This window comes from Balaenoptera musculus, chromosome 6 (assembly GCF_009873245.2).
Source record: "Balaenoptera musculus isolate JJ_BM4_2016_0621 chromosome 6, mBalMus1.pri.v3, whole genome shotgun sequence".
In the NCBI taxonomy this organism is placed as follows: domain Eukaryota; kingdom Metazoa; phylum Chordata; class Mammalia; order Artiodactyla; family Balaenopteridae; genus Balaenoptera; species Balaenoptera musculus.
Window position 1 is genome coordinate 100618109 of NC_045790.1, and position 144179 is coordinate 100762287.

The window sequence follows — 144179 nt, forward strand, 5'->3', positions numbered from 1 at the left end:
TTAGGTGCAAGGTTAGGTTGTTTATTTGAGATGTTTCTTGTTTCTTGAGGTAGGATTGTATTGCTATAAACTTCCCTCTTAGAACTGCTTTTGCTGCATCCCATAGGATTTGGGTCATCATGTTTTCATTGTCAATTGTTTCTAGGTATTTTTTGATTTCCTATTTGATTTCTTCAGTGACCTCTTAGATATTTAGTAGTGTATTGTTTAGCCTCCATGTGTTTGTATTTTTTACAGATTTTTTCCTGTAATTGATATCTAGTTTCATAGCATTGTGGCTGGAAAAGATACTTGATACGATTTCAGTTTTCTTAAATTTACCAAGGTTTGATTTGTGACCCAAGATATGAACTATCCTGGGGAATGTTCCATGAGCACTTAAGAAGAAAGTGTATTCTGTTGTTTTTGGGTGGAATGTCCTATAAATATCAATTAAGTCCATCTTGTTTAATTTGTCATTTAAATTTGTGTTTCCCTATTTATTTTGTCCATTGGTGAAAGTGGGGTGTTAGAGTCCCCTACTATGATTGTGTTACCGTCGATTTCCCCTTTTATGGCTGTTAGCATTTACCTTATGTATTGAGTTGCTCCTGTGTTGGGTGTATAAATATTTACAATTGTCATATCTTCTTCTTGGATTGATCCCTTGATCATTATGTAGTGTCCTCCTTTGTCTCTTTTAGTAGTCTTTATTTTAAAGTCTATTTTGTCTGATATGAGAATTGCTACTCCAGCTTTCTTTTGGTTTCCATTTGCATGGAATATCTTTTTCCATCCATTCACTTTCAGTCTGTATGTGTCCCTAGGTCTGAAGTGGGTCTATTGTAGACAGCATATATATGGGTCTTGTTTTTGTATCCATTCAGTCAGTCTGTATCTTTTGGTTGGAGCATTTAAACCATTTACATTTAAGGTAATTATCGATATGTATGTTCCTATTACCATTTTCCTAATTGTTTTGGGTTTGTTTTTGTAGGTCTTTTCCTTCTCTTGTGTTTCCTACCTAGAGAAGTTCCTTTAGCATTTTTTGTTAAGCTGGTTTGGTGGTACTGATTTCTCTTATCCTTTGCTTGTCTGTAAAGGTTTTAATTTCTTTGTCAAATCTGAATGAGATCTTTGCTAGGTAGAATAATCTTGGTTGTAGGTTTTTCCCTTTCATCACTTTAAATATGTCCTGCCACTCCCTTCTGGCTTGCAGAGTTTCTGCTGAAAGATCAGCTGTTAACCTTATGGAGATTCCCTTGTATGTTATTTGTTGCGTTTCCCTTGCTGCTTTCAATATTTTTTCTTTGTATTTAATTTGTGATAGTTTGATTAATAATGTGTCCTGGCATGTTTCTCCTTGGATTTATCCTGTATGGGACTCTCTGCGCTTCCTGGACTTGATTGACTATTTCCTTTCCCATATTAGGGAAGTTTTCAACTATAATCTCTTCAAATATTTCCTCAGTCCCTTTTTTTTCCTCTTCTTCTTCTGGGACCCCTTAAATTTGAATGTTGGTGCATTTAATGTTGTCCCAGAGGTCTCTGAGACTGTCATGAAGTCTTTTCATTCTTTTGTCTTTATTCTGCTCTGCGGTAATTATTTCCACTATTTTATCTTACAGGTCACTATTCCGTTCTTCTGCCTCAGTTATTCTGCTATTGATTCCTTCTAGAGAACTTTTAATTTCATTTATTGTGTTGTTCACCATTGTTTGTTTGCTCTTTAGTTCTTCTAGGTTCTTGTTAAACATTTCTTGTATTTTCTCCATTCTATTTCCAAGATTCTGGATCATCTTTACTATCATTACTCTGAATTCTTTTTCAGGTTGACTGCCTATTTCCTCTTTATTTGTTTGGTCTGGTGGGTTTTTACTTTGCTCCTTCATCTGTTGCATATTTCTGTGTCTTCTCATTTTGATTAACTTACTGTGTTTGGGGTCTCTTTTTTGCAGGCTGCAAGTTCGTAGTTCCTGTTGTTTTTGGTGTCTGCCCCCAGTGGGTAAGGTTGGTTCATTGGGTTGTGTAGGCTTCCTGGTGGAGGGGACTGGTGCTTGTGTTCTGATGGATGAGGCTGTATCTTGTCTCTCTGGTGGGCACAACTGCGTCTGGTGGTGTGTTTTGGGGTGTCTGTGACCTTATTATGATTTCAGGCCTCCTCTCTGCTAATGGGTGTGGTTGTGTTCCTGTCTTGCTAGTTGTTTGGCATAGGGTGTCCAGCACTGTACCTTGCTGGTCGTTGAGTAGAGGTGGGTCTTAGCGTTGAGATGGAGATCTCTGGGAGACCTTTCGCCGTTTGATATTATGTGGGGCCGGTAGGTCTCTGGTGCACCAATATCCTTCACTCGGCTCTCCCACCTCAGAGGCTCAGGCCTGACACCCAGCCAGAGCACCAAGATCCTGTCAGCCACACGGCTCAGGAGGAAAGGGAGGGGAAAAAAAATGAAATAAAGAAAAATGAAATAAAATTTAAAAGTTATTAAAATGAAAATTTAAAAATATTATTAAAAATGAAAAAAATTAAAAAGTAATTTAAAAAAAAGAAAGAAAGAAGAGAGCAACCAAACCAAAAAACAAATCCACCAATCATAACAAGTGCTAAAAACTATACTAAAAAAAAAAAAAAGAAACAAAAACAAAAACAAGAAATGGACAGACGGAACCCTAGGACAAATGATAAAAGCAAAGGTATACAGAGAAAATCACACAAAGAAGCATACACATACACACCCACAAAAAGAGAAAAGGGATAAATATACATATATATATATATTTTTTTTTTTTTTTTAAGAAGGAAGGGAGTAACCAAATCAATAAACAAATCTACCAGTGATAATAAGCTCTGAATACTACACTAAGATGAACATAAAACTGAAAGCAAATTAGACACAGAAAGCAAACCCCAAGTCTACAGTTGCTCCCAAAGTCCACCGCCTCAGTTTTCGGATGATTCATTGTCTATTCAGGTATTCCACAGATGCCGGGTACATCAAATTGATTGTGGAGATTTAATCCCCTGCTCCTGAGGCTGCTGGGAGAGATTTCTCTTTCTCTTCTTTTTTCCACAGGTCCTGGGGTTCAGCTTTGTATTTGGTCCGCTTCTGTTTGTAGGTCACCTGAGGGCATCTGTTCCCCACGCAGACATGAGGGTGTTAAAGGAGTGGCTGATCAGGGGGCTCTGGCTCACTCAGGCCGGGGAGAGGGAGGGGTACGGAATGCGGGGCAAGTCTGCGGCGGCAGAGGCCAGCATGACGTTGCACCAGCCTGCGGCGCCGTGTGTTCTCCCGGGGAAGTTGTCCCTGGATCACGGGACCCTGGCAGTGGTGGGCTGCATAGCCTCCGTGGAGAGGAGGTGTGGATAGTGACCTGTGCTTGCACACAGGCTTCTTGGTGGCTGCAGCAGCAGCCTTAGCATTTCATGCCTGCCTCTGGGCTCCATGCTGATACCCACGGCTCACGCCCTTCTCTGGAGCTCTGGAGTTTAGGCAGTGTTCTGAATCCCCTCTCCTCGCGCACCCCCAAACAATGGTCTCTTGCCTCTTAGGCAGTTCCAGACTTTTTCACGGACTCCCTCCCAGCTAGCTGTGGTGCACTAACCCCCTTCAGCCTGTGCTCACACAGCCTACCCCAGTCCTCTCCCTCGGGTCTGACCTCCAAAGCCTGAGCCTCAGCTCCCAGACCCCACCCATCCTGGCGGGTGAGCAGAGAAGCCTCTCAGGCTGGTAAGTGCTGGTCGGCACCGATCTTCTGTGCAGGAATCTCTCCACTTTGCCCTCCGCACCCCTGTTGCTGCGCTCTCCTCCGTGGCTCTGAAGCTTCCCCCGCTCTGCCACCCACAGTCTCCGCCTGCGAAGGGGCTTCCTAGTGTGTGGAAACTTTTCCTCCTTCACAGCTCCCTTCCAGAGGTGCAGGTCCCGTCCCTATTCTGTTGTCTCTGTTTTTCCTTTTTCCTTTTTCCCTACCCAGGTACGTGGGCAGTTTCTTGCATTTTGGGAAGTCTGAGGTCTTCTGCCAGCGTTCAGTAGGTGTTCTGTAGGAGTTGTTCCACATGTAGATATATTTCTGATGTATTTGTGGGGAGGAAGGTGATCTCTACGTCTTACTCCTCAACCATCTTGAAGGTCCAGCTCATATAGTGTTTTTAAAGTATAGTTTTCTATGTGCTCCTCCTCTCTTCTTTTCCCACAAATCAACTCTTCATCAACTACGTAACCATGGCAACAACTTGATGTGTGTTATTATGTATTATTTGCGATATTCATCATATAAATATATATATACACACATATGTCAGAAAAAATACACGATTACACACACACGCATACCAAAAGAAAAAAATGCAGAAATACCAAGTAATGTAAATAATTATAATTGTTAAAAAAAAACTACCACTCTTATTCATTATAAAATAAAATCATAATATATACGTTTTTAACATCCTGGTTCTTTTCAACAATACCACTCAGAATATTTTCCAAGTCAAATGTTATAATTTATATTTAAATTGCTAGATAATATTCTAAGATTTGGGCATATTCTATAGTGTGGGGTGATGTTCACCGTCTCTAATAATGAATGAAATTTGTTTCTAATTTTTAACATTATCAACAATGTTGAAATAAGCACAGTGTGTGTGCTATATACATATATATGTGTATTATATGTATATATGTGTGTGTATGTGTCTGTGTTTATATATATAGAGAGAGAGAGACAGAGACAGAGAGAGAAAAAATTGGTTTCCTATTGCAAGTAACAATTTACCAAAAACTTGGAGGCTTAAAAATTTTTTTTCTCATACAGTTGAAGACATTAGAGGCCCTAAACGGAATGGCAGTTTCTGCTGGGGCTGTAGGAGAGAAACCATTGTCTTGTCTTTTTCATTTGTTAAAATCTGCATCCATTCCTTGGTTCATAGCCCTTCCTCACATCACTCCAACCTCTTGCTTCCACCATCACATCTCCTGTTACTAACTCTGATCCTCGTGCCTGCCTTCTATAAGGACACTTGTGGGTACACTGGACCCACACAGATAATCCAGGATAATCTCCCCATCTCAAAAGCCTCAATTTAAGCACATCTGCAAAGTTCCTTATACCATGTTAGGTAACATAGTCACAGGTTCCAGGGATTAGAATGTGGACATCTTGGGGCAGGGGAATTATTCTGCCTTTCACATAGAAGGATGTTCATATTTAATTTCCAAAGGACAGATTCACTGGAGTCAAAATGCTGAGTTGAACAGTGTGGTAGATTCTCTCATTGCTCAGCAAATATTCACTCTCTTCCTCACCACACCTTAGGTTTAAGTGCATTTTTCCACCTCACCAACTTTGGACTTGCAATGATGTGACTTTAAGGGGTAAATTCTGGATACTTTCTTGAGTTTTTCTCTATATTATGAGAACAGACCCTCAATAGCAGTTGCTTCTTGAGCCTGGTTCCGCAAAAGAGAAAACTCCAACCAAATCCAGCAGAGCTACGGGTGAGCCATAGACCTAGCAGATATGTGTTTGTTGTCTAAGTAACTGTGATTTAAGAGTTCTTTGTTATTGCAAAAAAAGCTGACTAATACATAGAGTATGAATATATTAAACTTTAATAGATATTGTTAAATTGCTCTACCATAGTCCTGTAGCAATGCAAATTTATATAAACAACAAATAAAAGCATTTTTATCCTGCATCTCTACTAGAAAAAGATATTATCACTCATAAAGTTTTGCCAATATAGATATAAAGGTGTACTCATTATATGTGGAAATTTTATTTTCTTGACCACAGGAAATATGAATATCTTTTTATATTTTCATTAGCTATCTAGATTTAATACTTATGAGTGTTTACATTTTTCTTTTAGGTTTTTTCTTTAAATTTGCAATAGTTAAATTATGTCAAACTTTTTTTTCTGTCATTAGGTTGGTAAATATTTTATATTTTCCTAGTTCATTGTTTGGCTACTTCATATATATATACTTTATATATAATTTACTTATGTATATATCTAATTATATATAAATATTTAGAATATGTATAGTCCAATTTTTATACAGATAAATTTTTCTTTTAATCTCATCTCTTTCCTTTTTTGGTTTTGAATGTTACTCATATGCTTAGAATGTTTTGTGATACTTTTGTTATATTTATTTAATCTTTTATTTTTGTATTTAAGCTTCTAAACCATCTGGAATTTATTTTTACTATGATGTGAGACAAGCTCCAACATAATTTTCTTCCAGATGGGTAGCCAGTTGTGCCAGCTCTATTTAGTTTAATCATTCTTTTCCCCCACATTGAAATGATGCTTTTATTACATTTTAAATTCTCATGTAAATATTGTGACCTCTTTCTGGATTCTGAGTGTATACTTTTTGCCATGCAATTTTCCAAGTACTGGAGTTATAGCATGGAACAAAACAAAGTCCTCATTTTCCTGGAGTTTATATTCTAGCAGAGGAGAATAGAAAATAACTGACTAACTAACTAACTAACTCAATCAATCAATCAACCAGGCAATCAACCAATCAATGTTTGAAGGTAATAAGGCAAGGCAGAAGATAGTGAAGAAGGGTGCTCTTTTTGATAGAAGGCCCAAAGATTTCTTTCTTTATAAAATGCCACTTGAACAGAAACCTGAATGATGCTACAGGGCAATTATGTGTATATCTAATAACAGAGCATTTGAAGCAGAGGAAACAGCAAATGTAAAGACCCTTAAATAGCAGGGCACTTGGCATGTTCTGTCTGAACAATAGCAAAACTAATGTGGCTGGATAATGTGCTAGAATAGTTAAGTTATTATCAGCCTCCTCATATACCGATATATTTTATATTCTTATTCCAATACTACTGAGTTGAATACAGGGCTGTTATAGCATATTCAAATATCAGTAAGGCAAGTCAACCTTCACTGTCCTACTTTTTACACTTTTTCTTGGGTATTATTTAGGACTTTATATGAACTTAAAGATGATTTTATTGAGTTATCTTCTTTCCCCAACAAAGAGTGGATAGATATAAATTTAGATAGATTAAACTTATATGTGGTTAGTCAAATTGGAATTGACACAATTTTTATATTAATTACTGGAAAGTTGACTCTTTATGGTATTAAATCTCTTCAGCAGGTTTTATTTTGTATTTTTCAATAATATTGTATAGGATTGTATAAGATTGTACTCTGGTTCTTTAATGTTAAATTTATTTTTAAAATTTAAAATTTTGTGTCTATTTTGATTACTTCTCTATTTCTTTTTTCAACTATCTTTTGCTAGAATAGAGAAAATGTGTTTATTTTGTACATTTATTTTATATCCAGCCACCAACCAAATTCTTTCATTATTTTTGAGTCTTCTACCAGAGATATCAGGTTCTCTCTATATATAACCTTGTTTTCAAAAAAGATGGTTTTAAATCTCTTCAAATACTTAACAAAAATTATTTAATCCTACTGCTTTTAAATATTTGCTAGAATATCTAAGACATTTTTGAATACTAATGTAGACATCAGTCATTTCTTCCAGTTTCCTGATATTTATTGTATTAAAAAAGTTTCTTCAATTCTTATTTAACTATATTTTCTTAAGAATTGGTTTTAAATTTATTAAATGGCTTTTTACAATTTTTTAATAGAGTCAACTAATTTTCCCCCTTAATATGGTGATGTGGAGAATTAGGTTGATATGTTCAAATGAACCTCTTATAGTCAAAGAATAAATCCTACGTGGTAATGGTTTTCCAACATTTTTCTATTATTTTTAAGTTGTTTCCTACTCTAACCATTCATTTTTGTCCTTTTGAGACTTCTATTATTTGTGTACTCCTGTATTTTTTTATTTGTCACTTATAACTGCATCCTTTATCTTCATTACCTCATATATTATCTTTGTGCTTTGAGATATTTCTTTTCTACATGATCTCTTTCTCTCTCTCTTTCTCTCTCCTTCCCTGCCTTCCTCCCTCTCTCATATCTCTTCCTCTCCTCTTTTTTTTTTATTGGTTACTGGAAAAATGACCCTTTATAGTATTAAATTGTCCCATCCAATAAAATCTGGCAGGTTTTATTTTATATATTTCAATAAGATTGTAAATGGTTTACAATCTTAAAAGATTGTCGATTACAATCTTAAAAGAATACATATACTCTTGAATTATGTTTTAGTTGTTTAGAGTGATCGCTTTCTCCTTCAACTGTCTATTTTGTTCTCTGTTATTCCTCTCTATCTAGCTGCAAGCCCCATTGGGTGTCTTGTTATGGTCCTTTGACTGCTACCTGGGGCAAAGTCAAAACTTTTCAGTCAAGCTTCCAGAAAAACCTTGAGTACATAAGTCTCATGAGAGATGGGAGGTGCAGATGGTAGTCCATGCCCTAATGAGGCAGTAGGGTACAGCCCCTCTACTCCATGGTCTCCTGTCTTTCCACTTCAAGTCCTCCTGCCCATGAATGTCAGGAGATATGATATGCCTACTGTAAACCATGTGAACCTTCTTCTCTGAAGGGTCACAGGTTTTGACAGGTCAGCTGTTTACCAGGACTCCCCACTAATCTCTAGGCTTTCTTTTGATTGAAAGCAAAAGCTGTTCTTCATATTCAATTTCATTAGGATTTCAACAGAAGCCGAGGTTTGACAACACTCTTTAGATCCTGCATATCTGCTTGTCCCAGCTCTGCTCAGCACGGTAGCATGTTCAGGAAACCATTTTTCCAGAATTCTCTCAAGGCTTAGTTTGGCATCAGTGAGGCATGATGGAACCTAGACCATTTCTGGAAACAGAGTACCTGTGATCTCATCTTTGCATACTCATGAGACATTGATCAAATTTATTACTGTTAAATATTCATATGTGTATCATCATTGTTATTTAAATTTTGAAGCATCTTTCTCTTTCCCAGAGTTATGTATATCATTATGAACATTTCCAACCCATTCTTGAAAGAGAGAGAGACCCATTTTTTAAGAGGAAAAGAAAGTGATGAATTACTTACTGCATGTATATATGTTATTAACAATCATCCCTTTTCTTTACATTCTTTAAAATGTTTACAACTTTTAAGATTCACGACATCAATTATCTTATTTGATCTCCATCATGATTCAGTAATATAAAGGCATACATTTTTGTTAAATAATTAACATTCGTGGAATGCTTATTACTTGGTAGACATTATATAAAAATTATCATGTTTAGCCTTTACACTAACTCTTTGGAAAGGCACTATTATTATTGACATTTTATATAGGATTATATTTTACTCTAAAATCTCAAAATGAATAGTCTAATTGTAAAGGCATGTCTAATTAGTGGTGGAACTAGGAATTTGTGCCCTTAGAATCAAATTTTAAATTGTGTACTCTTAACTGTCATGTAAATCATACAGGATAGATGTTACCATTAATATTTACTGGTCAAGAAATTGGTTGAATAGGTTGACTTGCTTGCTCATAATCACTCAGCAAGTAAAAGGTGAAATAGAGACCAGAAATCATGTCTTCTCATTTTACATATGTGTTTCTTTCCAGAATATGACATGTAACTAATATAACCTGTCCCGTTGTAGAAACTGATCAGTTTGCAATCATGTGGACCCATGTGAAGATATTGTAATACCATTTATTTTAGCCATGAGTAAACCTAAGAGATTCATATACATGTTTCTTATGCATTTTACTGTATAACCATTTTTATTGTTACCACTGCTGCTATAGATTAATCTAATTATGGCCATTGCCTTTTAACTTCATTTTGAAATTTTGTTCTAATTTTTTTTTTATCATTAATTAATTTATTTATTTTTTGGCTGTGTTGGGTCTTCGTTTCTGTGCGAGGGCTTTCTCTAGTTGTGGCGAGCGGGGGCCACTCTTCATCGCGGTGCGCAGGCCTCTCACCATCGCGGGCTCTCCTGTTGCGGAGCACAGGCTCCAGACGCGCAGGCTCAGCAATTGTGGCCCATGGGCCCAGTTGCTCCGCGGCATGTGGGATCCTCCCAGACCAGGGCTCGAACCCGTGTCCCCTGCACCGGCAGGCAGACTCTCAACCACTGCGCCACCAGGGAAGCCCCGAAATTTTGTTCTAATTTTTAATAAAAATTTTAACTAATAAAAGTAAATTCAGTGACAAAGCGTTTATAAAATGCAAGCTGATTTCTGCTATTGTAAAGAATATGTTAACAGAAAAACAATTATTTAAATTGAGTCGTTTCAGAAATGTAAGTTCATTTGAGTCAATAAATATTCACTGAGTCCCTTATGATGTGCTGGGCATGAAGCTAGGCACAGTGGGAGAGAGAGATCATAAAAGCAGTCCCTGCCTTTAGGGGGCTCTAATTCAATGGGAGAGACAGGCATGTATACAAACAGTCTTAATATTAGCCAGAATGTTATAAATGTTATAACAAAGGGACTGAGAATGTGCAATAGGAGTATAAAGGAAAGAGATATTAATTCCAACTGGGCGAACTTGAGTAAACAAATAAACTCCACAGCTGGTGCAATTAAATGTGATTTCAAGAAAAAAAATACTTTAGTTTTAATTGCTGTCAATGTTATTAGGCAAGTTGCCAAGGAATACTTTCTTCAATATCAAGTTATATCTCAAGATTATCACTTTTAAAAGGAAAGAACATACCTTCATAGTTAAACTAGTCATTCTAAGATTTGAGAGTAAAATACCCACCCTGAAAAGTACCTGAGTGGTTAGTTCTAAGAACCTATTTGTTTTTCAGTGATGCAAACTAAGTTTCTAGATAAAGGAAGTAACTTTCCAAAGGTTCCATAGGATAAATCACTAAGTAGTTTAAATCAGGGCACAAATCACAGGACTTCCAGTTGAGCTGGTTTCCTATTTCACTGTGGTACTCCTAGCTTTTGTACCTTCGTGTATCCTTCCTTTCAAAAAATATTCATAAACCTTTTCTCTGTGTCATACAGTAGGTTCCTGCACTGTTCCGATCAAGTGGGGCTCTATTTTCTGAGATCGTGAAGAACCATGTGAAAATGCAATCACTGGGAGTGATGTCAGCACCATGGCTGAATAAGATGTCCTAGCCCTGGCCACCCCTCAACAACAACAGTTTGGCATCCATCCAAGACAAAAGTGCCTTTGTGGGAGCTGTGGGATCCAGCACCACACACCAACGAACCCGGAAAAACTCTGGCCCACCTGTGAGTCAGGTGACCGGACATACAGACCTAGGCCAGACTGTGGATCCTGCAATGGCCCATGGACAGGCTCCAGTCTCTCAACTGTGGTCCTAGAGCCCCTGGAGGTCACTGACTTACATAATCACCCACAAATGAGAGCGCCTTTATGGAATCCAGTTTTCCAGCGGAGAAGTTCCAACACACCATTAAAGCCAAAAACCTGATCTGGGATGCATTGGAGAAGGTAAGAGAAACAATTTGACTTTATTCACTTCCCCCTTTCCCCAAGGCACACAGCTCAGTGTCAGGGAAGACCATTTTGGCCTGTGATTTCTCCCACAGGGGAAAGTGGGAGTGTGGGAGTGAACAGGGGCTTCCCCAGCTGTGTGGAACATTGCCAGAAAGGCCCATTTCCCCCCCTCAATCCAGCCAGAGTACAGGATTCCCCTGCTGTGTGAAAGGAGAGTGTTCCTATGGAAATCTTTGTAAGCCAAAATGGTGTAAATTAAAAATCAATTACAGTGGGCCCTCGGTATCGTCACAGGGATTGATTCTAGGACTCCCTCGGATGGATACCCAAATCCACAGATGCTCAAGTCCCTTATATACAGTGTAATATTTGTATATAGGCTGCATACATCCTACCCTATACTCATCAAATACGTTGTAAATACAGTGGACCCTTGAACAATATGGGTTTGAACTGCATAGGACCACTTATAGGTAAATGTTTTTTATCAGGAAATACTACCATTCGTTGTATCCTCAGATACGACGAACTGCGTTTATAGGGCTGACTATATGTTATATGCAGATTTCAGCTGTTCAGAGGGTCGGTGTCCCTAACCTCCACGTTGTTCAACTTTTTTTTTGTAAAGGTGAAAACTCTTTGACTATTTCTTTCAGTTAGCAAAAACAGGTACTAATGTAGGTGGCCACTAAAGTACGGTGGTGTAAAGCAACCTTTGGAAAAGTAGGGGATACCTGTGCTGAGTTGTGAACTGCTTGAGTGTGAGGCAGGAAGAGGCTGGGAGAGTGGAAAATAAGACTCTGGGGAAGGCATTAGCTGGACATGGATCCTACTAATTGCATTCTGTGGACTCCTTAAGACTGTCCACAGGCCACTGGGGATACCTCACTCATGGAATTCCCCCCTAATGGCCCAAGGTCACCCTCAGCTCTCTGCACACCTCACCCACACTCCCCCACCCCCTGTAGCTGGCTCTCTGTATGTGAGTCCCAATGGCAAATCGGGCAATTCTGCCATTTTTGACAATATGGATGGACCTTGAGGGCATTATGCTAAGAGAAATAAGTCACACGAAGAAAGACAAATACTATATGTTCTCACTTACATGTGAAATCTAAAAAATAAGCCAAACTCATAGAAACAGAATAGAATAGTGGCTGCCAGGGGTGGGGAGGTGGGGGAAATGGGGAGATGTTAGTCAAAGTTATACAATGGTCCAGTTATAAGGTGAGTAAGTTCTGGGGAATCTAAAGTATAGCATGGTGATTAGAGTTAATAATACTCTATTATATACTTGGAAGTTGCTAAAAGGGTAGATCTTAAATGTCCTTACCATTAAAAAAATGGTAATTCTGTGAGGTGATGGAGATGTTAACTCATTCTATTGTGGTAATCATTTTGCAATATGTTAATGCATCAAGTCATCACACTGTACACCTTAAACTTACACAATTGTATGTGTCAATTATGTCTCAGTAGAGCTGGAAAAAAATGCAATTACTGTCCATTCATTATAGACCATGAGGTCCTGTCTTTTGTATATTTATTTCTGCTCCATGAGATGTATTCTGTGGTGGTTACCAAGGGGTACTGCAATCCCAGACAGACTGGGTTCAAATTACAGATACGCCTCTAATTTTAGGCAAATTACCTAAAACTCTCCATGTGTCCATTTCTCTGTAAAATGCTGAGAAAAATAGTGCCTGCCTCATAGTGTGTTTAAAGTTTAAGTGATCTGATAGATGTAAACCTTTCAGAACAGTGCTTTGAGCATGTTTAAACATAGTAAGGATAATCTATTATTCATTCTATGCTTTGCCTTCCTCCACTTCAGAGGCAAATTGGTAGAAGATGGTAGAAGATGACAATGAACATGCATTTGGGGGAGCTGGATGTCTCATTTGAACTTTAAGACCAAAATTTAATAGCTTTGTTCATTGTCATCTTCTACCATTAGTGCCATTACCTTTCCTTGTTTTTTCTTTTTTTTTTTTTTTTTTGGCCGCACAGCATGCGGGATTTGCGGGATTTTAGTTCCCAGAGCAGGGATGGAACCTGTGCCCCCTGCAGTGAAAGCGCAGAGTCTTAACCACTGGACTGCCAGGGAAGTCCCACCTTCACTTTTAAACAGATGAGGAAACTGAAACTCAGAGAAATTACTTAACTTGTGTAAGATACACTGATGATTCAGTGGTATTTTTTTTTCAAGCTTTCTGCTGCTGGATATACACACATATGTCTTCTTGATTATATGTGTGTCACATATAATTGAAAAATTTCTAATTCCAGATTCTAGCATTCAGTCTAGTGATCTTTTACCACATTGCCTCTAGAAAGATAGGTTGGATTAAGTGAATATTTTAGTATGTAAGAGATATAAACATATGGCTATCAATTGCTTTCTTCATGGCCCCATTTCTTGCCTCTCCTCAATTTCTACATTTTAGCCATACTTTCTTTATTCCAAACCTTGAATATGCCATGATCTATCTGACCTTCTAGCTGTACACACCCTTACCTTCTGCCCTCTTCAATCCTGTCCACTCTTCCACATACACAGAAATAAATGGTTTTCCCCTTCATTTGCCCAACTGGTTCCTACAGCTCATTCTTAACTTTAACATCAAGTTCTCTAGGACACTTTCCCTGTCCCCATCATCCTCAGTCTATTTAAATGCCCCTCCTTTTTCTTCCCACATTGCTTTGTTTCCCTTCAGCATAGCATTTATCAAGTTGTATTGTAGTTGTCTAAATATCTGTATCTTATCCTAAAGTATAAGCTCCTTGAGAGGTAAGACTGAGCACATTGCATTTACTTTTCCAATTTTATGTCTAGTTCCATTGACACTGAGTTGTTCCTCAATGAATATTTGATGAATGAAGAAATGAATGAGTGGGTGAATGAATGAATGAATGAAAAACTATTGATACTTATTACACTTACATAAAAACAGCTACATCAAAATCCCCATTATTTGAAACAAGTAAAACAGATTTTAAAAGAGTTAAGAATTTATAGATTTTGGGACTTCCCTGGTGGCACAGTGGTTAAGAATCCACCTGCCAATGCAGGGGACATGGGTTCGATCCCTGGTCCAGGAAGATCCCACATGCAGTGGAGCAACTAAGCCCGTGTGCCACAACTACTGAAGCCCGCGCGCCTAGAGCCCATGCTCTGCAGCAAGAGAAGCCACCGCAATGAAAAGCCCGTGCACCACAGCGAAGAGTAGCCCCCACTCACCGCAACTAGAGAAAGCCTGCACGCAGCAACGAAGACCCAACGCGGCCAAAAATAAATAAAATTAATTAATTAATTAAAAAAAAGAATTTATAGATTTAAAGATGATTAAAAAAATAATAACTGACATCACCCTTAAAAAGCCTAGTCTCAAATATAAGCCCATTTGTAATGTTCAACATCCATTTTGCCCACATTCTGCTTACCTTGAACTAGAAAGGCACTGAGATGCCATGATTAGGACAGAGCTTGCATCCAGAGATTTGTACGTAATTCATAGTTTAGGTTCTTCAAGTTTGCATAGTAAATAGTTTAAATACTGCAGCAACAGAGCTGGAGAGGAAATTAGGATTCTGAATGAAAAAGTTAATTATACCTCCAAGGATTTTTTTTTTTTTTCAGTACATTAAAAACAAGCTTAGAAGAGTATAATTTAGGCTAAAAAGAGACGGAAATGTGGGAGGTTATGGGAGTGGTGATAACTGACAAGTTATCTTATTAAGTGGGAGTAATTAGAGTAAATTAATTTTGAAATTGTAGCAGTGGATTCTAGATCAACAATAGCGTAAATAATTTACGAGGCGGATGATCTTGCAGCTGGAGTCATTTCTGTAGATGGACTCTCTTCTTAACATGATTGGCCATTTTCTCCACTTCAACCCTTCTATTCAGATAACCCAGGGGGATATAGTTTAAAACTGGAATCCCCACCCTTTTAACCAAGCTGCCAAAGCAAATCAAGGAACAAGAAATCCTCATCAAAGGAAGTAGCTTTTTATAAAAAGATATCATAGGATATTCCTGCATACATTTGTATGTCTCTTCATCCACCCATCCAAGATATGGATACTACTACTACTGCTGTTTCTAAATAGTACCAATAAAGTTTTAGAACTTAATATGTGCCTGGATACTGTGTTGAGCATTTCACATGCATTATCTTGTTTATTTTAAACAACAGCCCTGTGGAATGTGCACAGATATTAACCCCAAACTAAGAGCTCAGAGCAATGAAGCAACTTGCCCAAGAACACATAATTAATAAGATCTTTGGTCTGAACCCTAGCAGGGTGGCACGAGAGACACACTCAAAACTACTGCACTGTACCGTGCATTTGCCCTGTGACAGTGTCAAGAACAGAAGCTCTCACTTGGCGATTTTGTGATTTGAGAAGTAAACATAACAGGGAAAAAAATCCAATGTTAAGAATGAATATTGGAGCGTAGTGAAGAAAGAAAGAATAAAGAGGCTGAGGACTTGGGCTCCAGTCTTATTTAAATCTTGACATAGCTACTTAAACTTGAGTTCATTATATAACCTCTGTAATTATCATACCCCAAACTGCAAAATAAAGCAGATAAGAAGGTATAAGTTAGTAACGAGGCATACCAGTAATGCTGACAGCTCATTCCATTCTAAAGGAGTGCTTCCGGTTCTTTCTATGGAGATCTATCTCTGTCCACACCCCCTGCTGAAAGGGCATCCCCTTGACTTCCAGCACGGAACTGGCTCACACAGCCCACCCCCATGCTTGGCTGCCACTGTTGCTCTGGATGGAGTGGCCAATTCATATACTAGCCAGTGGCGTGTGAGAGAACATGGTAGGAAAGGCTCTACTCAGGGAATCTAACCCCCACTCTTGGAAATGTGTACTGGGAATTCAGATTAAACTAGGCAGTTGAAACCTTGATTTTTCTCCCTCTATCAGCCCACAGCCAATTCATCACCCAAAGCTGGCAGCTCTTACTTTAAAACAGACTCCAAATCACCCACTTATCACCTTTTCTGCTACTACCTTCATTGTAGCCATCAACTTCTCTCATTGGAATTATTCCATGGTCTTTTGCCCTTGTCTCATATAGATCTGTTTGCAACGTAGCAGCCAGAACATCACTCCTCTGTTCAATAGCTTTCCATCCCACTCAAAGTAAACCAACATTTTTTAGTCTGCACGGCCCTATACAACTAGGGTCTCTGCCTTACCTTTTTAACTTTATTCCCTTCTACCACTGCCTTCCCTGTTCATCTCGTGCCAATCACTCAGCCTCCTTTTTTCCTTGATATCCCCAATACCTACTCCCATGTAACAGTCTTTACACTCACCCTTTTCTTTATGATGTTCTCGCAGGTGTCTGCATGATTCACTCATTACCTTACCTCCTAAAGGTCTTTGATCACATGTCATCTTCTCCGTGAGACTTGCTCTGAACACTGTTAAAAATGTCAAGGACCCACTACCACCCAGGTAAGTTTTCATCCCCCATCCCTGCTTGATTTTTCTCCATTGCTTGGATCATCTTCTGTTCTTTTTTTGGGGGGGGGGATTTTTTTTTTTTATTCAAACAGAAAGTCACAAAAGTTATAATCATCCTCATCAGTTCACTCAGTCTCATGTAATTAATTTTTTTTTCATCTTGATCTTTTGTTAGCACTTTTATGAATTCATCAGTTTTCCATTAGAGTTCTGAAAATGCTTATTCATTCAGTTCAGCAGTATATCTTCTGTTCTAATAGGGTTTTTACTGTCTGCCTCTCCTAACTAGAGTGCAGAGTCTCTACAGGCTGGGATTATTGTCCGCCTATGGCAACACTGTATCACCAGTGTGGCAGACACTGTGACATGATAAATATGTGTTGAATATTGGTTGAGTAAGTGAATGAATACATGAATCAAAGGTACAATTGGAAGCAAAGAGACCAGCCATGAGAGGCCATTATCGAGGCATGGAGTTGAGTAAATAGAATCTAGCAGGTAGAAGCTATGGGTGCAGAGAAGTCTGAAGAACAGAATAAGGAAGTAGGTGAAAAACCTGCAGCAATCATGTGTTTGGGAGGGAGGGACCACAGATTCTTGCTCTAAAATCCAAACAATCACCTTATACTCAAGTTTCAATGAGAGTCTCCTATTGTGGTACAACATTAAGACTTCAGCTCACTTATGGTTACTCTTGAAATCTATCATTTACCTCAGCAGTGTCCCTAAATTCAGTCTTTGTTCCTTATATTCACAAAACTCAAACTAACTCCTGTTTCTCAACTCTACTGATTCCTTTCTATATGCCAATTGCTTATCTAGCATCTTCACATATATTATCTCATTGACTCTTCCTAGAAATTCTGCCTCATAAACATGGTTATGACCATTTTATAAGTAGCAGAATCTCCATGAAGACAAGTCATTTATCAGAGTCATACATGATGTTGGAGCAGACCTGGGCCTCAAATGCAGATCTTCTGACCCCAAGACCATTTATTTTTCCTACACCACACTGTCTTTTCAGGGTTTTGTAGGTGCCTTTTTGCTTTCAGAGCACAATCAGATAATTGCTTATGTGCATCCTGCCTAATTCTGATGCCTTAAAATTCATGTGCCCTCATCCAACACTACCTCCCAAGAACACTTAATTTTTGATGGCACCACAGAGATAGGGAAAGATAAATATTTTTGTTCTTCCTTTTATTTTGTGAAGGTGCCACTTTGCTTGGCCTGCTCACCTCTTCCCTTCCTGGAAGTTACTAGCAGGGTCATAGCCACCAATATATCAAAACACTTAGGAGCCAATTACCCAGGGATGAAATAGAGACCTGACAGGCAAGAGCATCCTTCTGGCCTTGATGGACAGCTGATTGACAATTAAAAGGATGATTTATGGCTTAAAAGAAAGACTACCCACCTATCTCAAGAGCACATACACATTTGTACATATAAAACATAACCTTTCAAAAACCTTGGAGTCAACCAGAGTTGCCTTAGACTTTCTCATTCTTCCTACACAAATCAGAGACTATAAATGGCTTACCCAAGGGCACAGAGATCATCAAGATTCTAGGTTTCATGACCTGCTCAGTTGTTCTTTCCCAGGCAGTATGTTGCCCCCCTGCCTTGGAGGATAGAATTCAAAATTGTTGGCTTCATTCCCAAGGCTGTCAATGGTCTGAACATCTTCAGAGCCATCCTTCCTCTGCATCCCAGCTTAAAAGCCACTTTGTCCATGAAGTCTTCCACTCTCTCCAATCTTAGTTAATTCCTCCCTTTTATTAGCTTTTATTGCATTGCAATAACTCATTGCAGTAATTATCACAGTCTAGAGGATTGTATTTATGACAGTGCTTCTCTGACTTCCTGACTCCTTGTAGAAGGAGTCAAGGCTACGTGACAAGAGCATTCAACAGGAGGGACCAGAATCTAAGACTTTCCCTCTCTGACCAGTATTATTTCTATTACCCAGATTCTCCAAGTGTCCTGATCCTTTCAGGATACACTGAATATGAACCCAGGTAATAAGATTCCCACTAGCAACAATTTACCCTAATTCGCTTAACGTGGAATCAAAGCTAATCAGTAGAGTTAAACGGAAACATTATCTCCCCTCAAACACTTTGAAGTGTTCATACACCAAGCCCTAGGAGGTATTTCAACTGGAAAAGATTAAATAAACAACTACAACAACAAAAAGCAGCAATCATACTTCAGGATTGAGAGAAGCCTTTCCAGTTGGTTATTCCAGCTCTAATTGTGTTCTCCTTGGTGAAACCTTCCAATTTTGACCTCTATTTGCCCCTGCCTTCAACAGCCTCACCCAGGAGTAAGGATTTGATGAGCATTCAACCAGTGGTTTTACCACATAGGAGCCAGGAAGGGCAGGATAAGTCCTAAGCAAGCAAATCTGCAGTGTGGGCTTCAGGCCCTCCCCTATTTTGCCCCAAGCAAATGGGCTTAAAAATAATGATATTTTCCAAAGTCTGGGATCTTCTGTGAGTCCAAACATCCATAGTTTCTCTCTGTTACCTACAATATAGTAAACACGTACCGTGTACCAATGACACTGTGAGGCTTTGTTTTACGTTATTTCATTTAACACTTATGCCAGTTAGGTAGGGATTGAGCAGGAAATCGTGAGTCCAACCTGTGAACTAGGCTGTCTGGCTGGAGTCCATGCTCTTGGTCACCAGGATTGGACCTTATCCGTGAACTCCAGCTGGCTTGGCTGAATCAGTGACTTCTGTGTTTGCTCTTAATGAACCTGGCTTTCCTTTGCTAAACTCTGCTCCTAACACAAGGGGTCACAGCTGAGTCTCTATTCCACAGTGATCAGACTACCCAGAGTTTGGATTCTTCCGTCCTCTCTTGCCAGGACTCTTGATAATTTACCTCTTTTGAGATGAATGCTGGCTCTAACAGAGACCTAGACTGTAGTGTTCCTGTGGGCACTGTGATGTGAACTGCTCCCCTTTTGTTCCTTCATGCCCACCTCACTCCATAGACCACATCATGACCCAGTTTGTATCCTATGTCCCTTTCCCAGTCTCTCTGCAATTATATGTCATCATGGATGTGTCAGTAAGTAGGTATGAAAATCTGGGATATGTCGGCTTACAATATTGTCTTTTATTTTTTTTTTTGATGATATTGCTTTACCCCTTTTCTCCTCCCTGAAAATCTAGACTTCTCAATAAGCTGGTGGATAGCATGACTTTCCCTAAATATGACAAAGGCCCACAGAGACCCAAGGGAAGAGGATGCCTCAAAGCTAATCAGAGACATTTATCAAAGCGGTTTCAAACATAGGCTCTGGACTCAGATTACTTGGGTTCAAAACCAGACCCCACCACTTGCCACCTGCCTAGCCTAAGAGGCCATTTTATCACTATAAGTCCTAGAAACTCTTATCTGCACATGCAAGATTGCACGTCTCGTAGGGTTATCACAAAAATGCAGTGAGTTATATCTTGTAAAATGCTTCATATGCTTGCCTGACACATGCAAGCTCTGCAGCATAATTACTGTACGTGTTCTAGGAGCAGTTGTGAAAAGTCAGGGTCCAGGACCAGGGATCAGAAGTCTGAAGATCTGAGAATGGGAAGCAATGGATTGGACATGTAGGTGGGTAGGGAAACCCTTTCTTGCCCATACTGAAGTTGTACTCTCTGTGCAGTTCTCACAAGATATGTGAAAGAATTATCTCCATCTAAAGGCCCAGAGGCAGGCAGTAGCCATTCTTGTGCCTCCAAATTATGTTGATTAAATTAAAATAAGCAGAACCATTTCTCTTGAATAATCTGGAATATTGAGGTAAGAAAAGGTCAGGAAGGAGAAGGTTATTTTGTTCAATCACTCGCTTGCTTATTGCTTAGGGGAAATTGATTTTCTTAAGTTAATTTTTATGGAAAAACAGCGTTTTTTAAATAATGTAATACTTGAAACATACAAAGGAATGAAATGTGTATGTAAGTTAAGAAGGATAATAATAAAAGAGACACTTGTTTACCTGCTACCTAACATAAGACTCAGACAGCATCTTCAGTATCACTGAAGAACTGAATGTATCCCATTCAGATCCTTTCTTCCTCCCTCCTCCCCAGAGGTAACTTCTGTCCTGAATGGTATCATGATTTTCTTATATTTTTAAAATACAGATTAACTATATGTGTACATACACTAAACTTATTATTTAGCTTATTTTTGAGCTTTCAATAAATGGTATTGTATTATAGGTAGTCTTCTGAAACTTGCTTTTATTTTGATTCAATATGTTATGTTTAAGATTCACCTATATCACTGAGTATACCTATAATTCATTCATTTTTTGCTACTATATAATATTCCACTGTGTGGAACCATGTAAAAGAATATTCATGGCAACATGGTTAACAGCACAGATTCAATTCCATCAAATCATCCACATTTTTGCAATGACTCAAATCTAGTCACTTTTTTTGCTTCCAGGCTCCTCCACCTCTGAACCAACTCTTGTAATTGGCATGTGAGTTCTCAGCCTGAATTCAGATCTGAGACCCCTACTTTAATTAATACTTCCCCTACTTTAAGGCCTCCATGTTTTCCTTTCTGCTCTGAAGATAACACCAAGTTGCTGATCCTGCCATCCTGGCCCATCCAGCCCCGCAGCAATACTCCCTTTTAGTCTCATTTCCAACTGTAAATTCTCCGCATCCCATCTCCTTCTGGTCTACTCTTTCTTTGCTAGACCAAGCAGGAGAACCACCACTCCCCAAAATCACCTGTGTTTTTCTGTGCCTTTCCTCATGCAATTTCCTTGGCCAAGAGTGCTTTCTCTTTTCTTTATTGGAACAATAAATACAAGGTATCATTCAAGACCTTGCTTTAAAATCACCTCTTATGTGAAGTCTTCCTAGATCTCTGAAAAAGGAAACTACAGTAATTATTCCCTACACTGTGCACCATAATGATTAGTGAGTTGTTTGTACTTATCCATTTCTTCTACGTAACAGTGAATAAGCACATTACCTTTTTGGACGGAGAGCTCCATTAAATCAGGGACCATATGCTTTTTCCTGCTGTATCCTCCCACAACCCACCATCCCCATCCCTACCCCTGCCACATGGCCCCCATCTCAGTAGCAAATTTAGGGCCTTATACACAGGAAGGGCCTAGTAGACATTTGCCAACCTGAGTGGAGCAAAGAGCACGGAAACTGCTTCCCAAGGGCTGTGTTTAGAAATCGCTACAATCTTTTCTGATGACTGCATAGCAAATTGGATTTACCTTTTCAATTTTGCATTATTCTTGTGTTATTGGGATTATGATGAATAATAAGATAATAACAACAATTAGCCTCTGGATGACTAGTGGTCCCTTAAATTGATTTTGAACGATCAATTTGAACATCTTCCTGTGGCCAAATTAGAATAGGGTGGGCCACAGAGTGTTCCATAAACATTCCTGAGAATGAAAATGGTAAAATTACGTCAAATGAATACTGATGGTGGTGTGGAAACTCCCTAGGGTTTGGTAATAGGAGTGAGGGGCAATTTAACAAGTCCAGCTGTATTTCTGAAAAGCTGCAGCCTAAGTATCAATAGAGTTTGTTCCAAAAGTTTGAAAGTTGGTTATTTAAATCTTAGCAGTTATTTTCAACATGGAACTATTGAGCCTATAAATGGCCTGAAGTATACTTGACCTTGACCAAAGTTTATTAGACAAAGTCATTGAGGAGAGATGCCTTCACGTAAACATTGTCTCTGCCACACTGGACCCCACCCTGACTACTTCATCATCATAAAAGTGGGTCTCACCTAACACCAAGCTGCTGGGGTTGGAGCCTTTAGCTTTTGTCCAAGTTAAAATAGGATGGGATAGTAGGAGGAAAGAGGTAGAAAAGAGGGAAGGGAAGATGCTGCCATTTGGGTGCAAAGAGCTGTTATGAAGAGCCTGGCTTCCTGCTAGTAAAATCTCCAAGTTCCTCTTTGAGGCTCCCCTCTTTTTTGTTAGTCTTTCACTTTTTTCTGCAGACTTTGGAGATTTCTTCACACACTGTCACAGTTTCTATCATTCTGGTTATTATTATCATTATTTTTTTTTCTGGCTGTGTCGGGTCTTAGTTGCGGCATGCGGGATCTTTTGTTGCACTGCTTGGGCTTCTCTCTAGCTGTGGCGTGCAGGTTTTCTGTCTCTAGCTGTGGCGTGCAGGCTTAGTTGCCCCGTGGCATGTGGGATCTTAGTTCCCTGACCAGGGATCTAACCCGCTTCCCCTGCGTTGGAAGGCGGATTCTTTACCACTGGACCACCAGGGAAGACCCTATCATTCTGGTTAGATTAACTTATTTTCCCAGTCCTGAACCAATGCAGAGGTCTGTAACCTTTTATTAGGAAGTAAAGGAAAAGCATTTTAAGTAGTTTTAACTCATTGCACAGAACATAGGAGTAATAAAGTTCTAAAGAAATATTAACAAATAGGCATAGCACTGAGGAACAGATTAATGTGAGAGACAGGGACAAACAGCAAAATCCGTAATCACAAGTTCTGTAGAGGCAACGTTATGTAAGAGCCTCGAGAAGTAATTAATTTTTCTTGGATGGTATTGGAAGAAGAGTCCCTAGGGAAGAAGGCATCTGATCTGGGAAGTGTCAAACCCAAATAGTCACTGAGCCTTCCTGATCCTTGAGATATATGTAAGACTGGTTTGGGTCCCAAATTTTGTGCCTTTTGGAAGTCAGAATCTCTCACGGCATTTTTGCAGGTTTGTGAGCAGGACTACATTTATAGTTTGAACTCATAACTTCCCCCTTTATGAGTCATCTCAGCATCACATGCATGGCGACCCATACCTGGAGACTGCTCGGAGCTGTGTGGACATTCATCTTTAGCCTTCTCTCATTTACACACACACACACACACACACACACACACACACACACACACACACACACACCACACCATTCATATATATCCACTTTTAAGTACAGAATGTTTATTGAAAAATTTGGGCCCTAAAGGGAGTTTTGTGTCACAGTAATGCAAACCAATAATAACAAGATGAGTATTCGATGTTCTTGGTTATAACAGTCTCTTTGCTGCTCAACTGGGGATTATTCATGGCTGCTTCATCCGACAACGTGTGCAAGCCTCTCACCACTTCTTCCCATGTCACTTCTTCCCTCATCCACATCTTCTCCAGACTCCATCCCTCCCAGATGCCTTCAGGAACCTCCAAATCACATTTATTCTATTTTGCAAGATAATTTAGCTCTTCTTAGCCCCCTACTCCTAGACTCATCTCCATGCCCATCTTTTGGCTGCCCAAGTTCATTAAACAATATCTGTCCTGCTTGGAATACATTTATGATTTATAGAGTAATTACTATGTCATTGATTATCCTAGAGTAAAAGCTGTTCTAGGTAAAATGATGACTGGAAAATACTTAAAAGCATTAATTAATATGCTTTTTACCTACCCAGGAACTTATCAAATTTCTTCCCTTGGACCTTGAACCAGTCCTTTACCCAGCATACACTCCTCGACATAATCCCACTCATGCTTTGGGTGACACTACAGTTATAGAATACAAAGGCATAAACTGATTCAGACCTAAAAGTAAGATAAGATACATGCGTGCATAATGGGTCCTCCCACACACATACACCATCACCCAAGACTAGATAAGATTCTATAGATTCTTAGGGGCAAGAGGAGAGATGAGGAGCACTCAGGTAATGTCATCCAAAAAAAGATTTCCCTGCTTTGCCCGAGCACAGAGCTCCTGCCACCAGGGCAGGGAGGTGGGTGGACTAAAGACCGTCCCAGCTCTGTCCTAGTAGTGAGCCCACACTTCCCCTGCAGTGAGGAGCTCTACAGGAGGACCTGTAATTGCCTTCGATAAATCTGGCATCATTGTCAAATGACCAGTGGACTGCAGCTTATGCCCTGATATTTTAACACCCCCAGCATAATTATCCTGCATGGACAACTATCTTCCAACAGCAGCATACTTACAAACTTTGGAAACAGAGACTGAGACCCTGAACACCTAGGGTGGTACCGGTGATGTGGAAGGAAAGAAGCTCCTAGCACCATCCTCTGACCTCAAGCTACCCTTCCCTCCAACACACACAATTAAGACTGAACATAGATGAGCCAAGCCCAAGGCGTGCATTAAGATACTGATGAGATACCATCCCTTTGAGTGTGGGGAGGGGGTGTATGGGGGGTGGGAACAAAGCAGAGAGGGATCAGACAGATACTGGTGGTTTCTAGACGTGTCATTGAGAAGTTGATTTGTGAGCCAGATATCAGAGCCAAAGAGGAAGACCTAGCCTCTTGACGGAGTCAAGGACATGCAATACGGTGGGCTGCTGATAATTAGGTCAGAACTGTAGGATCCGTCAGCAGCAGTGGTAGAAAAAGGAAACAGCTGAAATGTCCAAGGAGGAATGGCCCTCTCTTCCTCCTTCACTCTCCTCCTGGCCTCCAGCATTCTTAGCGATCTCATCACATATGCATTCGCCTCACCAGATGCCACCATTAAAATATTAATTTTAATGGCTGATTGGATGTCTACAATATCCTAGGATATGCTATATGCTTTGGGTGCCTTCTCATATATCTTATTTGATCTTCACTTCAACAATAGGATGTTGATATTTTATTCCCATTTTGCAGATTAAAAAAACAAAAAACAAAAACCACAGATCAAAGATATGAATTGATGTGCTTAAGGTCACAGAAGTAATAAATGTCAGAACTAGGATTTAAACCTGGTTATCTGATCCCAAGTTCATGATTCTTTCCACAGCAGCAATATATTCCTAAAATATGAGATCCAAAATGGATGTTAGAGATTATTTCAACCAGGAATGACAGATATATTCTAAATGATATGCAAGCTCTAGTTGCTTTAGTGTATGTGGAGTATGTGCTGAGAAGAACACGGGAACCCATCATAGGCTCAGTGGGAAAAGTACCGTGATTGATTCTCGATGTCTACCAGAGGCCCGCAGGCCAGGTGCTTTCCAATCTCAGCTTAGTTCTCTCCCCCCATTTTTACAGATGGGAAAATTGATGCTGGGAGATTTAAAAATAATTGCCCAGAGTCACGCAGCATGGTACTGGCAGAGCCACAGTAGTTTTCACCTCTCTTGACTCTGTACCCAGTGCCCTTGGCCTAGCCCTGATCCTTCCCCTGGAGTTCTCACGGGAAACCTGCCAAATCACTCATTCTCTCTGAATCTCTTTCTGACCTTGTTTTCCTGTCTCATATCAGATATTCATATCATCTGAGTAAGTGTATTGAAGAGGAATCCAACATGAAATGCTAGTTTGCTATTGTCAATGATACTTCTCAGTCAAGGTTTCTGTTGAGGAATTGCTGAGAGGGACATGTTACAAATGATGGATGGGCACCGAATTCAGTGTTGAGACTGGATGAGCAAAAGTAGGATGGTCAAGAAAGAACCAGAGCCAACTCAGCATTTAGGAACCGGCTGGCGCTAAATTTTCCTGAACAGTTTTGATCTGATCAGCTCAGAGCACTACGGAATGGTTCATTGGTGCAAGGAAAATGACTGCAGGACTGTGCTTAAATTTAGGAGAAACAACCTGAAGACCATAGCCATTCATTGAAATGGGATCTGTTTCACGGCGAAGAGAAAGTGCATATATGCAAAATGAAGTGGAAATTTGAAAAATCCATTCCATATAATTCAAACAGAAAACTATTATACAGTAGCACCTAACTCATGAGTTGTTGGGAAATTAAATGAGACAATGCTCATACATTATTTAGCTAGTGCCTAGCAAACAATATCTGCTCAAAGAACAATAAACAACAATATTTTTTTAATGAGAAAGGATTATGGGGGGTGTGTGTGACTGTGAGTGCTTGCGTGCACCAATGCACGTGTCTGTGTGTGTGCGTTGCCCTCTTTGAATCATCTGCTTGACTAACTCAATTATCTTTGTCTTGTAGACACACTCCAATTCACTCTATATCTGTAAATGAAGACCAAACCCACTTTGAACTGGAATGTCAGGTATCGCTTTCTTCTCACTGAACACAGACATCTTATTAAATCTTCTGCTGATCATGAAATGTGACTAATGAGCATTATTAGACTAGAGTTGCTGTTCATGAAACTGAGTCCCAGAGAGGTTAAGTGATTAGCCCAAGTCGAACAGCTATTGATGGCTGGGCAATGATGGGGAACGGAGTCTTTTCATTCTCAATTCAGAGTGTTGTGCATTATCTCTCCTTTATATTAGGATCAGAATTCTTCTACTTCTCCTACCTTCTTTTCCCCCCTCTTCTCTTTTCCTTATGTTTTTTTTTTCTATTTCTCACTCGAATTCAAATCAATAACTACTTCTAAAATTTCTTCTGTGTGTCCACTCTTGATCAGTGGACCATGAATAAGGCTTGGACCATATCAATGGCAAATGCTGGCAATTTCCTACTCCCTACTTTTCCTGTTGACAGATTTTCTTCAGATCACCACTGCTCCCTTGCATAACTCTGTCCGACTCCAGTAATAAATCCAGAGTACCGAGAGTACTCATTGCCTTGCCAGGAATGTGCTTGGTGGGGATCATGTGATCCTCCTTTGGATAATAAGGGGATGTCTTCTCAAGCTTTCTGGGAAAGGTTTCTTGGCCAAGAAGTTCAGTTTCTTCTGTTGGGTGTTGGAGTATCTGGATGGGAAGCTAAAATTGCAGCTGCCTTTTTCCCAGAGGGAAGATAGTGTCTGGCATTCCAGGGCTGGAAACTCCAGGCTTCCTGGTATGTAAAACAATTTCCCATTTGAGTTAGGATTTTCTCTAACTACTTGCTTGAGGGATCTTACATGAAAAAGTGCCCTAAGGAATCTCTGAAGTTCTTGTTATCATGAATATAGTCTGTGGTTACTAGCACACCCTGTGGGTTCAAACTCAAAATGGAACATTGTTTCTGCCCCCTTGCTGGCTGTGCAATGCTGTGCAATTACTTAATTTCTCTGTGTTTGGGGTGTCTCCTTTCTCCTTCCCTGCTTTGTTTTCCTGACAGCACACATCACCCTCCGACATACTATGCATTTTACTGTATATTCATCTATATTTATTGTCTGTCTTTCCCTTCTTTGATATAAGCTCCATGAAGGCAGGGATTTTTATCTATTTGTTTGCTTCTGAATTCACAGAGTTTGGCATGTTGTAGAGGATTAATAAATAGTTTGCTTAATAAATAAACTAATTAATGAATGAATTAACATTATTAACTTAATTAACATTATTGATAATAATTCTACATTATTAATAATAATAATTATAATAATGTTAATTAATAATTATTAACATAATTAACTCATATTTCTCTTGCAACAATTTCATATACCAGTAATTACATGTTTTTCAATGTTTACTTTGTACTACAGTCTCACCTGTGTTAACTCATTTAACACATTATGACCCACTGTGGAAGATACTATGATTATAACCCTTGGAAAGAAGGCAAAACAGAAACAAATAACTTAACCAGTGAAGGAATAGGTAGAACCAGAAACTGAACCCAAATAGTCAGATAGCAGGTTGCATGCTAACCTTTCCTCCATATTGTCCTGTACCCTCACACTCCCTGTGACAGAAATCATTAGACAGTGAAAGAGGAGCAGCCTAGGAATGTGGAAATTGGGAGTTTAATTCTGGCTTCTTCCTCTAGTACTTGAGTGAGTTTGGCCAAATCACTTAATTTACTGAGTCTCAGTTGCCTCCTTTTTAAAATGGGAAAATGTCTAACCTTGTTTATTTCCTGGGATTGCTTTGAGAATCAACACGGGATAATGCATGTGAAAAAACTTTGGAAACTACAATTCATGACATGAGAGTGAACTCTTCATTCACACCATCAAAATCAAGGATAAGTCTTTCTACATGCTAGACACTATTGCAAGAACTGGGGACACCAGGCTTAGAAATCACCTGCCCTAATGGAGCTTATAATCTGGTAGGGAGCAGGTAGATATGAATGCATGAGTAAAAAATAGATATCATGGTGTTCGAAAGTTGTTTGTACTCTATCAACAATGAAATATCAATATCAATGACAACAGAAGATATACGGGGATTCATTTTCTAGGTTAAAAAAAAAAAAAGCAACACATTCAAATGTCCTGAGGTGAGAATGTGTTAGTGTGTTTCTAGAATAAAAAGAAGTCAATGTGGCTGAATTATTGGAAGTAATACTAGAGTTCAGAGAAAAGACGGAATAAGACCCTGTAAGTGACTGTAAGGACTTTGCTTCATGGGTGTCCATTGAAGTGATATGGTCTGACTCACCTTTTGGAAGGAATTTTCTGGACTCTGTGTCAAAAGATGACGGTATCTTGAGGTAGGGTGGGAGCAGTGCATAGGTGAGGAGTGGTCAGGTTCTAGGCATACTTTGAAGGTAGAGTGACCAGGATTTGCTGACAAATGAGGTGTGGAGTACACAAGAGAGGGCTCAAGGGTAGCACAGTTTGTATGCTAAGCTGTCCTCCATATTGTCATGTCACTGGGGCTGAGCAGCTAACGGGATGGAGCTTGTACTACTCAAATATGAGTAAGATTTTTGGGAACAGGTCTGGTGGAGTTAAGAATGGGATATTGGTTTATTTGATATGCCTGTGATGGAAGAAATTTTCACAATCTAAGGTATGGGGAAGTCATCCTGGATTATACTTGATTTGCCTTGAACTTTATGATAAATAGGACAGCTTGTTTTGTGGTCTATCAAACATGCGTTGCACATCCTATTTAACCATTAAAGAAAAGAATGCATTTAAAAATCAAAAGGGAGTGGTTCAGGCATCCAAAATGGAACCCAGTGGCCCTTCTGGATGTGGTTTCAGACACATTCCTGCATCAGTGAGAACTTGAACTTCCTGAACTATATCAAACTCAAGGACACCACCAACCATTCTCAAAATGGTATTTTTGCTAGCAGCTGCCAGCTGCAACCTTATGGTATCAAGGTCTCCCCTTGTAACTATGCAGCCATTTCCGTTCCCAACCAGTCCTGGCTTAACAAGTACCCTTACTTCTTGCCAGCTCAAATTATAATTCTTGATAAACAATTTATGGAATTTTTCAGTTTTTGCCTTTATTAAACCTCCCGCATTTTGTAGTCTGGAAAAACACAATTCAAGTGCTTCTTGAATCTGTGTCTCCTGGGATATAGTCCTCAGTCTGGCTCAGATAAAACTCTTTTCTGTTCCCTTTATAGATTGTTTATTGATTATTTGCATCAACATCTGTTACATATCCAAGTCGAGATAACTTGTATTGAATATAGCGATTTGCAGCTAGGAGAGACATCTTGGCTGAAGATGTATATTTAGAAGTCATTATTGTAAAACGGCATTTAAAGCCATGGACTGGATAAGATCACAAAAAGGGTGAGTTTAAACAGGAAAAAAAGGAGCCCTGGGACATCTAATGTTTGGAAAAGAGAAATAAGATCCCAGGGAAAAAATTAAGTGTTAAGTGATGTAAGAAGAAAAATAAAGGGTATGTATCTTAAAATTAAGTGAAGAAAACATGCTTCGACAATGAGGATGTGATAACTGAGTAAAATGTTGCTATTGAGTCAATTAAGATGAAAATTACAAATGGAATATTAGACTTAGCAACAGAGGTTAAGGGAACCTTGAAAAGACTGGTGGTGTTTTCATTGTTATTAAACTTAGCAAGTGGAAAGAATGCTGAATTTGGAGACATGGCACTTGGTTTCAAGTAAAAAAAATAATAATAATAAAGGAAAGAGACAAAAACATGAATGCTTTCCTCATAGAGTGATTATGATGATCGAATGATATAATGAAGCTAAACGTACTCTGTAGAACATGAAGGGAAATACCAAGGTCAATTCAAAAACATCAAGGTCATGGGGCATGTGTCTTCATTAAGTATATGTAACTATGTACTTTTATGTTCTCAAAGACCACTAAACCACACACCAGCCCCAACACACACACACACACACACACACACACACACGCACGCACGCACACAGTGTACACAGATTCTCTCAGTAATACTAGAGACTGAATATGTATCATGAAGCTCCAGAAGGTTTAAAAGTTAAGCCAGCCTATTGCAGCTCTGGTGCTGCTGACATTACCAGACGGCATTAATTTAATTCCACTCAGTTATGCTTTTAAATTTGATTTGAGAAATGTGTCATAAAATGCTATTGAGAAGTGCAGTGCCGCATTCCTAAGCAGGCTGGGAGTCCGTGTCTGTGCTGGGAATCCTTGAGGGAAACAGATTGCATTCAGGTTGAGCCTCTGGACTTCAGGGAGTTTACTCTTTGCTGGGATCTGGTGACAGGGGCTTGCTAATCCTGGATTGCTCACTGTTGAGAGGAGATCAGAAGCAAAGCATTAATCTCTAGGAAATAAGAAAAGGGCTTGCAAAGACTAAGTGAAAGCATACGAAAAATTATAATTTTAACAAATAGCAGGGTAGTTTATAATACTCTGCATATATATGAAACTGAGTTTATTTTAAAGCACTTTGGCTCTCTTATTATATTGGGTCATGAGTAGTGCTTTCTGATTTCTCATCTCTGGCCTCAGTTTCTGTGGGCTTAAGCTGAAAGCAATAGACTAGATCAGTTGTCATCAAAGAGAGACAAAGCTTCCTCAAAGTGCATGCACAGTGATCCACTGGGGTGAGGAAAGAAAATTCTGGAACTTTTACTTTCATTTATTTCTAGTGCATCTTTTAAAACCTGTATGCTTTGTGTATCTTTTTGGAATGCACATAATATAAATAGCAAGTAAATACATACATAAGTCTATCGTACGTGTATCCTCCCTCTCTACATATGTCTTTTTATTAGTTGATTGGCTAATTGATTGATTTGTATATTCTGATAGAGACATGTAATCAAAATAATCTAGAGAATACTTGCCTGACTGATCTTTCAGAGCTTTTATAGCTCAATTTTTTTAATGATTTTATGGTCCTGAAACAAGTTTTTCTAATCATTGTGATTATCTTAAAGTAGTGAAATGGCTATTTGCCTATTCAATTGACTGCTCGGCTTTTGGATTTTTTGGAGATTAAAAAAAATCAACTCCTTTCATCTGGAATTTAGTGAAGGCTGTAAGCAGCAAGGGCTATCTTAGTTTCCACCTGTCAAGAATACTTAAAGTGAAAACTTACATAAAGTCCCTGAGTTGTGGCTGTGTGTCTCAGCTGTAGTCCTAGCTCTGCCAGTGGTTTGCTACGGGAGCTTGGACCAGTCACTCCCCCATTCTGTTCCTCATGCTCCCATCTGCGGACTGAAGTTTGGACTTCTGATCTCAGCTCGAAGCCGGCTTCCTCAGCTAGGTCTTCTCGGACCTCTCCCTCTAATGGATGCTTCTTCCCCTGCTTACAGTAACTCTTCCTTGTATGTATTATTTTACTTTCCTCATTGAACAATGACTGTCTAAAATCATCTATTTATTATTTTGTTCATGAGTTTACTGTCTGTCTTCTCTAACTAGAATGTGAGCTCCTTGGAAACTGCAGGGAGCAGAGGCAGATATACTAGGAAGTAAATGAAGTTTAAGTTTCAGGCCCCCCAGGGGTTGCATTAGCAATGTGATCACGTGTTTTTTTTTTCTTCAGATTTTTCAAAAGGAAAACATTCCATTATATAATTGGTCAAGACCACCATCTCTTTTTACTTTGACTCTCCCCTCATTAAACATAACTGTGTCCAGCGGTGTGGGCCTTCTGGCATCCACATAAAGGGAATTTTAATTGGGTGTATAATGTGTGAAGTTTAGTGGGATACGTTTTTGTGTAGTTTGTCATCTCTTCTGTGGCTACTTAAGTTACTGTTAGCAAGATTTCACAGATTAGTAAGGGGCAGAGCTAAGATTCAAATGGTCATTTGTCTGCTTCTAGTATTAGTGGTCTTGTATGGCACTTCATTGTTTCTTTGTAAGTTTAGTAGTAAATCAACAGGTGCCTGTTTCCAAAATTTAGAAGTATGATGATATGTCTCCAGCCACTTGCCAATACTTAATACTTTCTCCACACCTACATTCCTGGCTGCAAGACATGTTTCTAGTCTCATTACCCATTGTTGTCCAGCTTGCTTACTGCACTCTGTCTGAATTAACTTCCTAATTCTGTTAGACCGTGCCTTCATCCATTTCTTCCATTGGTTAGAATTGCCTGGCCCAATCAAATTATTGTATGTTCTCACTCAATTCTTGCTGATTTGACATGAACTACAGACATCAACAAAGTTAGCGTAAAAGTCGTAATATACCAATCCAATATGGACCTCGCCCATAAACTGGTTAATGAGTATTATCAATGCAAACAGTATTTAAGATACATCACTGCACAAGAAAACTTGAAGTTCTCTGAAATTATAGTGCTCATATGTTAAAGAAATTTGATACTAGTTTTCCCAAAATGACATCAGTGCTAAATATTAACATACAAATTTCAGTAATAAGTTGTGAAAATGAATGGACTTTTTCAAAGTGCCAATTAAGAAAAAAATAGCACTGGAGAAAAAAAACTGAATTAACTTTCTAATCTCTTTATAGAAAATAATATAAAAACAACATACGAAAATATCAAAAGTATACAGATAAAATGTAGACAATATTATAGAGGTCTGGTATGCAGGTTAAAAAAAAATCATGTTGTTTTTCTGGCTTTTGTGAAATATATGGTAGAAACAGCATTGTCAGCAGATTACCATTGTAATTTGTTATGACTTCTTTTCTAATTTTAAACAAACATTTACTTTAGTGTCTAAGTTTTCACTTGTTATTTCTGTATTCTTTTCCTAAGAGGGGCCTCCAAATTTTATAAGCTACAGACCCACCAAGCATGGGTCTGACCTGGCTGGAAACTTGTGTTTTTCCCTAAAGCCTCTGTTCCCAGCTTTTAAAATCAGGAGAGCGTCAACAAATGTTTAGAAGAATCACAAGATGTTCTCTAAGAATCCCTTTTCAACTTGATTTGCTGTTTCTCTTGAGAACCATATGATAGAAACTCTGACCTTTATTTCTTAGAGGCCACTGAGAATTGCTCCAGGGAGATCTGCTCCTGGTGAGGATTATGGAACACTTTAAACAAGCACCCCAGTGCCTTCATAGGCCCTACTCTCTGATCCTCTGAAGTAGGCTCTGCAGACTCCACAGCCATGACATGCATACTCAGAAAGCTTCTCCCACCTGTTTGAGCTTCCTGGCTGAGGCACATTTAGGGCTTCCCTGTAGGTAGCATGCCCCAAAGGTCTTGGCTCCCAACAGAAAAGCAGGTCACATGCAGATTCCCTGTCATCATGCCACTGTCTCCTAACACTACACCCTGCCCTGAGTCTGGCTTGCCTCCTTTGCTCCATAAAACATAAATCACAAACTTCTTGTCCTGGGTTGATGCTCTTGATATGCTATACTGTATATTCTGCTCCAATATCTGGCAATTCACTGGGGAGATCCATAAGGGCATATTATGGCATCCCTCTGTAGGAACAAAAACAATAAAAAGTAAAGCAAACCAAAATATTTTCTTTTCTTTTTCTCTTCATTCCTTGCTTGCAGAATAAAGTTCATACACCTAGCATAAAAATCATTCTGCTTTATCAGGCTTCAACTACCTGTCCTGATGGATTTTAGGAAGATTTAATGCTGAGGATGGTACAGATATCTTGCCAATGTCTTGCCAACATTATCATCATGTCAGGGACTGCTGGGCCCAAGAAATGTCCAGTCTACATTCATGTTAAGAACAACAGTCTTGTCTGATCATTCTCTAAGTTCCATGGAATGGAGATTTATATGTATTTTTTCCCTTCCTCAGCATCCATGGTTATCTAAATATGTGTCATAATTTCCTTAGTGGCAAAAACAAAGTCGCCTTGATCTTTGTGTTAACTGCAGGGATTAGGAAAGGGCACTATACACAGTGGCTATTCACTGAGAGCCTATTAAATTGAATCTGTGTTCACATAGGTACAGTTCAATCTTAATCTGTCCAGACTTAGCCAAAACATTTTTGTACCTAATACAGTGCCTGGCATACAGTAGAAGATATGGGAAAAGAGGGAATGGGTATCAATAATATATTAAGAAAAGTCATCATTATCTTCATCTTTGCCATTCAAGAATCTCCCAATCAGCATTATCATCATCATCACCATCATCATCATCACAATAATAAATCTATAGAGTATTTTTTTTGAGGCATGGACTGTGCTAAACAATATTAAGGGTGTTATCTAATACTAAAATGGTAGGTTATCTTATTGTCCCCATTTTAAAGTTGATGAACTGATATTTAAAGAGGGTAAGTAAATCACTCCAAATCATACAAGCTATAAGGAGCATAGCCAAGATTTGAACCCAATTTTGACTGACTCTAGAGCCGGTATGGCTTATAGGTATGTTATATCTTGCTTCTCATCTAATTAAGAAAGTCAGAGCAATATGTTTATTATCTGATTTGTATTTTCTTTCTCCTCTCAAAAAATTCCCATCTTTGACCTTATGTGTACAACATATTGTCCCCGTCATACCATCTAAGAACTACTTGAGAATTCTTGGCAGTTTTTATTTCCTCTCTCTTTCTCTCCATCTCCATCCTTCTGACACCAGAGGAGTTACAACTTCCTTACAGTTTCCAGTCCCAACCAGCACAGAATAAGGCTCTTGGCTCTGCAGGCCAACAAACTGACCTTGGCATAATGAATGACCTGCAGCTTCGGAATGCCTCTGGAATGCCAAATGACAAGAGCGCCATGCCTCTGGAATGTGGAATGGCCCCAGTATTAGCCAGGTGACCCACAGCTGCACGCTGCTGGAATGAGAAATAGATTGTGACTCCTAGAATACCAAGTACCTGCTCAAGGAAAAAGCAATGGCTAAGCCTTCCTGCTGAGGAAGAAAAAAAAGGTAGTGATTGACTTTGCTGCCATGAGATAACTATCTGTTAATACTAAAAACACCTGAGCCTGAGTCGGGGCAACCTCTTTGAACTGCCTGCTGAAAAATTTCTGACCCTCCACAAATCAGAGAAGCAGATCTCTTCCCATAGCTAGAAATGTGCTCCCCTCATCTCATGCCTCCTATGCTTTGCCGAAAAGAAGAAAAGGAAATCTTGTTTCCAAAATTCATTTCCCAGTGCATTAATTTGGACTTAGAAATCTTTTGAAATCCCTTTAGACAGCATCGGCATCTACAAAGTTCTATTTGGAGAAAGCAATTCCCTGGTGAGGTAACCTGAACCCTTCCTGGAAGTTGCCTGCAAAGGAGAAAAGTTATAAGGATATTTGCATCCATGATGCTCAGTATCTGGGATTTTAATGAATCACTCTCTCCCTTTTTTCTTTATTGCTTTTTCAGTGCCATTCCTCAGTGAATATTTCTTTTATCCTCTCTCTTTTCCATTGCATTTCAATGCATTGGTTTTAAAAGGAGGGTTTGCAAACTAAGTTTTAAAACTCCAGGGCACTACATCTCCAAAATCTATTAGACCATAGGAAGGTAAGAGGCCAAACCCACTGAAAGCTTCCCTCCTGGTGTCTGTGGAACTCGCAGGCTGGTCTACAACACCCCTAAGCCAAAACAATATGCCCAGCACCCCTACCCTCCCCCCACCTGCCTAATGCAGGCAGATAAACTTAGCATTAGGATTCGCACGCTTTGGCAAATGAGTACCCAGGAGGCTGCTGACTCAATCAGGGCTTGTTTTACTTAGGCTGTAGTACTGAGAAAAGGCCATAAACTCCAGCCTGACAGATCCATTATGCTCATTTCAATATGCTTTCCCTGTGTGCGGGCTTGCTGATGAACTTTAATATTCCACCAACAAAATATAACAAACATATTAACGACGTGTGGTAAATTGCCATTGCATATACTGGGTCCTGATGACGGAAGTAGTTGTGGGTAAATGAGATTGGCTGGCTGCCTGATACCACTTTGGGGGTACAAGATGATGTACTGTCCTGGGGGATGTGGGCAGAGGAGGAGGGGGCAGTCAGCTATGGAGGGACACAGATGCCTTTACTCAGGGCAGATGGGCCATTGGGAACCTAAGGCAATAGCATGTCAGAGATAGAAAAGACTATAGATAGTGTCTCGTTAAACTCATCATCTGCTTTTGATTAAAATCAAGACCCAAAGAGGTGACGCAAAGAGAAGCCCAAAGATGCACAGCTAGTATGAGATTCCTGAACCACAGGCCAGTGCTCTTGTGGTCGGTGGATCTGATTGGTACCTGAAGCTGTCTTAAAAGAGTGGTTGGACGGAAGGAATATAAGACATGTCCCTGTGACTTTAGTTGGCCCTGCATCCCTGCATTCATCAGGAGTTGGGTACACTGCTTGACTTGGCTTTCTCTTACTCTGCAGTGCTTGACCTTTCTTTTGGGTGCATTAAGGGACACGAAGGGGTGATTTAGGTGATTATGAGGTAGTTTTTCTCTACTGTAACCCCATAAGGGCAAGTATAGTTTCCCTATAATTGTCATCAATTTCTAATAACTCATAATATTCTGACTCCAAATCCAAAGTGTGGATTTTTCCCTCTATGCCAGCAAGCAATTCTCCAGCACCAGCTGGGTGTCCTACAATTTAACTCTATTCTGACACTATCTACTTGGAGATAGCCTCAGATTCCATAGGGTAAGGGCTAAGCTCCACAAGACTGCCCTCCATATCAGCTGTCAATTGCAAATCCAGGTTGTTACATGTGCTTCTGACCCACTGGCCACTTATTTCAGTATAATTTTAAGGTTTCAGCTTGCCAAAAACATTCTGTAATCTATTTTTTTTTTTTTTTTATGAGATTTTTATTCACACTTTATTTTAACATAAATTCTTTGATCTGGGGGAGTAATCTATTTTTTTAAAATAAATTTGCTGGCTTTCTCTAGTTGCGGCGAGAGGGGACTACTCTTCGTTGCAGTGCGTGGGCTTCTCATTGCGGTGGCCTCTCTTGCTGTGGAGCACGGGCTCTAGGTGCACGGGCTTCAGTAGTTGTGGCTCACGGGCTCTAGAGTGCAGGCTCAGTAGTGGTGATGCATGGGCTTACTTGTTCCGTGGCATGTGGGATCTTCCTGGACCAGGGCTCGAACCTGTGTCCCCTGCACTGGCAGGTGGATTCCCAACCACTGTGCCACCAGGGAAGCCCTGTAATCTATTTTTAAGTAGACATAACATATAGCATAACTATTGTTGAGAAGTTTATTTATAAACTTTTATCTTACTTACATCTATTTAATTCACTTTTTTTTTTAACTCACTTGTTCTTAACAATTATGTTTCGATTAGTCATGAACATTTTACAAGACATTAAACAACTAACCATCATCTTAAGTCACAAATTCTGTAACAGAGGTAACATGAGCTTATTTGACTTTTAGTAAACCTAGGTAAAATAAAAGTAGTATATTTGATGCTGATAACTCTAGAGACATACCCGTTTTAATTAAACCAACAAACTTAAACTAGCTTTTGTTTACCAAAGATTGTCCTGGATCATGTGAACTTGAAAAACATTTGGGTTAGTTTTTATATTTCTGACACTATACTTGATTTATATGATGCTTGTTTGTCTTTAAGCCAATTAAATAGAGCTCTTTACAAATTAATTTTGGCAATACCATGTAGAGGTAGAAAAAAAATCACATATTTATAATATACATACATAGATATACATAAACATACAAACAGATGTCAACAGAGATCCTATAACTTTTGTCATAAAATTTTAGCCACGAGACAGGTACAATAAAGCAAAACTCAATAGTTTATAAAAGAACAGTTGGATCCAAATTGTGTTTCTGGTAGGTGGAATATAAGCTTAGCTGGAAACTTTTAAGATCTTTCACAGGCCTAGTTTTCAAAATAGCCTTTCCTTTTCATTTTTATTTTTGCTGTTACTGATAAGAATTACATTGGTTCCTGGAGAAGACCAGGTAGAATACTTACATCTTTAAAGGCACCTAGAAAGAATGCAAGTGTTAACAAGAAGGACTTTTGTTCCCTAAGTCCAGATCTTTCACAATATCTGCAAGCCTTTTGAGATGAATAGGGGAGGTTTGGGGATTGGTAAAAAGGATAGGTAGACTTTGAATTGTTTCTAGAGCCACATTTCTGTTCTTGTAAAAACTCGATTTTTAAGACAAAGACAGTTGTTTCTAATTCCTCAAAGAATTGGGTTGCAACCAGAATATCAAGAGGCTGACACATCCGACCAACTATATTATCTCCAATTTGCTTCTTTATATCAGGAAGGAGATCTTCAACTAAGATGGAAATCAAAAGATTCTTATGTTCTAGATTTAGAGCTATGTGCCTTTGGAATGATTTAGTAAATCCTTTCACAAAAGCTTCAGAATGTTTTTCTTTCCCTCTGGGCACAGAGTTTCATTCTAGCTTAGGAGAGAAGGCCTGCAAAAAAATTACTATTAGGCTCTGAATATCAGCTTTCAATTTGTCCAACTTATGACCATAGAGCTACTTTTAAAAAAAGAAGAAAAATCCTTTTAAAAAAAGAAGAAAACTTCTTTTAAATATCTTGTCACGTTTCAGCTGGGACAAACAGTAAATACTCCTGGCAGGATGCAACAACCCCATGGACACAAAAGGCATCCACAGAGATGGTACAAAAGATACTACCCTCCCAAGATCCAGAGCTGCTCTGAAAGATACAAAAGAAGAACAGGCATAGATAATCCCCTTGAGAGGTGGCAGTAGTTGGTAGGACCCTAGCCACAAATGGAGAGCAACCCACATTTCTGTCCGGCCATATTTTAGGGGCCCCTCCAATCTGACAGTTGCCAAGTCAAGTTCTCAGGACACAAAATGAGACAAATAAGGAGGCAATAGCCATCACTGGGAGAGAAAGGAGAGACAGCCAGTGGGTAAGTGAAAGCAGATTCACAAGTCACAATTCAAAGATCTAATTCCTACCATATTTTCCCTGCCATTTTAAATTTGGAAAGGAAGGGACAGCATGAAACTGTACTTCTTCTCTCGACCAGGCACCACAGATAGAGATCTGGGAGAGCTGACAGGTAGGAATTCTCAGCCTTTGCCGGCTTCTGCCAGTTTTCCCAGGATGTCATCTGCAGACTCTGGGGTGAGTGGTGTGTCCCAGTGGGTCTCATCCTGGTCACCAGAAACCGTAGAGGAGGCAACATAATTTTTCTTCTACCCTCTATGGGGAGTGCCTGGCTTAGACCCCTTTTCCTCTAGGGCACCTTGTAAGCGGATAAGCTTGTCTAAGATGCTTAAAATTTTTTCACTGTGGTCACTGAAATTCAAGATTCTCTTTGGTAAAGTTAACCTACTTGTTCAGCCTTAAAACAAAATTTTAATCACCAAGACCTCACACTGGACCCATCCAGCTTAAGTCAGACTCCGTCTGAACCCAGACCCAGTGCAGTTTTCAGTCCCGGATCTGACCCCTGACCCAGTCCCACCCCAAACACGGTCCAGTTTTTAAGTCGGAACCACTCCAACCTCGCACCCGGTCCGGTTTTTAGGTCGGACCCAGTCTGGCTGGTTTCCGGACTCAGTCCAGGAAACGCAACCCTCCAAGAAAGGCTGAAAGCTCGTAAGGGAAAAGCTGTGGCGCTGGGGTCCGGACCCAAGAGGAACTAACCCACCACGTCCAGAGGCAGCGGGGAAGCAGCCGGGAAGCCGGGAGTTCAAGGAGCCCAGAGGTATCTGCGCCTTGTTGCTCGTTGCTCCCGGGAACTGTTGGGACCTCCTCTGGTTCCCTCTTCTGTCACCAGAAGTGTTTAAAGGAAAACTAACGCGTATTTAAATTCTTAAGAGTTTATTTGCGCAAAAATCAATTCGAATCAGGCAGCGTCCAATCTAACAGATGGAAAGGAGCTCCTAGGAGCTGTACAGAACGAAAGTATTGTACAGACAGAAATGAGGGGGAATAAGAAAGTTATACTAGGCAAAAAAGCGCGTTGGTTATTGCAAAGTTACTTTCCTTTGCTGGATGGCAGGGGTCTCTCAGGGAGATGACCTCACTGGTGCTGATAAGGTGGTTCCTGATTGGTTTAAGATTCCGCTTCTGGGGGCGCTGAAGCTGTAACTAAATTAAGTCTCGGTTTGGTGCCGTGGGGCTTGGCATAAACGACTCCATTTGGGGCCTGTTGTCTTGATTTTAACCCTTGCTTCTTGCTTCCTTCCGCCTCTCCTTTCTTCAACAACTTTTACTTAGTATCAGGCACTCTAGAGCATAACAAAGCAGATGTGATTCCTAACCTTTTGTGCAATACACTCAATTAATTGCAACACAGTGTGTCATATCCAGTGATGGAAAAGTAAAGTTTGATATGGGAGCCCAGCAGAAAGGCACATAGCATAACCGGGTGGAGGGGAGATCAGAGAGAGCTCCTGAGGGAGTGACTTCTAAGCTGAAACTGGAAGCATTGACAAGAGCAAACCAGACTGGAGGTGAGAGTGGTGCTGGGGGAAATTCCAAGAAGGAAAGGCTAGAGATGAAATAGAAATTCAGTGTGGGGAACATCAATTGTGTGCTGTGAAATAAATTAAGATAAACCAGCTCAGGGGGGTAGAAGGGAGCTATAAGATGAAGCCATATAATGGGTTCGAAATTTATTCTAAGGGCAAAGGCAATTGAAAGTCATTGAAGGGAGTGACATGGCTGCTTTTGTCTTTGGGGAAGAAATTATATGGCTGCAGCAAATACAAGGGCCACTGATAATCACAATATTTTATTGATCTCATTATATTTTTAAAATAAATAAATAAATGTCTATAAATAAATCAAACAGTGGGAAATGAAATTGCTTCAAGGATACTTTTTAAGAGTAAGTCTCAAAACCCAAAATGAATCATCTCAGTGACAACATAAGGAGAGTTGCCAACGTCTAGTGTAACAGAAGAAGATAGATTTCGATGGAAATTCAAAGCTTTGCAAGTAGTAGTTGCACAATGTATACTTGGGATTATTAACATTCACTTTACACCAGCTCAGCATCCTGTAAGTGTAGAACTTAGTGCTAGCCCCAGTCTCTTACTTCATAAAGCTTTTATCCTGCAAGAAAGAAATAATTAGTAGCAACTGGAGAAAAAGAAGTATAAGTGATGTAGAATTTCTGCACAGCCAAAATGGCTTAGAAATCTACAGAGGCAAAGAGTACCCCCGTTAATGTCTAAATTGTGAGTAATGTCAATCTTTTAAATAGCCAGAAAGGCTTGGATGAATGTGAAATCTCAGGACAAAATGAAAGAATTGGATCATTAACTGAGCTAGAAAGTATCCACCACACACTTAAGTACCAAGAAGGAGTGATCTATGATGCAATTCATTTAGAAGTAAGCATTTTATAAATGTTACAATTCTTCCAAAGTTTATCACTAGGCTGGCTAGCTTCATTGGATGGTATCAGTTGAGGGTTGAGCTTAGCTATAACATATGGACAAGGCTAATTAAAGAGTTGTAGAATTTGCATTGGATCAGGGGTCAGAGGTGGGTAAAAAGGCACAAATGTAGCTGTTAAGGGATGAGACTACGATGTCATAATAGGTGAGAGAGGATTTCTAGAAATAACTCATAGAAAATCAGTTAGGAGCATATTTTATGGTTATGGGTTCACTGATCTATTTATCAATTATCGACTCAGCCATTAAAAGTCAATTAAATTTACTGACTGCCTACTATGTACCTGATACATAATTTTGGGCATGAGGATGAACAGTGTTCCTGCTTTCATGGAATTTTCAGCCTATTGAGGGAGACAAATGATAAAAGAATAGATAATAAATTTACACGCAGATGCAGAAAACAAGCTTATGGTTACCAGGGGAGAATGGCGGGGGGGATAAATTGGGAGACTGGGATTGACATATACATACTACTGTGTATAAAATAGATAACTAATAAGGACCTACTGTATAGCACAGGGAACTCTACTCAATACTCTGTAATGACCTATATGGGAAAAGAATCTTAAAAAAGAGTGGACATATGTATATGTATAACTGATTCACTTTGCTGTACACCAGAAAGTAACACAACATTGTAAGTCAACTATACTCCAATAAAAATTAGTTTAAAAATAATAAAAATTCACAGGGAGATCAGCTGGGTGCTTTGTGACCACCTAGAGGGGTGGGATACGGAGGGTGGAAGAGAGACGCAAGAGGGAGGAGATATGGGGATATATGTATATGTATAGCTGATTCTCTTTGTTATAAAGCAGAAACTAACACACCATTGTAAAGCAATTATACTCCAATAAAGATGTTAAAAAATAATAATAATAAAACTAAAATTACATGCAGTGCAAGGAAGAAATTAAACTAGGAGAATAGGGTGAAGATGGAAAATGCAAGGAAGAGGTATATGGCATCCATGAGAAAGCACCACTCAGATCTCCAGATGTGTGTCATTGCTATCTCTAACTTCCATCACTGCATTTGCACTGAGGCCATGCTTCCCTGGGCCTATTCCCAGTCACTGACTGAACTTGGCAAGGATGCTAAGGACTGGGAGATGTTTGAATCCTCTAACACGCAACTTCGGCCCAAGGTCTCCCCTATGGCCATTCCAAACTTCCTTTAGAATTTAGCACCTTAAGAGGCTTTTACCCAACCTTCTTTCCTTCCCTCTCTCCTTCATTCAGAGTCAGAACTGCATTCCTGTGATAGCTCTTCCAGCTTTTCCTGGGAGGGCACTCCCCCATTTTTTCTCACAAGCATATCCCTTGATAAATGTCTTGCATGTTTAATTCTGTCTTGGCATCTGCTTCTTCGAGGGCTCAGTCTAACAGTCATTTAGTTAAAGCGCAGAGCAAGATCTCTAAGAGGAATTAGTATTAAAAAGAATAAAACCTAAATGATGATAAGGATGTTGTATAAAGTTCTAGGAGGAAAATATTCCAAGCAGAGGGGAGAGTTAGTGCAAATGCCTTGAGAAAACATACTCAAGTTACAGAAAGGAGGCCAGTGTGACTGTAGCATAGTGGGCGTTGGGGAAGGTGTTACCAGCTCAAAGCAGTTCTAGGAAGTATATATGAGCAGAATGTTGCAACGTCTTCTGCTATCTGAAAGCAACCTCTTGGTGCTCCTGATGGCAGCTGGAGGGAGTCCTGGGGTATTTTGCGTTTATTGTTTCTCCTCTGATTATCCTCATCTCTCTGTACATAAATTGTACAGCAGAGTCTCACCTCTGGGGTTGCAGTTCTGGGGCCATGACCTGAGTGTAGTTGTCCCTCTCCATCTACCGCAGTCTCTCATTCAATCAGCCTTTGATTAATACCAGAGATTGGGGGCTGGCACAGTCATAAGATGAAGCTATAATTTCAGGACTCCATGTACATCACAAGGTAGACAAATAAGCAAAGGATCTGTTTCCTCCTCTCCGTGTTCTGGACTTTAACTGATAGAGCATCAAAGGCAAATGCTGAAGGATCAGGCAGGGAAATGAAGTGTAATGGGGTGTGTGTCTGCAAATCTATATTTGCATATACTCAGGTCTTTATATTTTTGCAGTAGGAGGACATCCTCCACTTATTATATTCAAGACTTGGTTTCCTCTTCTGTAAAACAAGGCAGTAATAATGCCAGACACACTTGTCTCATAACAAAGTTGTTGGGGCATCTGATGGAGCCTAAATAAGAGATTAAATTGCAAATGCTTATCATTTTCTTTTCCCTAACTCCAAAAGAAAAATATCTTTCTCTATTCATTTTACTTAACATATTTCAACCCCTAAGGTGAATTTTGTCTTCATCAGCCCATTTTATGATATTAATCCTTGTATTAATCCTGGTATTATGACAAATTTGGGTGGGAGTGAGCTAAAATTTACACAAGACAGGGGTAAAATAATGGAAGAAAATGGGGTAAGAAAGATAAAACCTATGCATCCTGGAAGAAAGAACATTCTTTGATCTTCTTTGAGGTCCTACAGTAAATCTTTTAAATTGTATAATTATCTATTATTGCTGCACTATATATATTTCTTTGAATGTAATGCTATGTCAAGATCGTATCAAGTAAATTCAAGTTTTATGAGTTACAAATAAAATTATAAAACAGATGGGAAATTATTTTAGTGTTACAAGAATGAGAGCCATTGCTATCTTGGGAGCTAGTATGTTTGATGGTAAATTTTAGACTTCAGATCAAATAACAAGTTCAACTCCTAGCCCTTCTACTTAATGGTTTTGGAGACTTGGCCACTATGAGGGGTTTCCGTGAGGAATTTTAATCACCAGTTTTCTCACGAAAGAGCAAATAATATAAAAATTGCTTACTTCCCAAGTTTGTGATGAAGATCATAACTTAATATGTGTTGCTTTGAAACTATAACTCATTGTGCTGATGTGAGCTTTATGTATAGATGCATACATAAAACCCTTGAAATATTATTACTCTCGACACGTTCCTTAGAGTTAAATGATGTTTTGCGTTTTTCAGTGCTAGTTTTATTTTTTTTATTTCCTTATATTCTATATTCAAAACTACATATGATGTTGATAATAAATGGTCAGCATTTATATAAACACACACACACGCCTCTAGCTACATGTCTGAGATCTCTTATTTTGTAGTTAGGAGGGGAGAAAGAAAAATTCAAGTGAAAAGGAGCTGAAGAGATCCATGGAAAAAAAAAAACAACTTGGAAATTGATGGAAATATGGGTGTCCCCCAGAATTTGAGCTACCCTGAGCACAAAGCATTAAGGTTTTGGATACCAGGTGATAGAAATATTTGTGCCCCACCCCAAAATTCATTTGTTGAAATCCTAATGTCCAGTGAGATGGTATTAGGAGATGGGGCTTTTGGGAAGTGTTTAAGTCATGAAAGTGGAGCCCTTGTGAATGAAATTAGTGCTCTTATAAAAGAGACTCCACGGAGCTCTCTAGCCCCTTCCGCTATGTGAGGATACAGCGAGAATTCTGTGACCCTAAAGAGGGCACCCTCAAGTTGGACTTCCAGCCTCCAGATCTATAAAAAAAAATTCTGTTATTTATAAGCTGCCCAGTCTGTGGTATTTTATTATAGCTGCCTGAACAGACTAAGACACCAAAAGAAGCCAAAATTTGATGCAGAACTTGAGAAGAAGGGCTCTCTCCTCCCGTCCCTGTCTTTCAGCGTCTGTTCTCCAGACACTGTCATATAGAATCAACCTTCTCGCAGCAACACAAGGATTGGTAGGTTTGGGAGCCCGTGGAGACACTACCCTTGGAAGAACATCTGCACTCCATTGGTGGAAAATAGCAGCAGAAAGCAAGGCTTCTTCTAGTGCAGGTAAAGGTAGAGGCTACTTGAGAGTCTGAGCAGGAAAGGAAAACCATGGAAGGTAACACATGGGGGTGAGTGCATCTCCTGCAATACTCTGTGTGCACATGTGAGGCACTGCTTTGAGGACCCATTTTGAGAGTGAGGTCTTAATACTAATGCTACTTGGGTGATACTTATTAGTTCCACAGAATTCCGGGCTACACTTCAGTATAACGTATGTGAGAAGAGATGAACATGAGAGAGAGAAAGAGATAGAGGGGGGAGGGGAAGAGAGAAAGAGAAAGAGAAGAAACTATGGAAATTCAAAGGAGGGACTTCTCTGGTGGCACAGTGGTTAAGAATCTGCCTGCTAATGCAGGGGACACGAGTTCGATCCCTGGTCCGGGAAGATCCCACATGCTGCGGAGCAACTAAGCCCGTGTGCCACAACTACTGAGCCTGTGCTCGAGAGCCCGTGAGCCACAACTACTGAAACCTGCGCGCCTAGAGCCGGTGCTCCACGACAAGAGAAGCCACCGCAATGAGAAGCCCGCGCACTGCAACAAAGAGTAGCCCCTGCTCACTGCAACTAGAGAAAGCCCGTGTGCAGCAACGAAGACCCAATGCAGCCAAAATAAAAAAGAGGGAGAGAGATTTGATCCCTGGTAGGGGAGCTAAGATCCCACGTGCCTCGCAGCCAAAAAATCAAAACATAAAACAAGCAATATTGTAACAAATGCAATAAAGACTTTAAAAAATGGTCCACATCAAAAAAAGTCTTAAAAAAAAATTCAAAGGAATAAGAAATTAAAGGGCCATGACAATAGCATTGCATTTATTGTCAGGCACTGCCATGTATATATATATATATATAGTTATTAATATATATAATATACAATTATAACATTGTAAATATATATTATTGTACATATGTGTGTGTACATAAACAGACATATATACACATATAGACATACATACATAATCATTTATTTCTCACAACATCCTGAGGTCGATAAATTAGTATCCACATGATATCCTGCCTCTGGAAAACTGAGGCCAAGAGAGGCTAAGTAACTTGCCTAAAGTTATACTGTTAGTGAGTAAGGCAGCTGGGCTATGAATCCTAGAAGTCTGTCTCTTAGGTTCACACTGGAAATCTTTATATTCTGCTGCCTGGCCTCAAAGAAGAGAGTTGTTCTGTTTGTTTGTTTTTGTTTGTTTTGTTTGTTTTAAGCTAGATCTTAAAAAATGAGAAATGGAGTGGTGAGGGGCTCATCTAGCAGAAGAAAAGCCATGAGCAGTGTTTGGCACATATAATAGCGTGGTGGAAGGTAATGCTAAGTGGCTATTTGTAGGCTGTGCAGGACAAGTCGTCTGAAAACTCAGGATTTTGTTTTGTATCCTGTCATCTAAGGCTCAAGGGATTATGTCATAGGGTAGTAGAAATTCTAATGGTGAAAACTTCCATCAGTTCTTACTTTAATTACAAATGATGAGTTTGAGAGCCCTAGCGACTCACGATAGAAATAGTCATCTATGGTAGCTGTTGCTCTGATGTTTTATCTTCTCACATTTGAATTCCCCAGGGTGGTGGCTCTGGACAGAGTTAATGTGCCCAGACAGTGAAGGTACCTTCCAATGTCTAATATTTCCTGGGAGATCAAACTCCTGTCTCACATCACCTCTCTTCTGCCTGCTGCTCTGAGGATTCCCTGCAACCATTTGTCCTTGATCAGAGGTTGGATCATCTTCTCTCTTATTCCCTAAGCACAGGGCCCAGGACTTTGAGGCAGTATGACAACATGTGACTTGCCAAGGTTCCAAATGGCCCCTCTCTGTGGACTCCTTATTTTCACACTTTCTGGGCTAGGAATGTTTCTCCTTTGCAAGGGCAGATGCCAAAGACTCAATTTCCTGCCAATTTAGTTAACAAGCACTTATTGATCACTTACTGAGTACAGAATGCCAAATAAGTTGTATCAGAAGATGCAAAATAAAAAACAAACATGGTACCTGTAGAAGAATAGATACTAATGGGAACAGAAATCATTCCTGGAAGAAAAGTAAAATGGTTATAATTTAACAAGATACAAATGCAAAATGGCTTCTTATATTTCATTATTATTCTGCACCATTTCTTATGATGGCACCAAAGGGAATTGTGATAACTAATGGCTCCTACATGCTGCTCTTGGGATAGTAAACACTCAACACAGACCCACTAAAGCAAAGAGCATAATATGACCTGTAGTAAAACCAATGTAGGCTTGATCAAAGCAAACACATGTTTACTTCTCTGAACTGTGGAGAGAGATAATCATTCCTACATCACCTGTGGCTCAGATTTTAGGTTTAAAGACTCCTGATGCAAGTCTTCTAGGAGGAAAATACACAATTTTATTTTATGATTTCAGGATTAAGGGAATTTTTAGTAAAAGTCTAAGATGTTTAGTGAAATGTTTGTTTAGAATGTGTATGTGTGGAGCAATGCGGTTAAAAATGATTAGGGCAGTGTTGATCAAGGGCAGTTTCTTGGAAAAAGTGTGTTTTGAGTTCCTTTCTGTAAGTAGTGAAAGGTGTACAGTAACCCAAAGATGGGAGGACATTCCAGGAAATATTCCAGAAAATCTTGGATTCCCTACAGGCTGATTTGGCTACAGGGCAGGGTTAGAAGATTTAAATATGGAGACAGTAACAATTACCTACAAAAGATGTGTAATTGGCAGATGAAGGAAGGCATTAAATGTTTGGATGATATTTGTCAATTAAGCATATTTACAAAACTAAATAGTTATTCAGAAATTAACACTGGTTCCAAAGTAATTTAGAATGACAGAGTGAGACATGTTTAATCAATAGATATGAAATTGTTCTGATCTCTTCTGAGAACAGAGGAGAGAGAGAGTTGAAGAACAAGAATGTTTTGTTAACTAATCACAAAAAATTGATGTCTTTTGAAAGAGAGGAATTAGACCTCCAAGATAAAGGAGAAACAAGTGAGACAGTGGTGAGGGAGACAAATGGAAAAGGGAGAAAGAAAGGAGAAGTTTGAAAGAAGGTATAAATGGAAAGAGGGAAAACACAGAAAAGGGTAAAATGGTACAGAGGTAATGACATGTTTAGAAATAAGCTTTGGGGACTTTCCTCGTGGTCCAGTGGGTAAGATTCCATGCTCCCAATGCTGGGGGCCTGGATTAGATCCCTAGTCGGGGAACCAGATCCCCTACACGTGTGCCCCAACTAAGACTCTGCATGCCGCAACTAAGACCCGGTGCAGCCAAATAAATAAATAAATATTTAGAAATAAGCTTTGAAAAAGACCCTTGTTTCAAGAAGTTGTGAGCTAATCTGAGCTATCTGGTCTAGAGAAGCCACATGTGGCATTTTGGAGATGTTGGAAAGTAGCACAGAAGCTATGAAATTGAGAGGCGTGTCTCAGCCATACATGCTGTTTCTCCTTTCAAATTCACTATTGAGATTATCCATTCCTCCTTCTGTCGGGAGAGTGAGACAGGCTGAGAGAGAGGTCAGAAGGTGGTACTAGTGGAAGCCCCTCCATGGAGAGATCCAAGACCAAGAACATGGAGACTCTTGCTTATGACTCTGTCTTGCTAAGGCATTCTCACTATGGGCTGATCACAATCACTCACCATTTGCTCTATTGGTTTGAGGTGGAAGGGAATGGGAACCAGGACCAAACACTAAGAAATTCAGGCATTATGGACTCGAGTGCAATAAGAAGTTAAAATAAAAGCTGGGATACAAGAAAATTTAATGTTGTCACCTTTCCAGTCCTAGGTTCATGCTCTTCTTTGTTCTTCTAGAAATTAGTTAGATGAAGTGCTTGCTGCAGTATGCTCACCACCACCGAGACAGGTTTATCAGGGGATTGACATTGAGACCTAGGTGTCATCCTTGATTCCCTGCTCCCACATTCAGTCAGTCCCTAGGCTTATCCTACTTTCAAGATATTTGAACTTGTACAGTTATCTCCACCTTTAGTATCTATGTTTTTGTCACAGTGTCATTATTACTCACCTGATCACTGCAACTGCCTCTCAAGTGGTCTTTTTATCTTTACTATCAACTCCTATCCTTAATCTCATCTCTATAATCTGATCTTTCTGCAGCCAGGAGAATCTTCCAAAATACAAATCTGACCAGGTCCTCCCTCTGCTTTGCTAGCCATCCAGTGGCTCTCCATTGCCCTCATGTACAAACTCCAGGCACCTTATAGTGTACCTACATAAACTGGCCCCCCTGGCCAACTGGCTAATTGATATTTTTTTTAACTCCAATAGCTGTTAACTCCAATAGCTTACCCTCCCCCTTGCAATCAATACCCTAGCCATGTTCAACTTCTCTCATTTCCTTGAATATGCAAGGTGTTGTTTCCCCTCTAGTCTTTTACCTCCTGTTCCCTCCTCTTGGAACACACCCCCATCTCCCTCCACCCTTGCCTAGGTCCTATTTAACTTAGTCATTTCCTTCCAAAAGTCTCCCTTGCCACAGGGCTCTGTTTAAGGCATCCCTATAACATTTTCACATTTTGCCCTGATGCTTCTTCTCTATTCGCTGTGTCTCCATCTTTTCTGCATGCACATATTCTTCAGCCAGTGACGAAGTAACAGACTGTGTTTGGCCTGTTCATCGTGTGTCAGAATTTAGCCCAGTGTCTAGCACAAAGCAAGAAATTAACACTTACACATGGATTTAATACATTTCTACCAGGTATTTCACAAATCCTCTAATGTCTTGTAGACAAGCAAGGATTTTGTGTCTAGATGAATAGCTAGTTGAGTTGATATACCCGAAGAAAAGAACCCTCCAGAAAAATGGATATATATATACATATATATACTCCCAAATGCCAAAGATCATTGCAAGCGACTTTAAATATGTCCTGAATGTGGGATCACATTGTCTTATAGAGTTAATGAGCTGTGGTTTATGGCATCGTTACAATATCATGTTACCTGTGGGGGAGGGATGGGGTGCCCATCATAAAACAATATAGAAGCAAGTTTCATTTAATTCATTTATCTCATTACCACAAGAGTCAACTGGAATAAGTAGAAAATGGGGGGGGGGGGCTTTGACTTTGGAGTCACTGAGACTGAGGTGCAGACCCTATGTTTGATACACTTCCCTTGAAAAGCCTCAGGTAAGTTGCTTAAACTTTCCCAGCCTCAGTTTCCTCATTTGTAACTGGAATGAAAATACTTCTTCAAAGAACTAGAGAAAATATGTCCGTATCACCTAATATAGCAGTTGACACATAGAATTTTTAAAGTTAATAAATATTCTAAATGAAACTAGAGTGAAGTGATGGAACATAGCTTATTTTTTATTCAACATGTTTTTATCTAGTTCGTGTTGTGTGATAGGCACTTGACTAGACTGGAATACAAAAACAATTGTGTAATTCCATCCTTAGGAAGCACAGGCTAAAAAGAATGACAGAAATGGTGACTTGATAACATGAAGTACAGTGTGCTCTATGTGCCATAATGTAGAAAGTGCATTGAAAAAAAATGGAAAATCTCAATAATGGCCAATGTTGAGAGGGTTATGAGGATATGATGCAATCATGTACTGTTGGCTGTAAAACAGATGGGCAAGGCATCCTTACCCAGGAATATTCCAGGTTATACCTAGTCAAGGTAAGTTTTGGGATAGTCTTGTTCTGCAAGCCTTCTCTGGGTATATGTTCAAAAGGAATTTTCATTCATGTATATAAAGGGATGACTAAGAGGGTGTTCATCGCAGGGTTGGGTGGAAGGAGTGTAGGAGCCTCTCCTTGGAGCACTAGGCAGGTAAAATGTGGCAGCTGCACACCTCAGGGTGCCGAAAGGTCATGTGACACAGCATCCTAGTTGTACAGCAGCAACATGGGTGGGTTTGGAATATAGAAGAAACAGAAGGAGAAACGTAAGTTTTCATTTACATACATTAAAAATATATTAACCACAAAACAACAATAAACAAAAACTTGCAGAAACAAAAGGGTACTAGGTTAAACACATTAAACTAATCGCCTGTAATATGGGGAAGGAAATGGGGAGACAAGGGAATAAAATAAATAAAACAAGATGGGTCCTTGTAAGGACAAATCATAAAAATTTGTTTTGAAGTGAGTAGTATGTTAGCCAACCCTGTCCACTGAGGGGGAAAAAGTGATAAAGAGCACATAGTATTTCTTAGGGTGAAGGGGAAAATGCCACAGAACGGCTTTCATTCTTTTAACAAATATTTATTGTTGTGCCTAGCACTGTTCGCTAAGAAGAAACAAATTGCAAAATATTCCAAATCCCTGAGCCTAATGGAGCTTAGATTTTTTTTTTTAAATGGGGAGACAGTCTATAAAGAAGTACACTGTGATTTCATGGGTCAGAAATGCTATGAAAAAAAGATAAGGTAAAGAATTAGTGATTGTATGGAAGAGCAAGGCACACTCAAAATAAGGAGGCCAAGGAAGGTCTGTCTGAAAAGGTGACATAAGAGCAGAGATGTAAATAAAGTCTGGGAAAGACCCATCTGAGAATCCAGGTAGGGGAAGAAAGGCTTTCTGGTACCAATTCCAACGTGGGGGAGGGGTTCCCTACCCCTACATGTAATGCTCAGACACCAGCTGGGTGTCCTACAATTCAACTCAATTCTGACACTTCCCAGAGATAGCATCAGATCCCATAGGTAAAGGGCTCAGTCATACAAAACTGTCCCCCTCACCCCCACTTCAGACTCCAGTAGCGAGCCTCGGTTCGCACTTGTGCTTTGACTAACGAACCAGCTATAGATCGGAGGTCCCAACAGCCTCCAGCTTGGGTTTCATATTCCAGTAGCAAATTCTGGTTGTTAACTGTACTTCAGACCAACTGGCTATAAATCAGAGTTTCCCACGACCCCCTCCTCAGGTTTGGTTAATTTGCTGGAGTGGCTCACAGAACTCAGAGAAATACTTTACTCACTAGATTAGCAGTTTATTATAGAAGAATATAACTCAGAAATGTCCAGGTAGATGAGTTGCATAGGGCAAGGGCTGGGGAAAGGGACTGAAACTTCCATGCCCTCTCCAGGCACACCACCCTCCCCAAATTTCCATGTGTTCACCAACCACCGGGAAGCTCTCCAAAACCAGCTCTTTTGGTTTTGTTTTGTTTGTTTGTTTGTTTTTGTTTTTTTATGGAGGATTCATTACCTTGGCATGATTGATTAACTCATTGGCCATTGGAGATTATTTCAACCTTCAGCCCCTCCAACCTCCTCGCAAGTTGGGGAGTGGGATTGAAAGTTCCATCACTAATCACAGGTTGGCTCCACTGGCAACCAGCCCGCATCCTTATGGGCTTTCTAAAAGTTACCTTATTAACTTAACAAAAAAACATGCTCTTATCACTTAGGAAATTCAAAGGGTTTTCTGAGCTCTATGCTCTGTTCTTCTATGCTCTGAGCTTCTTTGGGGACAGAGACCAATATTTCTTACTACTAATTGCAATATCACAGGGAATAAATGCAAGACTACTAAGGCAATGATGGGTGAGCGGTGAATGAGCCCATGGTCTTAAGACAGAAAGAAGGCCAGCATGGCTGGAGTGAAGGAACAAAAAGAGGCTGTGGAAGAAGAGTTCAAACAGACGGCATTAGCCAGAACATGTAGGATCTCAGACGAAACGTAAGAGGTTTATATGTTATTCTGAGTATGATGAGAAAATAGTTATAGAGTCTGAGCTGGGCAGTGACAAGATTTGACTTTAAAAAAAATTCTCTTGGGCTGTGTTGGGAGCCCTTTGGGGAGAGCAGGGTCTAGAGGAAAAGTAGAAACATCAGGCAAGAGACTGTTTTAATCATCCAGGCAGGAGATGATGGTAGTTTTCCTTGGGCGTGATCAGGGCTGCAATGGAATATTCACTTTTTTTCAGCAGGCAAGCTCAGGAAAGGACATTTTAGGATGAGGAACATAATTAGAACTGACTCAGAGATGTGGTCTTTCCAAGTGATTTAGGGCATAGAGTAAATGAGGGAGAGAGGAAAATACAAATGCAAGAAAGACTGAGGCCAAATTAGGAAGAGCTGCATTGATCAACTAAGGGGTCTGGACTCTTTCCTGCAGGAAATGAGACCACCAGGGGAATGGGCTGATGTAACATCAGCTTTTATAATTATAGGAGCCTTGTAAACGATGGTATAGAAGAGGCAGAAGGCAAGAGGTGAGCAAACATGCAAGGATAAGGAAAGACAAGTTCATGTAATTAAGTATCTAAGGTACTTAAATGTTCTACATAACAGGAATGATAATTATCCCTACTGCATTGGTTTCTTGTAGTGTTAAATGAATTAGTGCGTGAAAATTGCTTAGAATAGGATCTGACACGTGTTAATCCCTCAATAAATATTAGCTACTATTTATATAACATAATAGTAACTAGTATTTCTATGTACTTTTCTATGCACTAGTACCATTTCTATTTACTTGGCCTGCAGGAGCTACACAGAGGAATACATAAACATTTGTCACTTGGTTGTGGCAGAAAGTATTACAGGAGCTGGGGTCCCAAGTAACTAACTCACAGCAAACCTAAATGCCATAACAGTGATATATATATATGTATATCGATAGATATATATAGATATATATCTATCGATATACATATATATATATGTATGTGTATATATACATATATATGTATATATACTGTATGTGTGTATATATATATACATATATATATATATATGTATATATATATATATATATACATACATAGTGCTTTGGGAGGATCTGGAGAGGAGAGAGTAATTTAGAGTAGGCCAGGTGGAATGCATTTTGGTGGGGAAGAGGAGGATTTGAGAAGGAACCAGATGAACATGAATGGGCAGGCACTTTGAGAAAACAAGATATGGTGTGGTATCAAGTTGAAAAAAAGGTCTTTGAAATCTACTGGCTGTGACTGAATCTTGGCTGTGCCCTTTCCAGCTTCCTGATTTAGGGCAACTCCCTCCGTCTAAACCTCAGTATCCTTATGTTGAAAATTGTATCAAAAATCTTATGTGTCTTATGAGAAATCATGTATTTCATCTATGATGAAAAAATAAGTGCAGATGAAATGCTTAGCATGGGGCCTGGTACACTTTAAGAAAACAACCAATATTGCTATTATTTTGCTATTATATTTTGCTTCTTATTATGATTCAGCCAACTCAGTGCAGAGCATTACAAGTGTCCGCCCACTGATTTCTGTCTTCTTTTGAATGCTAAGTCTTTCACCCTGTGTGAAGGGCAAATCCTGGCCTGACATTTGCATTTTGTTTCCTTGGTTTTCCCTGCCTTTGCCTCAGTATCAAGGAAATCTCCCTAACAAATTAAAAGGTGATTTAACGTTCTTAAGCATAGCTGCCCCCTCTTGCCTTAAGAGTGTGGCATTTTGATGCGATTTGCAGGCTTTCAGAATAGAAGATGCTCTATAGCATTAGCTCATGTGGCAGTGAATCAGTGTCAGTATTCCAACCCACTAATGAGTCAGAACATCTGCATTATATGTGGGGATGTTAATAAATTCTACTGCTGGGGCTTCCCTGGTGGCACAGTGGTTAAGAACCCGCCTGCCAATGCAGGGGACACACGTTCGAGCCCTGGTCCGGGAAGATCCTGCATGCTGCGGAGCAACTAGGCCCGTGCGCCACAACTACTGAGCCTGCGCTCTAGAGCCTGCGAGCCACAACTACTGATCCTGCGTGCCACAACTACTGAAGCCCGCGTGCCTAGAGCCCGTGCTCCGCAACAAGAGAAGCCACCGCAATGAGAAGCCCGTGCACCAGAACAAAGAGTAGCCCCCACTCGCCACAACTAGAGACAGCCTGCATACAGCAGTGAAGACCCAACACAGCCAAAAAATAAATAAATAAATTTTTAAAAAATTATGAAAAGAAATTCTACTGCACGGGTGTTTAAGAGTGACAAATGGTGAAGTGGAAACTTGTTTATAAGGCAACAAAATCAGCTTCCCTGGTCTTCCTTTCCCACCCTTCTGTCTTCTCACATTAAGACAAGTCAGAGCACATCTCTGCCCAAAGGCACATTTACATGTGACTATTAATGGGATGTTATAAACTGTACTCACAGGGTCGGAGGGAGCTTTAAAATATTTAGTTCGACTCCTACACATTGTTGTGCAGAATAAGCTTAAATGACCCTTGGAGTGACCAGCTTACTACTTTTCTAGGCTTCCCATCCCATTTTTGGACAGCTATGACGGCTCATATATTCTTTTATTTTTATACTAATCTTAAACTGTATCTCCCTGTAGCCTATACCTACTTGGTGAAACTCAATGTTCTAGCCTTCTTTTAATTTGAGCCCCTCAAATATTTTAAAACCCTGAGCACATTGTCTTGAGTCTGTCTTGTCTTAGAATTCTTGCTTGGCTTCTCTTACTCAACCATCTTGTTTTTCTCTAAAATGTTCACTCACTGTCTATTTGGGCACTTACTGTGGGCACCAAACTGAGTGATTTTCAGGTGCCATTCATTCACTTCTTTCAGTTACCCAGAGTAGATAACAAAGTAAAGGCAGAGGCAGTTTAAGTAACGTGTATAAGCTCATACAGCTAGTAGAAGTGTATATGGAATTCCAATCCTTGTCTACTTGACCCCATAGTGCACAGTGCTGGTAAATATATCATAATGCCTTCTCATCCCCCCTATGATTGAAACTTCTCGTGCAAAATTCAAAACAGAATCACTGTAATAGTAATAATCCTAATCTTACTATTATGGCTTGCAAAATTGCTGTGATTTATTGAGAGCTAACTGATCTAGCACCTTGACTATTAACTCTTACCTTCTTCACAGCAACTTTGAAGTAAGTGCTCATTTTACAGATGAGAAAACCAAGGCACAGAAAGACTGAGTCACTTTCCCAGAGTTATGCAGCTGCTGAGTAGCAGAACTAGGATTCAAAGCCTGAAAATCTGCCTCAAGAACCTTTACTCCAAAGCCTTATGCTGTAACCCCATATTCCCAAATCTTGATGTTATACCTCTTAATGCAGTCTAAATCAACATACATTTGCATCAGCAATATCAGCATCTCACTCGTGATGCCTGTTGAACTAGCAAGTGAAATGTGTGTGTGTGAACGCTTTGATTTATAAGAAAATGTCTCATGCTGCTAAGCCGTGTCTTCCCCATACTGTAATTATCCAGTGGGATTTTTCTGCATGCCAACCATTTATCCCTATAAAAGGCCAGATTTAGGGATTCAGTCCGTTGGCCTCAGCCTGATGAGACTCGTTTCATTCCCTCGTTGATCATTCCATGCCCATTTTCCAAACTTTGTGCCAATTACTAAAATGATAAACACATCTTTAAAGCCTTCATCTAAGTCATTAACAAAATCTTTTGCACAAGGTTGAATTTATACATTCTTAGGAAAAGGATCTTTAGACTTCTAGGAGGGTCTTTATACTTTAAACATTTGACAGACACTTATTAAGCAACCACTATGTGATAGGCATCATAGTAGCCATGGTAAGTGCAACTTTCAGCAAAAATAAACTATTTCCTCATGATGGTTTCAGCTTACAAGTGGGACAAATACGTTAATCAGATAATATAAATTAATAACTATCCTGAAAAACTTATAAAGGGTCAATAAAAATTGTTTCTCTGAAGAAGTGATGGTTGCATTGTAATCTAAACAGCTGAACTAACTAGGTAAAAAGAGGAGAAAGGCTGGACAATCTCTTTAATTATCTCGGGGTATAGGTGAAATTAACTTGGTCAAGCCATTGTCTTACTAGGATGCGAAATTGACAAAGAGCATTAGTGTTAGAATAAACCTTAATATTCTGGCTCACAGTTGTACAAACTTGGTGCTTTGTGTGATGCAGGGATATATCATAAATTAATAGTGCCCTCTTTTTAAAAAGTTCCTGAAACTACGCTTGGGAAATTCTGAGTTAAAGTTAAACTATTTTCTTAACTGTGGAACTTTTCAGATCCTTTGTTACATTTAAATATTTTGTGACTCTCTAAGAGGGAGTTACAGAATATGGTGTTTCCTAATTTATTTGACTAATATTCTACTTTTCTATGCTTCAGCTCTTAATTTTTTTCCAGTTTCCAGAATAGAGTTTGGGAAACAATGACCTATTTCAACCCAACCCCTCAACCCCCAATGCTTGACTTCTTTCTAAAACATTCCTATGAAATTGTTACCTTGTTGAATAGCCTTAATGAATGAGAAACATACCCAGTGATTTTTTTCAAATAAATGAAATACGTAGGACTCTGACTAATTATCTTAGTCCTATGAACTTATGTCGTTGCCTTTGCTTAGTCTATTGGTAGCAGAAGCACAGAAATGGTCATTCTATTTTGTGACTCTTAGGAGAAGAACTGTTTATTCCGAAGTTGAACATTAGGTTGAGGCAGAACCATTAGAGCCTGGATTAGTCATATTTTATTTTTATAAGAAAGCCACTTGATGCTCTACAAGAACCATTTTCTAAACTTCATTAATAAATAAAAAATAAAGAGCTTGCATATGAATAAATGATGAAAGTGCCTCCCCGGGTAATTTTTTTAAGGTTCTGAAAATAGTTCCAGTCTTCATCTACAAACCTAATGCAGTTAGAAGAGCCACTGAGAATGTCATTATGTTGCCTGTTTGTCCGTAGAAGTGGGGAGACAGAGGAAAACCTAACACTTGAGATATAAGTCATCTTTGAATGTGTAGAGCACTTACTCACTGCAAATTATTTACAGTATTTTTCTTGATTGCTGTGGATTGTGTATTGTCAAAAAGGAGCAAAATTTATAAATGAAAAGTGCGGAAGAATCAGCTGGCCTACTGGAGTGGAGCTGATCACTTTAATATGCTAATAAAGCATCACTGTTCCTAGGATGTGCTTGTTATTACTCATATATTGCATTAACTTGTTTACATGTCTTTCTCAGTACTAGCCTGAGAGGTTTTTTAGGTCAGGGCCCTGTCTGGTTTTGCTTTGTAATCCTAATGCTTAGCCTACCTCCTGCTATAAAGTAAAGGTTCAAGAATTGTTTGTTAATTTTATTGCAATGAATATCATATTCCTAGAATTGTACCTCTAAGACCCAGTTGAGTTTCAATCATGAAAGTTTAACAAAATCACCCTTCCTCCTGTTACAAGATCAGTGGGTAGATTGAAATCAGCCTTTGTGTGGGAGTATTTACACCAGGGAGTTGCCTAAGCAATACAGATGACCCCCGCACCCCACCAACCCTGTTGGAAGCTGGCTGCTAAATACAGCACAAGCACAACACTTCCTGTGCCTCGGGTGTTCGCTCCCCAGCTCTCTTTCCTTTTCGCTTGCTCTCTGAGGCAAACAGTTGGAGGATCTTGTGTTTAGAGTTTGCCTCTTTAACCTTGACTGATTCTGTGTCTGACCCAAAAAAAAAAAAAAACAAAACTCTTCCTGACTCTTTACACATCTCTCTCTCTCTCCTTTCAAATTTAGTGGTAGCAAGGCTCATTCAGACATTGGCTTTAACTGAAGGAAATCAATTTTGGTTGGAATCTTGCCATTAAGGACCATAGCATGGTGCATAGGGAAAAGCATGGATTTCACAACTGGAGTCGAAATCCTCCCTCCACCTCTTCTCTCTGTGTCTTTGAAGGAGTTACTTAACCTCACTTATTCTCTGTCCTGTAACCTGTGAAGGAGACAATATAACAATTGCACAAATTTACCGTGAGGACTATATGAGATCATGCATCTGAAATCATCGAACAGAGTGCAGAATAAGTAGACGATAAACACAGCCATCTTATTATGCCGTGTTTTCCTTTTAGGATTAGAACTGTATCCTTACTCCATCAACAGCACGTCTGTGTTTAAATATGAATTGGAGACAAAGGACCTAGAACAGATGCCAGGCTTTGCCACCAAAGGGTAGTACGATCTGAGCAGAACTCTCTGAATCTCAGTCTTCCCACTTGTGAAGGAGGAAAACGATGTCTCACTTGCTGCCCTCACAGCACAATTGAGAGAATCAAATGATATAATAAATCTGAAAGAACTTGGAAAACAAATATGAGGTCTCCTACCAGGAGGCAGCCTGAAAATGCATGTGTCATGAACAAACAATTCCATTTTTCAGGAATTTAACTAGAAGAAATTCTTAGAAAAAGAATACATACAGAATATTCATAAAGCGGATAATTGCAGTGGTGTTATTGATAAGAAAATTAAAAATAAGCTAAATACTCAATGAGAGTGAGTTTTAAAAATAGATTAAAATACATTCATCTAGTGGAATGGTCTGCAATTAAAGTCATAATTCTATAATAAACCTGAAAGAATGGATACCACGTTGCTTTTAAAGAAGTTGTCACTGGGTGGTAGGATTCTCGTTGACTTTACTTTTCGCCTCTTTGTATGTTCTAATCACTCTATGATTAATATACACCACTTGTGTAATATTAACAATAATAATAATAGTAAATGTCTTAGAAGAATATTATTATCATTGTATGGAGTCCACAACATATTGTTAAGTAATAATAATGATGATGATAATAATAATAATAAAGGTTACAAAACAGTACCCAAAGTATGAAGAACATAGTAGCAGTGCCAGTGTGTGAATGGAGAGGGTCATGAGTAAATGGTTTTATATTTTGTGCATTTTGGTCTCTTAAACATCCATGCATTGAGTATACATACTTTTATAATTGAGGGAGAAGCACTACAATACATTAAAGAAATATGGGGGACTGATATTTAGATATTGTCATTTTATCATTCAATCAGCAATAGTCACCATTTAGACAGAGATACTTTTCTGATCACTTCCAGAAGAGCTGATATTCTAAAAGGATACTCTAAAGCAAGGGTCCCCAAGCCCCGGGACCGCACAGCAGGAGGTGAGTGGCGGCCAAGCGAGCGAAGCTTCATCTGCTCCCCATCGCTTGCATTACCGCCTGAACCGTCCCCCCCATTGCTCGCATTACTGCCCGAATCATCCCCCACAACCCCGCCCACCCCCGTGGAAAAAATTGTCTTCCATGAAACCAGTCCCTGGTGCCAAAAAGGTTGGGGACTACTGCTCTAAAAGAATCTCTCTTGATCTTCAGTCTCATATAGCTGTAAGACCTTAGCCCACACCTTGAAAATTATCTGATATACTTTAGGGTTTCTCTTTTTTATATTAAATGGGGAGTTCTCTTTTTTTATATTAACTGGAGAAAGGGGGAATAACTCAGTAAGAAATTGGACTTTTCAAGTCAGATCAACTCTTTTTTCCTCCCAGTTACAGAAAAAGAAACTTTCTTCCTTTGGGCACTGCTATTCTTATACATTAAATGTGGTAGTGAAGAAAACATGGCCATGATGGTGGGGAGAAGTGTGTGTGTGTTTGGGGGTGGGAGTAGGCAGCTGAAGTATGGGCCTTATATGAATGCTACTGAAAGGAAGCATTCCTTACATGCTTCCCAAATGGGAATGCATTTAATAGAATGTCCTACTCATATTTTACTCTGGTATCCTTCTCAATATAGGGGGACTAGGACCCAGAATCTTAGGCTGTACTAAGTAATCCTACTTCCCTGGCCACAGCTTATGGATCATGATGGAGATATATGTCCTGGGATGACTCATATGCAAGTAAAATTCTCAAGACACAGGTTCTAGGCAAACTCTGAAATGTAGTCATAGTATTGGCAGTGTCCTAAGATTCAGGAGCTATCGTGGCTGGCTCCTGGGAGGTCGCCTGACTCCTAACTCCTAAGGCCTGATTGTTTAACTCCATCTTCCCTTTTGTGAACTATCCTACTTTCCTGCTAATAAATTACCCCCCTTTTATTCTAAAGAACTGGGCAGAGTCAGTTTCTGTTGCTTATTCTGTAGCGGAAAGAATGTTAACTAATGAAGTACGTATCTATACCCTGCACCCCACCCAAAAAGCCATCTGTTGGATGAAGAGCATGGGATTCCTCATCTTAATATTAACTACATCATTGATAATGGACATGAATGCACTTGTCCTGAATCTACTTTTAGGAAACAGTACATAGAATGGACTTATACTAAATCTGTAGTTAAATGACCCAAAGTTGCCTGAGAGGGAATTGCTGGAATGGAGACTGTGTAGCAAAAGAAGAATCAACATGCATTAAGTGGGAATCATGAATTGAAATGGGCTTGGAAGACAAAGGGGAAAATTGGTGGCTGTGAGAGATGTAGATAGATTAGGGCCTGAAGTTTTGTATTTGAGCTGAGCAAGTAGGGAAAAGTGTTATGTTCTGTTACACTTTTTAGAGTGTAAAAAAAATTACTTAACATTGTTCTAATGTTTCCATGTCCCGCATGCATGTTATTTCTAGACCTAATCTAATGTCTGTACGTAGTCTCTCCATCCCTGATTTTTGATTAGGCCATGCCATCTTCAGTTATCTCAAAGTACACTGAAAATTTATCAAAGATTCTTGGGCTTCCCTGGTGGCTCAGTGGTTAAGTATCTGCCTGCCAATGCAGGGGACATGGGTTCGATCCCTGGCCCGGGAAGATCCCACATTGCGTGGAGCAACTAAGCCCGTGCGCCACAGCTACTGAGCCTGCGCTCTAGAGCCCATGCTCCGCAACAAAAGAATCCATGACAATGAGAAGCCCACGCACCACAAGGTAGAGTAGCTCCCACTCGATGCAACTAGAGAAAGCCCGTGCGCAGCAACAAAGACCCAACACAGCCAAAAATAAAAACAAATAAATTAGTTTTAAAAAAGAGAAAATTTATCAAAGATTCTTGAAACAGAATTAAATGTCATACCTGCTAATTATAAAAATAAATGCAGGTAAGAGATAGTTTATGTCATGGAATTAAACTGATTGCTTTTAAATGCTGCACGTTCATGGAGGTTTGGAACTGCTGATTTGGGAACTGCAGGATAGAGCAAATACATCAAAAGATGCAGGCAGAGAAAGCTGTGCTTGTGATGAGGAAAGATTGAGAGCTGGTGACAAAAGCTGTTGAGTTGAGAACACCTTGCCACTTACGATAGTTAAGATAGCTTGCCTTGCCTTGGGCTCTTTATTTTAATGTAGCTGTCTGAGAGTGCGTGGGTGATTGAGGGAAATGGAGAGAGGTTATGTGTCTTCACAGGGCAAGATGGCAATTGAATGACTACCAAACCCATCCCCTGTGATGTTAATATATGCACTCATCGTTCCACCCTCTTTTCTAGTAACAGTAAACAACATTTGTCACTGGCAATAGACTACTTTTCACTTCCGAACTGATAGTGAACCAACGTTTGTATTTCAAGTACCAAAGTTCAGGCTGCAGAAGCAGGAGGCCCAGAAAAGATGTATGTGGTGGGTGGAGAGAGAGAACAGGACAAGGTTCACATGTGCAAATAGGCAGATTGTTCATAAGTCTGGCCTCCATGACGGGAGATGGCCTAATGCCTCATTAATTCCTGCAGAGATGACGATGATACATCACCCCTCTCAATCTGAAACTAAGTAATGCATTCCAAAAAAAACCTAATTTGCACATGTTTAATGTGTTCATTAAGCTATTAGTCTTTCAACAAGAGATTTAATAGCAAATTAACATTTCTTTTAAATAATTTAAAAAAATCAACCCTTCCCCCAAGCCCCCAGTTAATACAATTATTTTGTGTTTTGAGTAAAATGGGGTACAGGAGAAAGCACTTGGCGCTAGATTTGCGGTGAGAAAGACCATATTGGGTTCTTCTCATTTATACACGATTAGTCACCCTGAGGCATTATTTTCTTTGAGTTACAAATATTTCTGGGGAATAAAAAGTCTATTGGAAATAGATATGAGAAGGTCAAAGACAGAAAATAATCCGAAAGGGCTAATTTTGTGAGCTGAATCATGAAAAACAAAAAATGGCTTTCCCTAATCATAAAGTTTGTGAAACAATAAAATTGACTTTTTTTGGTCAACATTCAAATATCAATATTTATCTAACATTCACTTAGCTCCTGTTACGTGTTAGGCACTAGGCTAGGTGATGTAAGAGGTTTAACATACAGAAACAAATAACATGTATTCTTTCTCTCAGTAAGGTTTTGTTGAATATCTACTCGTGTGCCATGTTGAGCAAGATGAATAAATCATGGGCTCTCTTCTTGGGGGAAGTTACAGATTGTCAACTGAAAAAAAAATTGCACAACCTAAAAGTTAAGAATTATGCTTTATTCGGTGGACAAAACTGAGGGCTTAAGCCTGGAAGACAGCCTCGCAGATCGCTCTGAGAGATTGCTCCCAAGAGGGAAGGGAGGAGCCAGGACATACAGGAGTTTTTGCAACAAAGACCGGGTAGTCGGAACATCAAAAGATTACTGTTAATTAAAGAAACCCAGACATCTCGAGTTAATGAATTTAGTGCTTTTCTATGTATGGGAAGATGCAAGAGTCTGGGCTCAGTGAAATCATTCCTTTGCTATGCACCTTAACCTGTCTAGGGCCAGTATGTTTTTCTCCATCCTGAGTCCCCGCAGGGTGCACAGTCTGGCGGCTGCAGTGGCTGCAAGCTTGATGGCTACAGCATCCTTTGTCTCCTGATACGGCAGGTGACATTCTTAGTCCACAAGATGAATTTGAAAGATAAGCATGTAAGCAAAAAATTCATATCTAATTTGCTAAATCTTAAAAGATATAGGGATAGATAAAGTGCTTTGAGAGCAAAGGTAAGGGAAATTCTAACTCTAATGGGAAATTTAGAGAAAGCTTTATAAATAGAGTGCAGTTTAGGCTGGAACTTTGAGATTGGCACACATTAGACATAAAGAAAGGAGTGGAAAATGTACTCCAAATGCAGTGACAGCACGGGAAAATGTACGAAAGAAAACATATAATGCGTAATTTTAAAAATGACTTGCCTCACATCCCCTCCCTTCAGCCTAATTCACAATTGCTTGAATCTGCCCATTGGAACTCAGGGAAGGTCATGGAGGCCGAATGAAGCCTATTTCCTGTAATCAAGAAATGGGGGACACAGAAAGGCTTTTGTGCCCAGGATCCCCACAGGGCCTTGCTCGGTATCATTATCACATTGGAGGTTAGGATTTCAACATATAAATTTTATGGTGATGTAAACATTCAGTGTATAACAGCTACTCTACTGGACATTACCCCTATTCTTTCCTCCCTGGCTTTCAAAGCATTTTATTATATGAGTTTGAATCCACTTCTCTAGAAAAGCAGAGAAGACATGGAGAACATATTGATTAGCGTCCACAAATAAATTTATATTGCATTCTGAAAATGGGCTCTACCAAGAAATATAATCATTATGTTCCTGTTGAGAAGAAAGCCTTTTTCACTTTCAGTAGTTAACTATCTCTGGGTAAAACAAATTCCTGTGTATTCCATTAAATAAATATGGGATTTTACAGCAGTTTCAACAAATATAGCTCAAGGACATTGCCTCATATCTTCTATTCCCACCCTCATAAAATTTCCTATTTGTTTGTATCATCCATGGAACATTATGCGCTTTTTTAATAGACTATCATATTGCATGTATTCTCTCCCTTAAGTATGTCTTCAAAATGAACCCAATGAGATTCTCATTTTACTTTAATGAATTATATTTAAAATTAAAATCTGGAGTAAAATGCACTATATTACTCAATCTGTTAATAGCAGTGTGCGTTATTGTTCCGTCACCGTATACATACTGCTTTGGTTTGAAGAAGATCCTTAAATTATTTCTGAGAAAAGGCTATGCTGATTGACAACTACACAATACTAGTTATTAATATTATTCCACGTCTGACAGATTTCTCCCACCATGATATACTCTGCAAGTTCCTGGGGTAAACTTTGATTTGTCACCTTGGGAACCAAAGAAAGAAGAAATGAATCTTGAAAAAGCTCAAAACCCATGTTTTTGGAAAAGAGTAAAGAATCAAATGAGTAAATAACATCAACATCAATATTTGATGTCTACACGCACACCCGAACTTTGAAGAACATCTGTCTTCCTGCCACTAATGATCTTGTTCCAGATGTAATCCAAATATGTTTGCAAATGGGGAGCAGGGGGGTTAGCACAGTTTACTTTGTAAGCAGTTGGCGGTTATTATAGCTATTTTTTGTTTCTTTTAAAATATATATACACTTCAAAAGTGATATGGCACCCTGCACTATGTTTGAAATGACAGTAAAATAAATCTAAACTTGCCTTTGGCTTTGCTCTGCTGTTCATCTCCTTGAAAGAGAAACAATATGGTGTAATGGCAACAGTGTGGGTTTTGGAGTCAAGACAAAGTATCACAAGTAGTGATATGAACAAACTTCCCATTTATGCCTCTGATTTCCTATATGACTTTGAAAAAGCCATTAATCATGGCAAGAATAGTAAGAATAACTGAGTATGATGTATTGCGTATTAGGTGTTCTACTGATTTACATGAAATACCTCTTTTGTAGTCTTCATATCTTCCCTATAAACAATGTGCTATTACTATTCCAATTTTAGAAGTGAGAAAACCAAGACATAGTGAGGTGAAATGATTTGCCCAAAGACCCAGAGCTAGAGAGTGAAAAGGTAAAATTCAGAACCTCAGCTCAAAGCAGTCACATTCTACGCTCTTTTCTTTTCTTTTTTTTTAAATTATTTATTTGTTTATTTATTTATTTATGGCTGTGTTGGGTCTTCGTTTCTGTGCCAGGGCTTTCTCTAGTTGCAGCAAGTGGGGGCCACTCTTCATCGCGGTGCGCGGGCCTCTCACTATCGCGGCCTCTCTTTGTTGCGGAGCACAGGCTCCAGACGTGCAGGCTCAGTAGCTGTGGCTCACGGGCCTAGTTGCTCCGCGGCATGTGGGATCTTCCCAGACCAGGGCTCGAACCCGTGTCCCCTGCATTGGCAGGCAGATTCTCAACCACTGTGCCACCAGGGAAGCCCATCTTTTCTTGAGCACTATGTCTGAGACATTACAAAGTACAGGTGACTAAACAATAACAATATCAGTAACAGTAATAATACAAGCTGGTTAGGTGCTTACTATGTGACTGCCACAGTCCTGAAAACTTAATAATTTTAATTTCATAAATTCTCACTGTAAACCTGTGAGGTAGATCCTCTTATAGAAAAGGAAGGGAAGGCACAAGAAATTAAGCCCTAGGTCATATAGTTAATAATGATTAGGAAAAGAATATGAATCTAGGTATTCTGACTCCAGATGCTACTTTTTTTTTTTTAACTGTTAAGGTCCATCTTAAATACTTGTTGAATAAATGAATAAATTTTCCCTTTCTTAGTCCTAATTCTTCATTGCAAAATGGCTGTGAATGTAATGTAGCTCCCAATTACACTGGGAGCTACATTACATAGCTCCCAATGTAATGAAATATATAGATCACAGTTTTGTGAAGGTAGGCATCATTATCATTCCCATTTGATGAGGATCATATCAGTCTTTATGAGTCTGGAAAAAGGTTTGGCAGTGTTGTCAACTTTACTTATTCAGGAAAGGGTAGAGCAGAGACTTAAACCTGGCTTTCAGAGGCCAGATGCTCTGTTCCTCACCTTCTCCATGTTGCCTCATCTAAAGTGAATGGTCTTGTTGAAAGGTACTTATTTATTGGCTGTTTTGTCATTGCAGACTTGTGCTGTTCCTTAGACCACCTGTTCCTTCATTTATTACAACTTGGAAACAACTATATCCAATTTAGTTTTAGGCAGTGGTAGAGGGTCGAGAGCTGAGTCACTGGGTTGTTCAAAAGATTTCTAAAAGCCATTTGCAGCCTGAAACATGGAACATTCAGCCAGAGAGACTTGACACATTGAAATTCAGATCTATCTTTCTGGCAGCAAACTATCACTGGGTCCTGGGAAGCCTGAGTCTGGGTGAGCTGAGGAGTAATGAAGCCCTGCTTCTCATGTCATTGACTCTGGTATTTCAAGCACCACATTCATAAGAATAGACGCAAACTGCCAGGTCCCTCTCTACTTCACTAAATTGAAAGTGTTCCGCAGGGGAATATGTCAACAGAGATGAAAGAAAAATAACATTCCATTTTCCACTGTACAAAAAGAAGGTGCTGACAATGTTTATTCAAAAGAGTAACCTCTGGAAATGGTGCTGGGACATGGTGACATTATGCCTAGCCATGCTTCAGTAAAGACATCCAGCATCCTGGAGGGTGGAGAAAGAGTGTTGTTATTATGGTCTTTTATTTATTTATTCATTTTGAGTGGAAGCAGTGAAGAAATTCAGGACTAAGGAAGTTTTCCCATCTCACCTCAATTCCCTCTGTGTAGCAGCTTGGAGTTTCGGTTGCCATTAATAGAAACTCAGATGCAAATTAGCTTAGGTTAAAAAATTTAATGGATCCCATGATAGAAAATCCAAAGTTACCAGCTTCAGACATGCTGGATATAGGAGCACAAATAACATAATGAAGCTCCATTATTTCCCTCCCAAGTGTGTTGTCTCTGCTTCCTCTGTTTTGACTCTGTTCTCTTAGTTTTGTTGCCCCATGGTTCCAATATTGCTTCCAGTTATCTTTCAGGACTCCTGCTTTCTTAGTCCCTGTCCAGCAGAGAAAAGAGGATCTCCTTTCTTAATAACATTTAAAAATGTCCCAGAATTGAGTCCCTTTGTCTCTCATTGGCTTGGCTTGGGCCATGTGTCTATACCTGAAACAATTTTGCTATTGAATTACAGTATTTGATTCCCCTAAGCCACCCTTAGAGTTACAGATGGACTCAAACTTCAATGGAACATTTAGACTCAGAATGGAGGAAAGATGTCCATTTCCAAATAAAATATGGGATTTTTACAAAGGGAGATGCAAGGGATGCTGGGTAATAAAACCAAACTATGGAAATAAAGACCAATTAATTTCTAATCAGTCACAGAACTGAAAGAACCTTTACATCTTATCTAGCCAAGAGATTGCAAATTCATGGCTCAAGGAGTCAATTTATCCCCAAAATGGGTTTTATATGACTTGTAAAGGTTGTTTTATTATAATTTGAGTTAATGCATAACATCTAAAAAACAAACAAAAAAATCCAGATTTTCATGGTTTCTCCAATGAAACTGGAAGATTAAACACCTCTGAGCCAACATTCTGGCTTGGCAATTATCAGCTGAAGATGAGCAGTTGCTTTCTCCTTTAATCCAAAGCCAGATGCTCCAGTTTACTATAGTCTTAAGTATTCTGTATCACCTCCTCAACACTGAAGCCTGGTCTAAGTATTCAGAATTGAACATATTTACCCTGCTTATATCCTTGAGGCAGAAATATGTTTCTTTATAAAAAGGGAGAGGGTAGCATGAGTGGTTCATGTGTATCAAGAGCATGGGAGTAGACTTATAGTTTGGGAAAGCAAGAAATAGCCCTAACAGTTTAGTAAGCAAACACTTTGATACACACAATTTGCTTAGATTAAGAAAAGTAGGCTTAAAAAACCAAACAAACAAAAAACACAAAATACCTCATGGCAATTCTCTGAGGTAGGTATTTTTTTGCTTTTTGTTTTTGTTTTTGTTTTTTGGGCTTTGTTTTGTTTTTGTTTGTTTTTTTGCCCACACTGCATGGCTTGTGGGATCTTAGTTCCCTGACCAGGGATTGAACCCTGTGCCCTTGGCAGTGAAAGCTCAGAGTCCTAACCACTGGACCACCAGGGAAGTCCCGAAAAGTAGGCTTTTGCACTTGGAACCCTGGATCAATTTCATTCACCATCCTTTTACAGATGGTGAAGTTGAGACCAAAGATGACAGAATCTTACTAAGACGCTACAATAAGTAGTGGGTCCACACCTTCTGCCTCGGACCTTTACCTGACACATAAACATACACACACACACATACATCCACACACACACTGTAGAAAATTGGGAAAATAGAGGGAAAAACATTTTTTTTATTTAATTTGTAAAAGTAATGTAAATATTTACAGAAAAAAACTCACCTGTAATCCCACACACTAAAACCAATAAATTATTTTTCTACCTTTTTTGCCAGTTTTAAGTTAATACCCATTATTTTACATTGTAATTATGATATACCTGCAACACTATGCTCTGCTTTGCTAAACATCTCAAGAGCATTTCTTTATTATATAGTGTTCATCATTATTAAATATGTAGATAATAGCCTAAGAACAAATGTGCTATAATTTTTGTAACCATTTGTATTCTTTTTTTTTGGACATTCCTTAAACTATTCTTGTTTTTTTATTCTGCCTTCCATTCCAGTCTCCCACTCAAATGCACAGTGCTTCACAGAACCCTGTCCTCTTTCCCAAACATTCAGAGAAACAGTGAGTGGGCAAGCTTGAGGAAGATTTCATGATGGGTGGGAGATCTTAACTTAGATTTTAGAAATTGGTAAATTAAGAAAAAAAAAGCCAAAGGTAAAGTTTCAGATTGGCCACAGGCAAAGAAGTATAAAGGAATAATGTTTCTTATTAGAAATAATAGTTCTACATGTTGAAGAGGAATTCAAACATATTAAGCCAGTTCCTGAGATTCCCATAAATGGAAGTACAGAGGAAAGAGAGCAGGCATGTTCTGATCTAGGGTTCAAATAATTTGTCCAATATGCTTGTTCTCACACCTTTTTTTCTCTATTTATTGGCTCTTCTATATTATTAAGTGTGTTCCATCCATGGAGCCCTGGAGAGTGCTACTGCCACCCTGATTTGCATTCTTCTGGTACCATGACAACCAAGGAAAGATATTTCCAGGCAGAAGAGTCCCAGGGACGCAAGACTATTTTTGGTTCATGTACCCATTCCCCAAATAATTATGGTGGTCAGACAGGTAAATATTCATTCATTCATTTAGTCACTTGTTTGTTTTGTTCAGTCTCGTGTTCCATGATCACTTTTGTGATCTGAGAGCATGCAATGAATTAGAAGAGGAAAGAGAAACAGAGAGAAGTACGAAGGCATCTGAAAATACTACCTACCAACTAGCTCAAACCTGAAGTGACAAGGAGTTAACTTTTGAGGGGTTAGGTGAAAGCAAAGGATTAGAAATGGGTAGACCATTCAACAAATGTTCATTGAGTCCTTAAAGTGTTCTAAACTCCATTATATGAATTGAAAGAATATGCAAACGAACAAAATGTCATCCTGGCCCAGAGGGAATTGTTTGCTTTTGGAAGCAACTAGAGGAGAAATGCAAGTGCTACTAAACTGGGTCCTAAAGAGAATGGTGTCAGCTTTAAGTGCTATGGGAGGAAGTGCTGGAGGAATTCATCTTGGGCTGGAGATAGTCAGGAAAGCCTTATGGGAGAAACAAACCTTTGAAGGATAAACAACTGAATATCAAATGGTAGTGATATGCACAGTGTGTGTTAAAGACGAGGAAGAGCCTTAAAGCTGGAATAGTGAAAAAGAGCAGGAAGTAAGTTTGGAAAAGTGAGTAGAACCCATTGCAAGAGAGTCTGAAATGTGAGACCTAGGGCACTGAACTTGGGGTTTTTTTTTTTTCATTATGAGATGCCTTCAAAAGATTTGACCCCAATGGCTTTGAATTATTTTTTAATTGTGTTATGTGTGGAAGGTAGAATGCACCAGGATGAGAAAACCTAAAGGTATTATATATTCATCAAGAGTACCCTATAAATAACCACAAAAATATGAAAATAGGTTTAGCCATGCTAAAAATAAAGAGAGAGAGAGAAAGTGAGAGAGAGAAAGAGAGAGAAAGACATTTATCAAAAGATTCATAAGGCCAGGTGTTTATCAAGGATGTGGTCAAACAAACATCCTCATACACTTCCTTTTTTTCCTGAGTGTAATTCCCTAGAGGAAAATAAAGCAGTACAGATTAACATTAAGGATGCATATTATTTAAATCAAGAATTTTAATTCTAGGAAACTATCCTAAGTATCTGGAGAGATCACTGGGTAAGTATGTTCGATACAACATTGTCTGAAATGAGAAAAAAATGAAAACAGGCAATATAACTACAGTTGGGTTATTAATTTACTAAATGATTTGAAAATCATTCAATGGGATGCTATATAATATTGGAAAATAATGTGGTTATGTATAAAAATTAATATAATAGATTGCATTTTAAAACACAGACAAAGTTTGAAAGACTATATACCAAACTGAACAGTGACTGTCTAAGGGGCTTGAGGAGTGAGAGCATAAAATAATTTGTATTTTACTTTATACACAGCGGTAACTTCAAAATATTTTATAACAAGAATTAATTTCATTTAAAATCAGCAAAATATGCACATATGAATTTAGCTAAAAGAAAGGAAATTATGAAAGTATAGGTAAACCAGGCAGAAACTGATTAAATGACTGACTAGAAAGAAGCAGTGAAAGGAAGTAGAAAACAGCCTGGCTGTCAAAGTCCAGCAGATATTGAGGCAATTAACTAATGAATTTGAACATCAATTTAGAGAACTGAAGTAAAGGTTCCACTTGACAAAATATGTCTGGCTGATCTATTTGTCAGGTATCAACCTGCATATTAAATTATCCTATGGAAGAAATAAAATAGAAATATTCGACTATGCAATAAAGGTAGGCTGAGTGTTAAGAATGCTGGAAAAATCAAAATCTGAGTTTGCAAAAAGTTAATTAAGCCATTAGAATTCATATCACAAAAGGCGCTTGCTATTTATGAGAAGAGTCACCCTGGGGATCTTTGAAAAAGCACGTGTTTCTAATGCAATTAAGAAGCAACTACATTTACAAACCTTTTATTAACCCAAAGCTTGTCATGACCACTGCAGCTGCATGAGTAGGGTTCATCTGTAGTTTCCCCCTCCATGATACTTAACGTGGTTTCCACTTGGCTGTGGCCTTGTGGACCTGGTGGAAGTACAGTACTAAAACTAAACTAAAAATGGAATGGTTGACATTTATATGATGAAATTGATCCATGTAGACAGACACTCTGAATAAATCAACCTTTAAAACTCATAAAATCTTGTTTTGTGTAATATTTTGTATACTTGGCAAAAGCATTTTTATAATGCACAGACTTTTAGAATTAGGAGAGCCTCTGACATCCATATAGTTCAATCTCCTCATTTTATATCTTTAAGAGATAACCCAAAGGAGTTAGAAAGCTTGTCCCCCACCACCTTTCCCACTTGTGGAAGATGGAGAGCTAGAGAGATGTCCCCTAAGTCCAACTCCAAAGTCTTTCCCACCAAACAACGTGTTAGTTACCTCATTCCTTTCTTAGGGTTACAGCTTTACTTTGACACAGGTAAGGCAGGGATTGTTTTTACTCTAATATTACCACTAGCAACTACCAGTAATTACTAGTTACTCCGGTAAAGGGCTTATTAAATCTTTCCCTGACCAGGTATATACACACTCACACACACACACACCACAAAATAAACGTTGCATCCTGAAAGTTAAGTTCTCACTTTGATCTGGCCCCTTCTTTTCTCCTCTTTAGCCCTGTTACCTTCTTTAAAGAACTCACTCATTTCCACATCGTCAATAATTATCTGTTTCTATGTAGATGATACTCAGATATTCATCTCCATCTCTGGAATCTCTCCTTAAAATTCAGTAATATATTTCTAATAGTCTTATGCTTCTTTCGCATTCTGGTGAAATACTGAAGCCAACAAAGAGAGAAAAATTTAGGTAACAGAAGGAAAGAGTACGAAGGGTATCTGACTTCCTGGACTTATACTTGAAATAAGCAAAAAACTGTCCCTGCCCATTCTGTACTTTGGTACCTGAACCAGTACATACTATTTTTAATCATTAGTTAAAATTGAGCTTCTGCTACTTACATGATTGACTGTGATAGAGTATTGTCGAATCCATAAATTAAAAAAAAACTATCTATCTATCTGTCTATCTATCTGATTCCAGCTAGATAAAGATAACAAGGATTTTCATTTTACAAAGATGGTCACAATGATATCTCCCATTCCACATGCTCTTCTGCAATATGACTTTGCAATGATTCCAACAAGAGATGGAGCTTATCTCTTTACCTACTTGAATATGGGTGATTGTTTTGACAACTAGAATCCGGTGGAAATGATGCTATGCCAGTTCTTAGTGGGGACTTTAACTGTTCAGGTGACTTCTTTCTGCTTCTTAGAAGCCAGTCGCTGTGTAAAAAGTATGACATCCCTGAGACTACCTTGTTGTGAGTAGCCCAAACCAGTAAAGTTATCTTATATTAGAATGTGGAGATGACATATGGAGAGACAGAAACAGAGAGAAATGCCAGGAGGCTCTGAGGTTCCAGACAAGTGCATTCAGAAGCCATCATCTTGGAAGAGTACTGTCCAGCCATGTCCCACATGGATCCCACGTGGATCAGAGACAAGCTGCCCAACCAAGCCTTTCCAGATTTCTGACCCCAAAGTCTTGAAAAAAGCCAAATGGCTGTTTTATAGTACAAAAAGTTAGACAGTAATTTGTTACATAGAAATAGATAACTAGGACCAATTATGTGAACAAAAACACAAAACTAGGAAATGACAGAAAATGTTCCAAAACTAGTGAGAGATCCTTTCATTTCAGTAAGAAATATGAAAATTATAGGAATAAGCCATGTTACAGGAATAGATTATAGGATGGGGTTGATCTGAGAGCTCTCCTAAAAAATAAAGTGGCATTGACTGTACTGTGCACGTAACTTAGATCCCCTGAACATTGTGATTATGGAGGTGATGAACACGATCTGAGCTGTGAGAGTTTAGCGTCCAGACTCCAGAGCGTGATTCCCTAATGCTTGTCTCTAATCCTGCTCTGCCACGTAGGGACTGCTGACCTTGGGAAAATTGCTTTGCCTCTCTCTTTCAATGTATTTATCCATCCAGTAGGTATAATAATGTTACTTACAACGTAAGGTATTAAGATTAAACGAGCTCTTATTTACATAGTGCTTAGATCAGTGATCAGCATATAGATGCATTATCTTTGTGTTGGTTAAATTTAAAAAAATAAATTATGCAGATACCACTGGATGCATAGGTAGAATACATTCTCTTGCTTTTTTGTTTGTTTTTGGTTTTTTTTAGGGGTTTTTTTGTAGTATAATATATACATCATATAACTTACCATTTTAACCATTTTAAGCGTGTGATTTAGTGGCACTAAGTGCCTTGGCATTGTTCTCAACCATCATCACCATTCATCTAAAGAACTTTTCATCCTTACAAACTGAAACTCTGTATCCATTCAACAGTTACTCCTTGTGCTGTCCACCCCTGACCCAGTTCCTGGTAACCTTTGTTCTACTTTCTTTCTCTATGAATTTGACTACTCTTAAGTACCTCATGTAAGTGGAGTCATAGAAGATTTGTTCTTTCGTATCTATCTTACTTGGCATAATGCTTCATATATATATAATGTAATATATATATATATATATTACATTATATATACTATATATATACTATATAGTATAATATATATGACATTTTGTTTGTCCATTTGTCCACTGATAGTTGTGTATTATTTCCACCTTTTAGCTATTGAGAATAATGCTACTATGTACATTGTTATGTAAATATCTGTTTAAGTCCTTGCTTTTAATTCTTTTGTGTATATAACCAAAGTGGAATCATTGTATGATAAGGTAATTCTGTGTTTAAGTTTTTTGAGGAATGGCTTTACTGTCTTCCACAGTGGATGCATCATTTGACATCTCCACCAGCAATGAAAAAGAGTTCCAATTTCTTCTTGCCAACATCCTCACCAATACCTGTTATTTTCTTCCTTCCTCCTTTCCTTCCTTTCTTCCTTTTCTTCTTTCTTTCTTCTTTTTGACAATAACCATCCTAATGGGTGTGAAGTGAGGTTTCTCATAATAGGTCATGACAACTTTGAGATCTTAAGAATAAGTAAACCTTAGCTAGGAAAAAACTAGGGGAGGGCATTGGGCATAAGCTAGGGGAGGGCTATAAGCTCTGTTCTGGCCAGAGCTTATAGCCTGTGAAAGGCTCCAAGGCAGCAGAGAGGACACTGTATAATCAACTTATTATTATTATTTTTTTAATAAATTTTACACTTTATTTATTTATTTATTTATTTATTTATTTATTTATTTTTGGCTGTGTTGGGTCTTAGTTTCTGTGCGAGGGCTTTCTCTAGTTGCGGCGAGTGGGGGCTGCTCTTCATCGCGGTGCACGGGCCTCTCACTGTCGTGGCCTCTCTTGTTGCGGAGCACAGGCTCCAGACGCGCAGGCTCAGTAGTTGTGGCTCACGGGCCTAGTTGCTCCGCGGCATGTGGGATCTTCCCAGACCAGGGCTCGAACCCATGTCCCCTGCATTGGCAGGCAGATTCTCAACCACTGCGCCACCAGGGAAGCCCTCAACATATTTTTAAAAGTTTCGTGTGGCCAGAGCGGATAGTATGGAGACTGGTGAGAGACAGAGACTGAGATGTAAGTGGAGGAAATCCTAAAGAGCCGTGTTTTATGGGTTGAATTGTGTCCCCCTTCCCCCCCCCCAAAAAAAAAAGTTAAGTTCAAGTCTTAAGCTCAGGTACCTCAGAATGTGACACTATATGGAAGTATAATTAGTGTGGATGTAATTAGTGAAGATGAAGACATAATGGAGTAGGGTGGGTTCCTAATCCAATATGTCTGATATCCTTATAAGAAGACAACTGTGTGAAGACAGACACTGCAAGAATACCATGTGATGATGCGGGGTTGGAATGATGCATCTGCAAGCCAAGGATCATCAAATATGATGGGAAATCACCAGAAGCTAGGAAGAGGAAAGGGAGGATTCCTCTACAGTTTTCAGGAGGAGCGTGGACACTCTGCTGATATCTTGATTTCGTATGTCTAGCCTTCAGAACTGTGAGAAAATAAATTTATGTTGTTTAAGCCCCTCAGTTTGTGGTACTTTGCTATGGCAGCCCTAGGAAATTAATACATCATGTAACAAAGGATGAGAGCTATCCTAGGAGAAACGGTGTGCCAGTGGAAAGTATCAGAGAGAAGAGAGAGAAGCTGGTGAGGCTAGTTGAGATGCTTCTGGCATGATTTATATAGGAGGGTTAAGAGGGTAGATTCAGATAGAGGTGAAGAATTGAAGAGATGTTTAGAGGAACAAATACCAGGTCTCAGTCTGGATAATAATAAAAACAAACAAAAAAATTGATAACTATAATGAGAGAATAGGAACAAGTGTTTACTTAGTGCTTGCTCTTTGTCAAATCCTGAGATAAATACTTAATGGTGAATTATTTCATTTGTTTCATAAAACATACCTATAATGTAACTACTATTTTTAATGTACTACTATTATAATGAAAGGAGTCTTGAAGAAGAGAACTGTCCAAGGACAGAGATTAAATGTTCAAAACGGGATTCTAACTGATGCAGTTTTTTTCCCAGAACCTGTGGTCTGAGCCACTCGGCTGTACTTATCTTGATCAGAAGGAACAGTGTGAGAGAGGGAACGTGGAAAAAGGGAAACATTTCTATGGAGAAATCAAAAAATGCTTAAACCCTAGATGTTCAGGTGAAGGAGAAACAGATGCTGTAATACACACAAAGAGGAATGTTGAAGTTTGGAGCCCCTGCGGGCCAGTGAAGAAGGAAAACTGAGTTCCTTTTTGTCAAGGACAGAAAATTGCATCATGTCGCCAGGCCTGAATGAGCCTGGTCATTTCCTCTGAATGCTACCCCCCATCCAGTCTCAGCCACTCCATGAATGACATGCAACTGCACTCTCTCCCCTGTGTTCCAGGAAGGCATCTAGAAATAAACAGCACTTAGCCCTGCTGCTGAGACAAAGGCATTGTTTCTTTAACAACATGTCTCTTTGGAAACCGTCTCCAGACCTACTTCAGAAGCCAGGCTGTGCTGACCCTGACATGATGTAGTTTGCTCAGTTCTGCCAGGCAAAGGACTATGTAGGAGCTGTGGTGGGCACCTGAAGAGAACGGAGAATGCGACTTAGTGATGACTTCGGTGAGAGCCCCTTAAATTGCAACAGGCAGGCACTAATTTAAGAATGCAGACGGTGGGACCCTCCGTTTATTTAATTTGTGTGTGTGTGTTTGAGTGTGCACAGGTCATTGGACTACAGCAGGATTGACTGCTGTCAACAGTGTGTCTATGTCAGCAAGCATGCTGTCTGGAAACCCAGCAGAAGTGAAGCTCCACCGCAACCGGTGTAATAATGAGAGCATATTCTGAATTGACACCTGCTGATGTTTACATCACACAGGTGGCGGTGGTACGGGGGGGAGCTACCGTTTATTGAACACAGGGCATATGCTCGGCACACTGTTATCTCACTTCAAGTATATGCGTCAATTAGTTGCTGTATATGCAACAGTTATGAAACTGTTGTGAAACAATCAACCACAAACCTTCAGAGATATACAAAATAAACATTACTTACTGTTGATTAGTCTAGAGCCAGTTGGTCAGTTCTGCTGTTCTGAACTAGACTTGATGGGGCTCACACAGTGTCTATGGTCAGCACAGTGTTGGCTAGACAACTCTCCAGATCTTAGGAGGACTTCCTCACATGTCTGGAGGCTTGGCTGGGACAACTGGACTGACTCAGCTCTGTTCCACCTGCTTCCTTCTCCAGTAGACTATCCCAGGCGTGTTCTCCTGGGGAAGCCTGCGAGGTAAGAGAGGAAACTGAACCACATAAGCACATTTTGGAGTCTCTGCTTGTGTCACATTTGTTACCTCTTTATTGACCAAGGAAAATCACAAGGTCAAGTCACAAGTCAGAGCTGGACAAAAGAGTCACAGGGTGGGAGGGGACAGCAAAGTGTGGAATACAGGAATAGCTTTAATAGGTCCATTGATGCAACTGATGTAGCACAGCATACTTTTCCATTTAATCCTCATAAGAATTCTATGACCATTTTAGAAATGAAGGAGCTTAGGAGCCATTTAATGTCACATCTTATTTAATATCACGCAGCTATGAAGTTAGGAAGCCAGGACTTGAAGTCAAGATAACTCTTGTCAGTCTATTTGTTTGTGTTGGTTTGTTTGTTTCCATTACATCATGGGAACTAGACTCCAACAGAATGAGAGCAGGGACTCATGAAAGTGAGGAATGCCATGGCAGTCCAATAAACTGTAATTCAGGGAATGGCCAGTTAAGAGGCCATACCAGGAATGAGTCAGCTTTGGGTACAAGAAAGATACGAGTTTCAGTTGGACAGTCAGCAAGAACCTATCTAGAGTATTCTTATGAAGGAAGAAACATCAATAAGAGTTTGCAGGATCTAGGCAGATACAGGAAACACAGCCAAGCAGCTGGGGATCAGGGCTGAGTTTCAAGTCAAGGAAATAATTAAGCACTAGGCAGGGAAACCCAGTTTAAAACTAATCCTTGACTTCCCCTTGCCTTTTGTATGGAATTGAACATCCTTAACATGGCCTCTAATATGTTACTTGGGTTGACATCATATTGGACCATTCTTCCACATATTGTCCTTTCCCAGCTTAATGTCCAAGGTACCATGTCCTTTCTCACTTTCTGGCATTTACACATAATCTCCCTTTTATCTGGGACACTTTTTCCTAACTTCTCACACTTTCTCTATTTGGCTAACTCTTATGCATCCTTTAGTTTTTGATTATTTCAGATTAGTTAAATGTTATCCCCTCACTCTAAGACACTTCCAGAGCACCCTGTACTTCTTAATATTTGCACATATTTGTTTCATTCCATGTCTTTCCTCTAGAGCAAGTGTTAGCAAACCTCTTCTGTAAAGAGCCAGATAATATGTATTATATCCTTAGTGGGCTACATAGTCTACGATGTTACTACCCCACTCTGCTGTTATAGCATGAAAGTAGCATTAAGGATATGCAGGTGAATGGGCACATCTGCGTTCCAAGAAAGCTTTATTTATAAAAACAGGTAGTGGACTGGATTTGATCCATGGGCTGTGGTTTGCTGTTTCTTGCTCTGGAGTATAAACTTCATGAGAGTTGGGAGTTTGTCCATGTTGTTCATCACTGGGTCCCAGTAACCTGAACAGAAATGGTACACAGTAGGTGTAAAAAAAATGTTTGTTGAATGAATTAAGAAGTATAGTCTTGCATTCTGGGCCATATGGATATATGGGATGTCTGTGAAGTAGAAAGCTCAACACCTGAACTCAAGACTAGAACCACAACCTCACCAGACTGTGGAGCCCAGGCTGCAGGATCATTCTCCAGATACATTTGTTTCAGAAAGTTCAGTGTACCTCGTCCTCTAGGTAATGCCCATCAAAAGTAAAGGTGAAGACATCTAGGGAGGGTCTGGTTGGGGGAATCAAGTACAAACCTTGACTGGTACAAATGTCAAACTAGTTATATTTATTAGACTTGCATAACTGTCATAAAAATTACCTCAAACTTGATGACTTAAAACAATAAAAATATATTATCTTACAGTTCTGTAGGTCAGAAGTCTGACACAGTCTCCCTGGGTTAAAATCAAGGTGTTAGCTATACTGTATTCCTTTCTAGATGCTCTAGGGCAGGGGTCCCCAACCCCAGCAGCTGTCCGAGGCCTGTTAGGAACTGGGCCAGCAGCAGGAGGTGCGGGGCGGGCGAGCAAGCGAAGCTTCACTAGCCGCTCCCCACTGCTCGCATCACCGCCTGAGCCATCCCCCCGCTCCCCCGCCCCCCATCCATGGAAAAATTGTCTTCCACGAAACTGGCCCCTGGTGCCAAAAAGTTGGGACCGCTGCTCTAGGGAAGCATTTGTTTCAAGGTCACCTATGTTCCTTGGTTCATGGTGCCCTTTCTTGATCTTCACAGTCAACAATGTTGCATCTCTCTGACCACTTTCCATCTTCACATCTCTCTCTCTTACCAGTGTCATGAAATATTCTTTACTTTTAAGGACATATGTAATTAGATTAGACCCAGATAAAAATGTGATATTTAATAATCAAAGGGCATGATTTAAAAGTTTGCATAAATATCTAATTACTACAAAATATCTTACTTTTCAAACAGGCAATTTTACAAAATTGGCTGAAATGAACAATTGAATGAGGACCCACTATGTTCTTGATACATTACACGTGGTTCTGAATATTTTCCAGCTTTATTAAGATATCACTGACATATATAACATTATATAATTTTAAGGGGTACAGCCTGTTGATTTGATACACTTATGTATTGCGAAATAATTGCCACTGTAGCCTTAGATAACACCTCCATTCTTTCATAAATTACCATTTTGTTTATGTGGTGAGAACATTTAAAATCTACTCTCAGCAATTTTCAAGTATATAATACAGTATTATTAACTATAATCACCGTGCTATACATTAGATCTCTAGGACTTATTCACCTTATATCTAGAAGTCTGTACCCTTTGGCCAACAGCTTCCCATTTCCTCCACCCTTTAGCCTCTGGTAAACATCATTCTAGTCTCTGTTTTAACGAGTTTGGCTTTTTAAGATTCCACATATAAATGAGACCATACAGTACTTGTCTTTCTCTTTCTAACTTATTTCATTTAGCAGGAGGTCCTCAAGGACCATTCATGTTGTCACAAAAGGCAACATTTCCTTCTTTCTTATGGCTGAATAATATTCCTCTGTGTATGTGTGTGTGTGTGTGTGTGTGTGTGTGTGTATGTGTGTGTCCGTCCATTCATCTATTGGCAGACACTTATATTTTGTATCCATTCATCCACTGGCCGACACTTAGATTTTTTCCATATTTTACCTGTTAATGAATAATGCTGCCACGAACATGAGAGTGCACATATCTCTTTGAAATCCTGTTTTTATTTCCTTTGGATATATACCCAGAAGTGGGATTGTTGTATCATATGGTAGTTCTCTTTTTAATCTTTTTCAGGAATCATCATACTGTTTCCCATAGAAGCTGTATCAATTTATATTCCCACCAACAATGCACAGGGGTTCCCTTTTCTCCACATCCTCACCAACACTTATTTCTTGTCTTTTTGATAATAGCCATGTGTGTGGCTGAACCACACTAACTCCATTTTTTCAGCTCGATCTTAGGCCCTCAGTCCTATCCCCTCCCTCCCCTTTCTGCATGACTGAGCTTTAGCCTAATCACAAGGAATGTGCCCAAACAAGATAAGTTCTCTATCAGTGTCTCCCCTTGCCTTCATCTGATATGAAACCTGGAAGAATGCCTTTTGCTGAGGACGATGGTTAAGTCATAAGATCCTTGGAGGGGAGGAAAAACCCTTGTTTCCCACTGGTGCAGACATGCTTCTCCCTTAGTAGTCGGACTCTATTTTTAGCTTTGGCCCCTTTAGATATCGCTGTAGCCTTTTCTGTGGTGCAAGTGCAGCTGAGAATGCCTCCGGATTGTGATCCGCCCAGTCCTGCCTGTATGTAAGTTACTCAGAATAGACCTCATAATTGCACTTTACCGTGTTGCCTGCTTTGTTTTTTGGTCTCAAAGCTCCTTCTCAGCTCAGAGGATATTATTCATTATCGCTGCCATCCAACATCATTCTAAAAGGTGTAAGATAATATCTCAGTGCGGTTTTAATTTGCATTTTCCTGATGATTACTGAGAGAGTACATTTTATCTTGAGAATCCACTCCAGTTGATCGGTGGTGATCTCCTGGAAAGACATATTGAGAAATCTAAGACCTCATGAGAACATACTATGCTTGATTATAAATATCTGGGCACTGAAAGAGGCATTCTGCATGACATGATTTTACCATTCTTGACTTATTTAGGAAATTGTATTAAAAAGAAGAAACATGAATTGCCTAAATTCTGGAATTTAATTTCTAAGAAAGCTGGAATACCTTTTAATCAGGAAAAGCTGGGTTCAAATCTCAGTTTCTACCTTTGTTATGACTAAGGCTTTATTATCATTACTGACTTCTGTGGACCTCAGTTCTTTCAACTAGAAACTGAGAATGATACTACTAATCCTTACCTCACAGTTCTGTTATAAAAATTTAATAAGTTCATATCTTTTAAGTATTTAGCATCAAATAGTTATTCAATAAATATTGGTTATTCCAATTATATACTAATTGAAGGACTCAGAGCACCAAGATAACAGAGGAGGCATCAAATGCAGACATTCTGTTTTCTCAGGGGTAGCTTGAAGGTATTTACATTACAAAAGTAAACCACAGAAGGAAAACACGGAGAAAGTGAAGTAAGCACATTGATAAATAGTTCTAAGTAAAAGCAATTTTAGCCTGAGACCCTAAGGCTGTCTTCTCTCTCTCTCTCTCTGGGTGACTGTCAAACCCCAGAGATATGGCTTCTTGTAGCAACAGACATAGAGACAAATGATGCTCTGCATAGGTAGGGTTTCCTTTAACTACGCTTGAAGTCCAGGTGGCTCGACTTACTATCAGAATAAAATACAAGAAATCTTGATGGATTTAAAGCAAAAGACAAATTAAGGTGTGAGTGTGTGTGTGCACTTGTTGGCACAAATGCATGCACATATGTGTGTGCATAGTCCAAGTAAAACAGGTTTATTTTTGGAAGATAAATCCTGCCCTATCCTTCCCTGCTAGTATTTATGAAGTCAACCAGGCACTTTTCCAATTCACTTCATTCTCCGTTGCCCGTTTATTCCATTTATTGAATCCTTGGGGGATCTCCAGAGAACACCCACCAGTTGTGCCGATCATGCCTAGGGCTGCACAACTGTCTATTAAGAACTTGATAGCATAAGCTCCTTTCAAATCCATTATGAAATAGTTCTTTCTTTCCAATGACTTCTGGTGGCAACTGGCTTGAAAGAACAGCTTAGGAGAGGTATTAGTCAATTTCTGAGATTTGAATTTGAAATAAAAGAAAACAAAAAAGCCCCTATTTCTGAGATTAATATTACGCTTTTGATGTACACTCTAACAGTTTATCAAATCAATGAACACTTTGTTGTTTGTAGTAGGTGTCTGGATTTCATGCTATTTCCCTCACATACATAAAACCAAAGTAAGGAACACAATAACCCTGATTCTAGGTAAAACAGATTCTACAGAACATTTAATGAATGAAAAAAATTCATAACAACATCTATCTGAGTATCCAGACGGTACTTTCTACCGACTTCCTTCCTTTCTAAACTTACCCCCACTATATGTGACTCCCTTGCAACCAAGACAGCTTAAGAATTGAATACAGGGTACTTGGGTTTTAACCACACTCCTGGAATTTACTTCATTAGTTAATTTGAATAAATCACTGCAAGTAGGGATTATCAATGGTTTTAAATTTAGGATATTAAAGCTTTCCTGAGTGCATATGGAAATGGGTAGAGGTGCACATTTCTATATGAACGTGTAGTAGTTAACAGGAAATTAGGGCCTGGGGGCCAGGATTGCTGAACACCTGCAATGTAGGGATAGTACAGTACAAGCAGGAATTACCCTGCCAAGTTTGCCAAAATCATGTTTCTTGAGAGTCACTGGGGCAGAATTTGAAAAAGGTGCTTTGGACAACTGATATATGGTTCTTTGACTTGAGGACTCACTCTCAGTTACAGAGAAGGGTCATTTGGATAAAAACTTAGCCCAGAAGATAAAAGAAAAGGTCAGACTGTAAAGTCCAAAGAAAATACATACTCAGAGTAACTCTTTGTTGAAGATGTTAATTGTAAAGTTCACAGAGGTCAACCCTCACATATTAACACTGGTAACTGCTTAATTAGCACATTCTGATTTTAATGACTATTCCTGGCAATGTTACTTTGGTTTTTGTTAGTTTGGTAGAGTGTGTGTGTGTGTGTGTGTGTGTGTGTATTTAGAAATTAAAGGTTAGTGAAATAGCTGGAGGGAAGGAGAGCTTATTCAAATCCTTACAAATGCACCTATGGTAACATATCATGGGGGCTTTCTGTGGTTATGGTGTCCTGGAGGAACAAATTACTGTGGTCTCCGTGGTGCGAGGGCAGTGAATTGAAAGAGTGATTTAGAGCCTGTTAACATAAATGAGAGGAGACAAGCCCGACCTATGTGCAGCAGCCTCTCCACAAAGTATAGACAAGGCAAAGATGTTTCTCTTCTCTCACTCATTCTCTCTCTGCAGGCAGCAGGTGAGTATTTCATAGTGGAGTAATTCAAAGTGAAAGAACCCATGGGTAAGGCAGCAACAGTCATCCAACATTCCTTAAGCCATTTGATCTCACTGGAGCATCCACATGCCATATCTGCCTTTTTGCAGACAAATTCCATGCGTTCAATTGGATTTAAATCTTTCTCTCCATTCTGCCTTTCTCCTGTCCTTAGATCCTGATACGATTATCTAGCATTGGGCAAAGCACTAGCATAAGTTTTTTTTTTTTTTAGCATAAGTTTTAAAATAGACCCATTCATAGTCTGCATCCGTGTCTCGAGTCAGAACCCGATTAGTCCCACACTCAGAATTCCATATCCCTTTATTTACCGTTGCCTAAGTAGTTGTAGAGTTAAGGATCTTGCAGTCCCATGCTTTCTCCACAAAAGTATAAGTTTTTTTTTAAAATTAGTATTGACATTTATTGTAACTTTTAAATATGTGTCCCCAGCAATATATGTTGGTACACATATTAGGTCCTGAACAAATGCCTTTGCCATAAGAAAAATCTCTTTGAATGTATGCTTTATTTGACAAGGATGTCTTAAAAGCTCGGGAACTAAATTTGGAGCTTAATTAATAAAGGAACATTTAATACTTATAAAGACACATTTAGCCCAAATGATGGAAATCAAACATTATATCTGTTTGCATTACATAAATTCAATTATAGAGGAAAAAAACAAGGAATAAAACTGTCACATACATCTCAATGCTATAAAATGGCATATACTCTACTCTTAATCTTTGTATGCATTCATTTTTTTTTTTTCTGTTATATATTCTAGACTGGTTCATGTGGTTTGTAGGAATCAAATTCCATTTGGATTCTTGGACAAGCAATTCATGCCATGCCATACCCATAGAAAATCACATTCAATACCAGGGACAGAGCAAAATTGCTCCTTTCTGAACTACAGCTGTTTCCAGAATTATTTTCCCCTACTAATACATCCAGACACACGTCTGTCTCTTAATTGCAGGAGGAGTTGTTACAAGACATCTTGAATTTTAACAACCTATTTTAAAATGAAGGAAATGGACTAAAGGCAGACTAGGGAAAACTTTAAGTACTTTTGTAGGATCCGAAAATTAACGCCCCAGAAGTATGGAAAGGCAGACGTTGGTGTTATACAGATGAACAAAATGCGTGAGGGGAGAAAGTACCCATCATTAACAAACAGAAGATACTAGAGGAGGTACACAGACAATTACCAGAGAATGGGAGAATGAGCTGGACAGTGTCACCATTGTAAATGCATCAAGACACAGTAGAGGAATTGACATTTACATCTGGGGTAGAAAAAAGGGTTTTGAGAATTTGGTCTTATGGATGGAAAAGGAAGTCCCAATATTTTCTAATAAAGAAGTAACAAATAATACCAGAACTGTGATTAGCTCATCTTCTTTGAAGAAACAGGGAATTTAAAACAACCACACAGTGTTGTTTTCATAAAGCCTTAGAATTATAAAATATTACAGATTAGTCTGTGACCAACATGTGAATTGATTATCGAAATGTATAATTTTCACCTGTGCTGTGCATTTCCTATGGAGAAGGCAGTCACTTATCTTTAGACTTCTGCTCATCTCTTTATGAATTCTTGTGTTTGTTAAATATTTATTAAATACCACTATGTTTTAAGAATTTTGATAGGCAGTAAGTCTACAAGAGTGGCCAAGACACAGTGCCTATCCCATAGGAACTCACAGCTGCTGAAACATGAAGACTGTTATTTTGATCAAGAGCAGGGCATGCCATGTGGAAAGGAGGTGAATAGATACTGGCTTTCTTCTGCTTTTGGTTAGTATGTTTTAGGTACAATACAAAATGCATATTTAATCTATTTTCACTGGGGTCTATCATCTCCATTTGCACACCTGAGTAGCCTTCTGATGTTTGCATAAATATCCTGCTCCAATGAAAATAGAATTTCTTTCTCTTAGAGCCCAGCTTTCAGATAAAAAGAATATATGTGTATGATCATCTATTTCATGTTTAATATGTTTATCTGTGTTTATTTTAGTTATGATGTTAATGACAGTGGATTATTATGAAAAATATCAGTTGAGGCAGCAGCTCATTTTATTAAAATATGAAATACTCTGTTCATTTGTTTTTATGGCCACTTAGGTTGTTTCTATATCTTGGCTATTGTGAGTAATATTGCAATGAACATAGGGGTATATCTCTTCGAATTAGTGTTTTTGTATTCTTTGAATGAATACCCAGAAGTGGGATAGCTGGATGGATCATATGGTAGTTCTATTCTTAAATTTTTGAGGAATCTCCATACTGTTTTCCATAGTGGATGCACCAACTTACAGTCCCATCAGCAATGTAGGGTTCCCTTTTCTCCACATCTTTCCCAATACTTGTTAGTCCTTGTTTTTTTGATAATAGCCATTCTGATTGGCATGAGTTGATATATCATTGCAGTTTTGATTCGCATTTTCCTACTAATTAGTGATGTTGAACATCTTTTTATGTGCCTGTTGGCCTTCTGTATGTCTTCTTAGGAAAAATGTTCATTCAGCTCCTAGAAGATGTGATGCACACACACACACACACACACACACACACACACACAATGGAATACTTCTCAGCCATAAAAAAAACAAAAACAAAAACATGGAATCTTGCTATTTGTGACAACATGGATAGACCTGGAAGATATTATGCTAAGTGAAATAAGTCAGACATAGAAAGACAAATATCATATGATTTCACTCATACATGGAATATTAAAAACAAACAAAAAAACCAAATAAATTTAAAAAAACAAACCAAGCAAAAACAAACACATAGATACAGAGAACAAAGTAGTCATTACTAGCGGGTTGGGGGGAAGGGCAAAACAGGTAAAGAGGGTCAACAGTATGGTTACTCATGAAGACTAAGCCTCTGGTGGTGAGCATGCTCTAGTGTACACAGAGGTCAGCATATGTTGTATACATGAAACTTATCTAATGTTATAAACCAATGCAAATAATAAAAAGTTAAAAATATATTAAAAACATGAAATACTACAAATTAAAAATGTGTTTTTGTTCAGTGATTTCTTCTAGATAGCTTATGCTTTTTATGATGCCCAAAAACCTTAAATTCAAAGAAATATTGTGATTTTATAAAGATTTATATTACCACTATTGATAGTAGTTATAATAACAAATAATAGAAAACACTGTTTGACCACTATGTATAAGATATAGTACTATGTGCTTTCCTTGGTTTATCTCATTCAATTTTTATTTAATCAACACACTTGGTGAGGTATATATAGATATTTTTTTTCTATATGCCATAGATCTGACAACTGAGACTCGGAAAGGTTATATAACTTGTCCAAAGTCAAGCAGTTGTTATGTGTGTATATTTTTGTGTACTTTAACAGATACTTTTGTTGCGTTTACTATTTGCCAAGAATTGTTTTAAACAAATTACAAGAATAAAATTATTTTGTTAGTATTATTATTATATCCACTTTATAGATGTGGAAATGGAAGTGTCATGAGGCAATGTTAACGTACCTAAGACCACACCTTACAAAGTGATGAAATCAAGATTGGAACCCAGACAGGCTGACTTCCAAGCCCACACTCTTAACTAACATCCTAATCCTTTTGGAAATGGTGCTTTAATCCCTTAAACTGTACTTCTTTTTTTTTTTAAATTTATTTATGGCTGTGTTGGGTCTTCGTTTCTGTGCGAGGGCTTTCTCTAGTTGTGGCAAGCGGGGGCCACTCTTCATTCATCGCGATGCGCGGGCCTCTCACTATCACGGCCTCTCTTGTTGCGGAGCACAGGCTCCAGACACGCAGGCTCAGTAATTGTGGCTCACGGGCCCAGTTGCTCCACAGCATGTGGGATCCTCCCAGACCAGGGCTCGAACCCGTGTCCCCTGCATTGGCAGGCAGATTCTCAACCACTGCGCCACCAGGGAAGCCCTAAACTGTACTTCTTAACTATTAACTGCTTACATCCATCCTGAATATCTGTTTTAATGTAGGGGACTTTGAACCGTCACTTTATCATTTTGTATAATCATTTTGTTTTGTTACATCCACTTCTCATTTCTTTAGAGACTTGGAAAGCCACTTCTTTACTTCCAAAAGCACTTGGAATCTCCATTTAGTTGTTCTGAAATCTAAAGGATAATCATCACAGTTTTGCTCTCAGCATGGACATCCTTGCCTGCCGTCAAAATTCAAGCCCTTTCACCCACTCTTCCCCTGCCACACACATACAGTTACATATCCTACCACGTACTTTTGTTTATAATAATATGTGCCTCCTGCTTTCTGAAATATTGATATCTCTTGACTCTTACTTCTGTGCCAGTTATAACCTCAGCTCCATTATAAATGTCTCCTTTATGTCAGAAAACATTCTCATAGAATGTTCCCTCACCTTCTTTTGTTTCTGAAACCAACCCTCCCCTGACAACACTTCTTCTCTGAAGCTGGTTTATTATTTCTCACCTTACGGTCTCTGAGGTGATGTCACCACTCTGTAGCTTGTTTTTGCTTCTATTACAAATCTTTCTTATGCTCTCTTATAAAAAGCACTCCTTTGTGTCTCACAGTCTCCAACTGTACATTTTATTGATTTATGGACTCCTTTTAGTATCTTATATAAGTGACCTGTTCCTCCCCAAAATGCTCAAATGTTTTTAAAAGAATATTTAAGTTCCTAGTTATAAATGTGGAAGTCTCACAGTATCTGCATGGACCCTTTGACCAGAACTCCTGGTTTCTAAGCACCCCTTACTACTCATTAATGTCATATATTGAACATTGCTTCATTGCAAAACACCGTTTAGGACCTAGGTTCTTGTCTTCCTCTGAACTCTACTTTTCTCCTTCAATACTGAGCTAGATCATCAATACAGCCATACTGCACTCAACATTTCTCAATCTCTTTAAATCAAACAACCTTCAAAGTCACTTCCTTAAGGAACTCACATTAGAGCCTACCATTTTCCAACAATACCAGCATCAAATATTTTTGATCTCCAATTATATATGAGAGATACAATAAAATAATTTATTGATGTAATATGATAGACAATTTACCGAGCAGCTTACATCTATCAACTCTTAATCCTCATCATGAGCTCTATTAATATTTCCATTTTTTTAATGAAGAAAGGAAGCCAAGATTGGTTAAATTACCTGTGCAATTTTTACACCTATATATAGGATGGAAGCTGGGACTTAAACCCAGAAAAATGTGGCCATAGGGCTCATGTTCTCAACTATATGACTATTGTGCAAGCTTTGTGGTCTAATGAGAAATTCACATAAGTAGAGAAGTTAATTGTGTTAGATAAATAAACAACTTAATTGCCATTGGAGGTAGCTGTAGTTACAACACAAAGCCTGAAATATAGAAGGCAATCATAAATATTAGCTACCTTTCTTTCCACGTTCTTCAGAGTAGCTTCACATAAGTATTATTCAGGAAAAAAAGGAGCTAGCAGCAACTATTTAGACACTGAAGGATAGACTTTAAGTGTTTGAAGATTTTAGATGTGCATAATTTAGATCTTCAAATCTACGCGCAGAGATTTATACACGCTACATCGTACCTATGCCAGATGGAAATTTCTCATCCAAGCTCCATTTGTTGAGAACCTGAAACCCAGAGAATGTCTCCTTTGACAAAATCCCAACAGCTCTTAAATCACGTATCTTCAAGGAAAGTGAAAGAGAAGGGACACATTGGAGGCATGAAGGAGAAATATCATTTTGAGAGACAGAATCCCCAGGGAAATTGGGCTGTTCAGCTAAAATGAATTTGTTGGTCCCTCGTGATGCCCCCCCCCCCCTTGCTAACACCATGTATTGTTTACTCTGTTCTTTTATTCCTTGTCCCTGGGAGGAAATTTGGTATTGCACTTGCCTTTTAAATGATTTCAAAACTTCTATTCACTACTTAACTCTTAACTGTTCTGCTTTCTACTGCCTGATCTGCCATCTCTAAGCACCACTTTATGCTGGCACTTTTTTTCCCCACAAAGACTCTCACATAGCCCAGAATACCTACAGAAAACAAAGTTTCTTAGCCTGCCGTTTAAAGCCCTGAAAATCATAAGATTTCAAACATTTTCCATTTTGTTTCACTAGTACAGAATATAAATTTACCATTGAAATAAGACTTACTTATTCATTTGTTTCTATCTTTCTTTACATTGTTTAATCAAATTACCAAAGCAGAAAGGCTTTTCTTTTTCCTGCTTAGATTCTCTTTGTACAGAGATATGAAATCTCCTGACCATCTAAACGGTGATGACTTACAATTTGACATCTTCAGACTAGAACTATATTCTGAATTATAGATTCATCTATATACCTGCCTTATCTGTATATCCTCTTCCATGACACTTGGCTGTTTCACCTGAGATAGGTTACTTTGACTCTCTTTACTTTGATTTCCTCCTTTGTCAAATGAGGAGAGGGGTCACATCTCTCCCGCAGGATTGTCCTGAAGATTAAAACACCCAAAGGCTATAAAATGCAACAAAGAGTGTGTGATATATAATGAGTGCTATGTAAGCTATGGCTGTTTTCATGCTTAATGTTGCAGTTGTACTATGTCCAGCCGGTAGTCCTTAGCCATCACCAACAACACACACAAGCATCTTTTTTCCCTCGACCTTCCCTATTTAAACAATACAGTACTTCCTACACTCAATTCCTCTGGCCAAACTTGGATATTATCTTGAGTTTTCATTTTCCCTCACCTTGCAAATTTAATGTATCACAAACGCCTGTCTATCACAACTCAGAAAAACATCTCAAGTCCATTTACTTCTCTTGTTTTCGACTTCTACCACCATATGGACATCCTCTTCACCTCTCACATGGACCACTGCCCTAGCTTACTGACAGACTTCTGTTCCACTCTTTTCCATTTCTCTTCGTGAAACAGCCAGAGCGATGATTTAAAATATAAATTTAAATTTAGAAAATTCATCCACTGTTTTTAGAATAAAAATCCATACATCTTACCATGGCTTAGAGAATGTTCATAATTTGCTTTTATGTTTCTCCAGCTCTGTTTGATTACCATTTTTCCTGAATCTCACTGGATTCTAGACTCACTGACCTCTTCTCTGTCCCTCTAACGTGCAAGGTCTCTCCTACATCTGAGACATTGCATATTGTGTTTCACTTGTTTGGAAAGTGATTTTATACACTTTGTTATGTATCTGCCCACTTTTCGTAATAGCTCATAATTACGTAAGCTCACAATTATACCCTAATTTCATATAAAATGCCTCCTCAGAGAGGATTTGTCTGATCATCCTATCTAGAGTGGACACTCCACGTTATGCTTTATCTTATCCTGTTACTTACTGTTTTCGTAACACATAGCTCAATTGTAATGACCTTGTTGATTTTTTGTATACCTTTTAATGTATGCCTTCCCTTCTGGAATATAAGTTCCGTTAAGGCAGGAGTCTTGTCTGTCTTACTCACTGCTACATCCCTACCATCCTGTCCTCAGTGAATACTTATTGAGTAAACGAAAGACTCATGTTGTGCCTTTTTAAAAAAAAATCCTTTATGCTATTCAACTGACAAAATAATTTCTTATAATGTGTGATGCACTAAAATTTCCCTCAATTTTAACTTACAATTTACCTTCTTATTCCTCTTCTAGATTCTAAGGCTCCTGATAGCATAGGCTGTTCATATTTACCATTATATTACCAGTGAGAAACACATGGTCTCATATATCATGATGCTTAGTAAGTGATTAATCAGCAAGTAATGGCTTGTGTTTGGAGTATGGTGTATGTCATCATCCAACTACTCATTTAATCAATATCCATTAAACACAGTCTATGTTAAACAAACTTTAGATCCTGGAGAAACAGAAATGTTTAAGACAGGCATAGTTTCTGCCTGTGCCGTGAAGCTTATAGTCTATGGCAGGGTGTCTCAACTACTGCCATTTGGAGCTGGGTAATTCTTTGCTGCGGGGAGCTGTCTTGTGCGTTGCAGGTTGTTTGGCAGCATGCCTGGCCTCTACCCACTCCATGCCTGTAGTATGCCTCCACCCCTCCCAGGTTTCACAACCAAAAGTATCTTCAGACATTGCCAAATGTCCCCAACCAGGGCAAAATCACCTCTGGTTGATAACCATTGGTCTAGTAAAAGAGACATATGTTGCTATGTAAGCTGATATGTGTGTAACTACAAATTGTAATCAATGCTATGGAAAAAAGTAAAAAAATAAAGACTGAAATGTTAGAATATAACTGGGGAGACATTTAAGTTGGTGGGTGCAGGTTGTCAATGGAGTCAATGTTACTGATGATGAAGTGATGTTTAGGCTTTGGCCTGTGGGATGAGTAGGATGACAGGTAGAGAGTTGGAAGAAGAAGGTTTCAGGCAGAAGGAATAGCATGAGTGGAGGTCCTTCCTGAAGCATGACAAAGCTTGGTTTATGTGGAGAACTGGTGCACGCTGACTGAGGTGCACAGCATAATGTGAGGGAGCTGGGATGTTGGGCAGAGGCAAGGCTGTGCAGAGTACTGGGAGCCATTAGGAATTTAGGATTCTATCATTAAGATTAATGGAAAAAAAAGCTAAAGTTTTAAGCAGCAGTGGTGAAATAGGGGAATCCAAAATAGAACTGGATTTCTCCAAACCAAATTTTGTGATTGCATAATGGAGAAGGAGGCTATTACTGGAATTAGGGTGAGAGATGATGCTGATTTAATCTGGAGGAATAGTGTTGGACATTGAGAAATGTGGATGGCTGATAAAATCACCTTGCTTGTAAGGATGAAGAGAGGGGTGGATTCGTATGCTTCCCAGGGGGAAATATCCTCTAATGGGAAGGTATTCTGTGTTGGGAATACCAAGGTGATGTTTCCTTAGGAAGCTTTGGAGTATATTTATCTACTTCTTTCACACTCAGTCCAGCTCCTGAGTCAGTCTAAAGGTTTCTCTCTTGCAAACATCACAGATGGTTCCCACTCTTTCTCCCCTCTGGAGAGGCCACTCCTTCTTCTGCCTGAGGTGTGCGCATGTGGGTATGTGCTCAGTGTGGAAGGGGGCGGGGCAAGTCAAGCAGACTGAGTCCCAGAGTCCAGACACTTGATGTACAAATGATCACAAGGAGAATTGTGGGTTGTTTCCTTGTTTCCTCGGGCCCGTTCACCTGCTTTGAGTGGTGCAGTTAATTAGCAATGCGGGCGCAAGCTGACAGCTTCAGAAGGGAGCAATAATGCAGTGGGAGGGGAGGGAAGACAGTCTTGCTGGGGAAGTTGTTTTTGATTTAGAAATACACCTGATTATTACGGCGCCACCCGTTTGTGATTTCATAGTTAAGGGTCTGTCCATTGTCCTCGTTCAAACCCCTTGTTTTCATAGATTTCTAACACAATGAACGACATTCACTCCAGCTTCATACACAGCATACAAACCAAGTCTTGTTTTCAAACATTAAAAAAATTGATTAGATTCTCATTCACAAGGAAATAAGGACAAGTTACTGAATTACCTCAGCTACAGATTATTTATAGTGTTTTTGTTTGTTTTTAAGCACAGACCACATAGTGTCTTTATTGGAATGGATACTAACAATCAAGTGCTTCAGCCCTCTTGTTAAAAGATGGGTACACTGAGGCTCACTACTGAGATTTTAGAAAATGCTTTCATTGATGTGTACATCCATCCAGCAGTCATTTTTTGGGACAGTTGTTTAGCTTTGGGAATTGGGCCAGGAAAGGAGCAGGCAGAAAAAAAGAGTATGCCTTGGAATAACTTAAAATTTGGAAGAATACAAATTGAATCATTACAACCACGGTAAAAACCCCAAACAAACAAACCAAACCCAAATACAGAGATGTGTATAAAGTATTGTGAGAGTGTCAGAGAGAAAAGTGATGGGCATCCAAGAAAGGAAAAAGTTAAAAAAAAAAAAAAAAAAAAAAAGATTTGAAGGAAGAAAAGAAAGAAGAAAGGGAAAGTGAGAGTAATCCATTTCTGTTTCTATAGTATTGAACCCAAAGTAGTAATAGTGAGGAACAATTTGAATTTTCAGCCTGTTTTGATGAAGAAACTTAACTATTTCATAGAAGTCTTGGGGGATTGGAAATGAGCAGGGAACTTACCCAGGACAGAATTCAGGTCTCCCTCCTTCCCCCTCCCCAAGAAGCACAGATCAGACAATTTTTTTTTCCTTTAGTGTAACCCAGCCAACCCCTGGAAGAAGAGGGAAACCACTTTAGTTGTTACTAATTATTTGAACTTAGTTTACATCCAGCATCATTCTAATATTCCACCAAGGGCAATTTTGAGAAGAAAAAATAAGGTGTTTTAAAATTAAGAGTGTTATAGCCAAGAAGCCTGGTGAGGCTAGAGAGGGATATTTTAAAAGTCTGAATATCAGAGAGGTGTTCAGAACTGAGAAAATAGCCCCCAGCTGGGATGGCTGTCCACAAAGAAATGAGCGTAGAGGTGGGCACAGGAATGTCTGGAAAGTCTATGATTTGTGCTTAGCATCTTTGTTGGCTCCACATCCTTGACAGCTGGTGGCTCCTCTCTCATGAAACTAGGATGTTTCCAACTCAGAAACCTGCTTCGTTTTCTAGTTAGATATTTAGACTTCCCATATGAACACCTTATTCAGTTAACCTCAATCACCTCTACTATCCGAAAGCCAAAAAGGAAAATGATACCCAGTCCATGAGCTTTACTCTGGTACCCTTGGTCTATCTTGTAAAGAGGTCTCCTTATAATACCCCTAAAGATGACCACAGATTAAAGGGAAACCTTGGACACCATGTGGGGAAGAGCTCCCTCACTTGAACTTAGAGACAGGAGGCTGAACTGAGAATACCAGAGTACCTGAGACAGTGGGGAAAGCTAGAATTATCGCAACTATTACGATCAATGAAGCTCTTATTATGTGCAAGGCCCTGTGTTCGTCATTACAAGCATTATCTTATTCAATAGTCTTAAATTCCTTTTTTATCCTAATCATATACTTAAGAAAACTGAGACACACAGAGAATAAATTTTCTGAAGGTCATATGCCTACTTAGTGGTAGATAATTCAAATTGACTGTTCAACTTCAACATCAGTATTTTTTTCATTTTCTTTGCTGTAACTTATTCTTCCAGTATCATTATGTTTACTTTGTAAAATGAGAAAATCAAGTATCCTTGTGTCTTATTTCTTACTCTTTGTTATAAGGGCTTCTCTTTTTCTAGAGCAGTGATTTCCCAAAGTGTTTTCCTTAGAACATTTGTTCAAAAGGATATTAATAACCATTCCATTTGAAGTTGGAGTGGGTGAAAAGGTGTCTGTGATCAAAAAAGCTTAAAACATGGTAGAGTAAGGAATCACATTTTTGTAACTGAAGGATTCCTCAGAACATTTAAAATTCTAAAGTGAACGGAACATCTATAGAAGAGATAGAGGCTGAGAATGTAAAATGTAACATTAGCAAACATATTGGAGTCCACAGAATCATTTTTAAACATCATTTTGTGTACTTATGACATTTATTTGCTGTGGAATACATTTAGGGACAAACTAGCACAAAGGATCAAGTCCACATTTATTAGCCCAGTCTATCACTACTTTTCCTTCAAACTCCAGCCCTTGCCCACCTCTCTTCCCCAAACCTTCCCTTGGCACACACAAATACACCTTGACATAGCCCTCCTTCTTTTATTCCCAACTCTCCCCAACACAAACCACACAGGACCTCTGAGTTCCTTGAAAACACTGGACTGTTTATCATGCCCAAGTGTTTTCACAGAATGCAACTTCTTCCTAGACTGCCTTTTAAAACTTCTATTAACACCTCTGTAACAAGTGTGGATTCAGCTATCCATGTCTCTACTCAAATGCCACCTCCTCTTGAACCCAGTTTTGAGAAAAGTTTACAACACTACCTCAGCCCTTCCCTTTCCCCAGCGTGCATTTCTTTATATCTTGGTAACACACCAATGAAGACCTTAACTCTGCTGGGAATTAAGGGCTTGGATAAATAGCTGAGCTCTTGGGGGCTACTGGTCCAGATCCCACATACATTCTGGAAAGCCGTTTCTGCTTATAAAAGCATTAGAGACTACAATGCTGCAGCCTGTGGAACAAAAACCACATTCACAGAAAGATACACAAGATGAAAAGGCAGAAGGCTATGTACAGGTGAAGAAACAAGATAAACCCCCAGGAAAACAACTAAATGAAGTGGAGATAGACAACCTTCCAGAAAAAAGAATTCAGAATAATGATAGTGAAGATGATCCAGGACCTCGGAAAAAGAATGGAGGCAAAGATCAAGAAGATGCAAGAAATGTTTAACAAAGACCTAGAAGAATTAAAGAAAAAACAAACAGAGATGAACAATACAATAACTGAAATGAAAACTACACTAGAAGGAATCAATAGCAGAATAACTCAGGCAGAATAACGGTTAAGTGACCTGGAAGACAGAATGGTGGAATTCACTGCTGTGGAAGAGAATAAAGAAAAAAGAATGAAAAGAAATGAAGACAGCCTAAGAGACCTCTGGGACAACATTAAATGCAACAACATTCACATTAGAGGGCTCCCAGAAGGAGAAGAGAGAGAGAAAGGACCCGAGAAAATATTTGAAGAGATTATAGTTGAAAACTTCCCTAACATGGGAAAAGAAATAGCCACCCAAGTCCAGGAAGCGCAGTGAGTCCCATACAGTATAAACCCAAGGAGAAACATGCTGAGACACATAGTAATCAAACTGGCAAAAATTAAAGACAAAGAAAACTTATTGAAAGCAGCAAGGGAAAAAAAACAAACAACATACAAGGGAACTTCCATAAGGTTAACAGCTGATTTCTCAGCAGAAACTCTACAAGCCAGAAGGGAGTGGCATGATATACTTAAAGTGATGAAAGGGATGAACCTACAACCAAGATTACTCTACCCGGCAAGGATCTCATTCAGATTCGATGGAGAAATCAAAAGCTTTAACAGACAAGCAAATGCTAAGAGAAATGAGCACCACCAAACCAGCTCTACAACAAATGCTAAAGGAACTTCTCTAAGTGGGAAACACAAGAGAAGAAAAGGACCTACAAAAACAAATGCAAAACAATTAAGAAAGTGGTCATAGGAACATACATATCGATAATTACCTTAAACGTGAATGGATTAAATGCTCCAACCAAAAGACACAGGCTTGCTGAATGGATACAAAAACAAGACACATCTATGTGCTGTCTACAAGAGACCCACTTCAGACCTAGGGACACATACAGACTGAAAATGAGGGGATGGAAAAAGATACTCCATGAAAATTGAAATCAAAAGAAAGCTGGAGTAGCAATACTCATATCAGATAAAATAGACTTTAAAATAAAGAATGTTACAAGAGACAAGGAAGGACACTACATAATGATCAAGGGATCAATCCAAGAAGAAGATATAACAATTATAAATATATATGCACCCAACATAGGAGCACCTCAATACATAAGGCAACTGCTAACAGCTATAAAAGAGGAAACCGACAATAACACAATAATAGTGGGGGACTGTAACACCTCACTTACACCAATGGAAAGATCATCTAAAATGAAAATAAATAAGGAAACAGAAGCTTTAAATGACACAATAGACCAGGTAGATTTAATTGATATTTATAGGACATTCCATCCCAAAACAGCAGACTACACTTTCTTCTCAAGTGCGCATGGAACATCCTCCAGAATAGATCACATCTTCGGTCACAAATCAAGCCTCAGTAAATTTAAGAAAAGTGAAATCTTATCAAGCATCTTTTCTGACCACAACGCTATGAGATTAGAAATGAATTACAGGGGAAAAAAACGTAAAAAACATAAACACATGGAGGCTAACCAATACATTACTAAATAAACAGGAGATCACTGAAGAAATCAAAGAGGAAATCAAAAAATACGTAGAGACAAATGACAATGAAAACACAACGATCCAAAACCTATGGGATGCAGCAAAAGCAGTTCTAAGAGGGAACTTTATAGCTATACAAGCCTACCTCAAGAAACAAGAAAAATCTCAAATAAACAATCTAACCTTACACCTAAAGGAACTAGAGGAAGAAGAACAAACAAAACCCAAAGTTAGCACAAGGACAGAAATCATAAAGATCAGAGCAGAGATAAATGAAATAGAAACAAAGAAAACAATAGCAAAGATCAGTAAAACTAAAAGCTGGTTCTTTGAGAAGATAAACAAAATTGATAAACCATTAACCAGACATCAAGAAAAAGAGGGAGAGGACTCAAATCAATAAAATTAGAAATGAAAAAGAAGTTACAACAGACACCGCAGAAATACAAAGCATCCTAAGAGACTACTACAAGCAACTCTATGCCAATAAAATGGACAACCTGGAAGAAATGGACAAATTCTTAGAAAGGTATAACCTTCCAAGACTGAACCAGGAAGAAATAGAAGATATGAACAGACCAATCAGAAGTACTGAAATTGAAACTGTGATTAAAAATCTTCCAACAAACAAAAGTCCAGGACCAGATGGCTTCACAGGTGCATTCTATCAAACATTTAGAAAAGAGCTAACACCCATCCTTCTCAAACTCTTCCAAAAAATTGCAGAGGAAGGAACACTCCCAAGCTCATTCTATGAGGCCACCATCACCCTGATACCAAAACAAGACAAAGATGCTACAAAAAAAAGAAAATTACAGACCAATATCACTCATGAATATAGATGCAAAAATCCTCAACAAAATACTAGCAAACAGAATCCAACAACACACTAAAAGGATCATACACCATGATCAAGTGGGATTTATCCCAGGGATGCAAGGATTCTTCAATATAGGCAAATCAATCAATGTGATACACCATATTAACAAACTGAAGAATAAAAACCATATGATCATCTCAATAGATGCAGAAAAAGCTTTTGACAAAATTCAACCCCCATTTATGATAAAAATTCTCCAGAAAGTGGGCATAGAGGGAACCTACCTCAACATAATAAAGGCCATGTACGACAAACCCACAGCAAACATCATTCTCAGTGGTAAAAAACTGAAAGCATTTCCTCTAAGATCAGGAACAAGACAATGATGTCCACTCTCCCCACTATTATTCAACATAGTTTTGGAAGTCCTAGCCACGGCAATCAGAGAAGAAAAAGAAATAAAAGGAATACAAATTGGAAAAGAAGAAGTAAAACTGTCACTGTTTGCGGATGACATGATACTATACATAGAGAATCCTAAAACTGCCACCAGAAAACTGCTAGAGCTAATTAATGAATATGGTAAAGTTGCAGGATACAAAATTAATGCACAGAGATCTCTTGCATTCCTATACACTAATGATGAAAAATCTGAAAGAGAAATTATGGAAACACTCCCATTTACCATTGCAACAGAAAGAATAAAATACCTAGGAATAAACCTACCTAGGGAGACAAAAGACCTGTATGCAGAAAACTATAAGACACTGATGAAGGAAATTAAAGATGATACCAACAGATGGAGAGATATACCATGTTCTTGGGTTGGAAGAATCAATATTGTGAAAATGACTATGCTACCCAAAGCAATCTACAGATTCAGTGCAATCCCTATCAAGTTACCAATGGCGTTTTTTATGGAACTAGAACAAAAAATCTTAAAATTTGTATGGAGACACAAAAGACCCCGAATAGCCAAAGCAGTCTTGAGGGAAAAAAGCAGAGCTGGAGGAATCAGGCTCCCTGACTTCAGGCTATACTACAAAGCTACAGTAATCAAGACAATATGGTACTGGCACAAAAACAGAAACATAGATCAATGGAACAGGATAGAAAGCCCAGAGATAAACCCATGCACCTATGGTCAACTAATCTATGACAAAGGAGGCAAGGATATACAATGGAGAAAAGACAGTCTCTTCAATAAGTGGTGCTGGGAAAACTGGACAGCTACATGTAAAAGAATGAAATTAGAACACTCCCTAACACCATACACAAAAATAAACTCCAAATGGATTAGAGACCTAAATGTAAGACTGGACACTATAAAACTCTTACAGGAAAACATAGGAAGAACACTCTTTGACATAAATCACAGCAAGATCTTTTTTGATCCACCTCCTAGAGTAATGGAAATAAAAACAAAAATAAACAAATGGGACCTAATGAAACTTCAAAGCTTTTGCACAGCAAAGGAAACCATAAACAAGACGAAAAGACAACCCTCAGAATGGGAGAAAATATTTGCAAACGAATCAACGGACAAAGGATTAATCTCCAAAATATATAAACAGCTCATGCAGCTCAATTTTAAAAAAACAACCCAATCCAAAAATGGGCAGAAGACCTAAATCGATGTTTCTCCAAAGAAGACATACAGATGGCCAAGAAGCACATGAAAAGCTGCTCAACATCACTAATTATTAGAGAAATGCAAATCAAAAGTACAATGAAGTATCACCTCACACCAGTTAGAATGGGCATCATCAGAAAATCTACAAACAACAAATGCTGGAGAGGGTGTGGAGAAAAGGGAACCCTCTTGCACTGTTGGTGGGAATGTAAATTGATACAGCCACTATGGAGACCAGTATGGAGGTTCCTTAAAAAACTACAAATAGAAATACCATATGATCCAGCAATCCCACTACTGGGCATATACCCAGAGAAAACCATAATTCAAAAAGACACATGCACCCCAATGTTCATTGCAGCACTATTTACAATAGCCAGGTCATGGAAGCAAGCTAAATGCCCATTGTCAGACAAATGGATAAAGAAGTTGTGGTACATATATACATTGGAGTATTACTTAGCCATAAAAGGGAACGAAATTGGGTCATTTGTTGAGACGTGGATGGATCTAGAGACTGTCATACAGAGTGAAGTGAGTCAGAAAGAGAAAAACAAATATCGCATATTAACGCATGTATGTGGAACCTAGAAAAATGGCGCAGATGAACCAGTTTGCAGGGGAGAAATTGAGACACAGATGTAGAGAACAAACGTATGGACACCAAGGGGGGAAAGCGGCAGGGGGATGGGGGTTGTGGTTTGATGAATTGGGCGATTGGGATTGACATGTGTACACTGATGTGTATAAAATGGATGACTAATAAGGACCTGCTGTATAAAAAAATAAATAAAATTAAATTAAAAAAAAAAAGCCTTAGAGTATTAGAAGTGCTAAGAATGCAACTGAAGTCTAATTAGATTCTCGTTTTCTCATTGCCATCAGACACAGGACACTTTTTATAACCCTATAACCCACCTATTATGATCATAGCTTACCTATTCCCCAAATTTAATCCTATCCACATAACCTTGTCCCCAGCCTAATGCTAAACTAGACATTATATCACCAAACCAATCCCAGCCTCATAACTCATTGGCCCATTAATATACTTCTAACCATTCCTTTATAAAACATAACCCACCCAAACAACTCTACAACCTTTCTAATGGATTCAGAGCCAGCCAATTACCAAACTTGATCTCATCTGCATAGTTCCTCTCACCTATTAATGAGCTCTAACTGGCCCTGTAAGTTTGAGCATTAACAAAAGCTATTTCATTCAATTTGTGGCCTTTTGTTTGAGTTTTTTAAACATCAAGTACGGTACCGTTTTTTAAGTCCATTTTTTTCCAACTCATCCAACTGTCTTTTTTCCTGCTTGAGAAAATTAGAATATTCCTTGCCATTATAGTTCATTATCTTTCCCAAAAGAATTTGAGAGAAGTAATATAAAATATATATTTTTTCATGTTCTACCACTGCATTTACATTCTCAATTGGATTTAATGGAGGCATTTTCATGTGTGACTGAGGACAGGCCCTGAATTATTTATTTTAGTGGATTTATAAGAAACCGACTTTAGGGTTGCACATAGACCCACAGGTCTTTCCATATGGGATTAGATGGAACTGAACACAGAGTATTCCTTGAGAAATATTCCTTCCACTAAGTTATCATAACAAACCTGATAGAGCTAAGAAAAAGAAAAAGAAGAAAAAGCAGATGGCAAGTTAGTATCCTTGTTGAAAATTCTGTTTTCTTAGAATTTGCATTAAAACTATGGATTTCCACTTAGGAGGATGGGGGTTGCCATGGGCTCTTTTTGTTCATTTATTCATGTGACAAACGTTTACTGAGTGCCAGCCTTCTGTTAATGGGGCTGTGTGAGCTTGGGGCAAAGGATTCTCACTCAGCTAAATCCATAGCACATCCTTATTACTTGACCATGTTTTTTATCTTCTCTGGATTTCGTGGGGGGTTATGTGCATAGATGTAAATATTTGATTATTTGATTATGCACATATTGGTGTGTAGTAAATTAACATATATAAAATTCAGCCATGCAGCAAGTATTCATCAAGGGCTGTTGCCAACTAACATACCCAACACCCTGAAAAGAAGGTATCATCTTCAGCTGAGGGAAGTAGTTCTAAGAGAGCTCAGTAAACTTGCTCAATATCTCACAAGTGGCTGTGGTAGAATTTGAATACAAGTCTCTCTGAATTAAAAGGCCAAGTTCCTTCTCTCATATCATACTACCTGTCACGCAGAGTCGCCTCAGAGACATTCGCCTATCTGTTCCAAATTCCTTATATTATAATTGAGGAAACTAAGGCTAGAGAAGAGAGGTCATTTGCTCTAGGCTTCATAGCTACCACTGTACAAAATCTAAAGAAATATGGAGAAGATAGTTGCCCTATATACACAGCATCCTAGCAATTCAGATTGGTTCTGTCCCCGAGCACCACAAGAAGGGAGAATAAGTACCCCATCACCCAACCCCAGCAAATGGCCCTTCTGGCATTGATTCACTGAGGCATAGGCCTCCTGAGGGAAGAATGCATTGTTCATCCTGCTGGCCCAGCCACATTATGCTTATGGATATGAAGACCCACACATCAAAATTAGCATTTGTGCAAATGATCACACAGTCCCTTCAGGCCTGCTGTGTCCCTTTAATAGGCCCATCTTTCAATTATGAAGTGACGATCAGTCAGTGTTCTTCCATTATCTCATTATTTTTGTTTTGTTGGCAGTATAGAAGATTTTTTGGGGTTTTTTTTTCCTTCCACTTGAAGCCAGGACCATCAACAGGAGATGGTTATTGAACCAACAGAGGGAAAAAAGGACATTTTAAAGTCTTACTTATCCATAGAATAGGAACATCTTTGATATATTCATGAGTAAGAATAAAAAAATCCATATTTAAGACTCCACCTTCTTGAGTAGAATCTCAAGGAGCTACTGATTGACCTAATTAATTCCACCTTTCATTGCTCAAGGGATTATAGATGTTAAGTATTTCAGTTTGAGGAGATTTTAGATATCAGGCAACTTACCCTTTCTCCTATATCATTTACCTCTTCTGCCACATCCTTAACAGGTCATCACACAGACTTGGCTTGATGAGATCTCGCTTTGGGGAACTCACTACCTCACAAGGCAGTGCCTTTCTTCAGCAGCATTCATCATAAGGTTATCCCTTCTCAAATCAAAATTGGAACCTTAATCTTCCAACAGTTGGTTTCTCTTCTGTGCCTGCAGAAATAAATGCAACCACTCTTCCATTAAAAAGTACTTAAAATATTTAAAGATGTAACCATAACCTCATTTTCAATGCATATTAGGCAACTTTAATGATTTTTTTCCTCTTTATTAAATGCCCAGTACACTCAATACAATATGGTATGGCTCACTAATATTTATTCATATAAAATCAAGCAAATTACCAAAGTATCTTGTGCATGAGAATGGGCTTGTGTACATGCACAGTCTGGGAAAGCTAGTCAGCTCTCTACTGCCCCCATTCTGTAACTAGATGCCATCAAGCAATGCTCTAGTTGACTTGGAACAATCTGTAATTGAGATTACTAGAGAAAGTATCTGTGTAACTTGCCCTCTATTTAAGAACATTTTTTAGAAGTAGTTTCAAACTTACAGAAATTTGCAACAATAGTAGAAAGATTATTTTTTAACTCCCTGCAGCACGTGAGAGGGAGTTGTGAACATAGTGTCCCATCACCCTGAAAAAATCAGTGAGTAAGTCCTATGAACATGAACTTTATCCAACATCACTGCAATACAACCTCCAAAATTAAGAAATTAATACTGGTGTATGACTAACACCTAATTTAAAAAACCCTTTCCAAGTATCTCTAATTTCCGTAAATGTCCTTTATAGCAAAAATGTCCATTCCAGAATCACATGTCACATTTAATTGTCATACATTTTTTGTATCCTTTAATCAGGACCGGTTCTGCAGCCGTCCTTGTCTTCAACGACTTGGTTACTTTCTAATATCACAGGCCAATTAATTTGTGGACTGTCACTCAATATGAATGTTTGGCATTTCTTCATGATCAGGTTTAGATTATAGATTTTCTGGCAAAAACATAAAATTGGAGACAGTGTATTTCTCATTGTATCCTATCAAGTGGTACACAGTTTCAGTTTGTCCCCCTATGGGTGATGTAAACTTTGATCACCTGATTAGGGTTGTGTCTACAAGGTTTCTCCACTGTACAGTTAGTTCTGTAATTAATAAGTATTATATGAGGAGTTATTTTGAAACTAGGTGAATATTCTTTTCCTTATCAAACTCCCACCCACTAGTTTCAGCACCATTAATGTTGGTTGGAGAAATTAATTACTATGTTTACCCAATGGTGATTTTCTATCACCATTGTTCCTTCTCCATTTATTAGGTGGCATTCTAGTACAAGGAAAAGTGTTTTATTCTTCCCATTTGTTTATTTCTGTATATTAGAAGGGACTCATGGGTCCCTACTTTATTCAATGGGTTATAATCCATCACAACTTCTAACTGAGTTGGAAGCCTAGCTCATTCCAGTGGGAGGTCCTTCTGGCTGGTTTCTGTGCCTTCCTTACCAGTCCACATTATGCTTTGTATTCACCTTCTTTCCGGTGCACCAAGCTGTATCAGGCTCATCTCGAACTTTAGTCCCCACAACCCTGAAATCAGCAATTTCTCTCAGGATTCCTGGTTCCTTTTAGTGGCGAATATTTTGTAGACAAAGATCTGGGTGTCAGATGTGTTCATTGTTGTGAGGTGTCACTGTGCCCAGGCCCTCTCAGTGGACAGACATGGGATATGTATGTGTACAACTACTTACGTACACATGCATACTCCCACTAGCCAACTCCCACTCCTTACCCACTCAGGCTCCAATAGGAGCCTCTTAGGCATTGACCTTCTCTGAGGGATGCATACCTTGATACAGCTCACCTAATGGCTTTTGCATTAAGTGATTTAGGAGGGAGTGGATGAAGGAAAGTAGAAGGAAGGAAAGAAGGCAACGAAGGGAAGGAGGAAGGGAAGGGGGGAAGAAGGAAGGCAGGAAAGCTCTCCTATTCAAGTTTAATTTTACTACAATTTCTGCATGAAACAGACAGCGTGAATAGTTTTTGACAGAGAAAAAGTAGGGATGAATCACTCAATATTCTCATGCTGAACATAGGGGTTTTAAATTAACCATTATTACTGTTTATAGTAAACTTTTGGCCACCATTGTGTTTGTTTCATAATGTGTGACCTCATTTCAAAGGAATTTTTCCCCCCTTGATGCCCTGGTGTCCTGCAGATAACTGCCAGGGCATGTCAAAAAAATAAATAAATCTGACATCACTATGAACTTTGCTCTTGCTGAACTTTGTCTTGGAAATACTTGTTTGCCAATGGCACTCTTAAAATGTGGCATCATAAACTGCACATATATGTGTGTGTTTCTCTAAGAATAATATGATGCTATTATAACTATTCCAACACTACAGTGAACGCTGCCCTTCCTAACAACATGACCAAGTACTATATTAGCAGCTTTCTATATGTAACAGAATGTTAGAATGGAAATTTTGACTGAGGCATATTCTAAAATGAGATTCGAGACCAAGAAGCAAACATTTCAAAATAGTGGATAATAACCTGACACCTTTTCAACCCTTATCTCTCATTAGGGGGACCAGAGAGTAATCAATTGGAGAGTGAAGAAAGAATTCTGGAAATAGCACTGCATATGCTTTAAGGGTACAATTGGGAAGGTGTCCCTGTTCACATCACATCGAGACATGGACTTTAGGGAAACCATTTGAAGAGCTTATTGAATATTCCTCTTGCATTCTACTGTCTGAGTCATGGCTGAGAAATATAAAAGTCAAAAGCCTGGATAAAGTGATCAGGGACAATTGTGGTTTTAGAGATAACTATCCTTCCTGTTTGATAGAGCAAAGTATGTATGGCCTTTACCCTAAACCAGATATAAGCCATGCAATAAAGAACACTGGTTTAGAGTTATCTAGAATTGTCTAAGAGGTTTGCATGGATGGGCATGAGGACCACGGTATAGCTGAAGACAGTGGGCTGAGTAGCAAGAGGTAGGTTGGCATAGAGACGCATCACAAAAATTCAGGTGAGAGATACTCAGAGTTGGGGGTGGTAGTGCCAGAAGGACCCACGATGGACATGGATAGCATGAGACATCTTTCAGGCACAAAGAGCACTGAAGCTACGTCCCCAGCCAGTGTCAGTCACGGAGGAACTTTCCTGCTGACTCCCTTTCCTCCCCTCCAACCCTTACTCTGATCATAGATCCCAGGGTCTTTGGAATGAATGAAGCAGATGCTGTCGATGTACCCTTTTGCCTCTACAGGGTGTGAGACTGAAGCATGCCTAGAAGGAAGGGGTGGGGGAGAAGCTTTAGTTTTATATCAAGTTCCAGGTTGTGAGGATTGTATGGGACAGGGCATATTAATTATTAAATTGAGACAGAGTTTTATAACTTAGTTACCTTAAAACTTTTTCTGTGGTGACCAGAGTAGATGAGGTGCCTGTCTGAGAGCACGGAAGCACCTAATGTACTAGAATGGATTGTAAGTTGCTTTATGGTCACATCTCATAAGACATACTTGATCAATTAAATATAAAATATACATCGTGTCACTGAGTCTGCACAGAGACATCCCAATTTTCTAGATGAGGCAAACAACTCTCAGAAAGGCAAATAGCTTTTATTCAGAATCACATAGCTCTTTAGGCAGAAAAAGGATTTGAATTTATGTTTAACTAGTACTTAAATCCAAGTTCTTAACTACCAGGAGCCTTGTGAATTTGTGTCATCCGTGCACAGATAAATACGTGGACACATCATCAAGTTTTGCTGTGAGGATTTGAGACAGAAATCCATGAGACCCAAGCCCTTTAGAAGCTGAGAAAGCCCTCTCTTTCTATGAACAGAAAACAAACAACAAAAACAAACAAACAGGAGCCATCTTGTTTAAGTAGCTCTTAGCCCTACTCAATAAGGAAATGTTCAACAGATTAGGAAATCTAAAGCTACTATATTTATATATAACATATTCCGATTTTTAAATTTAGATGTCCTTTAAAAAAATGCATCATTGAAATCCGCATGCACCACCTCCTTGTCACTCCCCAATCAATCAGTAAACCCGATTATATTAACAACAACCATGAAAAACAACTGAGCATTCATCCTCTTACTCAAACGAGACTCAGGTTTTCAGTATCCTGTACTCTCCATCTAATTTCCACCTTCACAGCTTGCTTTCTCTTCCTTCCTCCTTCCTCCCTCCTTTCCTCTCTCCCTCCATCCTTCCTTTCCTGCCCTCCCCTTTTTCTTCCTTTCTTTTTATTCCATCCCCATGCCATGCAAACATAAGAATTTTTTTGGAGAAAGACAGAGAAAGCTCTTTTATTCCATTTGGAAAATGATGTTAATAGTGATTATTCAATAATATTTATAAAGTACCTACTTAGGTGATGGCAAAAATCTCTAAATATTGTCCCTACTTTCAAAACACAAGCCTTTAGGGACTTCCCTGGTGGCGCAGTGGTTAAGAATCCACCTGCCAATGCAGGGGACACAGGTTCGGTCCCTGGTCCGAGAAGATCCCACATGCCACGGAGCAACTAAGCCTGTGTGCCACAACTACTGAGCCTGCGCTCTACAGCCCGTGAGCCACAACTACTGAGCCCATGTGCCACAACTACTGAAGCCCGTGCACCTAGAGCCCGTGCTCAGCAACAGGAGAAGCCACCGCGATGAGAAGACTGCGCACCACAACGAAGACCCAACGCAGCCCAAAATAAAATTAATTAATTAATTAAAAACAAAACACAAGCCTTTATAGATATTAAGTGGTGTAACGTGTGTACCTGGTACACAGTAGTATTGGAAAACATGGGGCCTCCTCTCCACATATGCATGTGAACTTATATTTCTATCACATCCATCCTTCAATGGCAAGTTTGTCTCCTGTTCTCCCTGAGGCCTTCTCTAGTAAACACTGCCCACAGAAATTAGTCTCCCTCTTGATATTCCTTCTCATTCTTTTTAATTAGCATTTAGTTATTTTTGAAAAATAGCCTTTCTTCTGCATTGTATTATTTTAAAGGTTCACAGGAACTTATACAAGCATTTTATTCAACTCCTCGATTTAACCGTTTAGGACCTCAGGCCAAAGGAATTAAGAAACTTTCCCCAAATCACAGTACGTTAAAGACAAAACAGTTGCCCTAATTCATCATTAGTCTTTAATTATTTTACTGAAAGCTCCACAAGGGCTAAAATTATACTACATTCTTTTATTATCTTTACTCCCTGAGGCTAACAGCAGCGGTAGGATCACCAAGTGGGCACTCAATACATTCTTGCCGTGTTAAATTTTACTGATTCTGCATACACAAGGGTTTTTCAAATACGGCTGTGCACAAGACTCACCTGGGGCCTTGTTAAAGTATGTAAATCCTGTTCCTCTCCCCAGAGACTGTGACTCTGGAGGTCTGAAGTGTGTCACAGGAATCTGTATTTGTAAGATACTCCAAGCAAGTTGATCTTAATGGTCTAAGAAGTAGTGCTTAGGAACTACTGGCAAGCATAGATACCCTATTCTGGAATATTTCCAGGGGAAAAGTCTATAATTTTGCTTAGTATCACGTTTTGGTGTCTAATAGACATTATAGCTAAAGGAAAAAAAATAAGTTCTTCATAATGCTGTAACTAAATTCTCACTACTGCATTTTCCTCCCTACTATCCTGGGTGGAAATGGATAACAGCTGGTCTTTTAATAATCCTTGCAGACTATTATTAAGTTACTCATCCACCTTCCCTTCTCCCAGCTAAACAGTCCCAATCTTTCTAAGCTATCCTATAGGCGCTATTTCCCAAACCCTCCTTCTCTCCCATAGTTGCCTAACTTTTGAAGTAAGACTAACAGTCTATTATTGTGCTGTGTTACATGAGGTGTAATGAAAAGCCATTTAAACATTTTGAGAAGAAGCACCATGCAAGTGGTAGGCTTTGGATTTGAGAGTAATATTCTTGTATGTCTTGTCTACCCATGTTTATTAGAATTTGCTGTCTCTAGGCAGATAGAGAGGCAGTACAGGGCCAGGGGTAGAATCCCACATAGCCAGGCAGGGCACCGTGGATTGCCTGGCCCGTGCTTCCTACTCACTGCGTATCGGAGCAAGCCATTTTCTCTTTCTGTTGTTTACTTCCTTATAAGGAAGACCATATATATTCTTCCTAAACTCCAGCAGTTGTTATAAAGCTCCAATCAGTGTAGCCCATGAAACTTTAGAAAGTATGAAGTTCATTCTATAGGTAGACTTTAGGATTTTATACATAGGAGGCTGGTTTGATGGAAAGTGACAGAGAATCAGTAGAGCACCAGTAGCTTGGGGATAAAAATTGCATGATTACGAAGTCCAATGTCTTAGACACAATTAGAACAAACCAGCAGGGACATTCACAGCAAACTGAATCAAATGTCAAATGGAATGCTCCTCCTCCAGGAAAACAACCAGTGATTTTCTTGGAAGGCGGGTGCTTCTCTGAGTTCTGATACCTGTCTCTGACCACCCTAGACCTGATTTCTCAGCATGATCTTCCTCATGATGCCCAGCTATTCTATCATTCCTGTTGTGGTATCTCCACTGCAGTCCTGCCAAAGCCATTATATTTTATACCATGATGGTTTAGACATAGATTCATGGCATAGCCATACCCACAGTCAAAGAGGAAATTGGATGTAGGGTATCAGCTGTAGGAGAAAGACTGATAAACCATCATCATCACCAACCACATAGGTTGATTATTTATTCAGTAATAACTATAGCATTTATTGAGCATTACTGAGTAACTGATTGACCTTGATACTAGGTGATGATGATGCCAGGCTCTGTTCTAAATGATGCAATGTATCATCTCATTTAATCATTATGTACTATTACTATGAGTTAGAGATCGTAATAGTCTCATTTTACAGATGAAGAAACTGAAGTAGAAAAAGGTGAAAAAACTTGCTTGAGTTTCTACAGTAACATGAGCCTCAAAGCAGACCACTGAACATCAGAACCAATGCCTTTGAATACCACACTATGCAAATTTAAGGTTAGAGATGGAACTGTGCCCTGATGAAAAGAAATGATGACATTTCCCTCCTGTGCCAGAAAACCATCAATGCCAACTTTATAACTGAAGATTGAAGTCCTAACTTATTGGCTTAGCAGCTAAGACTTTTAAGGTCTGGAATCAAAGTTTTCTCATAGTTTTATCTCTAACAATCCCTGTCTCCACACACCGTAATCAAAGACAAATGCAACAGCCCCCTGTTTGTTGCTTGTGCTCCAAGCTTGCCCACTTCCTCACCTTTGTTCTCAGTGTTCCTCCTGCCTATAACAGTCTTTACAAAATTAGCATGGCCAAATTCTAACCTTTATCAATAATAATTTAAATGTTCCCACTTAGTTTCCTAATTCCTGATCCAAGCAAAGAGATGTCATTTTTGAGCTCCAAGACCATCTCAAAAGCTATCTTTTTACTCCTAGAATTTTCTGTCTTATAATGTTATGTGACAATATCTTATCACTCTTAAAAATCAGTGATGTTGAGGGCACATACAATGTACTAGAGATGATGTCATATGGTTTCCTAACCCTCATGTCAATCGGATGGTGTTGACATTAAAATTTCCATTTTACAAGGCAGGAACTGAGATTCATATAGGCAACTCAAGGTCATACAACTGGATTTTACATCCAGATTTTTCTAAATGCAAAAACTCTATTCTTAATAACCAAACTATACCACTTTATTAGTCTGTGAACTTCTTGAAAGCAATGTTTGCATCTTATATTTGATTTCTAAACACATTGCAGATGGTACTCATCATGGATTCTTTTTTCCTTTTTCTTAATTTCTTTGCAAATTGATTTAAACTGAATTCTGTCTTAGATATTGGCTTTTGTGAAGTTGCACACTAGCTCCAAACAACACAACCTGAAACTTTCTTTCCCTTTGTTCATTGTTGATGAGTGTTTTGCTTGTTCTTCTCCTTACGTTACTCTTTTATTCAATCTTTGCTTTAAACTGGCTTTCATGTTCTTGCTGCCGAACTGACAATTCCTCATTTCAGCTGTTTGGCAGCTTGCATGCTCTGCCTGCTGGCATCAATATTTACTAATGGACCCTTTCTCTTACAAAAGCTGTTTGCAATGAGGAAAGATAATGAAGAAATTACTTGACCCCAGACACACATCTAGCAATAACGATGGCCTGTGTCACTGGGCCTCTCTGCCATCTGTGTCCAAGCAAGGGGGCAGGGCAGGGAAAAGATGGAGAGGCTGAGATGGTGGAGGAGAACTGCAAGGAGAGAGAAGGTTGATGCTTCAGAAGCCGAAAGGAAACAAACTTTTGTAAGCCTGCTTCTATGGCCCAGGCATTTTACATGCACAGTCCCATTTAATTCTCAAAACAATGTGCTAAGATCACTGTGGCTGATCCTTTTGAATTGTTCTTAAAAAAAAAAAACAAAAAAAAAACTGAGAGTCAAAGGAAGTAAGGGAAGAGAGGCAGAAAGTAAAGGAAACACTGCATTATACCAGTTTAAGTCTCTGAAATTTGGAATTGTCCAAGAATGTATTTGAATCTAGTCTTCTGCAATAGAAGTTTTGTGACCTTGAACAAAGGATGTGTGTGTGTGTGTGTGTGTGTGTGTGTGTGTGTATGCACACAAAGTGCCTGGCAGATTCTCAATATTCATTTTTCCATGAGTAGAATGAGAATAATAACAGGATAAACTTTGATGTGTTACTCTAAAAGTTAAGTGAGATAATGGACATAAAATTCTTTGCCCAGTCTCAGGCACAAAATGACTACTGTATACATGATAAGCTTTCTATTTTTGTTCTTCTTGTTAGTACTCCAATAAAATGATAAAATGCTGGGTCCAGCACTCAAATGCAAGCCTGTTTCCTTCTGAATTCTATGCTCTTTCCCCTCCAGGACAAGGCTCAACAAGTCAATAGTAAAAGCAAATAGAAGGGGCAAGAATAAAGTATTGAATGGTTCTGTTTGTCATTGTAATACACCTCTTTATGTTGATGGGAGTAGAGCCCTCTGGCCCAGATTTGTAATTTCAAATTTTTAGAGCCTACAGAGTTTAGCCATCTTTCTGGGTGGAATAATGATAACTTACTGTCATGCTCAAGTTGATGCCTTTATATTCATACCACAGATTTGTAGTAAAATTAAATATTTATCAATACATAAGATTTATCCCAGAAGTGGCAGAATACAGCATACTTGAGTGAGAGAAAAGAAGCTCTTTTTTCATACAACTATGAATTCACAGATACCTCCATTTTTATAATCTTCATATGAAAGAGAATGGGTGTGATCTGGCTGAGAAGCTGGAAGAAAGCAAATGAGGTAGGGAAGCCTCAGTGGATTGGTCATGAGAGATCACAGCACAGTGGAAAGCTCTCTGCACCACTCTTGCAGAGTTCTATGACCTTGCTAGTCACTAATTGTCTACAAGAACCAAATGTGCTATTCTCAATCTTCTCACTGGCAATTTCCCCTGAAACACCACCTCTCCTCCCTCTCTCCAAGTCATGTACTTTCATGGATCAGAGACTCTGAACCTAGGCTCCAGCCCTTTCTCTATATTGAATTTCAGGATCTTTTTAATGGCCTCTCTCCCAGATGAGATGGTTTCACAGATGAGATGGCATCTCTGAATTGCTGTGGGGACCAGTTAAGAGTCATGGAGACATTATGGAAGAATATGCTGGTTTTCTTCTGGGTCTTTTCTTGACCATCCCTCAGGAATAATTTCCCGCCCTCTTGTGTATTACTTCATGGCCCCCACTGGACTTCATGACCTTTATTCCTGTAAACACCTGCCTCCCCTACCCTACAAGCTGGACCAAATGGACAGACTTCTAACTGTGTATGCAAAGCATGATGCTGAAGGTCTGGCGTATAGTTGCAACTACAAAATAAATGAAGAATGAATACAGGAAAAGATGAAAAACTGAATAAATATATAAGGTATGCAAATATACCTTATACCATGCTTAGAATATAGAAAAATCTTGGTAAATAACCCTTCCACAAAGAGGTCTACCTTTACCATATAATGTAGCATTCACAGGAGATTATAGTTTTATTTTTGTGTTTATTCATTTATTTAATAAGTTTCTCTCTTGTAAACTACACAAAGGAGGTTCATTGCTGGAACAAGCACAGTACCTGAAACAAATGTCAATCCTCAAGATACACAAATAGAACAAATGAGTCAGTCATCTCTCCTTCCTTTCTTCCCTTCCTACTTTATTTTCCTCTCCATCTTTTCGTTTGTGTTTACAATATTTCTCTTACTTTAGTTCTCATACTTACCTCTTCTCTTTCTTCTTCACTCATTTGTTTTTCTTTTTTAAGCTTCCTTTCTTCTTCTCTGCAAAAAAAAGACAAGAATACATTTGATGATGATGGTGATGTTATTCATAGTAATCACTTTTGGGGGGCATGTTATTTGCCAGACACTATTCTAAGCTTTTAACCTAAATTACTTAATGGCTCCCCTAAATCTTATGAAACAGATGCTACTCTAATCCCCAGTTTGCAGAAGTGGAAACAGTTCTTGAGGAATGAACTTGCTATTACAGGTCATGGAGCCAGTAAGTGACAGAGATGGCTGCAAACCAGAGGCTCTGACTCCAGACATCATGGTCTTTAACTACTGAAATGCACTGCCTCCCCAAAGCCTCAAGAGCCTCAAGGAATATATTATAGGAATCTTTGGAGAGCTTTGGATTTAAAGACTGATATAGGATCGGATGGTTTTTGAATTTTCTGTTACTCTTTCACCAGTTTCTTGGAAAATTCACTTCAAATTATCAGCCTGAAAATGGATCTGACTGGATTGAAAGTCTGAACCATTCTGGCCTCCCCCTGCTGTCACAGACAACCTGACAGCCTCCATAGTTCTTGATCTGGGGAATTATGGGAGAATCTTGAACCTGTCAGGATGCTTGACCAGGCCCTTGTCCTGTGGGTGAAAGACAGCAGCACCGCTTCTATCTCTATGTGATTTTCTTTCTGGGAGTAGCCAATTCTTAGAGCTCTACGCAGAATATATGCAAGTGAGGCCCCCGTTAAAGTACTTAAGTCGTGAAAACATAGGGTCAGAAAGAGGGCACTGGCTGGGAGTCAGCATACCTGAGTTACCTGAGTTACAATCCTTCCTCAAGATCCCCAGCTGATATGGGGCAAGTCACTTACGATTTCTAGACCTCCATTTTTCTGACTGTTATCTAAAGGGATTGAGCTAGTACGTCGTTCAAGGTCCCACTCAGCTATAAAATTCTCCGAAGCTCATGTAAAACAACACACAAAAGAAGTAAAGCAAAATAATGAATTGCCAGTTCAGGTGGTTTGACTCCAAGGTGGACGCTGCACCTCTGAAACTTAAATCAAAGCCCAGATGAGACTGTCTCCTCCCCCTCTCCAAAGGCTGCCCCTACTGAGTATTAGAATATGAAAAAGAATAATAAGCTCTGGCTTATTCAGGTCAGTAAAACAAATGAACATGAGCTGTGAAGAAGGTGAGTCAGGTGCTGCCAGGTGCTAGAGATCTGTAGGGAGTGAGGATTTAAGTAAGAACAATGAAGAGGAAAAAAATGGGCCTGATGTGATCTGAGAGCTTGATCCAGTCTTTGTGCCGAGAGCAGGTAGTGAGTAGAGCAGAACTTACTTAAGTCTGAGGCTGGATGTGCTTTTGCATGTGGCTTTTAGTAACAAAATTCCTCTCCAGCTGACCTAAAGGGCAAAGGAGACATATGAGCTCATAAAGTGGAAATCCAGAAGTGGGAAGCTCTTCAGGCGGGTTTGATCCGATGGCTCAGAGATTTCTAAGAACATCTTCTTACAACTGTCTGCCTTCTTCGGCGACAGTTTCAGCTTCCTTGTAAGGCTGGTTTCACTCGTGGGGTCAAAATTATTCAGCTATTTCTTATACCAATTGCCCAGGAAGAGCTAGAGGGATGGTTTGGGGTAGCTGTCCCAGAAGAGCAGGGAACTATTTCTGAAAAGCCCTCAGAAAATCTACTTTCATGACTACTGACCCAACTTCAGTCACATGTCTTTTCCTAAATTAATGTCACTGTTCATGGTCATGGAATGCCTCTGTTACCCAAATAAGTAACTATAGCAATGGTGTGGTGGTCTCTTACTGGGTTAGATAAATTATGAATAGCACAAAAGCTGGGGTGCTTAATCTCCCCTAAACTCATGGCTTCTCAACAATGGAGGAGAGGAAACATGGATGTTGAGAGTCAACAACTATGCCCATACTGTGAAAAGAACAGAGGAGGTAGCAATACATTTTTAAAAATTGAGATATAATTGACATATAAGATTATATTAGTTTCAGATGGACAACATTATGATTCAATATTTGTATTTACTTCAAAATGATGACCCAATAAGTCTAGTTAACATCCATCACCATCATAGTTAGAAAATTTTTCGTCCTTGTGATAAAAACTGTTAAGAGCTACTCTCTTGGCAACTTCCGAACGTACAATACAGTATTATAGTCACCATGACTTATATTATATCCCCATGACTTATTTATTTAATAACTGAAAGTTTGTACCTTTTGACCACCTTCATCCGCTTTGCCCATCCCTCCCATCCCCGCCTCTGGCAATCACCAATCTATTCTCTGTATTACGAGCTCATTTTGTTTTGTTTTGTTCATTTTTAGATTCCACATATAAGTGAAATCATATGGCATTTTTCTTTCTCTAACTCATTTCACTTAGCATAATGCGCTCCACTTCCATCCATGTTTTCTTCCTTTTTCATGGCTGAATAACACTCTAGTGTGTGTGTGCGTGTGTGTGTGTGTGTGTGTGTGTAGTTGGGGAAGGGGACATTTCCCCCCTACCCCTTTTGAGTTATTTTGGCTGGTCTAATAATGAAATTGACATAAGAAAGATTAACAGGAGGAAAAATTAATAATTCATATGCACAGAGATATATAAATGGTAGCCCTGAAGTGACCAAAGCAGGCTGTTTATATATCATGTTTAGACAAAGAAACAAACTTTGTTTAGACAAAGTTATTTGTGAATATTTAACAAGGGGGCTTATGCTTGGAGTAGCAGACTAATGAAGAAGTAACAAAGTTTGTTTACACAGCTTTCTTAGCCTTGAATTTCCTAATTTTGTTGATAAGGATGCTTTCTATCTCCCTGGTATAAGGAGGATACTTTTGCACGGTTGATTTATTTTCCACTTTCAAGGGAAAAGAGGGGGATCAGAGTATTTTTTAATATCAATTTTTTATTTTACCAGCTGTTTCTCAAGTAATTTTCATCCAAATAATCAACATGCCATTGTGGCAGCCTGCTCAGGACCCCAGCCACCGTTTCTTTATCCATTCACCCATCAATAGACACTTAGATTGTTTCCCTATTTTGGCTATTGTAAATAATGCTACAGTGCACTTGGGGGTGCATATACCTCTTTGAGTTATTGTTTTTTATTTTCTTCAGATAAATACCCAGAAGTGGAATTGCTATATCATATGGCAGTTGTATTTTTAAATTTTTGAGAAACCTCCATACTGTTTTCCATAATGACTATACCAATTTTCATGCCCACCAACAGTGCACAAGTGTTCCCTTCTCTGCAACCTTGCCAACACTTGTTACTTCTTGTTTTTGTTTGTTTGTTTTTGTTTTTTGATAATAGTCATACTAACAGGGTGAGTTGATAGCTCATTGTGGTTATGATATGCATTTCCCTGGTGATTGGTGAGAGAGCACATTTTATCTTGGGAATCTACTCCAATTGATTGATGATGGTCTCCTGGAAAGATGTGTTGAGAAGTCTTCTAAGACCTCTTGGGAACATGCTATATTTGATTATAAATATCTGCTCTGGGCACTGAAAGAGGCTGTCTGCATGACATGGTTTTCCCATGTCATCTTGATTTATTAGAATGTTATATTGAAAAGAAGACACATGTGTTGCTTAAATTCTGGAGTCTAGTTCATTCAGAATCCAGAAGAGATGAAGGTATCACCAGGTAGCACTTAGTCCTATATCTTGTACCATGGACCCTGGCACTACTAAAAGTTAGGATCACTGAATGAGCTTTTCAAATTCTGAACACTTTTGCCTGTAGACACACTAGATGGTTCAACCTTTTCCTTCTCTTTCCCTTGGCAGGAACTAAGAGGAAGGGAGGGTGTGGAGATGGGTGTGTGGGGTTGAATGCAATTGTGAAGTCAGCTAGGATACAGATCTTGGGGCTGAGCAAATCATGGCCTTTCCCGAGCACCAGTCTAGGAGAGTTGGCCTGAATAAGGAGGAAAGCTGTACCCTTGCATGTGACTAAGTGTGCAAGGAACACTTATTGAGAGAGAGAAGGCAGGGCAGAGTAGCTAATCTAAAAAGGCTGATCTCAACTTGTAATAAGAGAGTGGTGGACCCATCTATTAAAATATTAATAATAAGCCAGCAAACATGGACAGAGTCTATGTGCCAGGCACTGTACCTGACACTTAACCTCAGTTATCTCATTCAATCTTCTCATCAACCTTATCTATGGGAGTAAGTGGTATTATCCCTGTGATAAAGATACATGAGACCAGGGTCTTCCCTGGTGGTCCAGTGGTAAAGAATCTGCCTTACAATGCAGGGGACGTGGGTTCGATCTCTGGCCAGGGAACTAAGATCCCACATGCCGTGGGGCAACTAAGCCCGTGTGCCACAACTACTGAGCTCGTGCACCTTAACTAGAGCCTGCATGCCACAAACTACAGAGCCCATGCGCCCTGGAACCCACACACCAGAAGTAGAGAGAAGCCGCGTGCCACAACGAAGAGCCTGCATGCCTCAACGAAGATCCCGCCTGCCTCAGCTAAGACCCGATGTAGCCAAAAATAAATAAAATAATTAATTAATTAAAAAAAAATACACAGGACCAGAGAAGTTAGGAAATGGCCAAGTTCAGAAAAGTGGTAAGAAGAGAAATGGGATTGTGGCCCAAGTTAATCTATTCCAAGGCCTGTACCGGCTAATAGGGAAAGGTAATTTTACAGTGTTTTTGCATAACAGAAACAGTTTGATTGTTTTTTAGAGCCAGATTCCAAGTCCCCTCTGACTCCTGAATCTGTGCTTCTAACCACTATGCTGCATGGTTTCTTTCTAAACCCCTGGCCATCCCAAAGTGCCTGATAAAATAAATCAGCAAATGGGAATCGGACAGGGATGGATAAATAGCAAAGTCTGGTGAGACAGGAAGGATGAAACAAAGTGGTTGGGAAAGAACAGAACAGCGCTGAGAAGCAAAGCAGGCAAGCTGAGAATAAAAGGCTCATGTTTATGACAAATAATTCACTTTAACAGGCTTGTTTTTCCATTTTCTCCCCCCCATCTGATCTGATGACAATCTCATTCCAACTAAATTCTCTTGTGTCGTACATCTCTGTTTTTTCCATCTCATTTTCTCTCACCTATTCTATTTCCATTCCATTAAACCATGCCTCCTCTTCCTTCTTTTTTTTTTAATTTTTATTTATTTATTTATTTATTTATTTTTAATTTATGGCTGTCTTGGGTCTTCGTTTCTGTGCGAGGGCTTTCTCTAGTTGTGGCAAGTGGGGGCCACTCTTCATCACAGTGCGCGGGCCTCTCACTATCGCGGCCTCTCTTGTTGCAGAGCACAGGCTCCAGACGCGCAGGCTCAGTAATTGTGGCTCACGGGCCCAGCTGCTCCGCGGCATGTAGGATCTTCCCAGACCAGGGCTCAAACCCGTGTCCCCTGCATTGGCAGGCAGATTCTCAACCACTGCGCCACCAGGGAAGCCCCTCCTCTTCCTTCTTGACCACTCCATTTTCTGCCTGGCCTCCAATTGCTCCCCAAGCACCAGGCTCCCTCAAACTGCTTGTCTTCTTCCTCTGCTGGGTGACTAATAGCTTTTTCCTGATCTGCTGGTCATCGAGGGGGTAGAGCAGCCTCTACCCCACACTGGACTCTGGGAGGGGATCCAGAGGTCGGGGCATGAGAGGACAGAAAGAAGGAAGAAGAAGAAAAGGAAGAAAGACCAGGGATGTAATAGGGAGATGACAGAAAGAAAACAAAATGAGAGGAAAATAGAATGGAAGGGATGAAAAGAATAAAGAATGAAAGCTTTTAATCCAAGAAATGAAGGAAGGGCTGTAAGACAGAAAAGGATGAGAGGGGAGCAAGTAAGAAAGACAGGTGATAAAGAGAAATAGAAGGGGAGAGATAAAAAATAAAGAAAAAATAAGGCAGAGGAGAGAGGCAAAAAAATATTGAGAAAATAGTAAAAGCAAGGGCCCGGGGTGGGAAGGAATGAAGTTAGGCTGAAGGGGGTGAAAAAGCAAAACAAAGTAATCAAGCAAGTTGGGAAAGCAGTGAGAGACATAGATAGCCAGCAGAAAGGAACATGGAGAGACAAGGAAAACAAACCCAGCAGGAAGTAGATAGATGTAAGCAAAACAAGATTGAGAGAGATTCTTGGATAAAATGGAAAGATTCTTTTTTTTCAAGTTTATCTTTCCCCTTGCCTCAGCAAACACACCATTTTATTTAACAGCAAATGAGCACATTAAACTAGCTTAAAAACAAGTAAAGCCATGGAGCTGTGTATACAGGGAATATTGTTGGGTCAGTGATGTCTCCCAGGAGATCTCAGGGCTTCATTCAGGCTTTGGGAAATACTCACTCATCATCATAATAGCGAATATTAACTGAAAGTGTACTATGTGCTAACACTGTGCTTAGCACTTTGCATATACTGCATGTAATTCTCTCAACAAGCCTGCAATGCAGTTACTATTCTTAGTTCTGAGACAAGGGTAGGGAGAGGGTTAAAGTAACTAGCCCACGGTTGCCTAAGGTTGCCCAGCTTTACATGGTAGGCCCAGCATCAAACTCAGGCAATCCAAATCCAGAGCCCATGCTCTCAACCACCAAGGTCCAGAAAAGGAAGCATGGTAGCTAAAAGTAGGGCTTGTAATAACCTATAATGGAATATAATCTGAAAAATATATATTTATAACAAACACTTTGCTGTACACCTGAAACAAACACAGTAGTTTAAATCAACTATACTTCAATTAAAAATATATATAAAATAAATAAAATCAGAGCTTGGAACTTGACAAATTCAAACATTGTTGACTGAGCCCGTGCTGTGTACCTGGCACCATCTTGGTGGCCAGGAGATAATCAGAGATAAATGAGACATAAGCTTGGTTCCCAAGAAGGTAATGGGATAGCAGTGAGAAGAAGATATATATAAATGCACAGTTCACGTTAGGTGGGAGATAAGAACTTTATGTTGAAGGGGTAAAGATGTGGAATGCCCCTCCATGGGCAGGATTCGAAGGAAGGGTAGAGGTTCTTAGCAGATGTTTTCTGTAAAAAGACCGGTAATAAATACTGTAGGCTTTGTGGGCCACAGGTCACTGTGACAACTACTCAGCTCTGCCTTGATAGCACAAATGCAGCCCTCAAGAACATGTAAACGAATAAGCAAGTGTGGATGTGTTCCAGAAAGACCTGTTTTGATGGCAATTAAATTTGAATTTCATATCATTTTCATGTGTCACAGAATATTATCTTTTTAAAAAAAAATTGTTTCAATCATTTAAAAATGTAAGATACATCCTTAGCTCTTGGGTGATAGGATAGATTGGCTGAGTGCTGTGGTTGACCAACTCCTGCTCTAGGTAAAAAAGTGGGAAAGTATTTCCAGTAGAAAGAGGCATGTACAAAATCAGAGTGGCATAAAAGGACTTGGGGTTTCCTAAGTATAACTGACTCTTGAACAATTCAGGTTTGAACTGTGTGGGTCCACTTATATACCAATTGTTTTCAACAGTAGATAATACTATAGTACACAACCTACAGTTGGTTGGATCATAGATGCAGAGGAACTGCTGTATCAGAGGACCAAGTGTAAGTTATGCATGGATTTTCCACTGAGCAGAGGGTAGGGGGCCCCTAACTTTCACCTTGTTCAAGGGTCAGCTGTATTTCTATTGTCTGCCTCAAGTGCCAGGTATAGCCTAGGGCCTGATTGAGATAGGGTTAGAGATGTGGGATGGGGTTGAATTATGAAGCATGCAGAATTTCTAATAAGGAGCTTAGATTTTATGACCACTGGGAGTCCTTGAAATACGTTTTATGTAGGATTTACCAATCCCGATTTAGTTTTAGATGTAAGCAACAAATGGGGTAGATCGAGACTCTAGCAATATTTGAGCCATGTGTGGATAAAGACCCCAACTAAAGCAGGAGCAACTGATGTGGAAGCAGGGCCATTCCAAATATTGTTTAGGAGGTGAAATTGACTGGTTTGGTGGCTGAAGAGTTGAGAAAGGAAGGAAGCAAGAGTCTGAGATGCCAAGCATGTCTTGCTTGACGACTGTGCTTCTAACGTGAACCAAAAGAGTTAAGTGTCATAGGGATAATGAGCTACTTTACAAAACCAAACAAAAGTGTGTGTGTGTGTGTGTGTATGTGTGTGTGTGTGTGTGTGTGTGAGGTTCTCTGATTACAATGTTAATATATGCTTATTCAGGTTAGATACTATCACACATTTTCACTAACTACCAAACACCTCTTGTACATCACTGCAAATCCTTTGGACCTCACCTCTTACACCAGCATGTCAGTGGTGAATGGCTTAATTCAGATGTAACCTAGCAGTTTCTTGTCCCAGACATGCATTAGGCACCTCTATCTTTTTGCTCCAGGGCTTCTGTGACTACACATCAAGGGACACCTACATGAAATATTTTGCATGCCATCTTATGCAAGCTGGAAACCAGAGTTAATGCCCAAAGATCAACTCTTGACCAGTGGGAGCTGGGAAAAGATATAGAAAGGCCTCCTCCTCTACCATAGGTAGATAATTCTGAGATGAATGTAGTAACATAAGCTTTCTCAGAAGGCCTGGTGGAATGAAGCACCAGCTGTCTGCCATGATGGGCAAATCAATAATGCATCTTTGTATTCCCTTTTCCTCTTTCTCTGACTCACTTCACTAACCTCTCACTCTTGCTCCCTGGATCAACTCCCTAAAAACTACCTGTCTGGAAATCTTTTTTTTTTTAAAGGTTATTTTCTTAGGAGAATTCAGGGAAAGGAAGATGATTAACAATAGAAGCTTATTTTTTGCCTAGATAATCTGCAAACATGTTCCTGTTTGGCAGGCAGGTGGTAATTTAGAGACATGGTTCTTTTCCTTGTGTGTCTCTGACATCTTTTAGGACCTCAGAATCCCGTCTGAGGGAAATAATGCATGGAAAATTCATACCTGCTTCTCTACCCTGGGACTCATGTGACATGTGTCCCATCCTCTTGAAGTCCATAAGCAAGCAGGGAGTTATACGGTCCTACCCAGACACACAGGGTTTCAAAACTGTAATTCCTGTTCAGTAGCCTTTTCTTAGCAAACTCTGCACTCTGGAAGGAGAGCATATATTTTGGTGAACAGCTGACCATTTCTACCTCAATGTTCAACGTACAAATTTTGGAAAATAAAGAAAAGTATAAAAAATAAGTTAAAGTCACTATGACTTTACTCACCAGAAAGAGCCACTATTTTATTTTATTTTGAAGTATTTTTATCTGGACTTTTTGCTATATAGTTAGTCATATTTTAGAAATACATATATATATATACACACATATATAGACACACAGTTATTTTATTTTATTTTATTACAGGTTTACATCCTACTCATTTCACTTAACATTTTATTCTATTTATTCTATTACTATTATAATATTAATTCGTTTATTTTATAATATTAATATTGATGTTATGATAGTTAATGAAAAATTTCTCATTTCATTTGTATTCCTCTTGAGATGTCAGGAAGGCTGAATTAGAGCTAAATGATCATGTACAAAGTGGAGACAAACCTCAACAGGCACAGATGCAGCTCACAGTCTTGGAGAAGATAAGACTTGGACACAAATAAGCATATGTTCTATTATGTTAGGAGTCAACACATGAATTGGTGGGCTGCTGAAATGAGACCATTTAAGACTTTATGTGTCCTAACTTTAGCCACTTAATCTTTTTATTTTTCCTTTGAGAGCTTAGTGAAAATAATGAAATACTTTGTTGACACTGGATGTTATAGAAATGAAAGACTAATTTTTAATTAATGAGCATGTCAACTATTATTGCTACCAGGACAAAGTCTATAGTGTAGCTCCACAGAGACTAGGAAAAGGGAATGGGACGCAAGAGTAATATCCCCATTTGGACACAATGGTGTCATCTGAAGTCAAACATTCAAGCAGGTGTGGGATTTAGGAGGATAAGTGGTTGTCCTCCCTGGGCTAGGGATAGGGTACAGAGGAGCATATCTATAACTAGCAATGATCAAATTCCTAATGATGAATAAACTATTTTGCTTGGGACAATCGTTTCTTCTTCCCTCTAACACTCTCACTACCTATGCAGTTTAAATGTTAATACTCCTCCCAGTAAATTACATATCAAACTCAAGCAGAGCTGACCCAACTCTAGGGGGGTTTATCTTATCTATCCTATTTATCCCAAAGCTCTCATGTAAATAAGCATTTCCACACTTCATTCTGTGAATAAATGGCCCCAAAGAGATTTTCGACTTTTATTCCACCAGAGAGCAATATAGATAAAGAGTCAGGTGAGTCCCAAGAAGGAACCTGTGGCTTCCATTAGGGATAAAAGAATGTGGAAGTGTTGATGACTCGCTTCCTGGAGGAAATGGACCCTACTCTACAGGGTTTCAAGTTCCAATTAAGGTTCAATTACCTACAAAACAATATATGGCTAAGAGCTTGCTCTAAATAAAGTTGAACTGACTGGGTTGAATCCCAAGTGTGATGCTTTCTAATAAGGTGACCTTGGCAAAGTCCCTTAACTTTTCTATATGTCCTTGATAAAACCAGGCTAATAGCATACAGTCATCATGGAGTTTCTGTGAAAAATACATGCAATAAAGCATGAAAAGCATTTTGCACAGTGTCTGGACCATGGCAAGTGCCTCCTACATGTTATCCCGTTTTGCCAAGCACTTGAGATGCTGAATGGCATTTGCAAAGTTGTCTTCAATCCTGAAACACCTGGAAAGTTTAACATTTAACATTTTTGTAGGCTGACAAATTTTCTAAAATGCACACGGGAAAATAAAAATCTCACAGAGACCTAAGTGAATTTTGCAAAAGAGCAAAGGGGGGGTTATTCTTATCAGACATGAAGACAAAATCATAGTAATAAAAGTGATGGATTTAAATAACAATGGTCAAACAGACTAAAGGGAAATAATTCAAAGATTCTTGATAAAGTGCGTAAAGAGTTTAAAACCTGTCCCATCTATATGTAGCAACTTAGTGTATGATGGAGATAGTACTACAAACCAGTGAAGAAAAAACAAATTATTTAATAGATGGTCCTGGGAAAACTGGATCACTGTATGGGGAAAAATAATGTTAAAGTTCTGCCTTTCACAGGATGGATCAAGGACTTATATATAAAAGAAAAAATGTTGTATAACCAATAGGTCACAGTAGCAGAGAATTATGACCTTGTGGCAGAAATATGACCCCAAATATATAAACTATAAGGCTTTGGGAAAAAGTATGAAATCTTATATCAAAATTATAGATTTTCATTGAAAAACTGATACCACAGACAAGGCCAACAGATGAACTATATTTTGGGATATAGTGGTACTTGCACTAAATATGACAACATCCTTGCTTTGTTCTGATCTTAGGGGAAAGTGTTCAGTTTTTGATCATTTAGTATGATTTGAGCCTTGGCTGTTTTGTTTTGTTTTGTTTTGTTTCTGTAGATATTCTTTATCGAGTTGAAGAATCTCCCTTCTATGATAATCTCAGTTTGCGGAGAGTTTTTACCATCATGAGGTTTTGGATTTTGTCAGATGATTTTTCTGCATTAATCAATGCAGTCATGTGACTTTTCTTCTTTGCTTGCTGATTAGTGGATTACATTGATTGGTTTTGGGACCAGCCTTGCATACCTGGGATAAATCCTATGTGGTGGTATAATTTCAGTTTTCATATACATTGCTCGATTTTGTTCGGTGTTTTTTGTTGAGGATTTTTTCATTTATGTTCATGAGGGATATTGTACTGTAGTTTTTCTTTCTTATAATGTCTTACCTGGTTTTCTTATTAGGATAATGCTAATCTCATAGAATGAGTTAAAAAATGTTCCCTCTGCTTCTATTTTCGACAAGAGATTTTGTGTGTGTGTGTGTGTGTGTGTATTAATGTTTGGTAGAATTCATCTGTAAAACCAGCTTGGACTGGTGATGTTTTTTGAGTATCTATTAATTATTGATTGAATTTTTAAATATATGTAGTTATATTCATATTATTAATCTTTCTTTAATCAAATGAAAACAAACATGTAGATACAGAGAACAGAGTAGTGGTTACCAGAGGGGAAGGAGTAGGGGGGAGGGCAAATTGATAAAGGGGAATCAAACATATGGTGATTGATTGGAAATAAAATTTTGGTGATGAGCCTGTGGTAGGGTATACAGAAGTAGAAATAAAATGTTGTACATGTGAAACTTATATAATGTTGTAAATCAATGTTACCTCAATTAAAAAAAAAAAAGAGTTTTGGTATTTTGAGTCTTTCAAGGACATGGTCAATTTCATCTATGCCCAAATTTGTGGGCATATGGTTTTTCAATTCCTTTATTATTCTTTCAATGTCCAAGGTATCAGTAGTACAAGAGATCAGTACTCCACTTATATTTCTGATCTCTTCATAATTTGTGCCTTCTTTTTTCAGAGTTAGCCTGTCCAGATTTTTATCAGTTTTGTTGACCTTTTCAAATAGATAGTTTTTGGTTGCATTGATTTTCTCTATTGTTTTCCTGTTTTTAAATTCATAGATTTCTGCTCTGGTTTTTATTCATTACTTTATTCTTCTTGTTTTAGACTTACTTTGCTCTTCTCTACTTTTCTGAGGTGGAAGCTGTGTTAATGATCTTACACCTTTCTTCTTTTCTAAAATATATATTTAGTGCTAGAAATTTCACTCTTAACATGGTTTTCACTGTATCCCACAAATTTTAATTGGTTGTATTTCCATTTTTATTTAGTTCAAAATATGTTTTAAATTTTCTCCTGTGACTTTGACCAATGTACTATGTAGAAGAATGCTGTTTAAACTCAAAATATCTGGGCATATCTCATCTGTCTTTCAGTTACTGATTTTTTTATTTAACTCCATTGTCATCTGAGAGCATGCTTTGTATGGTTTCTATTCTTAAAAAAATTGTTTGATGTGTGTTGTATGGCCTAGAATGTGGTCTATCTTGGGCATAGAGGGAACCTACCTCAACATAATAAAGGCAATATATGACAAACCCACAGCAAACATCATTCTCAATGGTGAAAAACTGAAAGCATTTCCTCTAAGATCAGGAACAAGACAAGGATGTTCACTCTCACCACTATTATTCAACATAGTTTTGGAAGTCCTAGCCATGGCAATCAGAGAAGAAAAAGAAATAAAAGGAATACAAATTGGAAAAGAAGAAGTAAAACTGTCACTGTTTGCAGATGACATGATACTATACATAGAGAATCCTAAAGATGCCACCAGAAAACTACTAGAGCTAATCAATGAATTTGGTAATGTTGCAGGATACAAAATTAATGCACAGAAATCTCTTGCATTCCTATACACTAATGATGAAAAATCTGAAAGAGAAATTAAGGAAACATTCCCATTTACCACTGCAACAAAAAGAATAAAATACCTAGGAATAAACCTACCTAGGGAGACAAAAGACCTGTATGCAGAAAACTGTAAGACACTGATGAAAGAAATTAAAGATGATACCAACAGATGGAGAGATATACCATGTTCTTGGATTGGTAGAATCAATATTGTGAAAATGACTATACTACCCAAAGCAATCTACAGATTCAATGCAATCCCTATCAAATTACCAATGGCATTTTTTACCGAACTAGACAAAAAGTCTTAAAATTTCTATGGAGACACAAAAGACCCCGAATAGCCAAAGCAGTCTTGAGGGAAAAAAACGGAGCTGGAGGAATCAGACTCCCTGAGTTCAGACTATACTACAGAGCTACAGTAATCAAGACAATATGGTACTGGCACAAAAACAGAAACAGATCAATGGAACAAGATAGAAAGCCCAGAGATAAACCCACGCACCTATGTTCAACTAATCAATGACAAAGGAGGCAAGGATATACAATGGAGAAAAGACAGTCTCTTCAATAAGTGGTGCTGGGAAAACTGGACAGCTACATGTAAAAGAATGAAATTAGAACACTCCCTAACACCATACACAAAAATAAACTCCAAATGGATTAGAGACCTAAATGTAAGACCAGACACTATAAAACTCTTACAGGAAAACATAGGAAGAAAACTGTTTCACATAAATCATAGGAAGATCTTTTTTGATCCACCTCCTAGAGTAATGGAAATAAAAACAAAAATAAACAAATGGGACCTAATGAAACTTAAAAGCTTTTTCACAGCAAAGGAAACCATAAACAAGACCAAAAGACAACCCTCAGAATGGGAGAAAGTATTTGCAAACGAATCAATGGACAAAGGATTAATCTCCAAAATATATAAACAGCTCATGCAGCTCAATATTAAAAAAACAAACAACCCAATCCAAAATTGGGCAGAAGGCCTAAATCGACGTTTCTCCAAAGAAGACATACAAATGGCCAAGAAGCACATGAAAAGCTGCTCAACATCACTAATTATTAGAGAAATGCAAATCAAAAGTACAATGAGATCTCACCTCACACCAGTTAGAATGGGCATCATCAGAAAATCTACAAACAACAAATGCTGGAGAGGATGTGGAGACAAGGGAACCCTCTTGCACTGTTGGTGGGAATGTAAATTGATACAGCCACTATGGAGAACAGTATGGAGGTTCCTTAAAAAACTACAAATAGAAATACCATATGATCCAGCAATCCCACTACTGGGCATATACCCAGAGAAAACCATAATTCAAAAACACACATGCACCCCAATGTTCATTGCAGCACTATTTACAATAGCCAGGTCATGGAAGCAACCTAAATGCCCATCGACAGACGAATGGATAAAGAAGATGTGGTACATATATACAATGGAATATTACTCAGCCATAAGAAGGAATGAAATTGAGTCATTTGTTGAGACGTGGATGGATCTAGAGACTGTCATACAGAGTGAAGTAAGTCAGAAAGAGAAAAACAAATATCGTATATTAACGCATGTATGTGGAACCTAGAAAAACGGTACAGATGAACCGGTTTGCAGGGCAGAAGCTGAGACACAGATGTAGAGAACAAACGTATGGACACCACGGGGGGAAAGCCACAGGGGGGTGGGGGTGGTGATGTGATGAATTGGGCGATTGGGATTGACATGTATACACTGATGTGTATAATATTGACGACTAATAAGAACCTGCTGTATAAAGAGTGAGTAGGAGTCCATGAGGTGAACAATCCTCTGTGTGGCTCATGTGAAGAAGAAAAAGTTTTTTTGGCTGAATTACAAATTTGATAATACAGTGATGAAAATTTTAATTTGTTTGGATCTGAATTTGCATTTGTAGAAAAAAAGACTGGATTCAGACTGTGAATGGACTGATTTACCAATTTAAAGAATCTAGAATTTACCCTACAAGAAAGTCAAGCGTTTAAGTCCATTATTGTGTTGGTTTTCCTATAACAATATATGGGCATAATGTTTGTACCATGAAGAGAGATCTGTTAAAGTTCTCTGCTTTCAATTGTAGGTTATACTGAGTGTGTCTTTTGGAATTTTGATTGGGTTGAAATAAACAGAAGGGGAGATCTGAGAACAATGTAAATGAGGCTCCTTAAGAGTATTCATGTATCAGATAAACATCAAATACTCCATGTTGGGCATCTTGATTCTGAGGTGTTCAGTGCATACACTTGGTGGTGGTTTCTGATCCAAAATGGGAATCTTGCCTGAGCATAGCCCTTACAGAAGGAGGGTGACAGGAACTCAACTGTGGCCTCTGAATCCTTTGCTGTGAGGCAGCCTTTGGTCTTTGCTACATTGTGCCTTTTTCCTGCAATAACATCAGATTTTTAAGCATTGTCATTTTAGATCCTATATGTCTTTTTTAACAATTGAACTCTGTCTGATATCTTTAAAGCAAGTATGAATTTTTAAAAAGAATAGTCCCTTTTGAATGGCCATGATCAAAAAATCTAGAAACAATAAATGCTGGAGAGGGTGTGGAGAAAAGGGAATCCTCTTGCACTGTTGGTGGGAATGTAAATTGATACAGCCACTATGGAGAACAGTATGGAGGTTCCTTAAAAAACTACAAATAGAACTACCATACGACCCAGCAATCCCACTACTGGGCATATACCCTGAGAAAACCATAATTCAAAAAGAGTCATGTACCAAAATGTTCATTGCAGCTCTATTAACAATAGCCAGGACATGGAAGCAACCTAAATGTCCATCATCAGATGAATGGATAAAGAAGATGTGGCACATATATACAATGGAATATTACTCAGCCATAAAAAGAAACGAAATGGAGTTATTTGTAGTGAGGTGGATGGAGTTAGAGTCTGTCATACAGAGTGAAGTAAGTCAGAAAGAGAAAAACAAATACAGTATGCTAACACATATATATGGAATCTAAGGGGGGGGGGGGGAAATAGGTCATGAAGAACCTAGTGGCAAGATGGGAAAAAAAAAAAAAAAGAATAGTCCCTTTCGAAATTATTTCTATATGTGTCGGTTTTAATTTGGGCTTCAGAATATGAACTTACAATATTACATTTACCAAAAGCAAAATTAGAATGTGTTTTCTTTGAAAATTAATAGAAATTTGGCCTTAGAGTTCAAGTTGTATAGTATGGTGAGAACTTGGAGTATAAGAATTCAAATTTATGAATGGCACATTTATTTATATTTACAAATATATAATTCCTAAAACCTTATTATGAACATTAAGTCTCCTAACAATTACAGAAACAAATATTGAATCAGCAATTATCAAACTTTCATTAACGGTGAACTGAGTTATTCCATAATGCAAAGTAAAAAACTTTTTCCAGGAAAATATTCAGGACCATATTAAAACATAGATTAACATTTATGTTGCTAACTGGAATATTATTGTAATGGATGTCTTGCACAATGTGTATTTGTTTAAAGGTATATCTTAGTCTAGATAGCTTTGAGGGGCATTTGATGAAAGGTATAAAATCAATGTCAAAAATAATGACAGAATCAAGCTGGATTTGAGTTCAATTTATCTTTTCATGATGGCTATAAATAAAGGAATTTTTTGATTTGAATTTAAGCTAGCAAAGCTTATTGGGGGATGCATATCACATTTTTTATCTTTTAAACTCTGATATTGAATACTGAGGAAAATAAGGTACACAAAGTATGCAGAGTGAAAAGTATCTTGCATAGCAGTTTTTGGTAACAGAGCCTTTATGAAATTCTCCAAGGATCAAGAGAAGTTGAGCAGTGAGCACTACATAATTTCACTGATCAAACGTTTATATTGTTTATGGTAGTATTCATAGCTGTAACTAACTCCAAATCTTTAGAGAATTTATTTCTCACTCAAGTTAAGACTTACAATTCAGAGATTAAGACTTTGTCATATTCTAGGGTCCCAGAGGCCTTCTCTTTCAGCCAAGAGATTGGGAAAGAAAATGTGGAGAAAGGATACTTATTAACCACTTTTTCATGGATAAGATACACATCTCTTCTGCTTACACACCAATTGCAAGAACTTGTACTATGACTCCAACTAAGGGAGCTAAAAATGTAATCTCTAGTCAGGTCAATTTCTCCCTTTCCACTGCACTGTCGAATGGGATGTGGTGCAGGGTCGATCATCCCTTGGTGTCCGTTTTAGCCGCTATATGGCAGTAGAAGACTAATAGTGATATTTGGTACCATTGCTATGTAGTGTTTTCCACAGTTCCAAGGATGCAGTCTGGTGAAACATTTCATGAAAAAAAAAATAATTTCAATATTGTTTGGAAAATAATCTATGTAATAGTCATCTGCTTAAAGAGTTGCTATTCATATTGATACATATCAACTCTAAAAATACATAGCATTTCCAAAACATATAAGTTCTAAAAATTCCCACAAAGAAAAACTTGTTAAACTTTAAATTTGTATTTTCAAAAAATTATTGCATGTTTATTGATATATAATTACATAAAATAAAATTGCAAATAGTTAAATGGTTTGTTCTGAAAATTTAGACATAAGCATATACCTGTGAAACCATCACCACAATCAAGATAGTGTGCATATCTCTCTTCTCCCCAAAAGTTTCTTCATGCCTCTTTGTAATACCTTCTTCTCTGAACAACTACTGATTAAATTTCTGGCAATATAAATTAATTTGCATGTAAAAGAATTCAATATAAATGGAATCATATAATAAAAGCAAAAAAAATTGCTTGATGTGTGTTTTATGGCCTAGAATATGGTCTATCTTGGTGAATATTCCTTGTGAGCTTGAGAAGAATATGTAGTCTGCTGTTGTTAAAAGAATATTCTATAAATGTCAGCTAGATAAAGTTGATGGATATTGCTGTCCAGGTCAACTATATCCTTACTGATTTTCTACCTACTTGATCTACCAATTACTAAAAAAAATCAGTATTGAATTTTCAGTACTGAATTTTTCAATAATAATAGTGGATATGTCTCTTATTCCTTTCAATTATATCAGTATTTGCCTCATGTATTTTGACTCTTATTTGTACTTGGCTCTGTTGTTAGGTGCATACACTTTTAGGATTGTTATTTCTTCTTGAGGAATTGACTTCTTTATCATTATGTAATATCGCTCTTTATCCATGATAATTTTCCTTTGTTTTGAAATCCACAAATCTGTATTTTCTTTAATCTGATGTTCAGAATGTTTCAACATTACCATATAGGTCTCTGATCTTTTACTCCTTGAATCTGACCTCCATTCCTTTACCCTGTTGCCTTCCCTCCCCTGCTGAACTCCAGAATTCTCCCTCAGAGTTTCCACTGAAAGACTTTGTGAGTGTCTTTATCTTTCTCTAGTAACCACAGCCAGCCCCTGGCTGTGCTTCATTTCCTACAGAAATTCAGCTGCTTGGGTACTTATTAGGAGCAGCTGTTAGACAATCTGGAGGGCAAGCCAATGTTGCTTTACTTGGGGCAGGATTGCTGATGGAGAGGAGAAGCAGAGGCATTAGAGGCATCCAGAGGCCGAGGATGGAGGGTCTCAAGGGGGATATCAGAGAGGAAAAAGACATGACCAGAAGTCTCGTTGTCTGGTGCCTCCTCCCCTTGGGATAAGGGTACTGTGGGTTGTTCAGGCATAAAGGCCAGAGGCAGTGAGGGTCAGTGAGTTGGTAGTAGACACCAGTCATTGGAGCCACACCTGTGAGAGCTACTTGCCTCCAGGAAGAGACAGTACTTCCTACTGACCTGGGGACACATTTCCAATCCCTAGTCCACCCTCTTCTCACCTTGAGAATGATCTTCAGGCCCCAGAGGTGAGATGAAAGCAGAAGTATTTAAAGCTGTTAAAGCAATCCCTGGAGAACTGCAGTGTGAAAAGCAGCACACTCTGTTGAAAGCAGTAAATGCTTGTTTTGTCCCAGGCACTGTGTTAGGAACTTTTTGCTATTTCATTTAAATCTCACAACTTGGTCTGAGGGGTGTGTGTGTGTGTGTGTACACACGTATGCATATCCCTGTTGTAAAACTGATAAAACTGAGTGAGCTAACTAGTTTTTACATCACACAGAGATTAGAGGATGCATTTGTTTTAACCAATGTCCCTTGGACCAAACTCCTAGCCCCTAACTCATAACTGCCACAGGATAGGGCAAGAGTCTTCAAGTCCTTTCATAGTATTTAGAGGTGCTGTTTGTATCTAGCAGGAGAACCAGGACCTATGGGTGAAAGTGATATGGTGACCGAATTCCCCTGATATAATTATGAACTTCTTCACAAATGAAGATTCAAGACAATTGGATGGGCTGCCTCACTAGAGTAGTGTCTTCCCGACTGATTGGAGGCATTGAAACAGAAGCAAGGCAAATATTCACCTGGAGTGTCTTTATGGTCATTGATGCACAATACAGAATGGGATAGATGATCACCAAGGTCCTTTTCAACACGAAGGGTTTCTGATTCTCTGACTGCCAAGTTTTAGCTTGTTTTAACAGTTGGTGCTCTTAAGACTTCACAAAGCATGCAGTATTTCTCTAGATTAAGATTGCGTGATATCACATCCCTCAAACCCTAAGAGAAACATAATAAATTAAATAAATAAGTAAAACAAAAACATACCATTTAATGATCCCTCACATAGTTCCAGGCACTGTGTACTTTAATCCTCACAACTTCTTGGGAAGTCTATGTTGTAATCATTTTATAAATGGAAAGGGGAACCTGAGATTTGGAGAGGTTTATATAGTTTCCTCAAGTTCAAGGATAATAGATATCAGAAGAGGAATTGGAACCCAAGCCTGTCTGCTGCTATAGCTTTGTTCCTTATCATTTTATTATACCAGTTTTTTTCAAATGTTAAAATTTTCTTTTTCTTATTAATAATAATAATATATCTGAGGCTTAGATTAAAAGGAATCTCTCATGGAATAATGGTTTCCTAGGTGCCCTGTGCTCTCACTGGACCTAAAAAAATTCATTTAATACAATGATCCTCTAAAGTCATTATTATTCTTCTTATTTTATAAATACAAAACAAAGAGAAATGAAGACATTTCTCTTTGCCACCCATGTGATAATTGGCAGAACCAGATACCTTAACAAACCTGGATGTCTGCAGTGAACCACTCTGACTTGGCACATAGGACTGGAAAAGTCCACGGTTATGAGGCAAAGTGACTTGCTTGTACCCTCAATACTTGGCAAATCTGAACCTGGAATCCATTTTTTAAAGCTTTAGTTAATTTTCTTTTTTTCCACACCAGCAATGTTGATCATAAAAAGTCAATAAGACAGTGTGGCTCTGTTTATTATAACTAACACTTCAAATCTCATTTTCTCGTTCATTCGTACTGTCTATACAAATGTAATAAGTATTTGCTATGTGTGTTATACAAGTTGCTAACATCAAGCAGTTTTGGGTAAATCTGTCTAAGAGAAAGGAAAACCTATGCCTGGGCTCTGATACAAGAATCAAGTCCAGAGAAGGTCCCGTACCACCAACAGAGACGTTGATAGTAAAGGATGGCTTTTTCCCTCTGAGTTCAGACTTACCTCTTAAACTCAGCCAAAGAGAACAAGGGAATGAAATGACTCTGAAGCACATTTTGAAAGGGGAGCAATGTTTCTCTCTCTGGATTTTTTGAAGCAATGAAAAAATTTGTAGACATATAGGGGAGACAGGGTCAATCTGTGGAACTCCAATGATTTGCTTCAGTCTTCTGCACATCTCATAAGTAGAGTTTCTCTCAGAAACTATGTAGAATGCAAAGCAAGCTCAGCAGTCCAATGAGCTGTCATTAGAGGTGAGTTGGCTTCGTCCTCCTGGGCTAGAGACTGTTGAGGCTGTTTTTCCTACCACTATATTGCGAGGAAAGCTGAGGGTCAGGACATCTGGGTGATTTTCATATTCTAACACAGTGCTTCCCAAAAGGTGAATTTGTACCTTGGGTGTCTTCTAAATGTTTGTAGGTAATACTTAGGATGATTGAAAATGTTCTCAATATGATTACATGTGGTACCTAAACCCAGCCCTAAGAAAAAATGAATCGCATGATGAGAAAATTATTTTCATTTTAATTCTCTTCCAATCCTTCAGATGAAGTCAAGGAGAAACTACCATTTTGGGGTTAATAGGTCTTGAACACCTGATTTCACCCTCCTTTTTTTTAACAAAGGAAAAGCAAACCTCATACTGAGAGTCTAGGACCAAAAAGAATATCTATCTGAGATGCAATCAAATGTAGCTGTTTTCATTGGATTTAATGTTAAAGCAATAGTTGGTCGTCATTATTTGCAGAATTCACATTTATGAATTCACCTACTCACTAAAATGTGTTTGCAACCCCAAAGTCAATACTTGCAGCATTTTTGCTGTCATTTGTGGACACGTGCAGAGGGGTGGAAAAAACTGAGTCACCCCACGTGGATGTTCTCAGCTAAGGTTGAACAAGGTGACAATCTGCCTTCTTGTCTCAGATCTCATACTGCAAACAAGTGTTCTTTATCATGGTCTATTTAGTGCCACATTTTTCTCATTCTTGTGGGGGGTTTTTTGTTAGTGATTTTTCTGTTTATAATGGCCCCTAAGCATAGTGCTGAAGTGCTATCTAGTGTTCCTAAGGCACAAGAATGTGTCCTAGGAAAATGCAAGTGTTAGATAAGCTTCATTCAGACATGAGTTACAGTGTTGTTAGCTGTGAATTCAATAGTAATGAATCAATAATGTATGTTAAATCAAGTATATATTACATAAGGTGTCTTTAAGCAGAAACTCACAGATACGAAGGTTATGCACTGCTTGGTTGATGTGTGACCAGAGGTTCTCAGAAACATAACCCTGTATTCCCCTTAGGTGCAATGGTTCAACATTTGCTAATCTGTGTTTGTGGAGACTGTACAATATTACTACCATGAATAATGAGGACTATTATACTACTTCTATTTTAGGCAAGGGATTTGGACCTTCCATTTATGATGGTGCTATTTAAAGTATCCTTTAAAATAAATTTCTTTAAGTAAAAAAGCATTATGTTAAAAATAAATAGTACATGTTGTTTGCTGTTATAGCCAAACTTGAAAGCACTGAGAAAAAGTCTGAAGTTTTCAAGTCACTGCTTTTTTGGGTAACCCGCCAACATATTGATTTAATCATTGAGCTTCAGTGCCCTTGTCTCTAAAATGACAATACCTTTTCACATAGTGAGGTGCTTCTGAGGGAATAAATGGAGGAGCACTTTGAAGCCTATAAACAACCTTCCCAATATGAATGAGGCATCCTTGCAATCATTGTTACTGCCTGTTGCTGACAAATTGTGAGGATTACCAGCTACTCTGAGCTCCTCTGCTACTGCAGTTCCATTTGTCAGAAGAGAGAGAGAGAGAAAAAAAAGACCCACACCTTCATTACCCACTAATAATGAAAAAATAATGACCTTTTTTCCCATGTTGGTGAATATTTTTCCTGTCAACTCTGATATGCTCATAATGTGGGCAGACAGATTATTTACGACCAGGGAAATTAAATATTATTTCATTTCTCCTAATGCAATCTGTGGCGTCTCCCAGCTCCCAGTTCCTTCCCATTAAGGTTATTGTCTTTTCTGCTCCAATTGGCCGCGTGCTGTTGGGTTGTAACAGCACTGGCCGGGTGCTCGGAGCATAATGGAGGTGGGAGAAATGGTGTAATTTGCAAGGCTGCCTTTCCCGTCTCTTCTAAATGAAGACATTTTGTCCCTGCAAGTCAAAACCCATTTTGATGAGTCTAGATGCATTTGGACTAATGGAACAGGACAGTGACAGCTGTAATGGGTTTCCTGAACTGGGTTTTCTTACTCAGAATCACAGAATTTCAGAATCGGGCGGGTCATTTAAGACCATCTGTTTCAAGTCTCTAGTTTTGCATACGAGGAAGCTGAGAGCAGGGAACTCATGTAATGAAGTCTCTGGTGAGAGATCACAATTTTCCATTGCCAAATCCCGTTCTAATAATTATTCTGGATTTTGACTTATATCTATTTCAGTGGCCCATGCTTTTTCTAAGCACCTGGAGAGATGATCACATTGTGTAAGGTCCAGAGACAGGAATGTTTCCTTCATGACTCTGTGCCTTTGCTTATTCTATTCCTTCAGGTAGTTAGGTGACAGCGCTCCTCAAGGAATGGGCTGGGGTTTTGTTGGGCTCGCGTGGCAGCTTGCCTTTTCCCTCTGCCCCCTCTGGCTTTCCTCCTCTCCTTTCATAGGTGTTGATTCCTAGTATAAGACCCCATCTCAATGCCTGCTCCAGGGGAACTTAACCTGTGGCCCAGAGGAGATGACATGTCAGGTCCTTCCTTCCCTATTCTTGTATTTATTTCACACCTCTGGTGTTCCAAAACTGATGAAGGTCTTGTATGTACGATACAGTCCCTGACAACTTAGAGATCCTACCGTGAGAGTAGAGACGGACAAGTAGGTACCCTTATGTTGAGCCCAGATTTAATCCAGACCACTCTTACCTTGTGACCGGACTACGGCAATATGGCCCTTGCTTGGTCCCATTTCTCATCTTGCTCCCATTTATTCACCCCAGTCAAAACCCAAATTTGATTATGTCAGTTCTTGGCTTAAAATCTCTCAGTGAAGCACCACTGCAGTTCAAGTAAAGCCCCGGTTTCTTATTTAGCCCTGCCTATTTCCCCAATATCATTTCTTTCCAATTTATTATTCCTTATTAACACTGACCTGTTTTCAGTTTCTCAAACCTATATGTTCTTCCCTATCTCAAAGTTGCCATACCTGCTTTTTCTTCCATCCAGAACATTCTTCCTCTGCCTTCTCTGAGTGACTGACACACTCCCATCCTTGACACCTTGTTTTATTTGCCATCCCCTCAAGGCTTGCACATAGAGTTTTGTAGGTTCTATACTACAGACCCTAGGGGGTGCTGCTTACATTGCTAGTCACTGTTGATTTGTATATTTATTATAATTATTAGATGGTATTTGTCAATAAAGACCTTGAACAAGGGATAGCTTTTACTGATTTGCCAGAAGTCCCAAATAGTCATGATAAGTGGAGGGGGAGTTCATCTCCTCAGCCACCTTCTTTGACCACTGGATACAATTTATTCCCTTTATTGTCATTTTAATTGTTTATTCATTTGCTTGCTTACTTTTGTGTTTGTCCACTGCATTAATTATAAGCACTTCATGGTTAGGAAGATAATTTTTTTCACCCACAAGTATACTGTCTGCCTTGCAAAGTGCCTGCCATATAAAAAGTGCTCAATAAATGTTTGTTGCAAAAAATTGTTATTGAGTAAGTTAAGGAAGGTGAATGGGGGTGGGAGGGGGGGCATTTGGGCTGAAGTATGAAGTAAGCATAAGATTTAAGTACTGCTCCAAGAAAGAGAGGCATTTTTGGTGGTGGTGGAGAGCAACCCCATATCTGTGAAATGGGACAAAAACACCTGTATTAAAGGAATATGCTTGGGCTTCCCTGGTGGTGCAGTGGTTAAAAATCCACCTGCCAATGCAAGGGACACGGGTTCGAGCCCTGGTCTGGGAAGATCCCACATGCTGCGGAGCAACTAAGCCTGTGTGCCACAACTACTGAGCCTGCGCTCTAGAGCCCGTGAGCCACAGCTACTGAAGACCATGTGCCTAGAGCCCGTGCTCCACAACAAGAGAAGCCACCGCAATGAGAAGCCTGCACACCACAGCGAAGAGTAGCCCCTGCTCGCCACAACTAGAGAAAGCCCGCACGCAGCAACGAAGACCCAAATGCAGCCAAAAATAAATAAATAAAATAAATAAATTTATTAAAAATAAAAAGGAATATGCTCACAAACGTAAAGTGCTAGCAAAATATTTGACATGGCAACACTTAAAAGACATTTCTGTTAGCATTATTCTCTACTATGGTTAATGTGTAATAGAAACATTACTTTCATCAATTGATTTTTAAGTACACAACTTAAAAAATACAAAAATCAAAAGTCTATAATTACCTTGTCTGGTTTGGAGACTTCTCTGGAAGAATTTAGATTTTATAACTTTTGGGTTACCTAACCACCTTGCAATTTATATTGAAACAGCGAAAAAAAATAGACTTTACAGAAAATTACACACATTACATAGCCCAGGATGCTGGGAGAGTGATTGAAAAGAGTACCAATGTTTTTCTTTCTTATGGAATTTTGCTCTCCCCACCATTGCCGTGATCTGCTGAACAAATGCCCCTGGGAGGCCAAAGGAAGTTAGACAAAGTCTACATCACCAACATCAGGGCTCTTTTTAAACTGCACAACCAAAGGAAGAACGTTCAATGGCAAGTTTTCAGCAATTCCCTTTATATCTCCAGACCTAGGAAGACATTGGTACCTCAAAAACACTTTTGAAACATCTTCTGTGTTAAGAAGAAAAACATTACCGACTTCAAAATTCCCACGTTCATGATGAGGACTAAGTGGAGGTCACTTGCTATTTTCTTCCAAGTAGCTGATCATCCTTCCATTTCTCACTCTTTTTTTATAGGTCAGTGGATTTTTTTCATATTAAATATATTCTGTAATACACTGTACTTTCCAAAAAGCCAAAAGCACACACATGCAAAAGAAAAATCAACCGATATCTTAACAACTTCCATCTTTCCACAAGAAAATAAAATGCTATTGGCAAAGCTCTGGGTTGCTAAATGATTTGGGTATTAGAGAAAATGTGGGTGGCAGAATGAAAAACAAACAGAAATTTAAAAGTTATTAAATCACCTCCCCCTTGCATCAGATGGTATTTAGCTATTTTCTTTTGATTAGGCTAAATTTCATTATAAATGATAAACATAAGAATTTTACTTTTTCACTAAGGCAAAATTCTGTGACATGGTTGAATAAGCTTTTACCCGTAGGTAGCTTTCTATCTTTGTATTCTGGCAGATCTTCAGGATCCTAACAAGAAATCATTCTACCTGTAGGCACAATGCTATCTATCTGTAGCAACACTGGTGCTGCAAGGTCATAAGTGCCAATTAAGATGCTATTCTCCTTATGGCCCAAATCATCCTTCTCTTCTTCCAGAGACCACACAAAGTGAGCCTAATTCACCTACTAAATGAGTCAGGGAAACATACCTAAAAGCAGTCAGTTTTTTAATTCAAAATCCCAAGAGGTTGATGAAGCATCCTGCCTTTTTCTATGGTATAAAGTACAAGGAATCCTAACCAGATCTTTACTCTGGAGGAGGTATCCCCAGAACTCTAGAAACTACGCTGAGGTCCATTTTTTCTCGGAGTTTATTGTGCACCTGCTGACATGCATGTCTCTTATGGTGGCAAAGTGGTACCTGCTACCTTCTCCTCAACAAATCATATTAGCATAATGTCATCAATGCGATAACGATAGCAATGGCCGTTGTAGTTCTGGCTACTATCTGTTGAGTGGTTACTATGTTCCAGGCACTGTTCTAATAACCTTACATATATTAGCTAATTTAAAAGTCTCTATACCTCCATGAGGTAGATACTATTAGCATTCCCACTTTATAAATGAGGAAATTGAGGCAACAGGATACTAAGTTACTTGCTTAAATTCACACACCCATCACATGGTGGAGTTGAGATATGAAGGTCCAAGGTAAGAGAGCAAATGAGAACAGAGACAATTTAAAACAAATCAATGCCTAGTTTTCACATAAGAGAACTATAGAGATGTTCATTCTGATGCTATAATTTGACATCTCATCACATTGGCTATTTGGTTGTCATTGACTTTAGTTTTATGGCTGCAGAAGAGAAAAGTTTTCTTTGTTTTGTTTTTGTTTTTTTGTGTTCCTTAATTCATAGAAAATCCCTAGATTTCAGTCCATGTTTTGAGCTAAGAACTTAGGGATTTGTGCACTCCATTATCTTTCCTTATGGTTTTAAATTGCAATTAGGAGTAGACACGTCACCCTGCTGCTCCTGTCCTTCCTACTATTTTATGCCCATGACAATGCCGTTCCCAAAGCTTTGACTTTTTTTTTTAATGGGTACTTCATTCTAGGAACACACAGATGATACTTTAATTAGCTGTTCCACTGCTTCCTGCCATGGGCATCCAAATTCCCTTTCCTGAATTCTAACAGAATTACTACTGCCTTCAGCTCCAACTAGGTCAGGTAATCTATCACAAATTTCTCCTTTCTTCTTGCGGACCATTGCCTGTAACCCACTCCCTGGCACTAATCTCTGTATTACTCACGGTTTTTGGTTGCTAACAACTGAAAGAGAATGGATACTTTGGTGATAAAAACAATTTATTGGAAAGATACTGGGTAGCTTAAAAAATTAACCATAGACTAATCAATCAGAGTTCTAAAACATGCAGAAACCTAGAGAAGCTAGGCAGCAGGAGATACAACTGTGGGCTGTGCACACTAGAAGCTCCTTGCTGCAGCTAGTGGGGGGATTATGGATGTTGCCATTTGTCACTGGACCCTCACACCACCGCTATCACAGGATTCTTGGTGCTGCTGCCAGCCTGAATAATCCTTTTCCCATCCCTGCATCTCTGCGTGTTTTCATCAGTCCCTGAAGAGTCAAAGTCATGGGTGGGGCCGTCTGATTGCCTATCCTAGGGGCGTATCCCAGCAGGGGCAGGGGGCTTCTCCCTATTTTTTTCCAAATGAGCAAAAGGTTTGAATATGAGAGAGTTAAATAAATGGCAAATTTTAGTGGTAGAAAGTAAGTAATAAGTAAATTTTAAAACTTGTTCACGTGTTTTAATCAAGGGAAAATGTAAGTTGAGTAAATGGAGAAGTTCTAAGAGATGAAGTAAATGCAGATCATAAGGCCACCATCCCACAAAACTTCACACATAATCTCTCACAATCCATCATAAACCACAGTCGTATCCAAGGTGGGACTTTTATTCATTCATTACAAAAGTACTTACTAAGGACTTATTTTCTAAGCAATGCTGTGTTAGGCATTGTGAGCTCAGCTCCTAATCTCAAGGAATTGACCATATAGTTAATTACTTTTGGTGACCCAACAGAATGAAATCGTTGACTGTCTTCAGTTTTATATACATAAAATTGAAACTCATTATGTCTTTTTCTGCTATTACATTGGCAAGGGAAATTTATTCATCCCGTACACTTCAATACCAATAGGAAAAGCTTTGAGCAAGAAAGGCCAGCCAAAAAAGAAAAAAAAAGTGGTTGGAAGATTGGTATTGGGTGTAAAGTTAGAGACTGGGGTGTTAGATCTGCTCTTAGACCATGGAGAGTCCTTCAGTAGATTAGCGAATCTCAGCTTCAGCCTCTTGATGTGTTAAATGGGGTAACACTTGAATCTACTTGTCTTATCTATTTGCCAAAATAAGATAGGATTCTACCTGGCCTGGGCTTAACTTTGGTTCTTCATAGTCAACAAAGAGACCTACTTTTAGGAGCATCAGGTGACAGATACTGACAAAGTATTTTGCAATCACACTTCATTCTCTACTCTAAGCTATCAGAAAACATCTAGATATCACTTCATTTGTTCAAGTGGTTTCATTCTCTACCACTTTTTTTAAAATTAAAAACCCAAGTCTTACAATCATTCCCACTTGTCCATACACACACATTTTTTTAAAGTGTTAAGTGGTCAGTCACAAAGATTCTTTTGCAATTGGATACTTAATTGAAAACTGAGAAGTTTTCCCTCCTATTTTATTATCTCTTCTGTAGACAATGAACAGTGAGTTCTGATTAGAGCTAATTTTAATTTTCTTTGCTAAGGAAGAATACAAATCCCCTATTTCTTATCTTTTTGTATAAGATAAAAATTTCTTTTCCTGGGGAACAAAATTTGGAAATGTTTCTGATTTCTCTGGACCCTTCTTCTCTCATTATCAAGAGAGAAGTAGATTTCCTAATTGGTAGAATTAAGA